The 126,498-nt window shown below is 59.6% G+C and overlaps 4 protein-coding genes and 2 non-coding genes across 9 annotated transcripts; 5 read left to right on the top strand and 1 right to left on the bottom strand.

Annotated features, from left to right (window-relative positions):
- The first annotated feature begins 12,652 nt into the window (after positions 1-12,652).
- Prrc2b (proline rich coiled-coil 2B) lies at positions 12,653-83,981 on the top strand. 4 transcript variants are annotated; one of them, XM_048345199.1, is made up of 32 exons: positions 12,653-12,794; positions 37,397-37,566; positions 38,134-38,311; positions 41,206-41,308; positions 42,960-43,032; positions 44,340-44,483; positions 45,894-46,135; positions 46,493-46,614; positions 46,931-47,070; positions 55,105-55,195; positions 56,389-56,581; positions 57,825-58,119; positions 60,027-60,259; positions 61,779-61,974; positions 65,467-65,683; positions 66,141-68,213; positions 69,206-69,408; positions 70,262-70,395; positions 70,743-70,884; positions 72,945-73,027; positions 73,363-73,554; positions 73,675-73,872; positions 74,026-74,112; positions 74,509-74,613; positions 74,732-74,924; positions 75,540-75,637; positions 76,526-76,653; positions 76,853-77,093; positions 79,116-79,271; positions 79,489-79,580; positions 80,888-80,969; positions 82,247-83,981. In XM_048345199.1, the coding sequence occupies exons 2-32, from the start codon at positions 37,452-37,454 to the stop codon at positions 82,376-82,378; spliced, it is 6,681 nt and encodes a 2,226-aa protein (XP_048201156.1). In that variant the 5' UTR covers positions 12,653-12,794; positions 37,397-37,451; the 3' UTR covers positions 82,379-83,981. The 4 variants fall into 4 exon arrangements, with proteins under 4 accessions (XP_048201156.1, XP_048201163.1, XP_048201173.1 ...); XM_048345206.1 differs by having other exon boundaries at positions 73,366-73,554; XM_048345216.1 differs by lacking the exons at positions 60,027-60,259; positions 61,779-61,974; positions 65,467-65,683 and adding an exon at positions 59,678-59,688 and having other exon boundaries at positions 57,825-58,038; positions 66,250-66,255; positions 66,682-68,213.
- Positions 75,248-75,332, top strand: LOC125341435. The gene has a single exon (XR_007208980.1). It is a non-coding gene; the product is annotated as a small nucleolar RNA SNORD62 (small nucleolar RNA).
- LOC125341441 lies at positions 78,436-78,519 on the top strand. Its single transcript, XR_007208981.1, has one exon. It is a non-coding gene; the product is annotated as a small nucleolar RNA SNORD62 (small nucleolar RNA).
- Positions 83,982-86,679: 2,698 nt separating the features above from the next.
- Positions 86,680-102,379, top strand: Pomt1 (protein O-mannosyltransferase 1). Its single transcript, XM_048345235.1, has 20 exons — positions 86,680-86,755; positions 87,084-87,230; positions 88,945-89,051; positions 89,509-89,559; positions 90,259-90,405; positions 91,576-91,687; positions 92,613-92,678; positions 92,767-92,860; positions 93,063-93,218; positions 94,210-94,340; positions 94,665-94,760; positions 94,851-94,943; positions 96,426-96,522; positions 97,804-97,896; positions 98,278-98,398; positions 98,616-98,713; positions 98,967-99,080; positions 100,448-100,574; positions 100,990-101,167; positions 101,898-102,379. Exons 2-20 carry the CDS (start codon positions 87,109-87,111, stop codon positions 102,070-102,072), a joined length of 2,178 nt encoding a protein of 725 aa, XP_048201192.1. The 5' UTR covers positions 86,680-86,755; positions 87,084-87,108; the 3' UTR covers positions 102,073-102,379.
- An 861-nt stretch (positions 102,380-103,240) lies between these two features.
- Positions 103,241-107,329, bottom strand: Uck1 (uridine-cytidine kinase 1). The gene is made up of 7 exons (XM_048345247.1): positions 107,161-107,329; positions 106,837-106,996; positions 106,388-106,484; positions 106,147-106,289; positions 105,965-106,059; positions 104,195-104,243; positions 103,241-103,498 (listed from the first exon to the last, which is right to left on the bottom strand). The coding sequence occupies exons 1-7, from the start codon at positions 107,266-107,268 to the stop codon at positions 103,317-103,319; spliced, it is 834 nt and encodes a 277-aa protein (XP_048201204.1). The 5' UTR covers positions 107,269-107,329; the 3' UTR covers positions 103,241-103,316.
- Positions 107,330-114,790: 7,461 nt separating this feature from the next.
- Prrt1b (proline rich transmembrane protein 1B) lies at positions 114,791-116,907 on the top strand (the record flags this gene model as incomplete). The annotated part of the gene is made up of 3 exons (XM_048348736.1): positions 114,791-115,246; positions 115,765-115,905; positions 116,758-116,907. Coding segments are annotated over 3 exons (747 nt in total), but the record flags the coding sequence as incomplete, so codon positions are not given.
- Positions 116,908-126,498: the final 9,591 nt, after the last annotated feature.

The following is a 126,498-nucleotide window of genomic DNA, read 5'->3' on the forward strand; positions in this document are numbered from 1 at the left end:
ATTTGAGCCACAGCTCTCCTTCCTTCCTGCGTTTTGGTAGCCACTTGGAGTTAAAGTAGTCTCTCGGGCTTTTCTGACTGTGATCTTCAGATCTCAGCCTCCTCCGTAGCTAGGATTCCGGGTGTGAGCCACTAGTGTCTGGCCTCCCCTCTCCCTTTTGGCCATTGGTTTGAACTCAGACCTTCTGGTTGCTAGACCAGGGGCTCTATCACTTGAGCCACACGCTGAAACTGGAACAAAGCTAGGCCCCGTAGCGCCCCCTGCTGGCCAATCGCCACCCATCGGCTCCAGGAGCCCAGGAACAGTTGTGTGGTGAGGGGGGAGTTACGGCTGGGGTGGGGGCAGCGTGCAGGTGCGAGGAGACTTCAGGCCACGTGAGGGTGACGGAGTCCTGGAAACGAGTCCTCTGCGTGTGCTTGGGGGGCTCCCTGAGGTTAGGAAAGGAGTCACCGGCTACCCGCGGACTTCGGCCTGGAGCCAGGCTGAGATTGGGGCTTCAGATCCAGGAACCACCGTGGCCGCTTGGAGCTGGGCTTCCATGGAGCAAGGGGCTTGGTGCACAAGGTAAGAAAACAACGGTGATGGAGGAGGGAGTAGGCGGGCCCTCGCCTGGAACTACAGCGACAACCACAAGTACAAGCAGCACCACTGTTCATAAAACACCGTTTATGAGGATCCAGTGATAGTGACAGTTGGACTGGTTCCTGCTCTGTGTGTGTGTGTGTGTGTGTGTGTGTGTGTGTGTGTGTTGGTGCTGGGGTTTAGACTCAGGGACTCGTGCTTTCTGGGCAGCTGTGCTACCATTTGAGCCGCATCTCCAGCCTTTTTTGTGTTAGGTTATCTTTCCTGTAGGGCTTTGTGTATTTCCCCCAGTCAGCCTCAGCCCTCGATCCTCCTACCTGCGCCTCCCCTAGAGCCAGGATAACAGATGTCCATACCTGTTAGTCCAGTTGGGGGCGTGGTCTCATTAACCTTTTGACTAGACGAGCCATGGCCCACGACCTGCCTACCTCCACCTCCAAAGTGGCTTGGACTGTAGGCATGTACCACCAGGCCCGTCCCTTTGCTTTGTTGAGGTCATTTGTATATGACTGCCTGGTATGGGTTTTACTTGGAACCATCTATTGTAGATTCCTCTTCCTCCTCCTTCTTCCTCCCCACTGCCCCCCACCCCCAAATAAAACCTACTTGAAATTTGTTAGGAAAATGTGGTTGTTTGCTCTGCTCCGGTCCCCTGTCTTTCCCACCGTGGCGGGTCTGGGTGAGGGTGGGCTCCACGATGCACCATGTCCATGGGAAAGGCTGGTAGGCAGGCAGGGTTACAGGCGTGGAGCCCAGTGGCGCCCATTGAGATGTCCCATTCTTACAAATGAGCCTGAGATCCTTTGTAAACAGATTGGACAATTCCAAGTTCTGTACGTTGGGGTACATAAAATCTTTTATATGTGGCCACATCATACAATTCTAAACATACTCTCAAATGCCATTTCTTCTGATGCCTTGTCCCCCTAAGAAGCCTTTGTTGCAAGGCTGTTGTTCTTGTATCATTCTTTGGCAAAATAGCCCCTCTGATTAAGTTTAGATTGTGGTTTTTGCTGGTGTTGTTTTGTTTTTGCTAGCGCAGGGTTTGAAACCAGGGCTTTCTGCTCGCGCAGCTTGCCACCTGAGCCATGCCTCCAGCCTGACATCTTTTTTTTTTTTTTTTTGGCCAGTCCTGGGCCTTGGACTCAGGGCCTGAGCACTGTCCCTGGCTTCTTCCCGCTCAAGGCTAGCACTCTGCCACTTGAGCCACAGCGCCGCTTCTGGCCGTTTTCTGTATATGTGGTGCTGGGGAATCGAACCTAGGGCCTCGTGTATCCGAGGCAGGCACTCTTGCCACTAGGCTATATCCCCAGCCCCCCAGCCTGACATCTTGCTGAGTTGTTTTGGAGATGGAGTCTCATGGACTTTTTTCTGCCCAAGAGTGACTATGGACCCTGACCCTCTGAATCTCACCCTCTTGAGTAGCTAGGATTACAGCTGTAAGCCACCGGATAACAAGTTTGGTTCAGACAACAAATCTTGTTCCAGAAATACATTTGAATTCTTGTGGTGATACATTTCTTTCAAGTCTTCCATTTAGCTGTCATAAATGTCCAGACAATGCTTCCTCTTCCAGCCAGGAGAAGGAAGCCTGGGGCGAGGTTCATTTCCCCACGGGTCCTAGTGCTTCCCTGGGGAGGTGTGCAGGGATTTCTGTTTGTTTTGTTTTTTTTTGGCCAGTCCTGGGGCTTGGACTCAGGGCCTGAGCACTGTCCCTGGCTTCTTTTTGCTCAAGGCTAGCACTCTACCACTTGAGCCACAGCGCCACTTCCGACCTTTCTGTGTATGTGGTGCTGAGGAATCGAACCTAGGGCTTCATGCATGCTAGGCAAGCCCTCTACCGCTAAGCCACCTTCCCAGCCCTGTGCAGGGATTTTGGCTGGTCACATTTTTACCTTGGACAAATGTCAACCCCTCCAATGTGGCTTTGGAGGGCCTCGAGGGCGGGCATTCAGCGATTAGGCTTTTTTTTTTTTTTTTTTTAATAAATCTGTTTCTTGCCTGGCGCTGGTGGCTCCCTCCTGTAATCCCAGCTATTCAGGAGGCTGACATCTGAGGATGGCAGTTGGAAGCCAGCGCCAGCGCCAGCAAAAATGTCCCTGAAACTCCTATCTCCGGGAAAGTACTCAGAAAAAAGCTGGAAGTGGCGCTGTGGCTCAAGTGGTAGAGTGCTAGCCTTGAGCACAAAGAAGCTCAGCGCCCAGGCCGTGAGTTCAAGCCCCAGGAGTGGCACACAGGCAGACAGCCAGGCAGACATGACAGACAAGACAGGCAGACAGACACACAGGTTTCTCCCAGTTCTCCTGCTCAAAAACCTCTGCCACCCTGCGGCCGGCAGGGGCTCCCCCCGCCCAGGCGCGGGCACAGCGGTCTGGTCCGGGCCGGCGGGAAGGCCTCCGGGCGGCGGCCTCGCGGGGTGGGCCGTGGCGCTCCGGGCCCCGGGGGTCCCAACACCCGATCCGCCCCCCAGGAAGTTCACTCAGTTCTCCGCCGGACTCCGGCTACAAGCTGCTATCTTGGCTTCTCGACCAATCGTGGAGCTGGGTTTCCGGTGAGCGACAGCCACGTCATCCAATCATATCTCTGCGGTCACGTTAATCAGCCAAAGACTCCCAGGGAAGACAGGCAGGCGGAGGGCGGGAGTGGACGAGGGGTGTGGTCACGGGGCCCCGCCTCCGGCACGGTAGTGCGAGTCCGCGCATGCGCGTGGAGGACGGGCGCCTCCGAAGGAGACGGTAGCTGCTCAGGACGTCTTACTGGATCCTTCATCACAGCCCTGGGTCTTTGTGTGTGCGCGCGCACGCGCGTGTGTGTCTGTGTTCTGGGGCTGGGACTCACGGCCTGGGCGTGCCACAGTGCCACTTCCAGCTCTTTGGAGGTTGATTGGAGATATAAGAGCCTTACAGACTTTCCTGCCCGGGCTGGCTTCGAACCGTGCTCCTCAGGTCTCCTGGGTAGGTAGGGTTACAGGAGGGAGCCACCAGCCCCCAGCTGAAATAAACTTTTTTTTAACAGGTTACGGTATGCACTGCTGCTGACACCTGTTTATGTCTCTCTGCCTCTGCCTTAAAATAGAGTGTTAAGGGCTGGGAATACAGCCTAGTGGTAGAGCGCTCGCCTCGCATACATGAAGCCCTGGGTTCGATTCCTCAGCACCACATATACAGAAAACGGCCAGAAGTGGCGCTGTGGCTCAGGTGGCAGAGTGCTAGCCTTGAGCAAGAAGAAGCCAGGGACAGTGCTCAGGCCCTGAGTCCAAGCCCCAGGACTGGCAAAAATAAATAAATAAAGTGCTAACTAGCTATGAACTGGCCATCTCCTAAGTGTGTTGGTGAAAGCGGTCAGAAGAATGCCTCCCCCAGAGACACACTGAGTGATAGTGACATGACAGCGTGATGTCCTCCCCACCTCCTCGTGCACACCTCTATTCTACAGTTCTCAGCCTCCCAGGCAGGGACCTGAGACCACGGGACTGAGTCCCGCAGATGATGGGACCTGAGGCCACGGGACTGAGTCCCGCAGATGATGGGACCTGAGGCCACGGGACTGAGTCCCGCAGATGATGGGACCTGAGGCCACGGGACTGAGTCCCGCAGATGATGGGACCTGAGGCCACGGGACTGAGTCCCGCAGATGATGGGACCTGAGGCCACGGGACTGAGTCCCGCAGATGATGGGACCTGAGGCCACGGGACTGAGTCCCGCAGATGGGACGTGGCCACCAGTGACGGGCACGCTTCCTGTTTCGTCTGCACTGCTGGAAGCGCGCAGGCAACCAGAGGATGAAAGGCCCAGCAAGGTCCCTAAGGGTGCAGAAATATCCAGAAGACTCCAGAATCCTTGCAGCAATGCTGGGAACAGAGCTGCTGAACCAGGAGTATTTGGGAATGCTGTGTAGGAGGGAAAAAACACACACAGAGAGAGATTTACTGAAAGATGGGGTATTTATCACAGCCATTAACCAACCGAATGTACAGCCAGTTTTGTCACTTAATTTTTTTTTAATCTCCCAGTTGATCTTTTTTTTTGGCCAGTCCTGGTGCTTGAACTCAGGGCCTGAGCGCTGTCCCTGGCTTCTTGCTCAAGGCTAGCACTCTGCCACTTGAGCCACAGCGCCACTTCTGGCCGTTTTCTGTATATGTGGTGCTGGGGAATTGAACCCAGGGCTTCATGTATAGGAGGCAAGCACTCTTGCCACTAGGCCATATCCCCAGCCCCCCAGTTGATCTTTTTGAGCATGCGTTATTTTGTGATAGCATTTGAAATGTCTTGCACTGCCCCCTCCCACAGTAGTGTAAGTCCCTCTCTTTCCGTACCCTGGGGCCCTTATGCCAATCCTGTGCCCCGTCCACAGTACCTTCCAAAGAGGGCTACCACCCACCCACCTAAGAAGCACAGCCTGTTTGCCTATCATTGGATCCTCCTCCTCCCCTCCCCTCCTCTCTTCTCTCTGTCTTTCTCTCTGCTGATTGTGGGGCTTGAACTCGGGGCCTGAGCACTGTCTCTGAGCTTGTTTTGTTCAAGGCTAGCACTCTACCACTTTGAGCCACAGCGCCACATCTGTTTTCTGGTGGTTCATTGGAGATAAGAGTCTCACAGACTTTCTTCTTGGCTGGCTTCGAACTGTGATCCTCAGATCACAGCCTCCTGAGTAGCTAGGATTTCGTCATGAACCACCAAGGTCCAGCAGGGAGTGGGTCTTAAAGGAGCACCTCCAAGCAGAGTGGGAGGGATAAGATGTGCCCTATGCGAAAGAAGATTGTGTGGAAAATGGGAAGAGTTCATTCCAGGCGGAGGGAGCAGCAGGTGCGAAGGTCTGGAGGTAAGGGAGAGCCCCAGATCTTGAAAAGGAGTCAAGGGGCTGGGAAGGCGGCCTAGCAGTAGAGCGCTTGCCTAGCACGCATGAATCCTTGGGTTCGATTCCTCAGCACCACATACACAGGAAAAGCTGGAAGCGGCGCTGTGGCTCAGGTGGTAGAGTGCTAGCCTGCAGCAAAAGCAGCTCAGGGACAGTGCTCAGGCCCTGAGTTCAAGTGCCCGGACTGGCAAAACAAAGGGAAGAGGTGAGAGGTTAAGTAGAGCCAGATGGAATTCCAGAAGCTCGGCCAGAGGTGTTCATGAAGACGCAGCGAGACGGTTGTCCACTATTTCACCGGTTCATTCCTCCTTCAAACACAGTGGGAGCGCGGGGAGACTCAGCAGCGCGCCCAGGGCTGAGCTGAGCGTCTGGGGCAGGCTGCTGCTCGAGGCTGTACACGAAGCCTCCGCAGGCCTCTGGCTCTCAGCTTGTTTGTTTGCTTTTCTGGTGGGGCCTCCCAGTTGTATCCTGGTGGGCCTTGGACTACGATCCTCGCGCCTCGGCCTCTCAAGGAGCTGAGATTACAGGCATGAACCACTATGTATGGTACTTGGTCTAACATCTTTAATATTTCTTTTTTTTCCTCTTTTGGCAAGGCTGGTATTTGAACTCAAGGTCTCACACTTGCCAAACAGGCACTCTACCACTTACGTCAAGCTACTACTTTTTTACTTTGTCAGTCATGGGGCTCGAACTCAGGGCCTGGGGGCTGTCCCTAAACTGTTTTGTTCAAGGCTAGCACTCTACCACTTGGAGCCATAATGCCACTTCTGGTTTTCTGGTGGTTCATTGGAGATAAGAGTCTCACAGACTTTCCTTCCCGGGCTGGCTTTGAACCACAATCCTCGGGTCTCAGCCTTCCGAGTAGCTAGGATGACAGGTGTGAGCCACCAGGGCCCAGCTTCCAGTTTCCTTCTTTGTGTTATTTTCCAGATAGTTTTGCTTGACATCCAGGTCAACCTGGGCTACAGCCCTCCTATTTGTGCTTTTCTTCATTGCTGGAAGGAGAGGGCTATTGGTGGGGATGGAGTCTCATGAACTTTTTATGCTCGTGATGGCTTCAAACAACAATCCTCTGTCTGATCACTGCCTTTTAAGTAGCCGGGATTGTAGACTTGAGCCACCAGACTGGGCTTAAAGTTCCCTCTTGATACCTGCCTGCCATTGGCCACTCGCCTACTGACCCAGCAAATGGGCCAAAGTCATCAAAGTTCCAGTTGGTGGCTGGAAATCCAGTGAAGGTTCCATTGGCAGGTTCACAATTTGAGCTGCTTTACAAAATGTCCCCGACGACGTTTCATTTAGTTATTTCCCCATTTCGTCTCGGTCTAAACAAAAGCCAAGATTTTGTTGTTTTGTTTTTGTTGCCAGTCCTGGGCCTTGGACTCAGGGACTGAGCACTGTTCCCTGGCTTCTTTTTGCTCAAGGCTAGCACTCTGCCACTTGAGCCACAGCGCCACTTCCGGCTTTTTCTATATATGTGGTGCTGAGGAATCGAACCCAGGGCCTCATGTATACAAGGCGAGCACTCTACCACTAGGCCACATTCCCAGCCCCACAAAAGCCAAGATTTTAGCTGGTGACTTATGCCTAGAATCCCAGCTACTCAGGGGGCTGCGATCTCAAGCTCGTAGCTGGAAGCCGGCTCAGGCAGGAAAGTCTGTGAGGCTCTTGTTTCCAACTAACAGACAAAAAGCTGGAAGGAGAGCTGTGGGTGACGTGGTAGAGTGCCGGCTTTAAGCAACAAAGTCAACCAGAGGGCAAAGCCTTGAGTTCAAGCCCCAGTACTGGCACACACACACACACACACACACACGCGCGCATGCTTAAAACTTGTTAAAATGAAATACTTGTTTACAATGAATTAGTATCCTTTTTTTTTTTTTTTTTTTTTTTGGCCAGTCCTGGGCCTTGGACTCAGGGCCTGGGCACCCTCCCCGGCCTCTTCTTGCTCAAGGCTAGCACTCTGCCACCTGAGCCACAGCGCCCCCTCTGGCCGTTTTCCATATATGTGGTGCTGGGGAATCGAACTGAGAGCTTCATGTGTAGGAGGCAAGCACTCTTGCCACTAGGCCATACTCCCAGCCCCAGTATCCATTTTTTTTTTTTTTTTTGGCCAGTCCTGGGCCTTGGACTCAGGGCCTGAGCACTGTCCCTGGCTTCTTCCCGCTCAAGGCTAGCACTCCGCCACTTGAGCCACAGCGCCGCTTCTGGCCGTTTTCTGTATATGTGGTGCTGGGGAATGGAACCTAGGGCCTCGTGTATCCGAGGCAGGCACTCTTGCCACTAGGCTATATCCCCAGCCCCCCCAGTATCCATTTTTAAGAAAGAATAAAATTGCCTCTGCGGAAGCATGTACAACCTTTTTCTCCCAAATATAGCGTAACAGGCATTTGTATTATATCAGCTTATAGGTAACTTAGTAATGCTTTCAAGGCCATGAGAGGGCTTGGGGCTACAGCTCAGGGCTACAGCCCCGCCTCTTCCATGCAGGACTCCGGGTTAGATTACCAGCCACAGAATACATAGGTACGGGAAAAGGCCTGGGCCAGGTCTGTTGACTCACACCTGTAATCCTGTCCACTCAGGAGGCTGTGATCTGAGGATCATGGTTTGAAGCCAGCCTGAGGAAGCAAAGCCTATAAGATTCTTATCTCCAGGGGCTGGGGATATAGCCTAGTGGCAAGAGTGCCTGCCTCGGATACACGAGGCCCTAGGTTCGATTCCCAGCACCACATATACAGAAAACGGCCAAAAGCGGGCGCTGTGGCTCAAGTGGCAGAGTGCTAGCCTTGAGCGGGAAGAAGCCAGGGACAGTGCTCAGGCCCTGAGTCCAAGGCCCAGGGACTGGCCAAAAAAAAAGATTCTTATCTCCAATTAACTACCCAACAAAGCTGGAAATGGAGCTGTGGGTCAAGTTGGTAGAATGCTAGCCTTGAACGCGAACGCTCGGGGTAGGTAGCCCCGATTTCCAACCCCTGCAGTGGCACAAAAAGGGAAGAGGGAGGGGGGAGGGAGAGAGAGAGACAGACAGAGACACAGAGACACAGAGAGAGAGCCTGAAGGCAGTGGCTTGTGACTATATTCTCAACTACTTGGGAGGCTGAGATGGAGGAGATGGTGGCTAGAGGCCAGTCCAGGCAAAAAGTTCTTGAGTCTCCATGAAAAATCTGGGTGTTAGGAGGTGCACCTGTCACGGCAGCTGTGTGGGGTAGGGAAACCATGGTTTCTGCCAAATCTGGAAAAAAAAAAAAAAAAAAAAGCAAGATCCTATCTGAAAAGTAAGAAAAGGGAAAAAGGGCTGGAGGTGTGGCTCACGTAGAAATGTGCCTATCTAGGAAGAGGAAGGCCCTGAGTTCAAACCTTAGTACCTTCAGAAGGAGAAGAGGAGGAAGGGGGAAGAGTATCCAGCCCAGGGCCTCATGCACGCGAGACAAGTACTCTGAGCTACACCACTGAGCTACATTCCCTGTCCCAGATGGCGCTCTACCACTTGAGCCAGTGCTTCACTTGCAGCTTTTTGGTGATGAATTGAAGGTGAGAATATCACAGACTTTCCTGCCCAGACAGCTGTGAACCATGAGACTCAGATAGATCTCTGCCTCCTGAGTAGCTAGGATTACAGGAGTGAGCCACCAGTGCCTGACTTCCAACCAAGTCATTTCTAATTGTGTATGGTCAAATAGACATCAAGTCACTGTCACCACGGTCACTAGAGCGAGCAAGCCAGAGAATTAAACAGCATTGTGCCATCATCATCTCAAAGGAAACCCCAGACCAACTAAGCAGTCCTCATTCTATCCTCAGCGCCACTAATCTATTCTGTCTCTATGGATGTGTCTATTTTGTAGAATGATCATAGATGTCCTTTTCTGAGAGGGAGGGGTAGCACTGGGGTTTGAACTCAGAGCTAGACAAGGACTTTGCCACTTGAGTTATGCAGCCAGTACTTTGTATTTTTTTTTAAATATATATTTTCAAACAGATCCTCACATTTATACTGAGGCTGGCTTGAACCATGACTCTCCTACTTCTGTGCTTGGGGGATGGGCATACACCATTGTGCCCAGCTTTTTTTTTTTTTTTTTGCCAGTCCTGGGCCTTGAACTCAGGGCCTGAGCGCTGTCCCTGGCTTCCTTTTGCTCAAGGCTAGCACTCTGCCACTTGAGCCACAGCGCCACTTCTGGCCGTTTTCTGTATATGTGGTGCTGGGGAATTGAACCCAGGGCTTCATGTATATGAGGCAAGCTCTCTTGCCACTAGGCCATATTCCTAGCCTGCGCCCAGCTTTTCATTAGAAGAGATGGAGTCTCTTTAACTTTTTGCCTGGGCTGGCCTGGAACAGCGGTCTTTCCCAGTTTCTGCTTCCCACTCAGCTGAAATTACAGGGGTGAACCTCTCAGCCCAAGTTTAAGGGTGTGTGTGTGTGTGTGTGTGTGTGTGTGTGTGTGTATACAGGGGCTCGAATTCAGGGCCTGGGCACTGTCTCTTAGCTTTTTCACTCAAGGCTAGAATTCTACTACTTGAGCCACCGCTCCACTTCCAGCATTTCTGTGGCTAATTGAAGCTAAGGATCTCCCTGACCTTGCTGCCAGAGCTGGCTTTGAACTGAGCTCCTCAATCTCAGCTGCCTCAGCAGCCAGGATTGCAGGCCTGAGCCCATGCATGGCATCTCAGTTCTCACGGCTGGAAGCCCCAGGACCCGCCAGGTGCCTCTGCTGCTTGGACTGAGCCGCAGCAAAACCCCTCAGTTCTGCCTTTGTGTTGGCTTGATGGACTGCCATGGACTTTTCTGCTTGGCTCAAAACCACAGCCAGGGCCCGGCATGGCCGCGGCGGTTCTCGGGGCCCTGCTCCTAACAGCATCCGGCTACCTCACGGGAGTCCTGGCGGGGGCCCGTGAGGCTGGAGATGGCTGAGATGGGCTTGTCCTCATCCTGAGCCTCCTACCTGGCGTTCCTCTCCCGCTCACTGACCTGCCTTCGGCTCACTAGAGACTTGCTTCACCAACAAAAGCTACCACGCGTTTAGTGGTGTAGCAAAGCGTCACAGTTTCTGGACATGGGAAGCCCGAGGCGGGTCAGCAGGGCTACATTCTTCCTAAAGGCTGTTAGGGCAGAGTCTACCTGGCCATTCATTCCCAGCTTCTAGAAGCTTCTTGCCTTCCTCAACTGGAGATGGGGCAGCACAATTCCATCCTCCCAGCAGATAACTTCTGCTCCACGGGCCATGCCCGCTCTGGCTAGACCTCTGCAGTTCCGCCCAGAGGGCCCCTGGGGGCTGAAATCCAGATCCTGCTGGGCCCACCTACTCACACCTGTAATCCTGGCAGTTTTGGAGACTGAGATTTAAGGACTGAGGTTTGAAGCCATCTGGGGCAGGGAAGTCCTCAGGAAGAGGAGCTGTGGGTCAAGTGGTAGAGCACTAGCTTTGACCAAAAAAGGGTCCTGTCCCCGAGTTCAAGCCCCAGCACCGCCCCTCCCCACAGACTCCAGGATCCTGGATTGAATCACATCTGCAAAGTCCCCAGCTGTGCCAGTAACTCGCGCACAGGTCAGTACCCAGGCATGTTTGGCAGGGGTGGGAGTGCTAGATAATTCTGCCTGTACTCAGGGCCTGGGGCTGTCCTTGACTTTTTTTTTTTTTGCTCAAGGTGAGTCTCAGCTCCCCTTCCTGCTCTTTTTGGTGCTTGGTTGGAGATGAGTCTTAAACAGCTTTGAACTTTGATCCTCAGATCTCAGCCTCCTGGGCAGCGAGGATTACAGGTACCAGCCACCGGTCCAGCCCCTGGCGCCCCACCAAGTTAGTTAAAGGGAATAATAGTCAAAAGATGTAAGGTAGAAAATGGACTAATTGTAGGAGGGTCAGGAAGTGTGCGGAGGTTTGTAAATAAGCCAGAACCCCAGCAGCCAGGGGCAGGTCGGGAGTGAGGATTCTGCCTTGAGCCCCAGGCGGGCCGGGCTGTCATTCGTCCTCCCAGATCCTCTTTCATTCTCCCCTCGCTGCCTGGGCCGGCCTTCCCGGGCCCCGCCTGGGCTTCCCTGGCCCCCTCACTGCCTGGGCCTGGCTTCCTGGGTCCCCTCACTGCCTGGGCCTGGGCCGGGGCTTCCCGGGTCCCCTCACTGCCTGGGCCTGGGCTGGGGCTGGGCTTCCCGGGCCCCCTCACTGCCTCGGCCGGGGCCGGGGCTGGGCTTCCCGGGCCCCCTCACTGCCTGGGCCTGGGCCGGGGTTTCCCGGGCCCGGGCTTCCCGGGCCCCCTCACTGCCTGGGCCTGGGCCGGGGCTTCCCGGGTCCCCTCACTGCCTGGGCCTGGGCTGGGGCTTCCCGGGTCCCCTCACTGCCTGGGCCTGGGCTGGGGCTGGGCTTCCCGGGCCCCCTCGCTGCGCTGCCTGGGCCGGGGCTGGGTTTCCCGGGCCCCCTCACTGCCTGGGCCTGGGCCGGGGCTTCCCGGGCTCCCTCACTGCCTCGGCCGGGGCCGGGGCTTCCCGGGCCCCCTCACTGCCTGGGCCTGGGCCGGGGCTGGGTTTCCCGGGCCCCCTCACTGCCTGGGCCTGGGCCGGGGCTTCCCGGGCTCCCTCACTGCCTCGGCCGGGGCCGGGGCTTCCCGGGCCCCCTCACTGCCTGGGCCGGGGCCGGGCCTCCCGGGCCCCAGTGCATCTGTAGGAACGCAGCCTCCGTGTTTGGAACCGTTTTGTAATGGCCAGGTGCGCAGCCGGAAGCGCCCGGCCACTCCCGAGCCCCGGGTGACGGGGTCCGCAGGCCTTTTGTTTGCCGGGAGCCCAGCAGACCCTCCCGGGGAGGCCGCGGCCGTCGCGGTCCCGGGTGCTGCATCCCGGGGCGCCTCAGAACACCGGCCTCCCTCCCCGCACCGGGCCGGGCCGCCGCCGAGGGAGGGGGGGCGGGCGGGGCCGGGGAGGGGAGGGGGGACGGAGAGGGCGGGGAGAGGGCACCTTGCCTCCCCCCCCCCCCGCCCCGGCCCGGGACCCCCGCGTGCCCGCGCGGCTCGGCAGGGGGCGCTGCGCGGCCGGGCGCGGGCGCGGGCGCGGGCGGCGCGGAGGCGGCGGGGGGCGGGGAGCCGCGCGGGCGGAGGCGGAGGCGGCGGCGGCGGCGGCGGCGGCGACGACGAGACACCGCGCGGCGGCTCCGGCGAGCGAGCGGGCGGGCGAGGGAGCGAGCGGGCGAGGCGAGCGAGGGGAGCGAGGCGAGCGAGCGGGAGGAGGAGGAGGAGGAGGAGGAGGAGGAGGCCGCCGCGAGCGCCGCGCCCCGCGCCATCCGCCGCCATCCGCCGTCCCCGCGTCCCGGCCGCCGCCCGACCGCCATCGCCGGGCCCCGAGGCGCGCGCGGAAGCAGACCAGGTGGGCCGGGGCCGGGGCCGGGCGCGGGGCGCGGGGCGCGGGGCGCCGGGCGCGGGGCGCCGGGCTTTGTCTCCGCGGCCGGGCCGACCTTTGTCCGCGGGCGCCGGCGGCGGCGGCGGAGGCCGGGCCGGGCTCGCCATTGTTGTGGCGGCGGTGAGCGGCGGCCCCGGGGCCGGGCGGGGCGCGGGCCGCGAGCGCCGGGCCGGGGACCCCGCGCCCCCCCACCGCACCCCGTTTCCGGGGCGGGGGCCCGCGTGAGGGCGGGGGGGGCGGGGGGGGGCGGGGGGGCGCGGGCGGCCGGCGGGCCCCGAGTCGGAGGCCCGCGGCGGCGGAGGCCCAGGCCGCCGGGAGCGGGCGGGCGGGCGGGCGGGCTTGGAACGCGGGGACGAGGGGCTTGTTTTCCAGACCCCAATCCTCCGCTGAAAACGTTCGGTAATAAACAGGATGTCGCGCCCGGGCCTGCCAGATGGGCCCCCCTCCCTCCCTCCCTCCCTCCCTCTCTCTTTCTCTCTCTCTCCCCCTCCCCCCAACCAAGACAGCCAGCCCCGCTGAGATCATAGGCCTCTCCCGATTTGCCTAAATAAAAGGGGAGCCTTGCCCCCCCCTTCCTGGACACCCAGGGACGTCGAGCCCACCCTTAGGCCTGCACAGGCCATTTTATCACGCCCCCCCCCACCCCCCCGCCCCGCCGCCATCGACGGCGAGGCCGAGCCCGGGGGAAGCCGCAGGGGCGCCGCGGCTCGGGCTCGGCGAGTCATTTGCTAAATGGCTGCCTGGGCGAAAGCCTTCCCGAGCCTTTTGTACGGTGAGACTTTGCCTGTGGTTTTTCCTTTCTGGAAGGGTCTGTGTGCGTTTTTCGATGACCATCATCCACTTCGGGGGGGGGTCTCGGGGTGGGGGCGTGGGGGGTGGGGGTGGGGAGAGCAGGGGTGGGGGGACCTTCGGTCTGAAGTCTGGGCATGGTTTCCCCTCCGAGAGAGCTCAGGACTGTGGTGGAAGGTGGCCCTGGAGGGCCGGGCGCTGGGGTGCAAATCCTGCTGGCTCCCCTCCCCTCTTTCTTGAGTCTTAACTCAAGACATTGCAGCCAGCCTCCTTCTAGTAGAATCGAGGAGGGGGAGCGGGGCCTCGCAGGAGAGCGGTTGAGGGAGGGAGCCCTGGACGATGTCGGTGCTCAGTGTAGTGCTACTCTTGCGGCTGTTTTGTAACTGTTGTGGAGTCCCAGGATGGAGGATTGGCAGCTTGTGCCATTTTAGAAGAAAACCGTGCCCTGCCATGCCACAGGTGCTTGCTTGAGGCACCCGCAGGGAGAAGGATCTCTAGGTAACAAGACTGCTGGGCCTTCCCTCTGGGGCCTGGTCTCTGTGGAGAGAGAGCAGCGTGGAAAGGATCCCAGCGGATCGCATAGGCCCCAGCCCAGCGGTTCCTGCCTGCAGCTGGGTGGAATGGGCTTACCAGGGCCCATCTGCAAGAACAGTCTGGGATTCAGGGAGTCTCTGCTTCCCTTTGGCATCTCCGAATAATCATTTAGGGAGCCCCAGCTGGTTCTGGCCAGAGTGTCTCTTGGAGCCAGCCATCGGTGTTCTGGGTTACTTCTTGCTGGGCTCCTGCATCTGTAAAATGGGAATCCTGCTGGGTGCTGGGTGGTTTACACATATAATCCTAGCTACTCAAAAGGCTGAGTTCTGAGGATCATGGCTCAGAGCAGGAAAGTCCATGAGACTTTTGTCTCCCATTATCCACCGTAATGCCAGAAGTGGAGCTGTGGCTCAAGTGGTAGAGCGCTGCCAGCCTTGAGCAAAAAAAAGCTAAAGGGTAGTTTCCCCAGCCCTGAGTTCAAACCCTAGTAGGGGCGCATGCGTGTGTGTGTGTGTGTGTGTGTGTGTGTGTGCGCGTGCGTGTGTGTGTGCGTGTGTGCGCGCGCGGGCATCACTATGGCAGCCTTGGGTACCATTGGGTCTCTTGGGAGCCTCATAGAAGATATATTGCGCCTTTACACGACCCAAATGAATGTTCGTTGCTTTGTTGGTTACTTGTGTTCTGGGTTCCCTTCTCTAGTGACCCATTTGTCCTGGTTTGTGGAACTGTAACCTCCCTGGTCAGAATTCTGTGTTAATGTTTTGATACCCTGATTATCACCCAACTGCCTGGATGCAGCCCAAAGGGAGCTGGCTAAATATGAAAGGAGCACGGAAGGCCCTCCATTGATGCAGGGGGTGCTGGCCCTGGTCTCCGGCCTCTTGGACAAGCCTGGTCATGTGCTGGTAAACAGCCCTGGAGACCCTCTGGTTGGGTGGGTACGTAGAAGCTCTGCCGCCTGTAAGGTTTATCTGTTTATTTGGACATTCTCTAAACCATCTTGGTGTTCTTTCATAAAAAGTTCAGTGGCTCCCTCCAGGTCTCCCCGGTGTGGGACTGAGATGCCTTGGCAGGGGCAAATCATTCTCTCTCTCCCCCCCTTCCTCAGCGTGGCCAGTCCTCCCTGCCTGGCTGGGCTCTGCGTGTGGCTGGAAACTGGCAGGTTGGTTGCTCCATCCTAAAGGCTGCTTGTGCCCTGTGGGGCCTTGCCCTGGGTCCTCTCCCCATCCACCAGGCCTAGATGGGTAAGAAGAAAGCCTGGGAGGGAAGAGCCCGAAAAGCTGGGGAGAGTGGAATTTCAGGAATGGCAGCTCTAAACTGGTTCCTGCAAGGTCGGCTTGCCTTGGGCTTGGCTGAGGGATTTCTGTTGTCTTTTGCTGGGTGGCCTCCTCCTCCTCCTCCCCCTCCTCCTCCTCCCCCCCTTCTCCTTCCCCTCCTCCTCCTCTCCCTCCTCCTCCTCCTCCTCCTCTTCCTCCTCCTCCTCCTCCTCCTCCTCCTCCCCCTCCTTCTCCTCCTCTTCTTCCTCCCCCTCCTCTCCCTCCCCCTCCTCCCCCCTCCTCCACCACCTCCACTTGAATTTCAGTTCTTTTTTTATTTTATTGTACTTTGAAGTATCTCCCCCCCCCCCTTCTTGCCTTGGACAAAGTACTGACTCACATTGCTAATGGTTGTATGCTGGATCTGTGTCTTATTATTCTCCTGTTTAAGATGGATCCTTTTTGCATTGGTTTTTATTTCAAACCAGAATGGGTCGTAGGACCAGTGCATGTATTTCTAAATTACCGTCGGGCGGATCATCTCGTCCTAGGCAGGCTGGATCCTAGAGCAATGAATTTCCCCTTACAAAACTGTTGGGCTCTGTATGTGGAATCTTGACACTTAAAATTTGTGTAGAAAGGCAAGGCTACCTAGACTGTCTTTTGAAATCAAGCTTGATCGCCCCCCCCCTTTTTTTTGTGCCTCGTGCTCTTATCTTTTTTGTTGTGGTTGTTGTTCAAAGCTGGTGCTTTACCACTTGAGCCACACCTTCCAGCTTTTTGGCTGGTTAATTGGAGAGAAGATCCTGGGCCGACTGTTTTTGCCCAGGCTAGATTGGAATCTTGATCCTCGGATCGCTGTCCCTCGTGTGGCAAGGATTACAGGTGTGAACCACCTGCGCCAGGTTTGGTGATTATTTTTTTAGGACTGGGATCCGTTCAGCTTCCCTATCTTTGGGTCCCTCACAAGAATGAGGAAGTAGGCGTGGCCTGTGGTGTCAGGGGTGGGGCGCAGCAAGCTTTCTGGGGAATGAAGTTGTTTACCGGAGCATTTAGGTTCCCGGCCCCTTTGGATGGGGCCTTCTCCCCCCGGGGAGCTGGGGGCCCTGTGCCTTGGCCGCTGGTGATGCGGCTGTTGACGCCTGTGGGTGGCACGTGGGAAATCTCTGCACACCGGGAGGCGGTTTGCCTTGGTGACTGGAGCCAGGCATCTTGGTGGTGCTCTGCTCAGCTGTGTGTTGATTTACTGGAGACACACTCCTGAGAGCCGGGGGCCCCATGGCGCCTCCGGGGTGCTGGTCACGGTGGGTCTGGATCGTACAGTTTCGTGAGCCGCAGGAGGTGTGTGTGCCCACGCGAAGCCCGCCTCAGGTTGCCCGCTCTCTTCACCCGTAGCTTCAGTTATTGCCTCTGCCTCTCATCCGGTCTCTGTAGCCGGTGTTGTTGCTCCAGCCCTCTGTCCGTCCGTCCCTTGGCAGAAACTCCTCCTCTGGCCCTTGGCTTCGTTACTCACCTGCCGAGCGCCGCTTGGCTCCCCCTGTCATCCTAGCTACTCAGGGAGGCTGAGATCTGAGGATCATGGTTTCAAGCCAAGCCAGGGCAGGAAAGTTCATAAGACTTTTTTTCCCTTTCTCTCTCTTTCTTCTCTTTCTTGCTGGTCCTGGGGCTTGAACTCAGGGCCTGAGCGCCATCTCTGTCTTTTTTGTGCTCAAGGCTAACATTCTACCACTCGAGCCACAGCACCAGTTCTGGCTTTTTCTGAGTAGTTATTTGGAGAGTCTCACAGACTCTCCTGCCTGGGCTGGCTTTGAACCACGATCTTCAGATCTCAGCCTCCTGAGTAGCTAGGATGACAGGTGTGAGCTACCGGAACCTGGCTTTTGGTAGTTGGTTTTATACTCTTGATAGTGAATCTGTCTTGGCTGTGCACACGCCATGCCTCACCAGGCATGCAGGCAGGGGGTGGCGGCCTGTTTTCCTGGGTGCATAGCCCCGGCTGCTTCTCCCCCAGGTCTGGCTGTGCAAGCCTGCTCTGCATGCTTCTCGGGGCACAAAACCAGTTTTCTCCCCCACCCTTGTCACCTGCTCTTCTGTTTTCGAGGCCGAGGTGGCTTCTGTCATGTGCCACCGGGTTCTGGGTGATTTGGTCCTGGTGAAACTATTTGATGAGTGGCCCTTGGGCGTTACCTTTCATTGACTGGGTTGAATCTGGGCAGTTGTCTGTGCTAAACGTGACCTATTCTGGGGACAGAGAGGTGAATGGCCAGAAGGCAAGAGCGCTGGGGAGCCCTGAATGCAAATGTCATCATTCTCTGCTTGCTTGCTTTTCCTCTCTCTCTCTCTCTCTCTCTCTCTCTCTCTCTCTCTCTCTCTCTCTGGTCTGTCATGGCACTTGAACTCAGGACCTGGATGCTGTCCCTGAGCTCTTTTGCTGTACCACTTTGAGCCACAGTGCCATTCTGGTTTTCTGGAGGCTAATTGGAAAGCCAGGATCTTCAGAGCTCACCCTCCTCAGTAGCTAGGATTACCGACGTGATTCACCATGCCTCCCCTCTCCTCCCATCTTTTTGAGACAGGGTCTTTCTCCAGAGTCCAGGCTAGCCTTGAACTCTGGATCCTCCGGCCCCGGCCTGGCAAAGGCTGTGGGATCACAGGTGTGCACCACCACACCCAGCTTCTGCTTTTTCCTTCATTTTCCAGGCTATCACTCCTTCCATATGTGAGGGATAATTGCCATATGTACCAAATGTATTATTATACTTAGCTTATTCACTCATGCCTTCAGGTAAACATAGTTTCTTTTTCTTTTTCTTTTTGGCTTTTACTGGTGGCTCACACCTAGAGAATTCTAGCTACTCACAAGGCTAAAATCTGAGAATTGCTTTATGAGCTAGCCTGAGCAGACACATCTGAGAGACCCTTGTCTCCAGTAACCAGAAAACCAGAACTGGAGGTGCTCCCTCTCTCCCTCTCTCTCTCCCTCCCTCCCTCCCTCCCTTGGTGCTGGTCCTGGGGCTTGCACTCAGGGCCTGAACACTGTCCCAGCTTCTTTTTGTTTGTTTTTTTTTTTTTTTTGTCAGTCCTGGGCCTGTCCCAGCTACTTTTTTGCTCAAAGGCTAGCAGTCTACCACTTGAACCACAGCGCCACTTCTGGCCTTTTCTATATATGTGATGCCCAGGAATCGAACCCAGGGTATTATGCATACGAGGCAAGCACTCTTGCCACTAGGCCATATTCCTAGCCCTATTTTTTTTTTTTATTTTATGGTAGTTGGCTTTGAACTCTGGGCCTTGAGTTTGCTAGGCAGCACTCTACCACTTGAACAAGTCCCCAACTCTAGAGTCATTTTTTCGCTGGTTTTATTCTTGTGATGGTGCCACGGCCCTGAGCAGGTGGGTGAGCAGCAAGTGTTAGCAGAGCCTTCTTCTTGCCGGGCCTCCTGGTGCGCTCGGCCCCAGGTACTGCGTGTGGGATATGCTTCATCAGGAAGGGGCTCTCTGGAGCCCACCGAGTCAAGACCAGCGGAGCCTGCCAAGTTGGGGCAGGCACTCTGGAACGTGGAGCAGACTTAAAATACAACATAGTATGCGGAGGCCTGGGATATTAGAGCTGGGTTTCTAAATTGGAATCAGACCAGGGGCCCTGAAGAGAGCTCCTGGCCAGCCTCGGAGCTCAGGGGCCCTTTGAATTCAAACACATCGGGCTGGGAATATAGCCCAGTGGTCGAGGGTCTCAGGCCCTGAGTTCAAGAACCAGGACTGGCAAAAACAAAACAAAACCAAACAAACACATGGTACGCCGGGGCTTCCGAAAGCTGGGCATTCATGGAAGTGTCTATCTGCAGAATGAGGGGGTGGTTTGGTGCAGGACCCACTGGAAAAAGGGGGTCATCTCCAGCTCCTTCCGTGGATCCTTTGTGTCTGCCAGAGCTTTTTTCCCTGGCAGGTGGGCAGGTGTTGTTTACATAGCCCCAGAGCTTAAAGAACAGCTCTGTTCCAGGCGGGACAGAAAACAGCCTGTCTGGGAGGGGCAGTCACTCCTGCAGAATTGACCTGTCTTTGGGACTGAATGAGCCCAGTGTTCTCACATCCCCGGGGAGAGCAGACAGTGTTCTGAAACACAGAGTGAAATGTTCTGGTGTTTGTTTTCATGATAAAAAAAAATTAATTACATGTGGACTGGAGCACGGTGGCTCATGCTTGTAACCCCGGCTACTCTGGGAGTAGAGAGCAGGGGGATGGTTCGAAACCATCTCGGGCTAAAAGTCACAGAGACTCCCTCTCAACAGATGAGCTGGGGGTGGTGGGGTACACCTGTGATCCCAGCAACTTAGGTGGCTCAGGTAGGAGGGTCACAGTCCCAGACTGGCCAAGTCAAAAGCGAGACCCCCATTAAAAAAAAAAAAAAGCAAAAGCAAAAAGGGCTGCAGATGTGGCTCCAGTTGCAGTGCTTAGCCTGGCAGCTCAAGACCCTGAGCTCAGGTGCCAGGCCCACCAGAGCAAGCCAAGGAGCCAGGCGCTGGTGGCTCACGCTACTCCTAGCTGCTCAGGAGGCTGAGATCTGAGGATCGCAGTTTGACGCCAGTTGGGCAAGAACATCTGTGAGACTCATCTCCAATTAATCACCGGAAAAACCGTAAGTGGCAGTGTGGCTCATGTGGTAGAGCACTAGCTTTGAGCTCAAGAGCTCTGGGACAGCACCCAGGCCCAGCGTTCAAGCCCCATGACTGACCAAAAAAAAAAAGAAAGAAAGAAAATGGAAAGTATAAAGGTTCTTCCTGGTCTCTATGAAGGAGAAACCATTGTGAGGATTTTTGTGATTCCTTCCATATAAAAAATGCATAGCCACACGTAAATACTTATTCTTTTATCATCTCAGATGGGGTTTTTCTTTGTGGCCCAGGCTGGTCTTCAGTTCATCATCTCCTGACCTCAGCCTTCTGAGTGCTGGGACTCCAGGTGTGTCCCACCACAGTTGGCTTATTTCTCTAAGATGCTGCCCTTTCCCTGTGTGCTGGGGCAGCCCGCCACCAGGACACCTCAGTCGGCTAACAACGTGTTTTCACTCTTCTCTATTGGTGCACATTTTTAGTCTGTGGGTAATTTTAGAATATTGCATCGTTCTGGTGAAACTGTGTCGTCGCTCTTCAAAAACACTCAATTTGTATGAAGCAGCCTGTGACGGTGTCTGAGCTTTGGCGACACTCCCGCTCCCGGGGGTAGCATTTTAGGAAGAGTTCTGACTTTCTGCCTTGAGCGCTACACATCCATGCGTGATAGTGTGGGTGAGGCTTCTAGAAGGTGAAGGGCCTTTGGGGTCCTCTTGGGGATGGGAGGGCCTTCAGCATGTCAGAAGGTGCTGCTCCGATCCTGAGTCTGTGGTGTGGGCAGCACGGAGGCTGGGGCTGCCCTGGCCCTGGAGTTGGGGGACAGCCCTGGTGATAGTGGGGGCCAGGTCATGGCCCAGGGCTAGATGTGCATAGGTATCTTCTTCCAGCCTGCATGTCAGAACCAGGAGAACAAAGTCCAGAGCCCACCTCGCTCATCTCCTTTTGGAGTGTTCCCGTGGGGCTCTCGTGCTGCAGCTCTGTGTGTGTGCGCGTGCGTGCGCACACCCATTTGGAGGCCCGTCCTTTTCTACCCCTCGTGGCGGTAGCCACCTGGCTTGGATTTTGGGAGGCCACACGTGGAGGGTGAAATGGCTGCAGAGGGCAGCGTTTGGAGCCGGGCAGGAGCAGGTGGAGAGGGTCTCCCTGATCGTTGCGGGGGGGGGGGGGCACCTCACCTCCCTGTGCAGGGGCTCGGTAGACAGGGGCACACCGGGTGAGGAGAAGGGCCGGCCGAGGGGTCAGCTGCCTTCAAGTCCAGCTTCCCTTTGCCACACGGCAGCTCAGTGATCAGTTGCCTCCTCTCTCCGAATCTGCCCCGTTCCTCTGCGGTGTGATGCTCGCACCTTCAGCACTGGGGTGCGGGTTTGCTGAGGTGTGTGTAAGGCATCTGGCTCAAGCAAGCAGGCCCTTGACAACACAGTAGTTAATAGTGGCTCCTGAGTCCAGTGCTCCCAGGGGCCTGGGGGTTTGGAGGCGGCAGGCTAATACACTTGGGGCTCCCTTGTTTACTAGATCTTGGGGTTTCTAATTGTGTGCGCTGCATGCTCAAGATTCAGACCCAAATCACAGCCCAGGCCTTCACCTTCAAATCACAGCCACCCTAACCGCCAAGGAAGGGTCTCCCTGCGGGCCTGTGGGTTGGGCGGTTTGTGCATCTGCCTCTTCACCGTCCACACTTTTTTCAGCAAGCAAGGGAGGGCTGCCACCCTACACTGAGCACACTGTTCTTGAGGGCTGGAAGGTAAATGTCTCTGAACGAACGGAGGTAGGTGGCAGAGGCAGCTGGCCGCAGCCCTGCTTCGGTCTGGCGGGCAGAAGTGGCCTTCCCGCCCCTGGCCCCTTCCCCGATGGGACTTGAACAAGTAATCTTTCTCCTTGCCTGCCCCGCGTGCACGGAACCTGTCTCAGTCAGTGCATGGCTGTAAAGACTGATCGAGTCCCTGGCTGCAAGTGTGGCGCCCTGCAGGGCCCCTGCTCCTGAATGGAGCGGGTTCTTTCTGTGTTGCTCTGTTTACTGTGACCTGACAATGTTGCAAAAGAAATCCCAGACATGAGGAGCCCACAGGAGAAAAGCAGTCATCCCCCACTCCCTGCTCCACCCTGTCTTCACAGTTGTTTTCTTTATTTTAACACCCCGCGGGTCATGCCATTGGAGTTTCTATGGAAACCTTCAGGTGGGTAGACAGCTTTGATGTGGCTCCTGGTGTTAGCTGCAGTCCTTCCTGGGGCTGGGGAGAAAGGCCCCCGCCCCCTCGCCACACCCTGCAGTTCATCCCGGCCGAGAATAGGCCTCATTAATTGACGAGTGCTGCTCTCCAGAGGCCTCCACGTTTAGGATTTGGGTGTTGACTTTGGAGGTTGGGGGATGGGATGCGGTGGATGAGCTCCTGAGGGCCCAGGGCCAGCACAGTGTTTATGACTTTAGGGTATTCAAGGGGGAGCTGTGGGACTTGTGATTGCGCGCGCATGTGCGCGCGCGTGTGTGTGTGTGTGTGTGTGTGTGTGTGTGTGTGTGTGTGACTGCCTTGGGTTTTCAGGCGCAGAGAAGAAATAGTGGGTTCAGCACACAGCTCTGCCCTTTCACCCCTCCTCACCCTTCAGCGTCTGGGTTTATTTGAGTTGGGTTTGTGGGGACTGAGCCACCCCTGTGTAAATAAGCCGTGCCACTCCCCTACCCCCTCAGGTGGTGTGGGGGAGCCAGAAAGGTGCCAGGTGCCCTTGGCTTGTTACTTCACCTCTCTGAGGTGGGTGTGGTGAGGACAGCCACCCCCACCTTGAGGGTGGCTCTGTGCGGGAGCCAGCGTGGCCTGCTCCCGAGGGAGGCCGGGGGGCTGTGGAGGAGTTGGGTCCTATTTCTGCCTTCTCTGCAGTGCCACTGTTCCAGTAGGTGGAGAGATTGGGGTTTTGTTATTTGTGATACCCAGTGCAAAGTCGGGCTTGTTGGCATCCTCAGGCAGTCGAGCTGCCAGTCCCTGCCTTGCCCTTCTTGCTGCCTTTCCGTTCCTTGGCCACAAACTGCAATGTTTGGCTGGGCACAGTGGTAATTGCTAATCCCAATTTGCAAGTCAGAGATCAGGGGGATGGCTGTTCAAGGCCAGCCTAGGCAAGAAACTTAATGAGACCACCTCTCAACAAGAAAATGCAAAGTATAGTGGTGCATATACCTGTCACCCCAGCTATGCAAGAGGCCTAAGTGGAGGGTCACAGGCCAGGCCATTCGGGCAAAATGAATGACGATGACCCTATCTGGAAAATAACTAAAGCAAAAAGGGCTGGGGGAGTGGTTGGGTGTGTATATAGCAAGCGTGAGGGAGGCCCTGAGTTCAAACCCCAGTACCAACCCTCCTTCAGAAAAAAAGAGAGAAAACGTGGTTCTTAGAAATTGCAGGTGGCAGAAACACCGAGGGTGTGAGGATGCCCGGCTAGAGTGATACTTGTCACAGCTGGAGATGGTTAACTGTCCTCTGCCAGGCAGCGGGACACTGGGCGGGAAGAGCAGGCCCGGTGACTGATTGTCTTAGAAGGATGGATGTGGAGTATTAAGAGAAGGACCCAGGTCTCGGGATCATGCAGTAAGAACGAAGAAGTCAGGCTGGGGCTGTGTGGCCGATGGTAGGGTGCGGAGACGTCCCTGATGGAACGAGATCAGAGGAGGGAAAAGGACCCTGGGAGCCCGGGAGTAGGCTGGCTGGAGTTGGACTGGCTTGTTCCTGCGTTTGAATTTGTTTTTCTGAATGTATCAGTATGTGACTTTGGACACAAAGATGGGGGACTGAGATAGCTCCTTCATTTACAGACACTGTGGGGCGGGGTGTGGGCCTGGGGAACGGTGTGGGCGTGGCAAGACGTGTGGGCGTGGCGTCGAGAGGCGTGGCTTGCTGTGAGGGCAAGTATGTGGGTGTGGCAGGCACCCGTGGGCAGGGTGTGGGTGCCGTTCTGTGCTGCTGGGGGGTTTGCAGGCTTCACCGTTCATTCACCCTGCCCTTCTCTGGGTGCCCTGGGGCCTGGGTGGTTTGTGTGAAGCCAACCAGCTCCTGCAGTCTCTCGTCAGGTGTCCGTGGCCCTAGGAGCTGCCCGGGATCTGGTGGGAGGGATGATCCAATGCCGCCCTGCCCTCCCTCCGGTTTCTGTTCTCTGCTGAATCAGATTTTGCAGGGAGGCTCTTGGCTCTCAGCACACTGGCAGGACTTCTCCCTCAGCTCATTCTGTTACTTGGAGGCGGGGAGGACGGACTGAACTCCACGCGTTCCTCTTAGTTGCCAGGTCGCGGTCATGTTCTGGAGTTGGAGGGGAGCAGTGTGGTCTGTGTCCAGTGGTTTCTTCCAGACCCGTGTATGGAAAGGCCATCTCCGCCGCCTTGCTAGGCGCTCACCGGGCCCTGGGGTGGTGAGCCAGCTGGGCCCGCAGACCCCAGCCCCCCCTCCCCCCCCCGGGGTCAGTGGGGTACTGAATCAGTGGAGCTGCAGTGCCAGCTCCAGCCTCAGCCGGGCCTGGGGTGGCTTTCGCCCAGGCCCCAGGTGCGCTGGCAGGGTCTGTGGGCATTCAGTAGAGGGGTCCCTCACTTCCTGAGCGGATGTGGATGTTGGATTGACTGGGGCTTGAACTCAGGGCCTGGGCGCTGCCCCTGTGCTTTACCACTTGACCCACAGCTCTATTTCTGGCTTTTTTTTTTTTTATGGTTAATTGGAGATAAAATGTCTCACAGACCTTTCCTGCCTGGGCTGGCTTCAAACCACAATCCTCAGATCTCAGCCTCCCGAGCAGCTAGGATGACAGGCGTGAGCCAAGGATGCCTGACTACCTGATAGGTGTTTTGCTTTTGACTCCATGATGGTGACTTTGGTCCAGTCATTTACCTCTACTGAGCCATTGGAATACTAATATTTTCCTTTCGGTGGCGTCTCTATTTTATATCTTGGTTCAAACCGTATTTGTTTTTTAGTTTTCTTTGCAGTCGAGTGGTCCAGGCTGCTCTTGAACTGATCCTTCTGCCTCAGGTTCCGGAGTGATAGAGGCCTGAAGGCGCGTGCTGTGTGTGGCTCCTGGCTCCACGAACCGTTTTTAAACTCAGTTTTATTTAAATTATCAAGTTGCTTCGAGATCTCCTTCACAGGCCAGGGCCCTGCCTGGCAGCTTGAATCTCTCCTTTGATTCAGGAGTTTCTTCGAAGCCCGGGTGGAGCTCCGTGGTAGCACACTAGCCCCGTGTGTGAGGCTCTGGGGGCCACCACTAGCATTTCCTGCCATTCCCCACAAGAAGTGCATTTATAGAGTTTTATGTTTCCCCGACCACTAGGGCTATTTTTGTTTCCGCTTTCATTCTGTCTTATTTTAAAGACCGTGGCCAGAGAGTTTTTGCTTTTCAGAATTTGGGATTTTCCTTGAGTCTTAGACATTGCCGAGTGGCTTGTCCCCTTGAACATCCAAAATCCTCTTTGTTCTGCACATACTCTTCTCTGCTTCTTTAGTTTAGTATTAGAATTGTTTGTTTTGATTGTTTTGTTTATTTGCCAGTCCTGGGGCTTGGACTCAGGGCCTGAGCACTGTCCCTGGCTTCTTTTTGCTCAAGGCTAGCACTCTTACCACTTGAGCCACAGTGCCACTTCCAGCCTTTTCTGTTTATGTGGTGCTGAGGAATCGAACCCAGGGCTTCGTGCATGCTAGGCAAGCAGTTTACCTCTAAGCCACATTCTCAGCCCAAGTATTCTTAAAATTTTTTAAAAATACATTGTTATTACAAAGGTGATGTATTGAGTAGTTACAGTTTTCATAAGTCAGCTAAAGAGTACGTTCCTTTTTTGAACAATGTTATCCCTTCCCTTATTCTCTCCTAGTTTTTCCTTCTATCCCCACCCACACGTTGCTGCATTTGCTTCTCCATTTTGCCTCCTCTTACGCTCCTAAAGACATGTAAACGAACCGACAGACCGAACAAAAGGGAAAGAAAACAAGAACAACAAAAAAGAAGAAAATCCTTGTTTTCATTTCCTGGAGGTCATTTCTAGAAACACTTTGTATGATCAGATGCTTTTAACGTTCTTACTCAGGTCTCCTGACTGGGGCACGTGTGAGGTTCTGTTGGGTTCCTGCTGGGGTTGCAGGTGGCAAGCAGGCCTGTGGCAGCATCCTGGTGATGGTACCTGGGCGTGTGCGCCCCCCCCCCCCCAGCAGCGATGTGCCGTCCTGCTGCGCATGCGTGCCAGCCTTTGCCACGTCTCTCCAGCCTGACCCTGAGCCCTGTAACTCCAGTCAGATCCCAGCAGGCTTTGCCTTTCTGATTGGTACTCTTTGGAAATTGACACACGGATTCAGAAAGTTCCATGAAAATGCAAAGGGTCAGAAGTGATTGTGTGGAGAGTGAAGAATTAAAAAAAAAAAATGCCAAAGGACATGTCCCAGCAGGTGTCCGGCTGTGCCAGAGTCACGGGGCGTGGGCGGTGCAGTGTGGGCCGAGGACACGGGTGTCCGTGGAACGGGACGGACTGGGCTGCCTTGAAGCAGATCTCGCATTTCACTTAGACACAAGTCCTAACTCTACTTCATGGGAGAGAGGGCCTTCCAACAGGGTGCCAGGAGAATTGCATTCTCCAGAGGGGCAAAAAGGAATCTTCTACCACAGATTTGATTAAAAAACCAGTTTTAGACAGATTATGACAGATACACTTTGTGGCAGAAAAATCTGGGCGTTCTGTTCCAAGTGTTGCCGGGTTCTCCTGGGTTCCCAGATGGCTACGGAGTGACTACCAGAGAGAGCAGGGCTCAGGGCAGAGGGCACTGGGTGTGCTGGGCTGAGGGGGGGCCAGGGTGCCCAGCTCCGTGCCGGCTTTGCCTTCACTCCTGTTTAAGGGGAGCCCGCAGAAGCAGCTCTCTTCAGTATGCTCTTTTTGTTTTTCTTGGGGCCCCAGCCCCTTGGCCCCTGGCTTTCTCCAGACTTCTCTATTTGTACCACGTGGGGGTTCTGTGGAAGTCCCCATTTCCTGCTTCCTGTGAGGTCCCAGAAAGGAGCTGCTCAGCAAGAGGCAGCCTCTCCATCTGCCCAGGCGCCTCCTGCTATTCTATTCGTCTTCCAAGGTGCTGCTCTCTGTATGTTGGGTATTTCTGTGGTCCTGCCATGTGTAAGCAGAACCCCCCTTTATTCTGAGTCATGTTTCTCAGTGGAGTGGAATGGAATTAACGTGGTGTGTGCGCTCACGTGTGTGTACAAACAGCCGTCCGTCCGCCCACACTTGGGTTTTGGAGTGTTTCCCTTAGGTTCTCCGTTCTGCCACTTTCTACCTGTTTGCCACATTCGGTGTGCTTTAGTGGCGGGGGAGACGAGAAGAAGAAAGGAGAGGCCCAGAAGGACGGTCTCGTGGCTCGGGTCCCAGTCACACTCCCGCAGGCCTGGGCAGGAAGCCTCTCTCCTTCCGTCCCTGCCTGTGGACAGCGAGCCCGCGCTGCGGACGGTGGCTCCCGGTGGCTCTCCTTGAGCCCTCTGTGCGTGGCTCTGCGTTCGGGGTCATCGTCTCTCAGAAGACACATTTCCTCTCTGTCCCTGTGCTGTGGACGGAACCTGGGGTGGCATCTGGCCCGGCGCTTTCTCTGTTGGGGTCGTCTGTGTGGAGAAGCTGGTGTCTGTGGGGTATACTCAAGGCCCCTCCTTACCTGGTAGGTGGTGGGATTGTGGGGCCAGGATGGTACTGGTGGGGGACTGGCCCTGTCAGCCCTTCTGTGTGGAGGAGACTGAGTCTGGACCTTGTGAAATCCCGGGAGACCCAGTGAGATGCGGTCAGATCCTGGGAGACCCCCGTGACACCTCTGAGGACTTTGAGGTCACTGTGAGGACCCAGGCCTGGGAAGGTGGATAGGAAGGTTGCTCCCTGGCCAAGGGAGAAGTCTGCCGGCGGAGCCCCTGTTCTCTGCTGTGTGCCGGATTCTAGCTTGCTGCAGGTGATGTCATCCTACCCAGAGGCCTTTGGGTGTAAACAAAGTCGCAGCTGGGCTCCTGGGGACTGCTGCGGCTGGTTTGGCTACGGCCCCTGAGTGCATGCCTGGCCACCCTGCCCTCTCTCCAAGCTTTCTATAGCATTTCCATATTTATACATATCTGACCTTTCTAGAATTTATGTTCCATGCTTTACAGTCTTCAGAAATAGGAACCGGACGCATAGAAGAGAGCGGTGAGGCACTGGAGACCCCCCCTGTGGGGCCCCTGAGTCAGGCGACCTGTACAGGAGTGAGATCTCCGGGCACCTGGCAGCTACTTCAGAGGCTTTGTGTTTCTCTAAGCCTTGCAGGTTTTCTGTGTTACACACATGTATATTCCTTTTGTTACTGTAACATGCAAAGAAAGCAAGAACGTAAAACACAAACAAGCGGAGCCGGGCTGTCTCTCTCTGGGTCTGCCCGCGCTATGTCTGTACCTGACTGTTCGGGAGCCTTGGAACTAGGGCTGGGAAGGTGGCCTAGTGGTAGAGTGCTCGCCTCCTATATATGAAGCCCTAGGTTCGATTCCTCAGCACCACATACACAGAAAGAGCCAGAAGTGGCACTGTGGCTCAAGTGGCAGAGTGCTGCCTTGAGCAAAAAGAAGCCAGGGACAGTGCCCCAGGTCCTGAGTTCAAGCCACAAGACTGGCAGAAAAACAACAAACAGACAAAAAGCACAGTCTCAGTGGAGCACTGATTTCCCAGGGCTTCTTGAATTACGGGGTGCTTCTGTCTCCTGAAGATGGAGGGGACCACTTGGAGCTTCTGAACACCCATATCTTGGTCCTCCTGGTTCTGGATCAGTGTTCTTCCTTGGTAACAGGCCAGTGGGAGGCCTGTCCCTGGCACAGGAGCCGGGTGGGCTGAGCATCAGGGGCCCTGCGGGAGGCAGGGCCTGCGCGGTGGCCATCAGAGGCTTGGCTGGCTGCAAGGGTCTGCGGAGCTGAGAACGTGAGGCCTGCAGAGCAGCTGGCTCCGAGCCGAAGCCAGGCGGGGGGGGGGGGGCGGGCAGCTGCTCGAGGGCCGGGACCCTCGGAGGGTGGGCCCTGCTCACGGGTGCCAGCCAAGGCCTCGTCTCAGATCTTTTGTTCAAGGCTTGATGCTCTACCACTTGAGCCGCTTCTGACTTTTTCTGGTCAGTTAGTTGTATGGCCTACCCTGGGGCCTGAGCATTATCTCCGAGCTCTTTTGCTCAAGGTTAGCTAGCACTCTGCCACGTGGAGCCACATCCCACTTCTGGCTTTCTGGTGGTTAGTTGAAGACAAGCGTCTCACAGACTTTCCTGCCCAGGCTAGCTTTGAACCAGGATCCTAAGATCCTGAGTGTTTAGGATTACAGATGTGAGCCACCCATGCCTAGCTAAAGAAACGGTTGTTTTTTTTTTTTTTAAACTAGACAGGTGCTCTGCACTACACTTGTGGCTCCGTCACCCTTGTTTAATCCACGAGGAAACAGCCCTCAAGTCACAGCCCGTGTGCTGGGAGTTGGGGTCAGGAGTGGGTGTGGGTGAGCCCGGTGTGCTGGGATGGGGGCTCGGGCTTGGCCCTGGGGGGATGGGGGATGGGGAAGGCATATGAGCTGGTGCCCAGCACGCGCCGTCCGCTTAGCTGAGCTGTCAGTCTGATGGGGGAGACTGAGGCAGGGAGAACGGGCATTGGAGGGCTTGCAGACTTCAGTGCCGGCCAAGTAGAATAGGGAAAGTGCTTTGTTTCTTGTCTTGCGTTTCTGCTCCTTCCTAAGTGTGCTGTCTTCTTGGAGGTCCCCTCCTTCTGGTGGCCAGTGTCTTCCATACCGAGCGCTGGCTCAGCAGAGCCTCATTCCCCACCCTGGGCCTCGCAGCTTCCAGAAGTGGCTGTGTGGCTTCCACAGGTAGGAAGGCCGATTAGGCAACAGCACAGGCTCAGGTCATGTCTAGATGGGCCAGCTCGGACTCCTAGAGAATTGTGGGTCTTCTGAGGCTCCAGAGCCCACTGGCGAGGAGGGGCCGGGACCTGTTGCTTTTCAGTGAGGCCTGGAAGTTTCTCCTCAAGCAGAGCTGGGCTCCCATCCCTCCCCTTCCCCCTTGCTGCATCTCCAGAACTTAGTTGGCCTGATCTTCTGCCAGTCCTCACGTCCCTGTCTGCGTCCACCAGTGGTCCAGGGTTGGGGGACTGCTCCGGCCCCGCTGGGCTCCTGTTTCTCTCGGTGGGGTTTTCTAGGAGCCCCGCTCTGACCTTTTGTGTCATTTGTAGTTGCTTCCTGTTGGGCAGAGCTGAGCAGTTGCCGCAGTCAGATGTGCTTACTGTCTGGCTAGAGACCATCCCCCTCCTGGTCGTCTTCTGTGCCCAGCGCGGAGAGCCCAGGGTCGGTGAGGATCCAGTTTTGGAAGTGGCGACAGAACCTTCCCTAGGCTGAATGCTTTTAGCCAGATGTCAGCATGACGGAGGGCAGGTGTGCTTACCTTTACTTTGTTGTGCTGGTCCTGTTTAACCAAAACTTAATCTGATGACCAGATCTTGGCAGGCCTCTCTCGTGGTGGGGCTTTGTTATTCGGTGATGACCTCTTGGCCCTGGGCCCGCCCAGGTGGGGGCTTCTGTGTGGGCTCAGAGCCATGGCCCTAGGCCGAGCTCACAGTGTGCCCACCCAGCTGGCCGGCTTTCCCCCGGAGCTCAGCCCAGAGCACGCAGTGTGCGGGACACAGTCCCCAGGTGTCCTGATGGCGGGGATTGGAAGATGACAGCGGATGGTGTTGGCACCCGTGCTAGAACAGGTGACCTGTGTGAAGACGGCCTGTGTTTACTCCCCTCGGCACCCGCACCCGTCTCCTGGGCACGGGGAGGGCCTGGAGTGCAGGCCTGGCCTTCCCCTGTGGCCTGGGCTTGTCTGCTGGCCCGCGGGAGCCTCATGACCTCGGACAGGATCCTTTCCTCTCCAAATTGACCCTTAAGTTCTCTCCCTCCCTGCGGGCCAGTGGGAGTGTCTTGAGATAGGTGTTGGTGGAGCGGGGTGGGAGGGGGATGGGCGCGGGGGGGGGATGGGCGCGGGAGGGGGGATGGGCGCGGGAGGGGATGGGCGCCCGGCCTGCCTCTCAGGAATGCCCACACCGCTGTGGTTAGCATGAATGTGCAGCCCTCGTGGGGGTGGGGGTGGGGTGACAGGCCTGCCCGGATCGTCTGGTCAGTCACCTGACACTGGCTGGTGCCCAAGCGTGGAGTGAAATTAATCCTGTTACCAGGAAAACCCGCTTGCAGGGCCTTTCCTTTCCGGCGGAGCGCGCTGCCCGCCTCCGAAACCTGCCCGGCGGGTGCTGTCTGGGGGGGCGGGGCTTGCGCGGCCTGCCTTTGTTGGCCGGCCCTTCGGGTGGCTTTTGTTAAGCCAAGGCCGCTCCTCCACTACCCTTGGCTGTCTGTACTGTCCAAGTATGCAGACCTGGATTCATTTCTGAATTCATTCCCTCACTGCCCGGAGCCGGCTCGGCCCCCGGTGGGCCTCGGGCCTGTTCCCGCTTGCAGTGTTTCCTCTTAGGCCAGGGGTTCCTGTGCCCAGGTGGTGTGGTCGGGCAGCAGGGCTCCCAGTGGGGGTGAGTGAACTGGACCCTCCCCTCCCCCTCCAGTTTCTTGTGTGATTAGGTTTTGTTTTGAGATTTTAAAAAAAAATTGCCCTGTCACTCACAGAAGGGACAGAAGGTAGCCGCAGGAGAGTGGTGGCCATCAGCCAAGCGGGGTCCCGGTTCCCAGCCAGCACCTGGTGAGTCAGGCTTCCGTGAGCAGGCCCTGACCTGCCCCGAAGGCCTCTGCTGGCTTCCTGATTCACAGTTTCTGCGGGAGTCCTGGGCCAGACCAGTCAAGCGTGGGGTACCGTCCAGTGGGGGTGTGTTACTGGTAGAAACCCAGCTTTTTCTGGAAGCTAGTGCTCCTGGCCAGGGCTGAGAAGAGCAGCTGGCAGGCCGAGGTGCAGATGGGTGTGGGCTTGGGCCTGGCCCCAGGCCTGGCACTGTTCCAGACAGACGTGCAGCGGCGAAATCAGAACGATTGTTTTTGTTGTGTCCGGTGGAGTTTGGCTGGAGAAGATAACGATTGAATGGCCTGAGCAGGCGTCCTAGCTTCCTTAGGGACGGGCCTCACCGTCCTTGCTGCAGAGGCTGTGCGGGCCAGCGCCTGGGGCTGGAGGGACCCCGGCCTGTGAGGTCTGTCCCTGGTACCTGGGAGGCCCGCCCCTAGGTCTCCGGTTTCCACAGCAATGGGGACTTGGCTTGCTAGTGCCCGAGTTTACTTAGATGCGTGTGGCTGGAGGTGGTCAGCTGGACCGTCCATCACCCGCCTTTGAGTGGCTGTGGTCATCAAGCAAGGCTGTCTGTGCTTGGCTCTCGCCTGGCTGGTCCTTAAGTGCTTGGCCAGTCAGGCCCCTTTGTTTAGAATGAAAGACGTCGAGGCCTGCAGAGGCCAATTGTGTGCTGGGCCAGACGCAGGACATGCAGGGCCCCGTGTCCCTGTGTGGGTCGTTAGTCCGGGCTCTGTGGGTACCATGAGCACCCCGTGGAACTTGGCGGGTGTCTGGCTCAGCTTGCCGGAGCCCCCATCACTCCCAGACTGCTTGAAATCCCCAGGAGAAGGGCTTGTGTTTGCACAGGCGTTCTCTTCCTTTCATGGGTGCTGCGGGGGGGGGGGGGCAGGATCGATGGCTCTGAGATAGTGGTGGGTACTGGGTACCCTAAAGACTGTGCCCTCGGACCTCTGCAGGTTCGGAATGGGCAGAAGTCAGGACTAAAGCTTTCTTACGGAGGAATGGTTTCTGGTTATACCAGACTAATATGACATTTGACGTAAGAAACCAGGGCAATCAGAATGGCTGGGAGGTAATGTTTTCTTCTTTTGTCCTTGTCATTGTTTGTTTATTTATTTTTGCCAGTCCTGGGGCTTGGACTCAGGGCCTGAGCACTGTCCTTGGCTTCTTTTGTTCAAGGCTAGCACTCTGCCACTTGAACCACAACGCCGCGTCTGGTTTTTTCTGTGTATGTGGTGCTGAGGAATCGAACCCAGGGCTTCATGCGTGCTAGGCGAGCGCTCTACCACTAGGCCGGCCACATTCCCAGCTCTCTGTCTGTTTTTTAAAATTTTTCTTTTCTTTTCTTTTTGCCAGTCCTGGGGCTTGAACTCGGGGCCTGAGCACTGTCCCTGGCTTCTTTTTGCTCAAGGCTAGCACTCTGCCACTTGAGCCACAGCGCCACTTCTGGCTTTTTTCTATATATGTGGTGCTGAGGAATCGAACCCAGGGCCATGTATACAAGGCAAGCACTTTACCACTAGGCCATATTCCTAGCCTCATATTTTTTTTTTTTTAATTTTGTCATTTAGGCAGTCTCATCACGTTGCTGAGGCCGGCCTGGAACATTCTAAGTAGCCCAGGGTGGCCCACCTCACAGCCCTCCTAACTCAGCCTTCTGAACGCTGGGATTGTAAGTATGTGCTTACCATACCCTGCCTGTGTTGAGTGTTCATTGAGTAAAGAGCTTATTATCTGGACTTAAGGAAATAGTTCAGAAATGTTAGTCTGCATCATACCCTCTGGCTTGGAAGGAGGTGCCAGGACCGGGCACCGCTGGTTGTTACTCAGAGACGTTTTGTTCCGTGGCCTGGGACAGGCGGGGTGCGGGACACGGGTGGAGCTGCCGCGTGGCCCTGGTCACTGTATCACACAGCACGGGAGTGAGAGCCAGTGGCCGCGGTGGCCCGCGCCTCTCTGGACGCAGGGGAGGGGGAGCGCGGGGGGAGGGCCGAGGCGGGTAACTTCTGCTGGCCTGGGTCCAGCCTGTCTCGGGCCTGTGGTGGTGCTAGAGACCAGAGCATTCACTTTCTGTTGCTTTGTGAACAATGGCGATACCCAGTTCTAGATCAGAACGCTGAAGTGAGTCTCTTGAGAGCTGAGCCAAGGTGTTCTGAGGGCGGCCTCCCGCCTCCCGCCTCCCGCGTCCCTCGCCCCCTCGGCCTCCATCTGCCCCCCTGACCTGACCCTCCGCTCCCTCTTCTAAGAACCCTGTGATCCTGCCGGGCTCCCTCAAGTAATCCAAGATAATCTCCCCATCCCCGATCCTGAAGCTACACAGCCACGGAATCTACAGACTCCCTCTTGCCATTTAACGGGTCGTGGGAGCGAGGACGCTGGTGTGTTTGTTCCGGGATATTGAACGCCAACCGGCCCAGTCCCAGGGAAGGTGTGAAGGAGTTGAATCCGAGTCCCAAGCTGTCCGTGTGGTCCCTGGAGCGGAGGGGCCAGTCTGTCTGGGGGGCGCCCTGGCCTCCGTGCCTCCCCTTCGACCCCGGCCGGCACGGCAGTCCTGCTGGTGGCGGGTGGACCTCGTGTGGGTGCTGCCGTACGGAACACATGCTCCGGCAGCGGAACGGCTCATGGGTGGCTTGAGGAAGCACCGGCCGGCCACTGCCGGGCCCCCGGCTCTAGGTGGGAAGCTCTGAGGTGGTGGCGGGTGGGCCCCTGGCCAGCGGTGTCCAGCAGGAGGGGCCCATGCCCCCCTGCTGCAGCACATGCTGCTGTGGGGGCCTCCACCCCAGGGTCCCCCCCCATCTCCTCACTGGGGTGACTTGACCGACTAAGAGGTGCACACCCAGATCCTACTCAATTTTGGGGGATGGATTTTTTTTTTTTTTTGGTAAAATGTGCTTTTAGGGCTGCGAATAATATGGCCTAGTGGTAGAGTGCTCGCCTCGTATACATGAAGCCATGGGTTCGATTCCCCAGCACCACATATACAGAAAACGGCCAGAAGTGGCGCTGTGGAGGTGACGTACAGTAGGTTACCTTTACTTCTGTTGGGTAATAAGTACATTGCCTTTCACATAGCGTCATCTCCCATCATCTTCTCCCACCCCCTCCCTCCCTCCCTTCCTCCCTCCCTCCCTCCCTCCCTCCCTCCCTTCCTCCCTTGCAGCAACGTCCAGTGCAGCCAGTGCGCTCCGCTCTTGGGCTTTTTCACCCTTTTCCCTCTGATTCTGTGCCCTCCCATAGGTGTGCACATGAATATACTATATGTGAAAGGTAAAGAATACGGAGTCATCAGAAACAGGAAAGCAAGAAAGACGTCCTTTGGGATTTTTAAATTTTTTATTTTATTATTTTTTTGCCAGTCCTGGGCCTTGAACTCAGGGCATGAGCACTGTCCCTGGCTTGTTTCTGCTCAAGGCTAGCACTCTGCCACTTGAGCCACAGCGCCACTTCTGGCCTTTTCTGTGTATGTGGTGCCGAGGAATCGAACCCAGGGCTTCATGCATGCGAGGCAAGCACTCTGCCGCTAGGCCATGGTCCCAGCCCTGGGATTTTTATTTCTGACACAGGAATTTCATGTGTGACATTTCGGTGCGTGTGCGCAGTGTGTAACAATCTGTAACAATTGCATCGGTATGTCCTCTGTGTCAGACGTCTGCTGTTCCCTTCTCCGTTCTCCACTCGCGCTTTCCGGGTGCGCCGCCCCGCGCGCTGGAGCATGTCCGCAGCTACCCTCCTGCCGCTCGTGTCTGCCAGCCGTACCCTCCCCCCGTCCCGGGGTTTTGAACTGATGAGGGCTTTGTATATTCTGGGGGAAGTGCTCTACCGCCTGTCCCCCCTTGCTTTTAGCTCGTCTTTCAGGTAGGCATTATTAGACTAGAGGCGTGTGCCGTCGTACTCAGGTTGTTTTTCGTTTTGTTTTGTTTTGATGCGTCGCTGGCTTTTTGCTTGGGTTGGCAGCAAACCTCCGTCTTCCTGCCTCTGCCTCTTGTGTAGCTGGATTCAGCTGGGGTGATCGGTGTGTGCCGGTCCTGGGGCTTGAACTAAGGGCCCAAGCACTGTCCCTCAGCTTTTTTGCTCAAGGTGAGTGCTCTATGACTTGAGCCGCAGCTCTACTTCTGGCTTTCCGGTGGTTCATTGGAGGTGAGAGTCCCATGGGCTTTCCTGCCCAGCTGGCTTTGAACTGCGACCCTCCGATCCCAGACTCGTGAGTAGCTGGGAGGACAGATGTGATCTGTAATCCATCAACACCTGGCCACAACAGTCTGCGATCTGGGTTCCTTTGAATGCGTGCTCCGGAGAGCGCTGTGTTCCTGGTGTTGCTGAGCTCTTGCACGCTGTTCAGTAATGACTGCACGACTCCTCTGTGCACCCCTTCGAGTATCTGTCCCTTGCTTTCCTTGCTTTCCCACCGTAACTGGGGTGAGCGGGCGTCTCACTGTGGTCTGGCCCTGGGTTAGGCTGCCTGTCTCCTTGCGTGGAGTTGCAGAGCCTGAGGAGTGCTGGTCATTCTGAGTAGCTCTGCTCTGTCGCCATCCCCTGGGCGTTTGCTGGTGTGGCTCTTCCCTGCCCATCCACATTTCTCCAGGGTCCCTGAGTGGGAGCAGCGCCCCATCTCCGCGCTCCTCGGCCTTGGCCCCTCTCCTCTCTTACCTACAGCTGGGTGTGGGGAGCGGCTGAGGTCGTTTGTCACCTCCCCTGTGCCAGCAGACTTGATGCCCGGCCCGACAGTGTCCGGCTCTGTAATCGATCTTTGTCCCCTCTGCTTGTGCTATCACAGTGAGGCTTGTCTTAGAGGTCGTCTTCTGGCTGGGGTCCCTCCTGGCCTCATCACCCTTCCTTGTCTTGGGCACAGTCTTGATGTTTCTGTGGCAGGCTGGGAGTGTGGCTCAAGGGGGGGTAGGGGGCCCTGAGCGCTGTACAGAGCAAACCCCACAAAGCCTGAACACAGGCCTGCCCCACCCACCCCTTAATTCCAGAGGGGGACAGCCACAGTGTCTTCATTGACACTAGCCACGGTGGGGAAAGGAGAGGCGTGAAGGTCTCAGCTGAGGGCCGGGGCTGCATGGTGCTCACTCGGTGTTAGTGACCAAGAGACCAAGAGAGCACGGAGCGCGGGAGCTGGAGCCTGCCAGGGAGGCTCGTCTGCCATCTTGGATTTTGTCTGAGTGGGGGGCTCTGTTGCCATGGCTCACCACGGGGAGCCCTGCTTTTCTTCCCGTCCTCGTACATCGCCATGGTGCTTTTCATCTGGGTGCTGGTTCCTCATGTCCAGGTTGCCGTCGCCTGACTGTTCCTGAGTGCGTGATCGCTTTGGTAGCTTTCCTTAGATTTGGCCTGGCTCTGGTAGAACAGGACCCCCTCCCTCCCCCCTTCTGTTGTGATGCTAAGTGGATGTGCTATGAGGCAGGGCTGCTCTCCATCCTGCAGTGCTGGCCTTGAATTGGAGAGGGACTGAGGGTAACATTCACATCTGGGCAGCCAGGTCCACGCTGCCACGGAAGGATTGCCTAGGAGCAGAAGCCTGGGGGAGGCGTGGGGGCGGGGCGGGGGGGAGAAGCACGCTTCCTAGACGCAGGCCACGGCTGTCCTCACCATCCCGAACAGCTCCGGCCTCTGGATTTGAGCTTCTGACGTTTGCTTTTTCCATTCCAAAGGCAGATCGGGAGCGGTGCCGAGAAAAATTTTCTTACTAGATGACATTTCATCGCAATGTCCGATCGTTTGGGGCAAATAACCAAGGGCAAGGATGGGAAAAGCAAGTACTCGACTCTCAGCCTGTTTGACAAGTACAGAGGAAGATCAGTAGACGCGGTCCGGTCCTCAGGTGAGGCCCTGATATCAGGCTCGCGCTCCCCTCCCTGGCGGGGAGGCCAGCCACCTGGGCACGGCGTCACTGGGGGCTCTGGGGACGCAGTCACCCTCTGCCCACCTTGAGCCTGGGAGGCCCTGACTAGAGCAGGATTGTTTCCGTCCCTTACTAAGTAAGGGCCGCGGGGATGGAGTGGAGCCTGTTTTGAACTAGCATTCCAGGACTTGGTGGGGAAGGTTCCCATAGATTCTGTTAGCCCTCAGGCTTCATTTTGGTCTAGTGGGGGGGGGGTTTGGATTCAGTCCCCTGGGGCGAGGCCAGGGTCCGGTCACAGAGCTCGGTGGCGCAGTGGGGTGGGCTTCCTGGGCCTGACACCCCACGGCCATTCCCGCAGTAGAGTGGTGGCAGCCCCTTTGTCTCCATTCTGGGGTGAAGGGTGAAGAGCTTACTTAGCTGACCAGACTGCCAGCCATTGGCTTGGTTTGCTTGGCTTTGTCTTCCCCACCCAGTCTGAGTGGCGGAATGAATCGGCCTCTTTCCTCCTGCAACTTTGCCATGTGGTGTCTGCTCTGTCCCCTGAAGTTATTCCTAGACATGGCTTACAAAGCCTTGGGAAAGTTGCCACAGCCCGGCGCATGCCACCACCTGCAAACCTGCCAAGTCTGAAGTCTGAAAACAAAGGAAACGACCCCAACATCGTAATAGTACCCAAGGACGGAACGGGATGGGCCAACAAGCAGGACCAGCAAGACCCAAAGAGGTGAGCAGCGGCGCGGGGAGAGGGCTCCCGGCATCCTTTGCTTACACAAGAGGTGGGGAGAACGGGGGGACGGGCGACTCGTGTTGCTTAGTGGGCTTCTTGCTCCGTGCCTGCTGGCGGGGGGGCAAGGCAGTGTTTCTGCGGCAGCCTTGTCCCCCATGTCCCTGGCCTCCTCACTTAGGAGGGCCCGCAGACCACGAGTGCTGAGCTGCCTCTGCTCTGAACACACCCAGGTCTCCATGGCAGCCTCCCTGGGGGCCCCCAGGCTCCAGCAGTGTCCCCAGAGACACACAGCAGCCGTGCTGCCGGGCCCCCAACCCGGGCAAGACCCGGAGCCCTCCTGCTTCCTGCCCCACAGCCGGCTTGGGCATGGTCCAAGGAAGAGGATCTGTTGTGGGAAGGACACAGGGGGCAGAAGCCACTGCTAGGGGTCGTCCTTGGGGAGTGAGAACAAGCAGGGTCCGCTCCCTTCGCGCTCCTGCCCCTGCATCGCCTGGTCTCCGGGTTGATCTGGGAAACCGCGTTGTGGAAGCGAGCCACGGTGCAGCCCTCACCCCGGTCCTTGCCGCTGTGGCTTGTGCAGCGGAGCCCAGAGAAGTCTGCTAGGATCGCGGACGGGGCGTAGAGGGAGCACGTGGTCCGGCAGAGGGTGACGCAGCAGAAATGAGGAGTGGGGGCGCCCTCAGTCACCGCGAGCATGTTCTCTGCAGGTTGCTCAGGACCGGGTTGATGGTGGAAATCACTTGGGGGATCAGCCCCCTGTGGGATTCCCGGCCAGAACCAGGGGGCTGGCTTGGTAGAACCTGGAGACACATTCCCTTCTGAGGCCTAGTGCCCCTTCCGGCTGCATGGTGGGCAGCAGGGCCCACCCCGGGAGCATGGGCCATGCAGCGCGGTCAGTGGAAGCTCTGAACTGCCCTGGTGCGCGCGCTCCCGACACCTGGCGGGCGGGCCGCCCTGCTGAGGGGAGGGGCCGGAGGGAGTGTGTGTGGGGAACTGGGAGCTGGGCGGAGCTGCCACTCCCTGGAAGCTTCTGCTCCAGGCAGAGGGGGGCGGGGCCTTCATGGAGTTAGGCGCCCGTCAGGTGGCTTGGAGCTGGGTGTCTGTGTGGAGTTTGGCTTTAGTCCATAAAACAAGCTGCTGGCGTTGATTGCCAAGTAGACGGCTGCCCTCCTCAAGCTCACCCACTAAAAAACTTCAGTAACGAGGGACTGCAGGGGGGCCTGGCATGGTGGCCCAGGCCTCTAATCCCAGCTGTGAGGGAGGTAGAGGCAGAAGGATTGTCTGAGTGAGGCCGAGGTGGGCAACACATACAAGATGCTGTCTGAAAAGTAAACTGGCCAGGTACTGACCCATGGTACTGGCCCATGTCTATAATCCTAGCTACTGAAAAGGCTAAGAACCCTGCTTCAAAGCCAGCCAGGGCAGAAAAGCCCAGAAGACACCACCTCTAATTAACTAAGATAATGCCGGACTGGAGGCATGGCTCACGTGGTACAATGCCAGCTACGAGCAGGCAGTCCAGCTGAAGAAGGGCGTGAGGCCCTGCGTTCAAGCCCTGGTACATGGAGTGCGTGTGCACACGCACACACACATGAACACCTCTCTAAGAAGCAAAATGCATAGGAGTTTGGCTCAAGTGTGCAAGTGGCAGACTGGCAAGCACAAGGCGGAGTTCAAGCCACAGAGCTCCAGAAAAGCTGAAGAAAGTGTCTGTGTGAAGCAGAAGGCGCTGCGGAGCGCTTCCTGGGGCTTCCTGGGGCTTCCTGGGGCGTCCTGGGGCCAGTCGGGGCAGCTAGCTGGCCGGGCGGTGCCGACAGCCTTTTGTAGAAGGCACTTGAGCACCGTCTTTTAAACTTCAGAACATCTTTTGAGGCTGCGTGCGATTCAGGTGCACGCCCGCAATCCCAGTACTGGAGACTGAGGCAGGAGGGTTTTGAGTTACAGGTCAGCCTGGCCACATAGTGAGCCTGTGTTTCATAAGAACCGTCTTCTGGCCCAACAGTTCCATTCCTAGCATCGCAGTCCACTGAGTCACTTCGGAAAGTGACTGGATTCGTGTGTGTGTGTGTGTGTGTGTGTTTTTTTTTTTTGCCAGTCCTGGGGCTTGAACTCAGGGCCTGGCTTCTTTCTGCTCAAGGCCAGCACACTACCACTTGAGCCACAGCGCCACTTCTGGCTTTTTCTATATATGTGGTGCTGAGGAATTGAACCCAGGGCTTTATGTATACAAGGCAAGCACTCTTGCCACTAGGCCATATTCCCAGCCTGTCGGTGTTCTTTTCACATAAAGCGAAAAGCAGGTTATGGAAATTGCATGAATGTTCTAGTCTACTTGAGTCAGAAACTGGCCATTACATGTGTAGGAGCACCTGCGTAGGAATTCTTGATGAATTCCATATTTTATATGTTCATAACAAACTAGTTTTTACTACGAGCACATGTATCTTTTATTTTTATTTTTGTCGGTCATGGGATTTGAACTCAGGACCTGCGTGCTATCCCTGAGTTCTTTTGTTCAAGCCTGGTGCTCTACCACAGCTCCACTTCTGGCTTTCTGGTGGTTCATTGGAGATAAGAGACTCATGGGCTTTCCTGCCCAGGCTGGCTTTGAACTACAACCCTCAGTTTTCAGCCTTCTGAGTAGTTAGGATGACAGGCGTGAGCCACGGGCCCCGGCTCCATCGAGCTCTTTGACAGTGAGCGTTCAGGTTTTGCCGACGCTTAGCCTTGGCAGCAGCAAGGCAGAGGCCTCGGCGGGCCTGTCTCCTCAGCATCTGCGGGCAGGGTCACCTGCCTTGTCATTGGCTGGGAGCCCCCGCCCGCTGGGGCCCCCGGAAGTGCAGGGCCTCTGGGCTGTGCAGCCGCTCACCCTGCTCTGCTGCCTTCTCTAGTTCCAGTGCGACGGCCTCTCAGCCGCCGGAGTCGCTGCTGCAGCCGGGTTTGCAGAAGTCTGTCTCCAATTTACAGAAGCCGACTCAGGCCGTCAGTCAGGAGGTAGGTGTGGGGCGAGGTCCTGGCTCTGCCCATCGAGGCCCCTCTCGTCCCTGACGTTGGGGACCGGTGTGGGGGTGGGGTGGGGTGCTGAGGAGTGGGCTTGGCTGTTTCCTGCTCTTTCCGGTGAGGGACTGGAGACTAGCCCAGGAGACTAGCCGCTAGGAGAAGGGTAACTCACAGTTTCGGGAAAAGCCCCCAGGCGCAAGGTGGAATCTAGGCGCTCGCTTTGCTTCCTGCTAGTTTGGTTTGAGTCTCCTGGGCCGACTGCAGGCAGCTCAGGGTCCTGACATCTGCCCCGTGGAAAGCAGTGTCAAAAGCTCCGTGTGAAAAACAAGTGAGCGGTCCAGCACTTCTTGGCTTTGATACACCCTGAGTCCCTCCGGTCTCGGGGAGAGGGGACTGGAGCCGTTCCTGCGTGGAGCTGTTGGGGGAAGCAGTGTCTTTCCGGAGCAGCCCTCTGGGTGTTGATAGGTGCCGTGTGTGTCTGAATGGGAAGCGAGCGCTCTCTGTACCCCGCAGAGCCCAGCCATGGGTCTGCAGAGACGGGCCGATGTGCGTGGCCGGCGGGTGGACGAGTAGAGAAGTCGGACATTTTAGAAGATGGGAGGAAGAGCCTGCTGTGGGGGTCACCCTGAGCCTGCAGACATGGTGGGGTGCGAGTGCAGTGTCGGGAGGAGTGTGACACGGGCCCCGTGCCCCCCCCACCGCGGCTGTGTGCAAAGGGCTCCCAGTCCCCAAGGGCCTGCCCTGGCCCACTGCACGGCCCCTCACAGGCGGCGTCCCTGAGTGCTGCGGGCAGCGTAGGTAGATGCCGGCCCCGCTCAGCTCTGTGTGGGGGTCAGGCATGCAGGTGGAATCAGGGGCGGGGGGGCCCTGTGTGGGGGCCAGGCGTGCAGGTGGAATCGGGGACGGGGGGGCGCTGTGTGGGGGCCAGGCGTGCAGGTGGAATAGGGGGCGGGGGGGCCCTGTGTGGGGGCCAGGCGTGCAGGTGGAATCGGGGGGGGCCCTGTGTGGAGGGCTGGCGTGCAGGTGGAATCGGGGGCGGGGGGGCCCTGTGTGGAGGGCTGGCGTGCAGGTGGAATCGGGGGCGGGGGGGCCCTGTATGGAGGGCTGGCGTGCAGGTGGAATGGGGGGGGCCCTGTGTGGAGGGCTGGCGGGAGGGACAGGACATCAGTCCCGTGAGTGCTAAGGCTCCATGCTAGGACACCAGCCGCCGGGGGCGGGGAGGCAGGTGAGCGCAGTGGTTTTGTGCCTTGTCCCTGGAGTGGGGGTTTGGCCTTTGTGTCTGGAGCAAGACAGCATAGCTGTCTGTGGGCATCACGGAAGGCCAGCGCTGCTTTAGATCTTGAGGTGCCTCTCCTGCTCCTTCCAGAGAGTTGGCAGCTCCCAGGGCCACAGGCGTGCGGAGGGTGGTGTTGGGTGGAAGACTCTAGCACTTAGAGGCTGCCGGGACCCAGCTGCCGCTCCGGCTGCTCGGGGCTGGCAGCTGAGGTGTGGCCCGTCGCTCGCCCGTAGCCTTGCCCCCCCACGATAGCTGGGGATGGAGCTCGAGGCAGGAGCCCTGCCCGGGGGCCACCCGGCCCCGCCACCCCGTTCACGCAGGGGCAGCGGGACAGTGGACTCACCCCATCTCCTCACTGTCCTCTTTCAGAACACAAATTCAGTGCCAGGTGGACCAAAGTCATGGGCACAGCTGAATGGAAAGCCAGTAGGACACGAAGGTGGTAAGTGTGGGCTTGTGGCCTGGCGGGGCCGAGGTGGGCAGGACGGGGCGCGCCCTCTGGGGAACTAGAAGCCGCGGTGTCCCTTGAGTCTCCTTGTGCTGTCTGCCGTGGCGGGGACGCTGATTCTGCAAAGGCTTGGGTTCTGGGACACCCCTGGGGTGCCAGGAGTGAGGAGGGAACGGCATTTCATAGTAGTAAACTGACAGAGGCCTCGGTTGTTCCTGCGGTGAAGCCACAGGCTGTATGCCCTTTGCCCCCTGTGCTGGTGCCACCCTCTGCCAGCCGGTCGGGGACTTCTGTAGCTCACAGGAGACCATGGCTCCCAGCCGAGGCGATGCCTCTCTGGGTGGGGGTTGTTATAATGGAGACTCTGGTCTCAGAGGGGTAAATGTTGAGTCGGGGCTCCGGGGCCTGGCCGTGGCACAGTGACAGGCCGCAGGCACATGGGCCGCAGCCCAGCCGGGGACGGCCCCTGGTGTCACCCCTGGCGGGGCAGCTAGGCTCGGCCCCATCCGTGCCCAGAATACCCCAGGTGTTTCCTAGTCTCCAGGTCGGGCCAGGGAGGCCTGGGGCACCATGCTTCTTGCTACGCCCACCGGGGTTTAAAGTCCTCAGAATAGTAAGATTCACAAGACAGGAGCCACGGAGTGGTGTGGAGATGTCTCTCGGGAGTCCTTAAAAGGAAAAATAGAACCCCAGGAGTAAAACCCCCGTGTGGGGCTTGGGGCTGCCTGTTGAAGTGCTGAAGCGTGTCCCCCCCCCCCCCCCCAGCAGTTCCACTAGAAGAAAGCCCCCACAAGGTAACACTTGCCCCCCGGGTGTGACGTGACGCCCATGTGGGTGGAAGATTAGAAACACCCTAGGTTGATGAGGTCCATCTGGTATTTGAAGGAAATATAATTTGGCAATTAGAAAAAGCAGAAGTCTGCTACTGTGGTCCAAGATCTCCAGAACAGGCCCGGTGAGCTGGTGTCGGGCCTTTATTTCCTCGGGCTAGCTTTGAACTGTGAATCTCAGCCCTCAGCCTCCCGAGTACCTGGGATGCTAGGCGCGTGGCTCTCCGGCGTTTAGAACGCTGAGGATGAGGGGCGGCGGAGCGGTGCTTGCCCTGGCACGGCTGGGGGCTCCCGGTGGGCGAGGAGGTGCATGGAGGGAGAACCCGGGAGACCTCGGCGTGGCCTGCTCGCTCCGACCCCGCTGGAGCCCGCTGCGGCCACTCAGACTCCGGGGGGGCGGGGGGAGCTGGGTCCGCAGGCGGGGTGGCGCCACCTCACTTGCGCTCTGTGTCTTTCTGACTCTCCTGACAGGTTTAAGGGGCTCAAGCCGACTATTATCCTTCTCTCCCGAGGAATTTCCGACGCTGAAAGCAGCTGGAGGGCAGGACAAGGCTGGCAAAGAAAAGGGCGTCTTAGATCTGTCGTATGGGCCAGGACCAAGCCTCCGCCCCCAGAGTAAGTGGACGCCTCCGTGGCCTCGTCTGCTGGAGTCCACAGAGCCTCACACAGGAGGCCGGAGCTAGCCCTTGGCCCATCCGCACGTCCGCCGCGCTCTCCCGGGCTCCTCTCCTCTGCCTTTCTTGGCCTCTAATGGGTCAGTCCTGTCCCCTGCCCATTGGTCATCCGGTTCCGGTGCCTGAGCCGGGCAATCCTGCCTGGCAAGAACACAAAGGCCAGATAGCGTAGCCTGTTCTCTTGGCTGACCCAGGGGTCCCCTTGGGGCGTCGGGGCAGGCCTGGGTGGCCCTGCCTGCTGTCGGTGGAGGAGTGCCCGGGTGTTGAGCTTCCGGTGGCAGGTCTTCTCTGACCTGGAATGCCGGATGTCCTCCTGGGTGTGGTCCTGAGGTCCGAGGAGCTCAGGTCCCAGGGCCCCTGCCTTGGTGCCAGGCCAAGGCTCGATGGAGCCCACATCCTGTGCGCTCCAAGCCCGCTGCACTCCCTTACGGAGAGCGCCTCTGCCGAGGGGGACTCGCTGCCCCGGCAGGTGCAGCGGGAGGTGTATCTTCCTGGGATTGATTAATCAAGATGACTTGTGCTGTAGGGCTGTTATCAAGGAACTCGAAGCGCTTCCAGGATGGGCTGGGATGTCAGAGGCCGCTGGCTGGGCGGGGATGGGTGACCGCCTCAGTGTGCCCAGAATCTCAGGCAGAGTATGGGCAGAGTGGCATGCAGCCAGTACCGGGCCCTCCTGCGTTTCTATGGGAAGTGGCTGGGAAGGGCCTCCCCCTGCCTCGCCCTGCCTCATCCCCCCTCGTCCCCAATCACCCCGCTTCGTCCCTCCTCGTCCCCCCCTCGTCCTCCCTCGCTCAGGCAACACTGCCTTGTGTACAGGCTCCGTGCACACACTCTCTTCTCTGCTCACTGCTGGAAACACTACTGTACAAACATCTGAAAGGACGTAGACGTTGGTGAAGTTGCGCTGATCTCTGTCCCAGCGTGTGTGAGAGGAAGCAGTGTCCTCAGGGCTGCTCGTGCGTTGCTCGCCCACTGCTTCAAGCGCCCGCTGTGGGTCTTGCTGGTTGACTTGTAACCCCAGCCCCTGCAATGTGGCGCAGTTCTGCTTTCCGGGTGGTGGGTGGTGGGGCCCGGCAGGGCAGGGGCAGCCAGGCTGCGTCGTCTCTGGGCTCTGCCACCTGGGGGCTGCGCGATTCTACGTTGGAGGATACCTCTCCTGGCCTGCACTTTCCTCGTCCTATGACAGTCCACCTGCTCGGAGCTCGCACCGGCCTTCCCCGAACCCTTGGCAGCTCTTCCTCTTCGGGTTTCTATTCTTGTGGTTTTTCACTCTTAGTTTTTTCCCCTTGACCTTGAGAACCTCATACATCCCCTCCCCTCCTCCTCTCTTTTGCCCCCTTTCGATTTCCAGATGTGACAAGCTGGAGGGAGGGCGGTGGGCGAAACATAATTTCTGCCACTTCTCTGAACGCCTCCCCAACTGAGCTGGGCAGCAGAAGCGCGAGCGCGGGAGACGGAGCCCCCTCCTCGGCCTGTGCCAGCGATCCTAAGGACCCCTCCCTCCGCCCGGCCCAGCCCGTCCGCAAAGGGGCTTCACAGTTCATGGGGAATGTGTACCACCCTCCTACTTACCATGACATGCTGCCTGCCTTTGTAAGTCTCCGGAGCGCGCTGGGAGGCCCGCAGAGCCGGGCTGGGGTCCCGGAACTGCAGCCCCGGGGGCTGGCCCTGCTCTCCCGCACCTGGCACTTGGCCTGCCCCGGGCACACTGTGCGGGTGTGCCTCTGCCTCCTTTCCCCGCTGAGGCCTGGGTGCTGAAAGTAGCCTGTTCTTCCGAAAGAGGAGAGAGGCAAGGAAGAGGTGGGGCCCAGGTGGTCGGATTCCTTAGGAAGGCCCCCCGTCTTTCCTGTCTCTTCCTCCCATTTCCCGCTTGGCAAGTCGAAGTCAGATTCAGGTAGAAGGTGGCACGTGGGCCACTGCCAGACCCTGTTCATTGGCGTTGTGTTTCAGATGTGCTCCCCGCAGTCATCCGAGAGCCAGGGTGCCGCGGAGCGAGGCTCCTTCCCCCTCCCGCAGCTCCGCCTGGAGCCCCGCGTTCCCTTCCGACAGTTCCAGATGAACGAACCCGACGGGTAAGGCGGCGGCCGTGCCGTGTGCTCAGGTTGCGGGATGCGAGCACGCCCCTGCCTGGGCACTGGGCACCCGAACGCGACCTCCGGGCTGCGGAGTGGGTGGGGGGGATGGGCGGGGGGACTGGGTGGCAGCTGGGGGTTCTCAAGGCGGGGCAGTGTGGGAGTGTGGTGGGGGCAGGGCCGGGGAAGCCTCGCTCCGGGGTTCGTCACTGCCTACTTCTGTAAGCGGCAGCCCTGTGCCCACGGATGGCGTGGCACTTGCTTCTGGAGAAGTGTGTCCCTCCCCGCACGTGCCTGACCGGGATCCTCCCACTAGGAAAGAGCGGCTGGGCCTGGCTCGCCCCGTCCGCCCGCTGAGGCAGCTGGTGGAGCGCGCCCCTCGGCCCACCATCATCAATGCGGAAAACCTGAAGGGCCTCGACGATCTGGACACAGACGCCGACGACGGCTGGGCAGGTGGGTGAGGGGACCCTGGCTGCTCCGGGGGCTCCCCGGACCGGGCCACCACGAAGACGGCTGGGCCCGCGGGGAGCCGCGTCCCTGCTCGAGTCCTCTTGCCGTCAGCCCCGAATCCGAATCCTCTTGTGGTCTTTAATAAAAGAGCTTCTGGGGTGCTTTGCCCCCCGGCCGCGTTCCCAGCATGCAGGGTGTTTCTCCTTCCTTTTCTTTTTGCGACAGGGTCTCTACGCGGCTTAGGCTGGCCTGGAAGTTTCTACCATCCTGCCTCGGCCTCCTAAGCGCTGTGGTTATAGGAACGTGCTGGCTTTTTCTGTTAGATAGTGGGGTTGAACGTGGCGTCTCTGCCACTTGGGTGGAGTGAGAGCCTGGACTCCAGTCTTTCCTGGGGCTTCCTGCTCGCCCCTAGGCATGTGCCGTCAAACCTGATGGTTAATTGCGGCCGGGCCCGCTGACTCTTTGCCTGGACTGGCTTCGCGCTGGGAGCCTCCTGACTTCTGCCTTGCTGGGGCCCTTGGCCTGACACGCAGCTTCTTAAAAATCTTTTGGCAGTGCGTGTTTTAAGCAAAACATAGTGAAAGAAATGAGATCACAAGTACTCCTTATCGCCGGCTTCCTCCCTGCAGCTGCTGCTTTTCCTTTGTCACCATGAAAAGCTTAATTACAACAACAAGCTCTGTGCGTGTCTGTGTGTGCTTGCTGGTACCGGGACTTGAAACTCAGGGCCTGCGTGCTGTCCCTGAACTTTTTTTTTTTTTTTTGGCCAGTCCTGGGCCTTGGTCTCAGGGCCTGAGCACTGTCCCTGGCTTCTTCCCGCTCAAGGCTAGCACTCTGCCACTTGAGCCACAGCGCCGCTTCTGGCCGTTTTCTGTATATGTGGTACTGGGGAATCGAACCTAGGGCCTCGTGTATCCGAGGCAGGCACTCTTGCCACTAGGCTATATCCCCAGCCCTGAACTTTTTTTATCCAAGGCTCTACCACTTGAACCACAGCTCCACATCTGGCTTATAAAAACGTTTGTTTTTGAAAGTTCTTGTAAAAATGATGTGCAGAGGGGCTGCGCTTAGATAAAAGAGGTAAAGAGTACATATCTTTTTGGACAGTGCCACTCCTTCTCTCCCAGTTTTTCCTTCCTGTCTCCACCTACAAGTTGTACTTCTGGACTTTTCTGGTTAACTGGAAATGAGAGTCTCACGGACTTCCCTGCCCTGTCTGGCTTTGACTCAGGATCCTCAGATCTCAGCCTCCCGAGTACCTGGAATTAGAGTCACCAGTGTCTGGCTCACCATTGCTTCCCTTTCCCTTCATGGGTTGTGGGGCACCTTGGCTGGTCTGCCGTTGGGCTGTTTGGAGCAGGGCTATAATCAGCACGGGTATGCGGTGTCTTTCTGGTATGGTGACTTACTCTCCTTTGGATATTTGTGCCCCTTGGTGGTGTGTGTGTGTGTTTGTGGGGGGGGGGGGGGCGGGGGTCATGGGAAGGTCTGTTTTTAGTCTTTTGAGGAACCTTCCGGTGGATTTTCACAGTGGCCCATCAACTGTGTAGGAGGACATGCTTGCCAGCATTTCTTAGGATTCCCATGCTAACTGGGAGGAGATAGAATCTTTTTTCCTTTTCTGTTTTTGGGCCACTGCGGGGGCTTGAACCTGAGAGTCTTGTGCTTTCATTTGGCTTTATCACACCATGCTGGTGATCTACCACTCCAGCCACAGCTCTGCCTCAGCTTTTTACTGGTTAATTAGAGATAAAAGTCACATTGATTTTCCTGCCTTGGGCTGGCTTTGAACCTTGATCCACAGATCTCAAACCTCTTGAATAGCTAAGATTACAGATCTGATCTCCTGCTGTGTGACAGAGAAGATGGTATCTTAGTGTGGGTTTTTTGTTAGCTTGTTTGTTTGGTTATAGGGATTGAGCTCAGGGCCTGGGTACTGTGTCCTGAGCTCTTTTGCTCAAAACTAGTGCTCTACTACCATGCATCACAGCGCCACTTCTGGTTTTTAAGTGGTTAGTTAGAGATAAGGAGTCTCAGCTGGCTTTGAACTGCGATTCTCAGATCTCATCCTCTCGAGTAGCTAGGATTACATGTGTGAGCCACTGGTACCTGGCCTTGGTGTGGTCGATTTGCATTTCTTTTATGGTTAAAGATGTTGCACATTTCTTCATGTATTTATTTGCATTTCTTTGGAGAACTTCTGTGCAACTTGCTTGTTTATTGATAGAATTATTTGTTCCTTTGCTGTTTTTCCCCCCTTTTTTTGTTTTAGGTTTTTGTTTTTTTTTAAAATATATTCTGGATGTTAATCCTTTATCCGTTGAACCAGTAGTGAAGATTTTCTCTGTTGTGGCTTGTTTTGTTCTAGTAATTGTTTCCTTGAAGTGCAAAAACCTTTGAATTTGATGCAGTCTCATTTGTCATTTTTCATTTCTTGGGCAGTTGGAGTCCTCTTTGGAAAATTATGTCTTCTAGAGTTTTCCCTGCTTTTTTTTTTCTTTTTTTCCAGTCCTGGGGCTTGGACTCAGGGCCTGAGCACTGTCCCGGGCTTCATTTATGCTCAAGGCTAGCACTCTGCCACTTGGGCCACAGCGCCACTTCTGGGCGTTTCCTATATATGTGATGATGGGGAATCGAACCTAGGGCTTCATGTATATGAGGCAAGCACTCTTGCCACTAGGCCTTATTTCCAGCCCTGGTTTCTTTCTTTCTTTTTTAATAGCAATTCCAAAATTTCAGATCTTGAGATCCTCCATGACGATGTCTCTTGCATTTGGAGTTGATTTTTGTATTGGGTGAGACACAGTGGCCTGGTTTCCAATTGCTATACATAAACCAAACATTTCCTGGGCATTTTTTGTAGAGATTGTCTTTGCTCCAGACTGTTTTTGTTTTCTTTGTCAAAAATCAGATGGCTGTAGGCGTGTGGTTTTATTCCTAGGTCTTCTTACGCTATTCCACTAGTCTTCATGTCTTTGTGGAAGTACCAAGCTGTTTTCATTATTATGGCTCTGGAGTATTATTTGCAGTCTGATATTCTGGTACCTTCCACATTGTTCATTCCTTTTTTTTTTTGCCAGTCGTGGACGCTGTCTCTGAGCTTTTGTGTTCAAGGCTAGTGCTCTGCCACTTGAGCCACAGCTCCATTTCTGACTTTTTTGGGTAGTTAATTGGAGATAAGAGTGTCATGGACTTTGCTGCTTGGCCTGGCTTTGTACTGTAATCCTCAGGTATTAGTCTCCTCAATATCTAGGATTACAGCCCTGAGCTATCCATGCTTTTCTTTTAGGGGTGGGGGTGGGGGGTGTTAGTAGCGAGAGTCTTGATCTAAAGAGCCTAGGTGTTATCCAGAGCTTTTTTCCTCAAGGCTGGCGCTCTACCACAGCTCCACTTCCAGTTTTCTGGTGGCTACTTGGAGATGACAGTCTCACAGACTTTGCTTCAAACCGAGATCCTCAGATCTCAGCCTCCTGAATAGCTAGGATTACAGGCGTGAGCCACCAGGTCCAGCTCTTTCTTTTATTCAGTTGGGTGTGAGGCTGCCAGTCTTGGTGGAGCTTGTGCTTCGCTGGTGTTCCCCTTGCAGTCCTGGCCTGCTCCGGTCTGGTCAGGGGTCTTAAGCTTCAGTGTGCACCGCACCAATCTGCAGGTCACTACTGTGTCTGTCTACCTGTGTCTGGATGTGAGCATGCTCCCTGACATTTTGCCACATTATGCCTTTGGATATAAGAGAAGAGGATGCTGCTAACTCCCCCCCCCCCCGCCCCCTATGTCTGTTTTTCCTGTGATGTCCCATCCCCCGAGTTACTTCGGCAAAGCTCAGCTAGGCCTGTGCATCTGGGCCTGCTTGTTATCTGACCTGCTCTTCCTTATACCAGTCTGACACGCAGCTTCTCAGTAAAGCTTAAATCCAGGTGGTGCTAAGTTTTCCAGCTGTGTTCTTAGCAGCGTGACTGCTAAGAGTCCTTTGCATGTGCGTATAAACTTAGAATCATTCAACCTGTCGGGATCCAGAGCCAGCCTGCAGCCGGGGTGCTGCTGTTGTGTGAGGACACGTGGCACCTGGATTTGAACCTCCAGCTCCAGGTCCTGGAGGGTCTGAGTCCCTCAGTTGAGTGGTCGACATGGCTTCTGCCCTTTGTAGTCACAGGAGAGAAGGGCGGTCTTCGTGTTAGCATGCCGGAGGCCCGCGCTTCAGTCTCAGTCATGAATGGGGGGGCACACCTCGTTTCCACCCACTGAGGGCAGCAGATCGAGCCCAAGCATTTGAGGCTGGCCTGCTCAGCAAAACAAGACGACCCTCCTTCTTAAAGTTTGTAATAGTATATTATTGTTACTCATTCTTGTGATGATTTCCACGCGTTGTGTGTTGAGATGTTATGGTAACTGAAGTTGGTTCTGGTATGCTGATGGTGTGGTTTGCTAGTCTTCATTGACTCTCTGTAGACTCTGTGACCGTTAGAAAGAAGCACAGTCTTGCATCTTCCTTCTCAGTGTGTGCCTTTTTCTCCTGGCTTACTGTGCATGCGAGAGGCAGTGCTGAGTTCAAGTTCTCTGCTCTTAGTTGCGTGGCACAGTGTGAGCTGGTTGTGCATGCTGTTTGTCCGGCTAGGGAGGTTCCTGCCAGATTGAGTTTGCAGTGTTTTGGTTTCTTAATCATGAATGGGTAAATGCCTTCCCATGCTATGGTCATGTGATTCCCCCCTCCCTTTATTTTGATAATGTGGTAGATTGTATCAGTACTAATCCAACCTAGTATTGCTGGACTAAGCCCCATTGTTTGTATGCCTAAACTCCGCTAATATCTTAAGATTCTGGGCCTGTAGCCCAGTGCCCCGAGGCTCACGCCTGTAATCCTAGCTACTCTGGATGCTCAGATCTGACCATGGATGTCTGAGCCATCTCAGGCAGGAAAGTCCATCATGAGATTCTTACCTCTCTACTCGAGCAGCAAAAAAGCTGGAAGTAGAGCTTGTGGCCCAAGTGCTAGAGTACCAATCACGGATGAAAAAGCTCAGGGACCGCGCCGTGCCCTGAGTTCAAGCCCCAGGACTGGCAAAAAGAAATAAAACAGAGAAGAAATCTTACGGATTTGGTATTAGACAGGCTCTGCTTAGCTCATAACAGAGTTGAAAATATTTCTTCTTTAATTCATTGAGGTTTTTTTTTTTTTTTTGTAGACTTCTTTCTTAAAATTGTTTGCTGGTGGCTCACACCTGTAATCCTAGCTACTCAAGAGGCTGAGATTTGAGAATCTCAGTTGGAAGCCAACCCGGGCAGAAAAGTCTCTGTGAGACTTTTTTTTGGCCAGTTCTGGGGCTTGAACTCAGGGCGTGAGCATTGTCCCTGGCTTCTTTTTGCTCAAAGCTTGCACTCTACCACGTGAGTGAGCCATAGTAACATTTCTGTGTTTTTCTTTTATGTGGTATTGAGGAATGGAACCCAGGGCTTCATGCGTGCTAGGTGAGCACTGTACCACTGAGCCACATTCCCAGCCCTCTGTGAGACTCTTATCTCCAATAAAACTACTCAAAAAAGCCAAAAGTGACACAGTGGCTCAAGTGCTTGTTAGCCTTGAGCACAAAGAGGCCCAGGGACAGGGCCCAGGCCTTGAGTCTAAGCCCCAGGACCAACAAAACCAACAACAATCCTCATAAATTCACCAGTGGAGGTTGGACTCTGCCAATTTTCTTGGTGCAGACATTTTCAGTGGCTTAATTTCTTTAACCCATTACTGTGCCTTTCGAGTCAGTTTTCTTTTTTCCTTTCTTTTGTAGTCTGTCATGGCTGTGCTTGTTCCTTTCTTTTTGATGTCTCTTGAGTACCGCCGAGATGGTCTCTTGTTGGGCCATGGAAGGTTTCTAACCTAATGCTGTTGTAGTCAGAGATTATATTCTGTGCCTTGTCCTGGGGGCCATCCCAGAGGAGCTTGGGAACCTGTGTTTCCCCGGGCCCTGTGTCTCGCTGTCTTCCTGTGCGGTCATATTCCGGCTAGGTGGCTGGTGCGCCTCTCCTGTCTTTGCTTGGACTTGACTCTGGCTGGCAAGCGGTCGCCAGCCAGCTTGTGGTTGGCGTGGGCCTTTTCGGCACTCAGATGCTTGGCTCTTGTTACTTTTTTATGCTAGGACTTGCATAACACTTTTTTGGTGGGAGGGGGGTGCCAGTCCTAGAGCTTAAATTCAGGGCCTAGGTGCTATGCTTGAACATCATTACCACTTGAGCCAAAGCTCCTCCATTTCTTGCTTTTTTTTTGGTAATTAATTGGAGATGAGAATCTCATACTTTCCTGCCTGGTCTGGATACAAACTGTAATCCTCAGATCTAAGCCTCCTGAGTAGCCAGGATTACAGGTGTGAGACATTGTCACCTCGCTCACTTTACACATTCCCCACCCCCCCAAAGGGCAAGGAAACTTTAATGAGAAGTTTACACTTTTTTTTGGCCAGTCCTGGGGCTTGGACTCAGGGCCTGAGCGCCGTTCCTGGCTTCTTTTTGCTCAAGGCTAGCACTCTGCCACTTGAGCCACAGCGCCACTTCTGGCCGTTTTCTGTATATGTGGTGCTGGGGAATCGAACCCAGGGCCTCATGTATAGGAGGCAAGCACTCTTGCCACTAGGCCATATCCCCAGCCCGAGTTTACACATTTTAATGTACAAAATTTACCCCTTTGTTTTGTTTTGTTTTTTTTGCCAGTCCTGTGGCTTGAACTCAGGCCTGAGCACTGTCCCTGGCTTCTTTTTGCTCAAGGCTAGCACTCTATCACTTGAGCCACAGCACCACTTCCGGCTTTTTCTATATATGTGGTACTGTGGAATCGAACCCAGGGCTTCATGTATACGGGCGATGCACTTTGCCACTAGGCCATACTCCCAGCCCAGTTCACCCCTTTAGTGTCTACAGTTCATCCAGCAGCTTGTGCCTATAACCCTAGCCACTCAGGAGGCTGAGGTCTGAGAATCTTGCTTGGATCCAGCCCAGGCATACAAATCCAAGGGACTTTTACCTCCCATTAACCAGCAAAAAGCTAGAAGTGGAGCTGTTACTCAGTCGGTAGAGGGAAAATGCTAACTGGAAGGCTCTAGAACCCTGAGTTCAAGCCTTTGTCCCGGCAAAAGAACTGAAAATTGGGTTGTAATTCTACAATTCTCTGCCTTTTCCCCTGTGTTTGTCAGTTGCAGGTACAGCTCTGTCTCGTGCTAGAACACTTCAGTTGTCTGAGAAATCAATCTTTTCCATCAACAGGCATTCCCAGCCATGGCCCCTATTTTCTTTCTTTTTTTTTTTTTGTTTTGTTTTGTTGCCAGCCCTGGGCCTTGGACTCAGGGCCTGAGCACTGTCCCTGGCTTCTTTTTGCTCAAGGCTAGCACTCTGCCACTTGAGCCACAGCGCCACTTCTGGCCATTTTCTATATATGTGGTGCTGAGGAATCGAACCCAGGGCTTCATGTATAGGAGGCAAGCACTCTTGCCACTAGGCCATATTCCCAGCCCGGCCCCTATTTTCTGTCGGTTTGCATCTTCATATTCTGGACATCTCACATAAATGGAACCATGTAGCATGTGGTTTGTCCAGCCTAGTGTCTTTCATGTAACACGAGCCTTTCAAAGAAGGATACACATACTACAGTACCTGCCCACATTCAGTATTTCTTATGCCCAGATAATACTGTGTTGCATGGATCATCTCTCTTGCGCTTTGCTGTCAGTTGATGCCCACTTTGTACTACCGGTGCTGCTTAGGGTTGGAACGCGTGGACACGAGGGCTTAGGAATTGTGTTGCAAGTGTAGACTGTGTTTCCTACCTTCCTTGCTCATTCTCCCGTGCCTTGAATCTCTTGGTGACATACCCTGTGGAGATGTAAAGCTTGCCCGTGGGAAGGTTGGTCTGAGGAAGCCGAGGCCGAGTTCCCCTTTCTGCTGGGACGGGACTTGGCTCTTGTTGCCCCTGCATGCAGGCCTCTTTACTGTGGCACTCTAAGCACCTGATGGGGAATTTCATTTTCCCTCCTCCTCCCTTGGTCCCTCATGCTGTCGTAGGCCTCCATGAAGAAGTGGACTACTCCGAGAAGCTGAAGTTCAGCGACGATGAAGAGGAGGAGGAAGTTGTGAAGGACGGCCGGCCCGCGTGGTAAGCGCCCGGCGTGGGCCCCTCTCGCCGCTGTCAGCCTCCATCTGCATGCATTCATCGCACGCTTCTCTAATGTGATTGCCGTTGTCTGTTGTGCAGACAGTTGCACTCTGTTATGTGACAGATACTTGTTTTCTCCTGGGTAATTGCTTGTTTATGAAGTGGGGCTGCAGGTTGTTTCCTTGTTATTCCATCTCTGCTCCAAAACCCCTGACACAGTCGCCCCTCTCCTGGGGGAGCCAGGGACCGTCTTCTGCTCTCTGGTGAGACAGAAAGTGGAGCTCGTTCGTGGAGGCCCCTGGTCTCGCCTGAAGCTTTGAGTGCATTGGGGACACCACTGCTGTCCTTGGTGCCTTGAAAGCAAAAGCAAAGGCCCCCATGGCAGACGGGCCATCTCTCTCCCTGCCTCTCAGCCCGGGTGGCCTGTAGGCCGCACGCGTGGGCTGCAGCCAGGGACACGGGTTCCCAGCACCATGCGGCCCCCTCCCTACACCTGCCCTTGAGCGATGGTCCCTGGGCTGCTCGCTCGTGCCCCTTCGTGCCCTTCGTAACCCTGCACTCACGCCTGGCTCCAAGCCTCCCCCCTGCTGTTGTGCATGGTGTGCGGCCTCAAAAGTGCCGTCCCGGTCTGTGCATTCCCCGTCAGCCCCGCCCCTCGTCTCCCCGGCTCCCCCGTCTTCTGAGAGCCCGTAGAGTGCAGGGAGAGGATGCCGGTGGCCGTGTTCTTCCTCTCCGCCCCCGCCTCATCCTCCCCCTGCCTGTGCTGGTGCATGCACCAGCGTGCGTGTGTCTGTTTGGCTACAGCCATCTCGGGGGCGTCCCCTCTCCCGTGCCCCCCGCTTTCCGCCGGGGCACCCACGGTGGGCCGCCCGTGGTTTCTGTGAACGGCGTGGGTGGGCGCCTGCTGTCCAGGCGCGGGACGGGGGTCTGCGGCGTTGGGAGGCAGAGGCCTGGCTCGCGTCGGTTGACTTCTTTCTCGCGAGAGTGGCTTCCCTCACCTCTCTGAGGCTCCGCTTCCTGCTCCGGAGAGCAGGCATGGGGAGGGCGCGATGGGACGATCACGCCATTGCCTACCATGTGGTGTCCACGTGCGCTGGGGGTGGACGTCTGTGGCCAAGCTAGCTCCGGGGCCAGGGGCCGCGGCCACGCCTGCGGGGCCGGGGGAACCTGACGCTGACTCCCGCCTGTCCTAGGAACAGCTGGGATCCCAGAAGGCAGCGGCAGCTGTCGATGAGCTCTGCAGACAGCGTGGACGCCAAGCGCACTCAAGAGGAAGGGAAGGACTGGGGGGAGCCCGTGGGCATGGCCCGTGTTCCCCGGAAGGGACCGGAGCCTCAGCCCCCATCCAGGAAGGCTCACGGCTGGGCCTCTGGCCCTGACTACCAGGTACTTTGGGCCCTGGGTTGGGTGTTTCCGTGCCTGGCCGTGTCACTGGTACCAGTGCCCCACCCTCGTGTGCCCGTGCCTCCAGATCCACTGTATCGGTGGTCAGCCGCAGCCACTGTGTCAGTGAGCAGATCCCCTGCGTCGGGGGTCAGATCCACTCCGTGAGGGGGCAGGCATCAAGTGTCGCTGGGCCGGGGGGCCCGGTCCACCCCTGCCTGCGGTCCGCATCGTCGCACTGAGCCGTTGGCACCGTGCTGGCGGCAGGTTTTCTTGCTGTTTTCTTGCTGTATCTTTGGCACTCGGCGTGTTCCATACCTGGCAACCAGTAAGACTGGGAAGTGGATAAAAATACCCAAAGATGGTATTCAACATGCCTTGTGCTTTTTTTTGCCAGTCCTGGGGCCTGAGCTGCTTTTTGCTCAAGGCTAGCACTCTACCACTTGAGCCACAGCGCCACTTCCACTTTTTCTGTGTATGTGGTGCTGAGGAATTGAACCCAGGGCTTCATGCCTGCTAGGCAAGCACTCTACCGCTAAGCCACATTCCCAGCCATCCCTCACCCTCCCCTTTTTCCCCTTTATTTGGTGTCAGTACTGCATCTATTTGAACTCAGAGCCCGGGCACTAATTCTGGGCCTTTTTTGCTCAAGGCTAGCACTCTGCCACTTGAGCCGCAGCTCCACTTTCAGCCTTCTGGTAGTCATTAGGAGGTAAGAGCCTCATACTTTCCTGCCTGAGCTGGCTTCAAACAGTGATCTTCAGATTTCTGCCTCCCACGCAGCCAGGATCACAGACGTGAGCCACCAGCACCTGGCTCTGAAACTTGGGTTTGCGGCTCCTGTGAGGCCCCAGCCATGGGAGCGAGCTTCGCTCATTCCTGCCGGGGTGAGACCTTCACCCTCACCGCCCGGTCCTGGTCTTCCTCTCTCTCGGCCACTTTGTAAACAAGTTAGGCGTGGACAGTTGCCATGTGTCCAAACCACATTCCAGATACAGTTCAGGACAGAGGGGAGCAGAAGCCCGGGTGCTGGGTGTGTGATGAGCAATGCTGTCTGAGCCCCGCTGGGAACGCTGAGATAGGAGGACCGTGCGTTCCAGGCCAGCCCGAGCTACGGAGAGCCATATGGCCCCAGCACCAGGCCTGCCCGCCACGTCCGTACTGCCTCCTGGAGGTGTCGAGGGGCCCGCCGCGGCCCCTCATCCTGGGCTCACTGGCCACAGCCTCTCCTTTGTTCCCTGGGCAGAAGCCGGCGGGCGGCGTGTTCCGACAGCAGTCCTCGGAGGACAAGGAGGACAAGCCGCCCCCGAGGCAGAAGTTCATCCAGTCCGAGATGTCCGAGGCGGTGGAGAGGGCCCGGAAGCGCCGCGAGGAGGAGGAGCGCCGCGCCCGCGAGGAGAGGCTGGCCGCCTGTGCCGCCAAGCTCAAGCAGCTGGACCAGAAGTGCAGGCAGGCCCAGAGGCAGGCGGAGAAGGACGCGTCCCGCTCGCCCGGCACCGAGAAGGCCTCCCCACCGGAGAACGGCCCCACTGTCCGCAAAGGTCAGAGCCCGGCCCGCGCTGCGCCCGCTGGGCCCCTGGCCTGCTGCCATCTCCTTCCGGGTTGCGTAGTGAGTGGCAGGCCCCTCGCTTTGGCACTCCGTGGCTAGAACCGTGTTGTGTTGGGAAGCACAGTTGCTAGGCCTGGGTCCCGGGCCTGGAGAGCGTCCTGGCTCAGCTTCTTAACCTATTTCTGCCGCCGGTGCTAAGGGCCTGCTTGCAGCGCCATATGCAAAGCACGCTGCTGTGTGTGTCTTGTCCTAATCATCATTACCACACTGTCCTCTTTGGTGTTGGTCCTGGGGCTTTAACTTAGGGCCCAGGCTCTATTCCTGAGCTATTTTTCTTTTCCTTCCTTCCTTCCTTCCTTCCTTCCTTCCTTCCTTCCTTCCTTCCTTCCTTTCTTCCTTCCTTCCTTCCTCCCTTCCTCCCTCCCTCCATTCCTTCCTTCCTTCCTTCCTTCCTTCCTTCCTTCCTTCCTTTCTTTTTTTTGCCAGTCCTGGGGCTTGGACTCAGGGCCTGAGCACTGTCCCTGGCTTCCTTTTGCTCAAGGCTAGCACTCTGCCACTTGAGCCACAGCGCCACTTCTGTCCGTTTTCTATATATGTGGTGCTGGGGAATCGAACCTAGGGCTTCATGTATACGAGGCAAACACTCTTGCCACTAGGCCATATCCCCAGCAGCAGTTTTTCTTAAGGCTAGCACTCTGCCATTTGAGCCACAGATCACTTCCAGCTTTTTGCCGGCTAATGAGAAATACGAGTCTCATAAACTTTCCTCCCCGGTCTGACTCTGAACTGTGATCCTCGGAACTCAGCCTCTCGAGCAGCTAGGATTATAGGCGTGAGGCACTGGTGCCTGGCTCACAGGTCTTAAAGACACAGGCTCCACCAGGACACAGGGGCTTACACTTGGAATAAGAGCTACTTAGGAGTTGGCGATCTGGAGAATCACAGTTTGCGGCCCATCCACACAGAAAAGTCCACAAGACTCCATTTCCAAAAATAGGAGAAGAGCAGGGCTGGAGGTGTAGCTCCAATAGTAGAGCATCATTGGCTCAGCCAAGCCAATCAGGTTCAGGGCTCTGAGTTCAGTACCTCCCCCCCCTTCCCCCAGTACCACCAAAAGCAAAAAAGCAGGGAATGAGCAGGAAGCCCGCTCGCTTTTTGGAATATGTTTTTTGGGGCAATAGTTTCAAGAGGCAGGGTCTCAGGTAGTGGATGAGAAGCAGAACAGGCGTGCGTGCCTGCCTCTGCCTGCGGCCCCTCCTCGCCCCTTCGGCTCTTAGGAGACGTGGCTCATGTGCATTCCTGGTAAAGCTTCTTGCCTGAGTGTTGCCAGAGCTTTTCTGGCCAGTGTGCTCCTGGAAAGCCTGTTTTTCTTCTGCTCTTCACCAAAGTCTGAGTGGAGACGGGCTGGTCTCAGTGCCTGTGGAGGGAGGTGATGGTGGAGATACTGCCTTAAGCATTTTGTGTGTCAGACTCTTTCCAGCACATTCTGTGGAGCCTCTTAGTGTGGAGCATCTTAGTGTTCAAGGAAGCCCTGTGGTAGAGAATGGAACAGGCCAGGGAGGCTCGGAATGAGTAGAGTCACACAGTTGGGGGTGTCCCATGGCGGACACACAGCTATTATTGGGTTCATGCCTGCTGTCTTGATCCCTTAGCTCCTGGTTGTGTCCCAACTTTGCCACTCACTGGGACCGCATGCAGTGGGGTCAGCGGGGTGTTCTCAGCGGAGTCTGCAGGGCGTCCGCAGTGGGGTCTGCGGGTGTCTGAGGACCGCTTAGCCCGCCCTGGGTAGAGTGGCGCACGTCCCCACCACAGAGTGACATGACCAGGAGAAGGAGAGCACAGGAGTTCGCCATCAGTCAGCCAAGCTCTTGTGAGCGCGCTGTGGTATTCCTTCTCTAGGTTCCCCAGAATTCCCTGCCCAGGAAGCCATCTCCACGTTCCCCGAAGAGGCGCCCACAACTTCCCCAGCAGCAGCTCAGAGCAGCAGCAGCAGCAGTGAGGAGGAGGTCAGGGAGGCCGGGTCTCCTGCCCAGGAGTTCAGCAAATACCAGAAGTCCCTTCCCCCGCGCTTCCAGCGCCAGCAGCAGCAGCAGCAGCAGCAGCAGCAGCAACAGCAGCAGCAGCAGCAGCAGGTAAGCGGGCCACAGCAGACGCTCGCGGGCTGTTAGGAGCACCTGGCACTGCCCTCCAGTCTGCCAGGCCCGTACCCCAACACCTTTTCGTGTTCCAGCCCCCTTCCCTGGCCTGACCACCCATTTGGTCTGTGTAGAGGTCACCCCCACCCACCCCTGGTAAGGAAGGGGGCGCGGGTGTTCTTCCTCCCCAGCAGGTGTCTGCGAGTCCTGAGGAGCCCTGGCAGGGCTGCGGGAGCCGGGGGCCGGGGACGGGTTGGCAGTGCCCGTCCAGCCCCCGCGCCTCGCCTGTGAGCCAGGGAGAGCGAGTGCCTGCCCCAGGGTGGCAGAGGCTTGGCGGCCTCCCCCGAGGCTGCCCGGAGCACTGGGGGAGCTCCAATCCTCCAGTCCCCTGGCCTGGCCTGCGGCAGCCACCGGTCCTAGAGCAGTAGGAAAGGAAGCAGTGTCACTAGGGCTGCATTTTGGTAGAAACTGAGGCAGCAGGCCTCCCTGCTGGTGCCCGGCGAGCTAATGTTAACTGGAATGCCATCGTGAGCCTGTTTCCAGGGCTTCCTTCCGTCTGCAGCAGAACTGTAACCCGGCTTCTGCGCTTTGGGCCCAGGGGGCGCTTGAGAGGCTCTGTTACTTGTGAGGTGGGGGCCAACATCACCATCACCCCAGGACTTGCAATGGGGACCTGGGGGACCGGCGGCAGCCCTTTGTAGGGGTGGGGGAGGCCAGGGCGGGTGTGTCCTTCTGAAGAACAGAGCCCTGCTGGGGCCCGGGCCCTTCCCCTCTCAGTGTGCGGCAGGGCCGCCGGGCATCCCGGCCAGGAGAGACCCCGGGCTCCCTGCTGGCTGGGGAGCGGAAAGGGGGTGCGGCCTGCCTCTTGGAGGTTGTCCTCGGGGCTTGCTCAGCTCTTGGATCCTGCGGAGAGGGAGGCAGAGCCTTGGTTTTGAACGATGCGTCCATTGTGCACCGTGCTCTGTGCATCCAGAGTGCCAGAGGTGCAGGTACCCCCTGTGCCACTGGAGAAGGCCAGGGACCCGGGGGACGGGGTCTGCGGGGGTGCGCGGCTGTGATCCTTCCTGCTGGAGTCGGGGGTGGGGTGGGTGAGGCCCAGCACGCTCCTCGGCCTGGCGCGGGCCTGCAGGAGCGTAGGGCAGAGGGGTGTGGTGGCGGAGTCGGAGCCTGGGAAGCAGGCCAGGCCGGGCCTCTCGCCCACAGGGCCCTGGCGGTCCCGGGGAGCCTGAGGGAGGCAGGTTGCAGGCTCTTGGGAGGGTTGGAGCTCATGACCAGTGCGGCTCTCTGGTGTGTATGGGGAGGTGGGTGGATGATGGCGTCCTCGGGAGCTGCAGGGAGAGTGGCCAGTGCCCAGGGGTCCCCGATGCACGTGGAAGCCTGGACTGTCTGGGCCCGTGCACGACTGTCCACGTGCCTTGAGTACCCTGCAGCGTGACCTGGTGGTGTCCCCGTGTCCTTCTGGGTACGCGTGTGGCGCCTGCCCCGGCCCCCTGACCGGAGCCTCTTCCTCCCCCAGGAGCAGCTGTACAAGATGCAGCACTGGCAGCCCGTGTACCCCCCGCCTTCGCACCCGCAGCGCACCTTTTACCCGCACCACCCCCAGATGCTGGGCTTCGACCCCAGGTGGATGATGATGCCCCCCTACATGGACCCCCGCATCACACCTGCCCGAACCCCCGTGGACTTCTACCCCTCAGCCCTCCATCCTTCAGGTGAGCGCCAGGGGCGGGGCCTGCGGGGTCTCGGGCCACCTTCAGCACTGAGGCCCGCCTCCAGTCCTGTCACATGGTGCAGGTTTGGGGGCCACACCTGCAGACAGGAAAGGCAGGGCCCTGTCTCCAAGGCTGCCGAGAAGCCTGGAGGTTATGCGTGGCTGTGGCTGTGGCTCCGGTTAATTCTCAGGCCTCTACTGTGTTATTTGCCCCTTTGTATTTCCTCCTTTTTTTCCCCTGATGAGTTTAATGCAGTTTTTAACTTTATTTTCTTAATCAGATTTTGAATTCCTTTATTACTTTGTCTTATTTGGGTTTTATTTAATTTCAGCCTTTGCACTCTGGCTTCCTTTTAAATTATCGTGTTCTAATTGTGTTAGATGTACATTTGCTCATTTGTTTCCATCAGTGGCTAAGTAGTAAATACTGCCATCAGCCACTCAGTTTGTTTGCTAGAGGATAAAAATAGTCACGGACAGCAGTAAGTGCTTGCGGTTGTTTTCTTAATGAAATTTTATGAAAATACATAGCGAGCTGAAAATACACAGCAAGTTGGACTTTGCAGGTGGCAGTTTGCCAAGTCCTGATCCAGACTGGACACTCGTGGAAGCTGTTCAGTGTTCCTTTTCTCCCCTCCCTGCGTTTGGTGGCTCTTACTCTCCATCAGCGGGGTGGTGCAAGCTGTCTCCCACGAGAGCTGGGGTGGGGGCGCGTGGCTCAGCCACGCCCACTGACGGGATTTCTCACATCTTCCTGGTAGGTCACTTTTGCTCCCTGTGTCTGTCCAGAGGCCTGGGGCGCGGGGAGTTGGTGCTCCTTGTTCCTCAGTCGGGTTGACTCTTGCCATTGGTGGTGCGTGGCCTTTGCTGCCCAGCCATCGTAAAATCACTCGGTGATCTTAACTGTAGCTCTGTCCCGTGCTGTCATCTGTTTTTGTGTAGGATGTGTAGGGTTTTAATTAATGTGTAGGTTTACTGGACTGTATCTAGATTCTCCTACTTTCTCATTTCGTGTTGTGAATCCCCACCCTCTGGTTTTCTGGGGGAGAATCTTGCTGTGTAGCCCAGGTTGTCCTTGAATGTCTAGGCACGCACCGCAGCACCTGGCATTTCCTGCCTTTGCTTGAGTTAGGTTTTCCTCTTCTTTTTGGGGTTTTGTGGTAGGACCTCACTCTGTCTGGAAGCTCAAGCTTCTCTCCCCTCCACCTCTCAGGTGCTAAGATAAGGGGTGGTCTCTACCCTCAGCTGAGCTCCTCCAGTCCCCTTTTCTTCATTCCTTCTGTTAGCGGTCACATTGAGTTTTTACGTGTCTCCCTGCTGGTCAGCATCTTCTGTCACTGGAGCTCCGATGGCCTCTTTTGTCAGTCTTCTGAGTTCTTGCTCTTTTTTTTGCCACCCACCAAATAGGCAGTTATTACTGGCAGTGTAGAATCCACTCGGAGGTGAGAGTTGCCTGGTGTGCTGTTCTTCTTTCTGCTGCTCTTCCCTTCTGGGCTGATGTTAGTTCCTTCCAGCACTGGAGGAACTGGTGCCCTCTGGCTCCCCTTAGCTGCGGACAGTTTGATTCACCTGGGGATTTGTTCTGCTCTGTTTTGCTTTTACAGCCTTCTCTTTGTCTTTGGTGTACCAAGTTGTCTTTATATGTTGTGTTCAAGACTTCCTCCCTTCCTCTGAGGCTTCCCTCCCTCACTCCCTGCCTCCCTCTCTTCCTTCCTGTGAACTCAAGTGATTCTCCTGTGTCAGCCTCTTAATTAGCTGGGACTACAAACGAATCCATCTGTATTCTGCTCTGCTTAGAATTCATTGCAATTCAATGTGAGGAATTTCTAGGAAATTCTCTTCAAATAATTATCACTTCAAATGATTGAAGTTCTCAGCTAGTTACTAATTCTTTCCCAAATTCTTCCTCATTCTTTGTTGTTGTTCCTGTGCTTATATCAAACCCCCCCCCCCCCAATCCGGAGCCTCAGGCAAGGAAATGTATTAGGAGACACATGGAACTGTAGCTGTCTGGCCTTGGAGCTTCTCTGGCGTCTCCAGACTCCAGTCCCTGTGTCCCAAGCCCAGCAGGCTGATCTCTGGGCATGGCATGGCGCCCAAACTGGATGTTCCTACTGGCCTAGCTGTCGGTCTATTCCTCCAGTGTCCAGGTGTCATGGCAGCCTGGGCCTCAAGGGCACATAGATCTGAGCTGCCCCTTTCTGGCTAAGGTTGTGTTTGGTGACCCAGTCAGAGGTGAGGACCACCTATCATCACACAGTTAACTTTCCCCATGAAGGTGTTCAAAATGCTCCACCTCATTTTTTATTACTTCACAAGTCAGGTTATGAGTAGAATACCTCTTGATGTGACTGCTTCCATCATTTGCCTCTTCTCACTCTACTCTCAAGTTCAATTTTATATCATGCACATGGAACATAACGACTACATTCGTTTTCACTTTCTCCATTAGCCCCCCCCCGTCCCCACCTCCCCTGTGTGTTTATGCTTCCTAGTATTAAAACAGTTGGTTGTTTCAAGGTGATACCACTGGACTCCTCCCCTATTTATCTTCCTCTTGTTGAATCCCTTCTTTCTCGGACTCCTACTTTGTTATTGTATCTTCTTGGGTTTTGCAAGCTTAGTTCAGAGGTAGAAATGTTTGAGAAGCCTTGGGTTGGATTCCTCAGCTAAGGGAGGGAGGGGGCAGCCACCTGCAGTACCTTCCAGAAAGTTGAGGCCTCAGAACTATTTTCAGTTTAGTTCTTTCTATACCTAGATCTATTTTTTTTTTAAACTGGCTGGTGGCATTTTAAGTTTCAGCTCTGTGAGGGGGCCTGTTTTCTTATAAACTCAGCTCTGCAAGCCGAACACTTAGCAGACCCTGCGCAGGATTTTGCTGTGGAAGGCAGGGCTTTCAGGTGCTAACATCCCATGCACACCTTCCGCCCGTGTCCAGGCCTCATAGTAAATGCTTGACCTGTACTGAGCCTCGGTCTGCCAGAGAGAGCGTGTCACTCTCCAGCAGCCGGCTGCCAGCAGCTAGGCCAGCGGTGGCTAGAAGCAGTGCCTTTTCTCCCCCCACTTAGCTATGCCCCAAAGCTGGGAGGCTCGGAGGAGAAGCGTGCCCGGGATCAGATCCTCTCCCTAACCCTTATGCCCACTCACGCTCTTCGCCATCCCCCTCGTGGCCAGCAGTCCCTAGCCAGCATGCGGAGTGCTGCTGTGTTCATGTTCTGGTAAGGACAGGAGGACGCCATACCTTCTGTCCCACAGGGCTGTGGGTCCGGCGCCTCTGCTGGCATGCCCAGTTCGCATTCATCAGCTTTGAAATCTCCCAGACCGGCTTCCCGGGGCCTTGGAAGGCCGGGAGCCAGCCGGCGCGCCGGCAGCCCTTCGCAGGAGGGAGGAGGGAGAGCCTAAAGGTGGGCTGCTGCGGGCGGCCGCGTCCGCCCCGAGGCTGCGGTCCCGCTCTCGCGGCCGCTGACGGGCGCTGGTCTTTGGCTTTCTCCAGGACTGATGAAGCCCCTGATGCCCCCAGATTCCCTCACCGGGACTGGCTGCCGCTCTGAAGATCAAAGCTGTGTGCCTCCGCTCCAAGAAAGGAAAGTGGCCGCCATGGACGCGGCTCCCGTGTGGAGCCCCGAGGGCTACATGGCGCTGCAGAGCAAGGGCTACGCGCTCCCCCACCCAAAGCCCCCCGACTCCCTGGCTGTGGACCTCCATGTCAGGTGAGATGACGCTCCGCCCTGCCGGCCTGCGCCGTACGTAGGCCGCCTCTGGCTGCAGAGGGAGGCCCTGCCGCCGGGGAGGCGTGCGGGGGGGCGGGGAGGCGCGCGAGGAGGCGTGCGCGGAGGCCCTCTCCGACGGTGGGGCCTCCTGCGGGACTCAGCCGTCCCGACCCAGGACGGGCCAAGGCTCCAGCTTGTTCATCGCACCGGGGGACCGCCAGCTCCTCTCTGTCTCCAGGGTGGCTCTGCGCCCACCCCCAGCCACCGCCTTCTCCAGCGCACGGACTACAGGGCCACAGAGCAACGTGTTTAAAGATAGAGCAAATAAATGGTTGCTTGTGTTTTCCTTTCTTTTTAAAAAACATTTTTTTCTTTTTACCACTAAGCTCTATGTTCGGCGTGGAAACCAGGAACCAAGCTCCAATCACATTGACTGATTTTTCTGGTTCCTTTTCAGGAATGAAAGCTCTTACTGTGCCTCCCCCGGAAGGTCAGGGGGCGTAAGTGCCCAGCGCGATCTCTTTGAGGAGAGAGGGGAGGAGTACTTGAGTGCTTTTGACAAGAAGGCCCAAGCAGACTTTGACAGCTGTCTTTCTTCTCAAAGGATAGGCCAGGAGCTTTCATTTCCACCCCAAGAGAATATTCAGGAGGCGGGGGCTCCTGCGAGTCACACCCCAAACCTCAGGTGCCCCCCATTGGAGCCTGACTTTGTCCCGGCTGAGAAAAAGCCAGAGTATAGCAGTTGGGACGTTGGCCATCAGCTGAAGGCCGCTGACACAGCCAACAGTGCGGAGCAGGAGGTGCCCCGGGAGGAGCCGTCTTTTCACGTCTCCTGGGATCAGGAAGGGAACCCCGAGAAACAGCCGGCCCCAGAGTCGGAGTGGACCCCGGAACCCCGGGGCTCCCGCAGCCAGCACCAGGAGCAGCCAGGCAGGACCCGGAGGTCAGGGCCCATCAAGAAGCCCGTGCTCAAAGCCCTCAAGGTGGAGGAGAAGGAGAAGGAGCTGGAGAAGGTTAGGCAGGGGCTCGGCGAGGGGAGCGCACGCCTGGCCGCCGCCAAGGAGCCAGGCCCCAAGGCGGAAGAGGACGAGGACGAGGAGAACGACCCCGCGCTGGCCAACACCACCCCTGCCGGCCCGGAGGACAAGGCGTCCGCCCAGGGGGGCCTGGGGCCCGAGGCCAGCAGCAAGTACGAGGAGGACGGGAAGCTGGAGACGGCCGGGGAGACCAGGGCCTCGAGAGAGCCCGGCGAGCTCCCCCCGCCAAAGAGAAACAACTGGATCTTCATAGACGAAGAGCAGGCCTTCGGGGGCCGGGGGCAGGCCCGCGGCCGGGGCCGGGGCTTCAGGGAGTTCTCCTTCCGAGGCCGGCCCACCGGAGGAGCGGGGAGCGGCCTGTGCGGTGGGGGGGTCCTCGGGGCTCGCGCCCTCTACGGCAGCGGCGGCGGCCAGCGGGGCGGCCGGGGCCGGGGCCTGCGGGACTTCCCTCAGCCCGAAGACGGCCCCCGAGCCAAGCCCCGGCGCCGGGTCGCCAGCGAGACCTACAGCGAGGGCTCCGAGTACGAAGAGCTCCCCAAGCGCCGGCGCCAGAGGGGCGCGGAGCACGGCGAGGGCTCGCTCCCGGAGCGGGAGGAGAGCGCCCTGAAGAAAGACTCCTGGCGCTCCGCCAGGATGTGCCCCGAGGACCAGAGCAGCCTGGACGCCAAGAGCCGGGGCCCCCGGGCCTTCGGGCGCGCGCTCCCGCCCCGCCTGAGCAACTGCGGCTACGGGCGCCGAGCCTTCGTCTCCAAAGAGCCGCCCCACTGGCAGGGCCGGAGCGCAGGTGGCTCCTGGCAGGAGTACGGCTCCCCCGACCCGTGCGGGGCCCGCCGCGCCCCAGACCGAGACTACACCCCCGACGCCTACCGCCACGCGGATGCGTACGGCAGCAGGGCCTGCGAGGACGGCCGCCTGGACGACCGGAGGGCCTTCTTCCAGGACGACCACGGCGCCGACCCGGAGAGCGCAGAGAACCGGCCGTTCCGCAGGCGCCGGCCCCCGCGCCAGGACAAGCCCCCTCGCTTCCGGCGCCTCCGCCAAGAGCGCGAATCCCTCGTCCTCTGGGGACCCGAGGACGACCCCCACCTGCTGGCCGGACAGTGGCCCGGCAGGTCCAAACTCTGCCCCGGAGACAAGGGCGGCCCGGGGGGGCGCCGGTCCCCCGAGCTGGCCTACCAGAATTCCTCTGATCACGCCAACGAAGAGTGGGAGACGGCCTCGGAGAGCAGCGACTTCAGCGAGCGCCGGGAGCGGCGCGAAGGCCATGCGGCCGACCCGGGCTCGCAGGGGGACAGTGGCCTTCCCGGGGCCAGCGTGGGCGAGAAGAAGGAGCTGGCCAAGAGGAGCTTCTCCAGCCAGAGGCCCCTGGTGGACAGACAGAGCCGCAAGCTGGAGCCGGGAGGGTTTGGGGAGAAGCCCGTTAGGCCAGGTGGTGGTGAGACTTCCCCCCGTGCTGAGAGCCAGCAGAGTGGGACGCCTTTGAAAGCCAAAAGGTAACAAGAGCACCATCCCAGGCCCCCCTGTTGTCCTGCTCCCGGCAGCTCCAGTCCATGCATGCACCCCGCCAGGCCAGGCGCCCCGGCCCCTGTGTGTGAGCGTCTCCATCACTCGCTCCTGCATCGCTTGTCTGCTTCTCATGGTGTGTTGTTGTTGACGTTGTGGCTTGATAAACAGAAACCTAAAGTGTCCACCACCTCCCACTCCCAGTGGCGCTCCGGTGGCTGCTGTCTGTCCCGAGCCCCTGTCCGGCCTCTGGGAGTGCGTGGAGCCCCCCCGCGGGGAGGGGCTGCGGCCTGCGTGGGGCCAGGCCCGCACTGGCCGCCCCGTTGGGTGCCCGTGCTCCGGAGCCAGCCGAGCAGCAGCCTGGTTGGGTAGCTCTGGCCTTCCGGCTCTTGTCCAAGTGGCTGTGTTGCTCTGCGCCCTCTGGATGTGCCCGGGGGATCAGGCCACCCGAGGCCCTCAGCACCTCTTCTCGGGGTGGACGGTCTGCGCTTGGTGCCCGTAGGGGGAAAGGATGGCTTTGCCCACTCGGGGCTGGGGCCCTCCCTGCCCTCGAAGCACACCCTGAAGATGGCTTCGCACTTGTAAAGTCCTTAGGAGTCCGGGCGTGGACACCCAGGGCGGTAGCACCCCGAGGACGCCCAGGCTGCTTCCCGGTGCCGGGAGTGTGGCTGTGCCCCAGTTCTCCAGGCTCCGGCCGCTGAGCCTTGCGGCAGGGTGCGGCCTGGGCTGCCCCGTCCTGGGCACGTGTCCCCTCGTCCTCTCCCCTCTGCAGTCTGGGGATGGGAGTGCTGAGGAGGGGTGCCCGTGGCCACCGCTCCGCACACACTTGCCTGCGAGCACTGCCCGCCCGCCAGGGTGGGGTGGGCGGGCCTGGATCCGGGGGCTGCTGTCGCTGCAGGCGGTGTGCAGCCCGGTTCTTCCTTCCCTCCTGCGCAGCCCTGCTGTGGCTTCTGAGTTCCTAAGATCCTCTTTTCCCTTGCAGGTCTCCCGACGAGGCTCTGCCTGGAGGTCTTGGGTGCGGTGCTGGGAGCGGCCACGCGCCCTACGCCCTGGAGCGGGCCACCCGTGCTGGCTCCGACAGCCCGGACCTCTCCGGGGAGAAGGCAGAGAAGGAGGCCGCTCTGGCTGCTCGGAGGGCGAGTGAGCAGGAAGAGGCCCGGAAGCCATTTGACCTGAGCTACGGAAGTGAGTCTGCTCTCCCTTCATCCTTGGGAGAGGAGCTGCCTTGTACGGGCACCAGGCTAAGCTGCGGGGCTGCAGTAGTGAGCATGGAGTTCAAATCCCTGTCTCCTGGTGCTTTTTTTTTTGTGTGTGTGTGCCAGTCCTGGGCCTTGGACTCAGGGCCTGAGCACTGTCCCTGGCTTCTTTTTGCTCAAAGCTAGCACTCTGCCCCTTGAGCCACAGCGCCACTTCCAGCCTTTTTTTTTTTTTTTTTTCTTCTTCTTCCTGTTTTTGTGGTGCTGAGGAATGGAACCCACGGCTTCATGCATGCAAGGCAAGCACTCTTCCACAAAGCCGTGTTCCCAGCCCCGTGTTCTACCACTTGGAGCCACTGTTTCCCTTCCGGTTTTCTGGTGGTTCATTGGAGATGAGTCTCACAGAGTTTCCTGCCCGGGCTGGCTTCAAGAACCGAGATCCTCCATCTTCCGCCTCTTGAGTAGCTTGAGCTACCAGTGCCCGGCTTTGTGGTGCTCTCTTAACCCAGTGACCAGTTTTAAAGGAGGCTAACGGGCCCATGGGGAGGCGTCAGCTTTCCAAGGCTACAGCTGGTCGGAGCAAGCTGGCTTTCACAGGCTCGTTTCCAAAGATGGTTCCTCCCCATCGTGTGGCTTGGGCCTCCCGCTCCAGTTGGCAGTGTGTCAGGCCAGAGGGATGTGACGCTGTGTATGTGATCCTGCTCCCATCCCGTTGGCAAATGTGCCCTGATACCAGCCAGTGCCCCTACCTTCTGAGCCCAGCTGTGCCTGAGGAATCTGGTCTGTTCGGATGGGTCATCCCCACCATCTTACGGACATGCTTTCTGTGGCCTCTTGTTCAGATGCCATCATCGAAAACTGCACGTCCAGCCCTGGGGAGGAGAGCGAGGTGGGCGAAGGCTTCATCGATGCCCTCACCAAGAAGCAGCGCCGCCTCCTGGAGGAGGAGAGAAGAAAGAAGGAGCAAGCCGCACAGGTGCGTGAGGCCGTCCTCCCCACCAGCCGCCCAGGGTGGTCAGCAGCAGGGAGGGCACGCTCACTTACTAGGCAGGCGGAGTCACCTCCCACCGCAATGCACTGTGGGAGCGTTTGGGAGCGCCCCAGGGAGGCTGACCTACCCAGCAGGACTCAGACCCGGGGTGGCCAGCGTTCCAGGCTGCAAGACTCGGGGCCGGACGGGGCGCTGCACACAGCCACACGTGGGCTGGTTGCTGGGCCTGGCCTCGCACCCCACCCATCCTGCAGACAGGGTGGTGACCGAGCTGGGGTGCTTTTCCTTTTGCATCCTCAGGCTAGGCTGCCTCACCCTGTCTTTCCTGCCAGGTACCTGTCAAAGGCCGAGGCCTTGCTTCTCGCATTCCTCCTCGATTCGCTAAGAAGCAAAACAGCCTGTGTCTGGAGCAAGGCGACGTGGCTGCCCCGGGCAGCAGCCTGGGCACTGAGATCTGGGAGAGTAGCAGTCAAGGTGAGAGGAGGCCTGGTTCAGCAGGGCCCACCACTCTTGCTGGGGACTCCCACCTTGAGCCATGGGGAAGGGGGTGGGGGTCACCTGTTCTCTGGTCCCTTGGGGAACACATCCGAACATCACATGTTGGCCGGATGGGAGTATTCTGAGAATCCTGGCCCTAGAGAGTTTCCATCTGCCTGGGTTGTGTCGGGCCTGCAGAAAGTTGTGCTTGTCCATTGTGCATTGTGCTACTCACTGTAGCAGCCCCCGGGATCGAGGTCCTTACCCACACCCCTCAAGAGCAGCCGATGACTGGCAGTCCTGGCGACTGCCGCCCATAACAAGAAGTCCTGAGAGCCCCTCCCTGGGAGAGCAGAGCAGCCTGGCCCCTCCTCCTGGGAAATGGGTTTCTCCAGGGAGAAAGGGGGAAAGAAAAAGCCAGTCCTGGAGTTGGACTCAGGGCCGTCCCTGAGCTTTTTTGCTCAAGGTTAGTATTGTACCCCTTGAGCCACAGCTCCACTTCTGGATCTGGTAAGAGTATCACTGACTTTGCTGCACCGACTGGCTTGGAGCTGTGATCCTCCGGTGCTGACCTCAGATATCCATCTTCCTGGGTAGCTAGGATTACAGGCGTGAGCCCTACTGAAAGAAAAAAAGTTTTTTTCTCACCCAAAGCTAAGGTTTCTCCTAATCTTTGTTTTCACATAGAAAAGTTGTTCTAACTGAATGCCACCTTTGGATAAGGCTTACACTTAGCCCTTTGGGTGATGGTTGAGTAAAACAAGGACTTTGTGGCTCGCAGTAGAGTTTTGAGAAGTTGCTGATTTCGATGTGCTACCCCCACTCCCACCCCAGTATGTGGCCTTGAACTCTTGTTCACAGCTCACACTCTATCCAGTTCTGGCGTTTTGCTGCTTGATTGGAGAATGAGTCTCAGACTTTTCTGCCCTGGCTGGCATTGAACCATAGTCCTCCAGATCTCAGGCTCCGAGTATCAAGGATTAGAGGCCTGGGCCACTGACACCCAGTGTCAGAGGGAGAGGGAGAGAGAGGGCCAGTCCTGGGGTTTGAACTCGAGGCCTTTCCCACATGCAGCTTGCTCACTCCACTGTGGCTTCACCGTTTGAACTGTGCTTCCATCCTAGCTTCCTGATAGTTATTTTGGAGTTGGAGATTCTAAGACTTTGAACTGAGATTCTCCAGTGCCAGTCTTTTGGGGTTACTAGGATTAGAGCCATGAGCCACTGGTACCTGGCTTTAGAGCCAGTTCTTACACAGAGCAGCAGATGCATTGGGAGGTGTCTCAACTGCAGACAGCCGGCAGCAGTAAGCCGATTCCCCGCCTGTCACCCGTCCTCAGATTCCCAGCAGAAGCCACGGTACTAATGCATTGCAAATTCACATCGGTTGAGTATAGGGGTTGAGGATAAGCCCTGTAACAGAGCACTTGCCTAGGATATTGAGGCCCGAGGTTCCATCCTTGGGGGTCCCAGAAGGTAAAGGAAAGATGGCAGTTGGCAAACGCTTGGGACAGCTTTGTTGGGTGGTGTGGGGAGTGATGGGATCATACATAGGTCCCCAGATACCCACTGCCCACTTGGCTGTGTTGCCTCTTCTGGCAAGGAGCTGATCAGGGAGGTTTTCGAGGTCACCATTCAGACCAGGGGTCCCCAGATCCTGAAACAGCACGTGGTATTTTCTGGGTTTTGGTGTCTGGCTTTAGTCTGATTCTCTAAGGGCTCTGTGAGCTTACAAAATCGGAGCGACCCTTGCTTGGACCTTTCCAAGACGAGCACCTGTGGGATTTTGGAAGGCGCGCCAGCTTCAGTGACAGGTCATCCATAGCTCCGCAGCGGTGCTGGGGAGCTCGGCCGCGGCTTGCTGTCTGCACCACAGAGCCCATGAGACACTGGACGCTGAGGCTGCCCTCAGAGAGCCCGTGTGCCAGGCCCAGCCCCTGCGGAGTGGTTGGCATGGTGTGGGACGCAGGGCAGGAGAAGAGAGCTTCTTAGAGCCGTAGCGTGTCTGCCTGGACCGCATACTCCCTTCTGACTCCCGGTTCTCGGCCCCCTTGGCAGCCCTCCCTGTGCAGCCTGCAGCCGGCGACTCGTGGAGAAAGGCCGTGACCGCCTTCAGCAGTGCCGAGCCTGGTTCCTCCGAGGTGAGGGCCGCTGGACCTTGCCCTGGAGTCCCCTCCCCCGGCCCCGGCTTACTGCCATGCACAGTCTTTGCGATCTGGGGGTGGGGAGCTGGACGAGGGGCTCCTCTGAGCTGGTCCTCGGGGTCACCCTCCCGCCTGGGATGCAAAGAGGAATTGGGGCGGCTCACTCGCTGTCGGTGGTCATTCAGCTGTGTGTGCGTCCGTGGCCCCACCAGCAGGCCGGGACTGGGCTTCCGACTGGACTCGGCTAGCGGCGGGGGGCCAGGGTGATGCCGCTCTCGAGCTTGCCTCCCGGACACTCGTGCAGGGCTCTAACCCACTTGTGCTCTGCACAGCAGGGTTTTAAGAGTAGCCAGGGCGACAGTGGCGTGGACTTGAGCGCCGAGTCCCGGGAGTCATCGGCGACCTCCTCCCAGCGCAGCTCCCCGTACGGCACGCTGAAGCCGGAGGAGATGAGCGGGCCGGGCCTGGCGGAGCCCAAGGCCGATAGCCACAAGGAGCAGGCTCAGAAGCTGCCCGAGCAGAAGGTAGCCTGCAACCCTCTCCCGGTGGCCAGGCCTGGGCAGAAGGGGCCGTGTCGTTGTCGTGCTCAGGGCATGTGGAAGCACGACAAGCAAGCGTCTCCGTCGCTTTGTTGTCCCATCCAGGACTCGGAACAAGGCCCGGGACAGAGCAAGGAGCACCGCCCGGGACCCATCGGCAATGAGCGCTCTCTGAAAAACAGAAAGGGCTCCGAGGGAGCCGAGCGCCTCCCGGGGGCTGGCGTCCCGCCGGTGAACGGGGTCGAGATCCACGTGGACTCCGTGCTGCCTGTGCCGCCCATTGAGTTCGGAGTCAGTCCAAAAGTGAGGCCTTCTTTCATTCTTGTGTGGTGTGCTTAGACAGAGCTGGCCCCAGAACGCGGGCAGGCGGGCGGGGCGGGAGCCAGGGCCTGCCTCTCTCGTGCCTCCCCGGGGGAGGCAGAGCTGAACGGGGCGCTCCCTGCCCTTTCCCCCCAGGACTCTGACTTTAGCTTGCCGCCGGGCTCTGCCTCGGGTCCCGCAGGGAATCCTGTTGTCAAACTTCAGGACGCCTTGGCTAGTAATGTAAGTGGACTTCTCCAGCCCCAGGCCCGGGGTGGGAGCTGGGGAGAGCTCCCGACTGAGGGGAGGGGGCCTTGGGCAGCCGTGGGGGGCTGGGAGCGAGGACGAGGGCCGCACACGGTGCCAGGCATGGGGCAGAAATGAATTTGGGTCACATAGGTTTGCAAAGGGGGCTGGTCTGTCCTGTCAGAACTGTTGTGTTGTGCTGGAGGACGTGGGTCCCGTAGGAAGGCCCAGCCGCTGGGTTTCCCACTGTGTTCAGAAGGCCCTGTTTGTCACAAGATTCAGAGCGAGGGTGATTGGTCCTGACCTTCAGAACACACGTCGGCACAGGCCGGGGCCTCCTCTCCTGGCCGGGGCCTCGCCCCTGCCTCACGCCTTCCTTTGTCCCTGCTCCAGGCAGGGCTGGCGCCGAGCATTCCCATTCTCCGGCGGGACCACCACATCCAGAGAACCATCGGCCTGTCCCCGATGTCCTTCCCCACCGCCGACCTGACGCTGAAGGTAGGCGGCCCACACGGGAGCGCCCCCTCTCCGCCCCCGTGTGCCCCCAGGGCTCGGGGTGCCGCTCTCCCCTGCCGTCCTGGTAGTGATTCGCACCCCTCCCCTCTTGCTTCCAAAGATGGAGTCTGCACGCAAAGCTTGGGAGAACTCCCCCAGTTTGCCAGAGCAGAGCTCTCCCGGAGGCGCGGGCTCCGGCCTCCAGCCTCCGTCCTCTGTGGGCGCCTCCAACGGGGTCAACTACAGCTCCTTTGGTGGAGTGTCCATGCCGCCCATGCCCGTGGCCTCTGTAGCGCCTTCTGCTTCGATGCCAGGTATGGCATTCCCCGAGCCGGGCGCGGACCTCTCCCTGCTCCGTGGGAGGGAGCCCCGCACGGCCGGCCGCGGTGCCGCCCTGGCGCACTGGCTCACTGGCTCACACACGCACGGGGCACGCGGGAGGCACGCTTGCTTCCAGGCTGCTAACAGCCTCCCCCGTGCCGTAGGCAGTGTGTGCCCTGACCACGGCCAGCGGCTCAGGCTGGGCCACGGCGTTCTGAGCCCCGCTCCTGAAGCGAGAGGCCTGGTCTGGAAGGTGCTTGGGATCAGCCGGGCGGCGTCTGTCCTAGCGTGGGGATTGTGAGGGTCCCGCTGCCGGTCTCCATGATGCAGTTCCAATAGATCCTTCTGACCCTCCACTGTGGACTCAAAGCAGGGAGATGAAGAGGACCGTGACTGAGAGGCCGAGGCAGCCCCAGCCCGGACAGAGCCCTTTGGAGGCCGGGGGTGGCCGGGGAGCAGTGAGGTGGGAGCGATCGATGGCTCACTGCCCGCTCCCCTGCCTTGTCCACCAAATGGTGCACCCCACATGCGTTCTGTCCTCCCAGAGGACTGGCTGTGTTCGCCAGCGGCCAGCCCAGTGACTCGACCTGTCTGGATTCTGTTTCCAGGCAGCCACCTCCCGCCTCTGTACCTGGATGGCCACATGTTTGCAAGTCAGCCCCGGCTGGTTCCCCAGACCATACCTCAGCAGCAGAGTTACCAGCAGGTGAGGGCAGCGAGGCCGGCCACCCAGTCAGGTACAGCACGGGCCCCTGCGTGTGCGGCCCGGCCGCCTCAGAGGAGGAGGAAGGGAGCGCGGGCTCCGGGCCCCGCTTCATTTCCATCCATTAGCTCAGACGGCTCGCTTCGGTGATGCGTGGTCCTGGTGGAGGGGAGGGCCGGGGCCGCCGACACGGCGCAGCAGGAGGATCTCGAGAAGCGAGCAGGGGTTTGGTCAGTCGGTGCTGCAGGGCTGCGCTTGCAGTCTCCCTCTGCACACTGGCGTGGTCCTTCCACGCAGCCCCCCGAGGGCTGACTCTCCCCTCCTGTGGCCGAGCACCGCAGCCGCGGGGTCATCCTAGCGGGGGTCATGCTTTGGCACTGCTCCCCGAGCAGATTGCGCCCAGATTGCATCCACCACGGGGAACGCGACGTGGCCACGCCGGTCTCAGACGCATTCCTCTTCCGTTTTTGGTACCAATATTAGGACTTGATCTCAGGCCCCGCGCTCTCGCTTGACTTTCTTGCACTCCGTCACTGGAGCGTGTACCTCCACTCCCAGCTTTTTTGCTGGCTTAGTTGGCGATAAGACCGTGATCCTTCCGTCTCAGCCTCCCAGCCGCTAGGGTCGCGGGCACGAGCCGCCGCTTGTAGGAAGACGGTTCTTCATAGGATTGGATCGCACTGCACGCGTTCTCCTTAACTCAGCCTTGCTTCTGACGCTCACCTCTGTTGATGATGTGTTGCTAGAATTCATTCTCAGTGTTGTGCAGAGTTCCGGTGTAACTACGCACTGTGCCGCAGGCCTTGCTGCGGTGCAGTGTGCCCTAGGCAGGGCAGGGGTGAGGAAGGGACTCATGGAGGCGCCGTACTCACGCCGGGTTCCCGTTCCCAGGCCGCCGCTGCCCAGCAGATCCCGATCTCTCTCCACACGTCTCTGCAGGCTCAGGCCCAGCTCGGACTGAGGGGCGGGCTGCCCGTGTCGCAGTCCCAGGAGATCTTCAGCTCCCTGCAGCCCTTCAGGTGAGAGCTGGCGGTGCTGCAGCTGCCCCCACTCGCTCCGCTGCGACCTCGTCCCTTTCCAGTCTGCCGCTCGCCTTCCCTCATGCCCTGCCCCTCGGTGCCCTCCACACCAGCAGGAGCGACTTGGTTTGCTCAGCCCTGGGGGTCCTGGCCGCGCTGAGCCCTCTTCCTGACGCTTGCGTCTGCCTGGCTTTTGCAGGTCTCAGGTGTACATGCACCCCAGCCTGTCACCACCCAGCACCATGATTCTCTCTGGAGGCACGGCCCTGAAGCCTCCGTACTCCGCATTCCCAGGCATGCAGCCCTTGGAGATGGTGAAGCCCCAGTCTGGCTCCCCCTACCAGCCCCTGAGTGGGAACCAGGCCCTGGTCTACGAGGGGCAGCTGGGCCAGGCTCCTGGACTGGGCGCCTCCCAGATGCTGGACTCTCAGCTCCCACAGGTCAGATCTGTTGCTCCGTCCTTGAACACGGGGCCCGTTAGTGTGGCCGCCTCTGCCCTGTCATCCCTGGCGTGCCCCGATCTAGCCACACCACTTCCTCCCGAGACACGCTGTGCCCCAGAGGCAGCGCTCCCTACCCTTCCATCCCCTCCTCCAGTGCCCAGTGAGAAGAGCACCACCGGCTCTGCTCAGCTGGGCCGCCCTGGAGTGGGCTTTGCACCTGGGAGCTTGTCCCCAGCCCATCTAGCCCTGGCAATTACCGGTAGCGTCGTTTGGCACAGCCTCAAGTATAGCATCCTAACTCCTGCCCTTTGACCCCTCCCACCTCTTGTAGACCCGCCCCCCTCTTTACCCCTCAGCTGCAGACCTCAGGTCATCTCTCCAAGCCACCGGGCACACGCACAGCTGCGGCCCGGTCAGCCCCGCCCATTTCACTACGGCCTCCTCCCCACGGCCCCACCCCGCCCTGGCCTGTCTCCAGAGACTCTCCTCCCTCCCCGCCCGGTGCTGCGCTGCAGAGTCCTCCCATCACTGGGGAGACCCCCGACCCCCTTCCTCCCATCAGCACACGTGTGCTCTGTGCCACCGTGGTCTTCGGCACGTTGTCCCAGTTTCCTCCTTAGACCCCCGTTCTAGTCTCCTAGGTCCAGTGGTGGACCCGCCCCGGCCCCTCCCTGGGGCCACTTTCTTAGCAATGGCCTCGATCCATCCTTGGGCATCCCGGTGCCCCAGTCCTGCCCTGTCCAAATCACTGTGCCGCTGGGCTTCTCCCCGCCCCTGCCCCCAGCACACACCACCCCCACCTGTTCCCAGCTCCCCTGCCCTCACAGAGGACGCAGTGCCACTAGTTCTCAACTCCCCACCCAACCACCCGCGCTGACCAGTGCCTCAGCAGCCCCGCTTCTGCCTCCCGGGCCTCCCCAGCCCGCCCGTCCACCCACAACAGCCAGGCCGTGGTCTTTCCAAATGCACGCTAGGCAGGCATGGAGCCTCACCCCGGTAATCCTCGCTGCTCCGGAGGCTGCGATCGAGGCTGCAGTATGAGCCCAGCCTGAGCAGCCGAATCTGAGACCCTCATCTCCAACTGACCACAGAGAGGCCAGGAGAGGAGCTGCGGCTCACGTGGTAGAGCACTGGCCCTGAGCACAAAGAGCTCAGGAGCACCACCCAGTCCCTGAATTCAAGCACTAGGACCAGCACCCCCAAGAAACAAGTGCATGTCAGCCCAAGGGACCTCTCCAAAATGGTCTCGTCCATCACTGTTCCCTGTCCCGATCCCCCCCCCCCCCCCCCCGAGCTGCACTTCAAGCATGAAGTGGTGTCCTTCAGCCCTGGCCACACGTCTCAGTGATGCAAAGCCAATAGATCCTTCTGACCCTCCACTGTGGACTCAAGCAGGGAGATGAAGAGGACCGTGACTGAGAGACAAACGTGGCCCAGCTCTGCCCCCTGTCCTGGGACGCCCACTTCCGCCTCCTCCCCCTTCCTGGCCTGGCCCCTGTGGTGGCTGAGGCTCTGGAGCCCGGTTGCTCTGTCCTGGCGGGCTGCAGAGGAGCCCTGTCGCCAGCTGGTCTCGTCAGTGCCCACTGAGGCAAAGCCAGGGCAGAAAAGCACTTTGTGTGCAGCTCTCGTCCTTAGGGGCACCGTGTGGCTGCTAACTCCCAAGAAGCCTGCCTGGCCTAGAGAGGCCTCTAGGCCGCTGCCTGGTGTGCGCCTGCGCGTGTGCGTGTGCGTGCCGGCCAGGCCCAGCCCGTCCTGTGTTCTGGGCACCTATATGGCGTGTCATGCACCGTCCCGTCATTGTCTGGCTTCCCCAGCTCTTGTGCTTTGTTCAGTGAAGGCAGAAAGGCTCAAGAGGCATAGAGGGGCTTTCTTGCACTGTAGAGTTGTGTGCTCTGTGCAGTTGTGCTCGTGGGTGTGTGTGTGTGCATGTATGGGTGTATGTGTGCACGTGTGCGTGCACACTTTCATTCGTTAGCTCTCTCTCCTCTGTTCATTCCTGATGTCTCCGTCTCCTGACAGCTGACGATGCCGCTACCCCGGTATGGCTCTGGGCAACAGCCACTGATCCTGCCACAGTCTATTCAGCTGCCGCCGGGACAAAGCCTCTCTGTCGGGGCTCCTCGGAGGATCCCTCCCCCTGGCTCCCAGCCGCCGGTCCTGAACACCAGCAGAGAGGTAAGGGTTCCCTGATGGCTGCACTCCGGGCAGTGAGGTAGAAAGCACGGGGCACAGGCCGGGTGGAGGCTTGGGGTGGTCCAGGTGGCCGCCCTCAAGTCTGTGCGGCCTTCCCGCGCCACAGAGGCCCCGGCCCACTCTGCCCCGGGTGGGTCACCGAGGGCCAGAAAGGCCCTGTGGCCTTGAGCTGACGCCCGCTGTTTGTCCTTCCCTGTAGTCATCTCAGATGGACCTGAAAGGCTTCCACTTTGCCGACAGTAAACAGAATGTGCCTACAGGAGGCTCTGCGCCTTCACCACAGACCTACAGGTAAAGCCGTGCCCGGGGCTGGGGGCCCGGGAGCAAGGGAGGGGCCCGCGCGTCAGCACCGAGGCGCACGCACGTACGTCGTTAGCCGTGGGGGGGGGGAGCTGGGAACAGAGCCGCCCTTCCCCTGTGGGGGCCTGTGGGGCTTCCGACTTCCTCCACGGCATTTTCTGCCTCCAGTGACCCCCCCGGGTCTCCTGTTGGGTCAGGGTGGAGACGCTGCTCCCCGTGCTGGCACGGGCCTGAGTGTCGTCTTGTTTCAAGTGGGCATCCCTGGCCCCCCCTGCACTTTGCACACGCCCTGCCGCGCCCCGGGTCCCCGCCCACGTGTGGGACCTGGGTCGAGCTGGCACCGGACATTCGGGCAGCCATCGGCCCTCTGTGCACCGGAAAGACCTTCCGTTGTCTTACTCCCTGCGCTATGCAGTAACCGCTGTGTGAAGGGATCCAGAGGTGACTTCAAGCATACAGGAGAGACTGAGGCGGGGCTTGGTGGTCGGACACTTGTATGCTGGCACACTTAAGGCTCTGTGCTCGTACCCTGCACGCATGTGTGTGTGCGTGCGTGCACACGCAGCATACTGGAGCACGTTTACACACAGGTTTAAATGCAAGTTCTGTGCTGCTTGTGTAACCGCGTGGGCGGAGCCTCTGCCCCTGGGGGCGCTGAGAGGTGCTGGGGAACGGGGCCGCTGAGTCAGGCTTGGCGAGAAGGGTTTTCCCCCTAATCAGGAACTCTAGGGCTGTGCCATCTCAAGATGGCCGTGGGCACGTGGTGGCCCCGAGCACAGGGTCCAGGCACCCCCCACCTGGAGCCCGGAGATCTGCCTAGAACTGCACCTTGGTCCACAAAGACATGGGACCCCTGTGGCCCGTTGCTGCCCTACCTCCTACTCCCACATGTGTGCATGCGTGCGTGCGTGCACACACCGGGACTGCAGGAGTGCTCAGCCCTAGTCTAGCTCGGGGTCCGGCTCATAGACCCTTCTGTCTGGGCGCTGCATCGCGTTGCTCCAAATCCTAGGGATGGGCAGTGTCTGCCCATGGCAGGGGCCTTGGCCCCCCGCCCGCCCGCTCGCCCCTCCCAGCTGGTCTCCTGGAAGTGCAGGGTAGACGGTGGCGAGCACCTCCCCCTTTCTGCATTCCCCGCTGTGCCGTGTCTGTTTTTTTCCATCTGCGAGGTTTCTAACTGTCCAGAGCAGGTGCCCCGGCCACAGGGCCCTCCTTCCTTGCACCTCCTGTGAATGCTCGGCTTTGACTCCGTCTCTGGTGACACATGTGTATTCTCACCCTGCCTTTGGTTTTTGCAGGCCTAGCTCTGCTAGCCCCAGTGGGAAGCCCTCTGGATCAGCAGTTAACATGGGCTCTGTGCAGGGACACTACGTCCAACAGGTAGAAGACGGCTTTCCAGACCCTGCGGCCCTGGACACTTAGGCCTGTCTCCCAGCGCCAAAGAAGGGACTGTCCAATTGACGGAGCGCTCCTTTTACAGAGACACGCCCGGCACTTAGGGCTGAGCGGCTAAGTCCCTCCTGGCGAAGGCCTTTTCCTTCTTGATGGGCCTCTGGATCCTTCCTTGTCCTGCAGAGAAGGGAGGATGAGACACCAGGTGCACTAGGCCAGCCGTTTGGGCTGTCGTGGCGCTCTGGGAGACGTGGTTAGGTCTGTGGGTTAGCTCTAGAGGCCGGGTATGTGCTCGTGCTAGCTGTAGTCGTGGTGTGTGGTGTCTGTTGTGTCTGGGCGGGCGGCCGAGGCCCGAGCTCTCCCTCGGGCAGGAGTGGCTCTCGGTATCTTCCCCCACGGGCCTCTTCTCTTCCTCCTCTACAGCACACGCGGGCTGCAGAGCGCAGGTCAGGCCTGCGTCTTAGTGAGCGGTGCTCACACCGTCACCCTCCACTCCCAGTCCTGTGGGATGAGTTTCCAGAGCTTTCTCCAGGGTAGGGGTGGGGTGTCTGGATTCCATCCCTAGAACTGCAAAGCAGCAACCGGGAGGAGGGGAGAAGGGGGCTAGGAGACCGGAGGGAGCTTTCTCCTGGAGTTGAGTGGTTGGACTTGGCTGTCATCAGGGACGTCTTCCGCGGGGCCGGGGGGTGGGGGCGCCACCTACAAGGCCTGTGGAAGTGGAACCTGACTGGGAGTCTGGAGGTCAAACTTGGGTCGTGGGGAAGAGTTATACAGTGGGAGTTGGGGCAAATCTGCCCCGCTTGCCCCCTCCGGGGATAACTGGGTGGTCCCAAGGCTTGCAGGACTGGAGTCTGTGTAGGGGCCTCTGCCTTTGGGGCCCGAGGTGCGCTGGTTTAGAAAAGTTCTTCCCATCAGCCGCGGTACCAGAATCGTTGATGGCTCCCGAAGACCTGCACCTTTCTGCCTCTGCGGATCACTGCGCCCCGAGCCTACAGCAGGGGGCCGGGGGGGCCACGTGGCGGGCTGCCCGCTGGGAAGGCCATCTCGTGTGGTCCCCCGGGGGCTGCGGCCACTGCCTCGTGGTGGGGCGATTGCCTGGCATGTATGTGCAAGGCCCCAGAATTCCGCCCCTGCACTGCCCTCTGACCAAAGCAGACACAGCGTAGATGGGCTTTTCCTCTGCAACTCGGGAGCAGGCAAGGAGTGGGAACTGTGTCTCTGAACGCGTCTCTGCCTCGGCCTCACTTTCTTCTCCCTGTCCAAAGGGAAAACGAGTGGATGAAAGCCCCAGCCTGGGAGCCGTGAAGCTGCAGGAAGCCCCCTCGGCCCCCTCCCAGATGAAGCGCACCGGAGCCATCAAGCCCCGGGCCGTCAAGGTGGAGGAGAGCAAAGCCTGAAGGCGCCTGGTGCCCCTGCCTCCCCCTCGGGGACGCCGCGGCCCGGACCGCTGCCCACCCACCCGGCCTGGCCTGCGAGCTCTCCACTCCACTCCACGTCAGCCAGCGCGCACTGTGGATACACGGCATCGACCTGCTTGCTTTGATTCCAAACACAAGAGCAACGACCCCCCTCCCCCCGTGACTGGAGTCGCCTTCCGTGCCGTGCAGACCCGCCCGCCCGCCCCTCCCCTGGCACGGTGGTTTGGCAGCAGGGTCATTTTAGCCGAAGGCTTTTTGTTTTAAGAAGCAGCTACGGTTTTTACAAAGGGGAAAGGAAAACCAACGCCAGCTACCGTCTGTATAGCTGAACTTTTCTACGTTCCTCGCTCTCCTCTCCCTGTCCCTCGGCGGTCCCAGTGGTCTCCTTTTACCTCTGTCTTGTTTGACACATCGCTGCGAGAGCTTAAGAGATGGCTCTTGAGAATGTGCCCCTGCCCCTGGTGGGTGGACCTTTGGGGTTCCAAGGACGTGATCGGGAGCGCTCTGCTCGTCCGACCGCCGCCTCGGAGGCCGCGCGGTGAGCGGAGCTGTAGGTAGGTGGTGGCTTCGTGGCTGAGGCCCGTGACGCGTTCACACGAGAGTTACACGCTGCTGGCCCGGCTCCTCTGAAGCCCGGGGCCGTGCCGACTGCCAGGCCCGGGAGGTGAATGGTGGGGCCGCTGTATTTCAGGTTGGCTGCGATGGCGCAGCGGACACCGCTAGGCTGCAGAGCTGTGCTGGGCTTTCGGGGCCCACACCTTGCCCCGGAGGCTGTCGGGTCCCCTCTGAATCTCCCGCCTTCTCCCCAGCCCTCGTGCTCACCAGAGGAGCCGTTGACGGGCGCATGGACACCTGTTTGCTCTCTGAACAGAGACAGTGCTCCCTAAGGCAGCTGGCAGGAGGGGCCTCTCTCACTCCTCTTCTCTCTTCCCACAGCAGACCCTGGGAAGCTGGGGTGTGGGGAGCAGGGCTGAGCTGACCAGCAGGCCGGACCCCAGTGGCTTGTCCCCACTGTGAGCAAGACCACGCCTCCGAGGCTTTCTCGGGAAGGACATCCTCTTACAGGGCTGCTGCTTCCAGAACGTTTGCATGGGCCGCGGTGGTTGGGCTTCTGGCTTTTTCATCAGAAATGGGGATAAATCATCTGTAACGCCATCGTTCCGAGGGAAGAGGAGGGGGATTCCAGTTCCTCACAAGCTCTCGGGGGTCCTTGACGAATCTCCCATCTGTGGGAGCTGCTGCCTGCCCCCCACCCCCTGAGATCTGCCATCACGCAGGCGGTCCCCAGGTGCGGGCCGCGAGCTGCGGGATGCAACCCGGGAGGAAGCAGCTGAGGTCTGAGCGAGACCGGGGTGCAGCGCCCCTCAGCACAGAACGCCACTGCTCATTCCTGTCGGCATCTGGCCAGGACAGCCCAGCGGAAAGGCCTTCCTGCTTCTCACTAGCTCCCAGCCCCTCCGCCCTGGCCTCTACCCCACTCCCTGTCGCTTTTTCTTCATCACCGTTGAGTCTTGCCCCGCCCCAAGGGCTGCCCACATGGAGTTTCCAGCCTGTGTCTCCTGTCTGCTTCCTCCTCCCCCCCCCCCCCCCCCCCACCCTCCTCCAGCCATCTCCAGATGAGTCAGGATCAGCCTCGGGCTGACCCACAGGGTCACTGTCACCTCTGCCTGTCCTTGCACACACGCACACACACACACACACGTCACGCTGGCGCATACCATGTGTCAAGGGGAAAACAGTTTCTTGTGACGTTGAGCAGAACAGGCCTGGATGCTGTTACCAATGCAAGATGTGCCCTCAGGTGAGCCTGCCCCTCGTCAGTTGACAGTACTTCAGAGAAATTCAAACAGAAGGTCACCTGTTCTCATTCCTCTCTCCCTGTACTTCCCTTCTTCCCCGCCCCCCCCAAGAAAAAATAAAAACACTAGAATTTATTTATATGTATTGATGTTGTAGGTCTAGGAGAAAACGTAAGTGTTCCACTGCTCTATTTATATATAATGTCGGAATTACTCCGCAGGAAAAGGCCGGGAAATTGCATGTCAAGGTTGGTAAGTTCACCGCCTGTGTGACCTCAGCTTCGGGCGCCTGTTCTCAGATGGGCAGGGCCAGAGGGCGGGCCTTGGGCCTCCGGACATCCCTACCCCTTCCGTGGTCTGACTAAATGTTTTTAGTGCAGAGACATTTTAAGGTGCAATATCTCTTCATGTGATTTTTAGAGCCAAGCTCAAGGTAATAAAAACTTGGGGGTGTTAGTTTGGTTTCAAGCCCTGTCAGCAGACTGCAGGCCGGAGCGGAAGCTTGTGTTGGTGCGCTGGGCCTGCCCTTCCCTGGAGGTGGGTGGAGACGGGTTTGTAATCACCTCTGCTCTGCCTGCTCAAGTCACTGCCCCGTGCTGGCAGCTTGGCGCGGCCATTGACGGCTGGCAGCCAGGGACTTCAGTGGTGTTGGTCCTCCCAGAGCAGCTCAATGAAGATTGGTGTGGGGGCATTGGAGATGTAGCGGCCGCTCACTGAGCTCTGCCTCCAGCTTCGCCTCCTCCTCTGGTTTCTCAACAGTTGCTTCCCGTTTCATTTGCATTATTGTTTTCTAACTTGGAATTCATAGGACACATCTGGTTTGAGGTCCCTGAAGGAGGAAACAAAGGTTTGTGACAGGTGGAGAAAAGGCTGGGGCCACCCCAAGGCCATGGCCATTGACATCCTTAGGATGTGGGGTTAATTTGGTAAAAACAGAAACTGCCCTTCTGTCTTCTGGATCTGCCTTTCAGGTTCTGGCCCATGTGCAGCCGTGGCCGGTGCTTGGCCTGGGAGGCTTGGCCCACTGAGGCTGCATGGCCACGGGCTAAGTCCCGCCCCCGCCCATCCACTGGCTTCCCCTCTGCCTACTACCTGCATGTTGCCTTGCCAATTTTTTTTTTTCCCTTTTAACTTCTTGCAGAGCTAGCCCAGAGTTGGGGTCTGTTGGAACTGGCCTTTGACAACTGTGGATAGTGGAGTGTGTGTGCTGTCCTGTTCTGTGATGAAGGGGGTGGGGGGGGTACCGACGTCCAGGAAGCCAGCCATCCTCAGAATGAGGACGGACCCAAGGGATAGGAGGGGCTCCGCGTTGGTGACCACCACCGTTACCCAGCCATGTTCTCCACCCAGTTTGGTGGCTTCCAGGAGGCCACAGCCCTGTGGGGGGCGGGGGGTGGGGGGGGCTCCCTCTCCCTGGAAAGTGGACCTGTACTTGCGATTTCGGGCCTCATACCTTGTGTAGTAAAAAGGATTTGGGTGGTTTGTTTCTGATGTTTTTGAGGTTCTGTTTCGTTTTTTTTGTTTCTATTTGCTTTTCTTTCGGCCTTCCCTCTCTTTGTCTCTTCATGTAGACCAGGTGTTTGAAAGGGCAGACGATGGCTAAAGGTGTACTGTGCAGCTTGTTGACATGTGATTATAGGAGAAACTGATACCTCGGGTGGGAAATGGAATTGTGGGTTCACCCTTCCCTCCAGTTCAGAACCTGTTGTTTCTCCTTTCAAATATGTGATTGTACTAGCTCTTTCCATATGAAAGAACTCCTCCTTATTTAAATAAAAAAAATTAAAAAATAAGCCTGAACATGCTTTCTCCCGTTGCCTGTCCGTTTCTGGGCCTTTCGATCAGAGAGCCGGCGTGGGCGGGGCGGGGCGCCCGGTGGGGCGGGGCCGGGGGTGGGAGGTGCTGCTCCGGGCCGCGCCTGGGCAGGCCTGGCCCGCACCGCGGTCGGAGCCCGGTGCTCGGGACCCTGCCCGGGCGGCGGGGCCCCGCGCAGGGCCTGCAGGCAGCGAGCGCGCCCCCCGGGCTGAGCTGCGCCCGGAGACCCGCGGCGCCCCGGGGATGGGGGCCGGGGACCTGCGCGCCTCCAACCCGAGCCGCGGCCCAGCACCCTGGTCTTTCTTGGTCCAGCCGGCCACCACCAAGGCGTCACCGCCCTTCGGGCCAATGGGCAGGGCAGCGGGGAGCCCTGGCGTGCGGGGCCTGGGCCTTTCCCACGCTTCAATGCCACCCGACACGGCACGCACGCGCGTCGTTCCTGACGCAGAAATGTACACACTGCGCACGCGCGCCGCTCGTGATGGACCATTATAGACACATTGCGCACGCGCGCCGCTGCCTCCCGCACCATGCGCACGCGCAGCCGCGGAATCGCCTCCTCCCCCGCCCCCGCCGTGCTGCGCACGCGCGCCGTCAGGTCCGGCTGGCACGGCTAGTCGAGAGTGTCGATCGGTGGGCGGTGCGGCGTGCGGATCGCGGAGCGCATCGCCCGCACCCCGCCGCCCTTCCCGGCGGTGCCGGCTCCCCCTGCGCGGGGAAGCGACTCTGCGCGACTCGGAGAGTGAGTGGGGGCCGCCGGGGCCGCCGGGAGGCGGGGGTGCTCCGGGGAGAGCCGGGGGGTGGGCCGGAGCCGGCGCGGCCAGCGGCGGGGACCCGCGGAGCCCGGGGCGGGGAGGCGCGGCCGCCGGAGGAGGGGTGAGCTGCAGGGGCCGAGGCCTCGCCCCGGCCGGGTTCCGGGCTCGCCGCCCTGGAAGGGACCCCTCAGCCCCGTGCGGGAACCTTCCAGTGGGGACCGGGCACGCCCCCCCCCCCCCCCGCGCCTTGAGACCCCTTCTCTATGGCCTCCGGCCGGCCCGCTTCCAGAGGGCAGCTCCCACCTTCTTTTCCAGGGTGCCCTCCTCCTTCCCGCGCGAGATGTTGGGCTGTCTGAAGCGCCCCGTCATGGTGACGGCCGACATCAACCTGAACGTGGTGGTCCTGACAGCCGCCGGGCTGCTGAGCCGGCTGTGGCACCTCACCTACCCCCGGGCTGTGGTGTAAGGGGCACCGGCGGGGTGGGTGGGGGGAGGGGACAAGGACTGTCACAAGTGCTGAAAGGATGAAATTCTGACAGACATTCTAGCGCAGTTTGTCCCCCCCAGGACAGCCCCTGCCCCGTCCATCTGTAGCCGGAAAAACTTGTCAAGTTGGAGGGCAGGTGTTAGCTGACTTAGTAGTGAGTCTTCACTGTAGAGTGTTGCTTTGTTCGTATTGGGAAATGAATGCTTTTAGTGTTCTTTTATGCCTGCCTGCCTGCCTGCCTCCCTCCCTTTCCTTTCCTTCTTTCTTTTGTTGGTCCTGGAGCTTGAACTCAGAGCCTAGGTGGTGTCCCTGAGCTTTTCTGCTCAAGGCTAGCGCTCTACCGCTTTAAGCCACTTACGGCTTTCTAGTGATTAGAGATAAGAGTCTCAGGCTTGACTGCCACGCTGGCTTTGAACTGTGATCCTCAGAGCTCAGCCACCTGAGTAGCTAGGATTAGAGCCACCGCTGGTGCCCGGCTTTGCTTTACTTTTTCTTATGGGAACCAACATCTAAAAGTAGACTAGCAACCTCCTCCACCAATATGTCACATGGCTTCTGTAGGTATCAGCTCAGCACCAAACCCCTCCCCACAGTGGATTCATTCGAAGCAAATGGATTCATTTAACGTATAAGTAATTCAGTATACTTCTGAAAGATTAGGGTTCTTTGTGTGTGTTGGTACTGGGGCTCTAGCTCAGGTTTTTATTTTTTTTGCTCACCGCTGGTTCTTTACCACTTGAGCCATGCCTCCAGTTCAACTTTTTTGCTGGTTAATTAGAGATAATTAATTGGCTTTGAACTGAGATTCTCAGATCTGAGCTTCTTGAATAGCTAGGGTTACAGGTGTGAACCACCAGAGCCTGGCCCAAAATAAGGAATCTTGAGAACAAAAGTCACGTAACCACAGTAGTGCTGTGACAGAGTTCCTCAGTACCATCAGGGGTCCCTGCTGGCTGAAAACCTTGCAGCGAGGTTGCTTCCTTGGCGTCTTCCCCTCACACCTGCAGCTAGTTCTGGGGTCATTAGGTCTGACTCCAGCGGATAACCATAGATGTATGCTGGGGGCTGAGGGTGCGAAGGGGGGAGCCCAGGCCTATGAGGCCCTCAGGAGGCTTTGACCTAAGTCACGTGTACCCCCAAAACTAGGGATAGAGCAGGAGTGGCTCACGCCTGTCGTCCTGGCTACTCAGAAGGCTGAGATCCGAGCATTGCAGTTCAAATCCAGCCCAGGCAGGAAAATCTGTGAGGCTCTTATCTCTAAATAACTACCCCAAAGTAGGAAATGGAGCTGTGGCTCAAGTGGTAGAGCACTGCCTTGAACAAAGTAGCTCAGGGATGACCAGGTACAGAGTTCAAGACACACGCACGCGCGCACACAAAGACCAATAAACCCAGGACTAGAGATGGGATCTCTGGGGGCCAGGCGTCCCGACGGCGGGCGGGGGTCCTCCGTCCTGGCCCTGTGGGCTGGGAGATGACAGCGTGCACACACCTGTGTCTTCATATTTGGAGACAAAAGCTCTGACCCTTGCTCTCCACTCACCCAGCCACTTGAAAGCCATTTCCAGTCAGGCCAGGGATGCGTTGAGCTGGGAGCACTTGCCCAGTGGGGCATGCTGCCCTGGGTTTGATTCCCAGCACGGTACAGACTTATGGTTGACTATAATGTGGTTTGTTTTCTTCTTCCAGTTTTGATGAGGTATATTATGGGGTGTTCATCTCTCTCTACATGAAGCGGACCTTCTTTTTTGACAACAGTGGGCCGCCATTTGGCCACATGCTGCTGGCCTTGGGAGGTGAGACCCGCTAGTAACCATTGGCTTTCAGTTTTGAATGTATTTAAAACTTAACTGAGCTGGTGGCTCACACCTGTAATACTAGCTCCTCAGGAGGCCGAGATCTGAAGATTGCAATTTAAAGCCAGCCCTGGCAAGAAAGTCTTATGAGTCTCTTATCTCTAATCACCAGAAAAATGGAAGTGGAGCTGTGGCTCCACTATCCTTGAGAAAGAAAACTCAAGAGAGGGCTGGGATGTAGCTCAGTGGCAAAGCGCTTGGGTTCGATACCCAGTACCAAAAAGGGAAAAAAAACCCAAAAACCTCAAGAGAGAATGTACAGGACCTGGGTTCATGCCCTAGTCCTGGCACAATAACAGAAAACTTAGCAAAATTTCTCAAGGGCAGAAATCATGTTTTATGCACTTGTCTCTCTGTTGCTTGCCACAGAATCCAGAAGTTAATTTTTCTGTTTTAGGTTACTTAGGAGGATTTGATGGTAATTTTCTATGGAACCGGATCGGAGAAGGTAAGATAATTTGAATTTTCCTTACTGGTGTGCACAGGTAACTAGAGAGTTGGTGACTTTTATAGAGATTAGTAATTGTTAGTATGGGTTCAAGGTATGATAAATTGAAGTCTGATAAAAGTCTTAGTGTTTAGTTACCACAGTTAATCTATTTCTATTTATACTAAAGTAGTATGTGTGTCCTGTTTCCTTTGATGCAGTTACGTTTATAACTAAGTAGTAAACACTAATGTGCTCAGTCCTATTTCCTGTGGTTGGGATACTTCCCCGACCATAAAACTGTCAAATCGCGTAGATGGCTCATGCCTATAATCCTAGCTATTCAAGAGGCTGAGATCTGAGGATGGCAGTTCAAAGCCAGCCCAGGCAAGAAAGTCCATGTGACTGTTACTCCGATGAACCACCAGAGAACCAGAAGTGGAGCTGTGGCTCAAAGTGGTAGAGCACCAGCCTTGAGCGAAAGAGATCAGGGACGGCGCCCAGGCCCAGAGTTCAAGCCCCACAACCCCCACAAAAAAATCCACAAGGAACACAGAGCCGGTGTGGTTCCTTTACCCTGGATTTGCACCGCCAGTGCTCAGCGCCCTTCAGCGTGAGCCCTGCAGAGGGGAAGACGGCGAGCCCCCGCTCCCCTTCCCTTTGCAGAGGGGAAGACGGCGAGCCCCCGCTCCCCAGCTCACTGCGCCCTTCCCTTCGCAGAGTACACCAGCAACGTGCCCGTGTGGTCCCTGCGCCTGCTGCCTGCGCTTGCGGGGGCCCTGTCGGTCCCCATGGCCTACCAGATAGTGTTGGAGCTTGGCTTTTCCCACTGTACCGCCATGGGAGCCGCCCTGCTGGTGCTGATCGGTAAGCGCAGACCCCTCTGCCCTCTGCCCTCGCGGGGACGCCGTCCTCGGTCAGCGTGGGCGGCTTCCCGTCCCCCAGGAAGCATGTCTGGCTCATGCCCACTGACAGAACTGGCTCCCAGCCCCCCCTCCCTTGGCAAAGGCTTGTTGGCCTGCAGTCCCATCGTCCCTTGTGGAGAAGCAGCCGACAAAGGCAGGGACAGAGGTCCCCGCCAGTGCCCTGGGCACGCCCCACCACCAGCACCTCTGCCTCCACCCAAATTAGCTTCAGCCCAGAGCCCCCTCCTTCGGCTGTCCTGGCAGGTTGAAATGGACTCGAGGTTGAGGTTTATGAACAGACAAGATGAATAGAGTTGAGAAGACGGGACGTAAAAAGCCGAGCCCCGGAGGAGGCTGAGGTCTGAGTGTTGCAGCTCAAATCCAGCCTGGGCAGGAAAGGTCGTGAGGCTACAGCTACCAGCAAAAAGCTGGAAGTGGAGCTGTGGCTCAAGTGGTAGAGCAGCAGCAGCCTTAAGCAAGAAAGCCCAGGGACAGTGAGTCTCCAGTGAAGTCTGGGAAAAACACTGATTCTTGCCAGGTGTGGTAGCACACGCCTGTAGTCCTAGCACTGGGGAGACTGAGATAGGAAGACCTCAAAACTAAACACCCATTCGAGCTACACGGAAGAAGTCTGCCTCAGAAATAAAGTATGGAGCTATTGTAGCGGAACCCTTTTGTGCAGCCAGTATACAGTTTTCCTCCTTTTTTGTCTGTCCTGAGGCTTGAGTTCCAGGCCTGGCAAGGTCGGTCCCCGAGCTCTCCTCCTCAAGGCCACAGTGCCACCTCCATATACATAATTGTTAAAACCTGCCATCCGTACCAAGCAGGTAAAGATTTTTTTTCCTTCTCATTATTCTTTAAGCAAGACAATAAGAAAACTATTGGATTTTTTCTTTTTGTCCGAGACTGGGACTCAAACTTGGTATCTGACACTGGCGTATTGACTGGCCCTCTACCACCTGAGCCACGTCTCCACGCCCCAAACAACTTTAAGTAAACTAGAGATGACATGCCCGGGCTACATGCAAGTCCTACAGTGTGTGTTCTGAGAGCCATGAGCTCCCAGGACTTGAGGCTTTCTCAGAGGAAGCTGCTTGCGCCTGCAGCTCATGCGCGCTCCATCTCTTCACAGAGAACGCCCTGATCACACAGGCCCGGCTCATGCTCATGGAGTCTTTGCTAATATTCTTTAACCTGTTGGCTGTATTATCCTACCTGAAGTTCTTCAATTGCCAGAAACACAGGTATGCAAGGGGAGGGGCACAACTTTCCTTATCTAAGTGAAAAAGATTCCCAATGCTTTCTGATCCCTTTTTTACTGATTAATTGGAGATAAGAGCCTCACAGACTTTCCTGTCTGGGCTGGCCTTGAACCGCAATCCTCAGAGCTCAGCCTCCTGAGTGGTTGAGCCACTGGTGCCTGGCTTCTGTTGCTTTTTACCTGGAGGAGTTGCTTGCTAAATGCCTTCTGGCCACTTAACATTTGAGTGGTTGTCTCTCGGTCCATGACTTCATAAACACACCCTCATTTTTATTTTTATTTTTTGCCAGTCCTGGGGCTTGAACTCAGGGCCCGGGCTCTGTCCCTGAGCCTCTCAGTGCTCAAGGCTAGCACTCTGCCACTTGAGCCACAGCACCACTTCCGGCTTTTTCTGTGTATGTGGTGGTGAGGAATGGAACCCGGGGTTCATGCATGCTAGGCGAGCGCTCTACCGCTAAGCCACCTTCCCAGTCCCCACATCCTTGTTTTTCCATGACTTTGTCCCACTGTACATTTTTTCTTAAAAAAGAAGAAATGGGAACCATGCTGGGTGCTGGTGGCTCACACCTATAATCCTAGCTACTCAGGAGGCTGAGATCTGAGGATTGAGGCTCAGAGCCAGCTGGGGCTGGAACATTTGAGACTTTTTATTTCCATTTAACCTCCAGAAAACCAGAAGTGGTGCTTTGGCTCAAGCGGTAGAGCACTAGCTTTGAGCAAAAGAAAATCTCAGGGACGGCGCCCAGGCCCTGAGTTCAAACCCCACAACTAATAAAAAGAAAATTCTAAACGCAGAGGGGCTCTTACCGTGTGGCTCTCGGTCGGGAGGACCGGCCACACAGGTGCTCGGGCGTGTCGAGCCCTGGGCCCCATCCCTCTCTCTGCTCTGTCCTGCCTGTGCATCGCAGCCCCTTCTCGCTGTGCTGGTGGCTCTGGCTGGTGCTGACGGGCGTCGCGTGTTCCTGTGCTGTGGGGTGAGTTGGAGCCTCCCGCCGGGCCGGGCCCTCGCCTCGCGTCGCCTTGGCTCTGCCAGGAAACCTTCCGTCCCCCTTGTGTTTTCAGCGTTAAATACATGGGCGTGTTCACGTACTTCCTGGTGCTCGGCGTGGCCGCCGTCCATGCCTGGCAGCTGATTGGAGACCAGACATTGACAAATGTGGGTGCTGATGCCTTCACCTGGGGGCCAGTTGGCAAAAGCAGTGGGGGGCAGGGGGGACTGTCCAAGGAATAGTGGGTGCAAAGACCCAAACCCTCCAAGGTTCACATGCACCTGTGTGCTCCCTGGCAGGGGAACAGGGTGTCTGGGCTCCCCGGGGGGAGTCCTCGGGGTCTGTGAAGTGACGCCCATCCTCCGGCAGGTCTGTGTCTGCTGTCACCTGCTCGCCAGGGCGGTGGCTCTGGTTGTCATCCCTGTCATCCTGTACTTGCTCTTCTTCTACGTGCACCTCATGCTGCTCTACCGCTCAGGGCCCCACGACCAAATCATGTCCAGCGCCTTCCAAGCCAGCCTGGAGGTGAGGACTGGGACGCCAAGGCTGCTGGCCCCGGGGCTGCTCTCTGCCCAGCACCGTGAGAGGCCTCGGGACAAGGGAGAGCGAGCGGACTTCTGAGCGTGCGCTGCTGTGGCAGTAAAAGAAGGGGCTGGCTCTGCGTCTCAGTCTGAAGTGCAGGAACACAGTTGAAAGTAAAGTCCTGTCCCGTGCTGGGGGCTCACACCCATAATCCTTGCTACGCAGGAGGCTGAGATCTGAGGACCACAGATCAAAGCCAACCCAAGGCAGAAAAGGCTCTTATCTCCACTTAACCAGCATAGAAGCTGGAAGTAGAGGGTTGGCTCAAGCAGTAGAGCACCAGCCCTGAGCAAAAAGGCTAAGAGATAACACCACCCGGGCCCTGAGTTCAAGCCCCAGGAACAGCTCCAAAAAAGTAGGTAAAGTCCTGCAATTCTAAGGGCCTTGTAGACCGACTCAAGCCGCCTTTTACTCCTAGCAGCACACGTATGCAGGGCGGACGTCCCTGCACAGGAAATCTGAGAGCCACGAGGCTCTGATCTCTAGGAGATTGGGAGCCAGCAGGGTATTCGGGCTCAGATTTAGGCACCATTGCTTAAGATCTGTGCACATAATTCTAAACTCTGAACGCGTGTTCCCCAGTCCTGTCAGGTGTACTGGGGGTGGGTGGGCGGGAACGTGGCTGCCAGCAGGCCTGCTCCGGGCTCCGTCAGGGGTCAGGGGTCAGGGGCCAGTTCTGTGTGTTGCCTGGGCTGGCCCGGCTTTCCCACGCCCTGGACACAAGGACTGCTCACCTCTCCTTGTGAGAACTAGAGTGGGATGCGCAGGGAAGGCCGGCTCCCTCAGAAGGAGCCTCTCCCGGGACCGGTCCTGCAGGAGATGGGCTGTGTGACGTGCCGGTTTAGTAGCGGCCCCTAGGGTGGCTGTCATGTCACCCAGGTGGGGTGGGGGCTGGGGCTCGGTGCTCACTGTGGCCCTCTCTTGCCTGTCTTAGGGAGGGCTGGCCCGGATCACACAAGGCCAGCCCCTGGAGGTGGCCTTCGGCTCCCAGGTCACCCTGAGGAACGTCATGGGCAAGCCCTTGCCCTGCTGGCTTCATTCTCACCAGAGCACCTACCCCATGATGTAAGGAAAGTGGCCGGCTCACCCTTGCAGATGAGAAACTCTGCTGGATTGCTTTCTTTTTTCAGTTTAGCTTAGGTGGGCAGCCCTCGCTTTGTGTAAGCGTGAGAACAAAGGCAGCCGAGCCGTGGGGTCCCAGGCCACGAGTTTGGGGTGTCTGGGTGGGAGCGGCGAGGGCGGTGCCTCGGTTTCCCCCAGCTCCCCTCGCTCGCCTATTGAAGTCGCCCTGCACAGGAGTCAGGCGGTTTGCGGGAGGTGGGTGGGGGGGAGGGTAGGGGGGTGTCCCCGGCTGCGCGCCCCACGGACGTGACTGTCAATTCCTCGCAGGTATGAGAATGGTCGGGGCAGCTCCCACCAGCAGCAGGTGACCTGCTACCCCTTCAGGGACGTCAACAACTGGTGGATCGTGAAGGACCCTGCGCGGTGAGTGCGGGCCCGGCGGCGCGGCCCGGCCCTCGACCCCGGCCTCCTCGCGGAGAGCTGCTGCCGTCCGACCGCACCGCCTCTCCCCAGGCACCCGCTGGTGGTGAGCAACCCTCCACGGCCCGTGCGGCACGGGGACATCGTGCAGCTGGTCCACGGCATGACCACCCGCTTCCTCAACACGTGAGTGCCAGGTCTGCTCGAGCGGGACCGGTCCCTGGGCCAGGGCGCCGGCAGCCAGTGCGCGCGTGCGCGGCGGCTGAGGCCGGGCGGTGCGCGTGCGCCGCGGCTGAGGCCGGACTGTGCGCGTGCGCGGCGGCTGTGGCCGGGCTGTGCGCGTGCGCGGAGGCTATGGCCGGGCGGTGCGCGTGCGCGGAGGCTGTGGCCGGGCTGTGGCCAGGCGGTGCGCATGCGCGGAGGCTGTAGCTGGGGGCCGGATGCTCCAGAAGAAACAGGGCCTCACCAGTGCCAGTAAGACCTAGCGCGTTCCAGAATCCGAACCAAGGCGCTTTTTCAGACCGACAGGCCGGCGAGGTGCTTTCTACCTAGAACGGGACGCGGGTGGGCTTCCACAGAGGGGACCTGCCCAATGTCAGCGAACCGAACCCAGGACATGGTCCCGGTGGGGAAGGGCTGGAAGGCCCGGGCCCTCGTCCTGCCTTCGCTGCCCACTGCGTTGGCCACGCCGCTCGGGCCTTCGGGAAGGCTTTCCTCAAGCCTCCCCACTCCGCCGCGCTCCTGCTCCCAGGCCCCCACGGGGGCGCATGTCCGGACCCGGCTTCCCCACTGGTGCCCTCCACCTGTGCCGGCCGCTCAGCCCCCTCTGGCCTGGCTCTCCCCGAGGCCTGCCCGTCCATCCACGCATGCTCCGTAGGAAATCCGTTGTCCCCACCTTCAGAGGGATCTGAGCTAGGCTGGCTGGCTGACTCCTCCTCCCCGTCCTCCTCTTCTTCCTCTCCTCCTCCCCACCCTCCTCCTCACTCAGTCCATGTCCACAGCCTTGGTTCTAGCCTCCCATCCCCACCTCACTCCCAACATGCCCGGGTCCCAGGTGGTCACTGGAGGTTGTGCGGGTGGCTGGCATTGGTGCCTACAGTGCTCGCTCTGCCCTCGCTGACCCCCATGCGGGTGTCCTGTCCACAGTGCGGGCTGCTTTCTGAGGGCCGAGTCTGCGCGCTGCTGCCCTCCAGCTCCTGATGGTCGAGTGTCAACCCATGGAAGGCAGCCTGCCTCCCCACGCCCAGGCAGCTTCTCTCACCCCATAGGGCAGGGTGATGTAGGGTGGGGTTCCCAGATCAAGAAAACTCTCAGCCTGTGGCGGCCAGGCCTTCCTCTGGGCTGTGACCCCACCAGCCCCTTCCCTCACTTGCTACTGAGGAGTGGGGCTCCCCCTCTTAAAAACAGCAGGCCTATGGGGCTGGGGATATGGCCTAGTGGCAAGAGTGCCTGCCTCGTATACACGAGGCCCTAGGTTCGATTCCCCAGCACCACATATACAGAAAAAACGGCCAGAAGCGGCGCTGTGGCTCAAGTGGCAGAGTGCTAGCCTTGAGCGGGAAGAAGCCAGGGACAGTGCTCAGGCCCTGAGTCCAAGGCCCAGGACTGGCCAAAAAAAAAAAACAAAACAGCAGGCCTCGGAGGGACTCGGTCCACTCTGGTTTCCAGGCACGACGTGGCGGCCCCGCTGAGCCCCCACTCGCAGGAGATTTCCTGCTACATGGACTACAACGTCTCCATGCCCGCCCAGAACCTCTGGAGGCTGGTGAGTTCTGTGGGGGCGCCGTGTTGGATGCCAGCCCATGCCGGGGGGTACGGCTGGTGGCGAGTGAACATTCCAGACCAGCACGCCCTGCCCACAGTCAGGGTGAAATGATTGAGCAGCTTGCAGCCCTGCGGAGCGTGGGAATCCCGTGTCATGGGGCGGGGGGGGGGGGGGGGGCGGCGGTTGAGTCTACTGAGAGGCTCTACCTGCTGAAGGGGCCCAGCTGCTGACTGAGACCCAGCCCTCCCAGGTGGGGCGTGAGCTCCAGAGGCCCTGCTGCCCAAGGGTAGTGCCTGTTGGCCAGTCCTCGCCTGGGCATCGGCAAGGCGCCCTTGTCTTGGTGATCTGAGCCTTCAGCGCTTGGCTTTCCCAGCAGGGCCTTGAGGGACCAGGCCTGCTGAAAAAGTCAGTGCCGGAAGTGATCCGTGGGTGTCCCAGGACCTGAGCGCCAAACAGCTCAGCGGGCTGGCCGGTCACTTCTGGGGCAAAGGTCAGCTCCCTGCCAGCTTCCGATTGGCCCCTGCCTCTTTGTATTTGCGGTTTCTTTGTCTAGGTTTGGGGTTTTGGTGCTGGTGATGGGCCTTACAGCCTCAAGCTCTCAGTTTTTTCATTCAAGGCTGGTGCTCTACTCCTTGAGCCACGGCTCCACGCCCCACTTGATTTCCTTTTTTATTTTTTTGGTGGTTAATTGGAGAGTCTCAGGGACTTTCTTGCCCAGGCTGGCTTCAAACTGCAGTCCTCAGATCTCATCCTCCTGAGTAGCTAGGATTATAGGCATGAGCCCCTGGCACCCAGCTTTAGTTTTATATTTAAGGGGGAAAAATCAATACAGTGGTAAGCAAGATCCCGGGCAGTGGGGTGCTCGGTACCGGGGTTTGAACCCGGGGCCTCACATTCACTAACCAGGTGCTCTGCCCGTGAGCCTCGCCCAGCCCTGCTCTGCCCCGGCTGCTGTTGAGCGAGGGTCCCACGTCCTGCTGGGGCCCGGCCTCAGCACGCTTTCTCCTTCAGCTGGGATGACAGGCGTGCAGCTCCCCCCCAGCTCTGCTCCTTTGAGATGGACGCTCACAGACTTGCTCTGCCTGGGCTGGCCTCCCCTGCCGTCCTCCAACCCCGGCCGTGGTTCACGCTAGGATTACAGATGTGAGCCACAGGAGCCTGGCTGTGTTTAGGGGCTTTTTTTGTGCGCGGTGCTGGGGGTCAGACCCAAGGCCTCGTGCATGCCGGGCGAGCCCTTCCACTCCTGATCCGCCCACCTGCCCACAAGATCTGCCTTGGCAGGACATTGTGAACAGAGAGTCCGACAGCGACGTGTGGAAAACCATCCTGTCAGAGGTGCGCTTCGTGCACGTGAACACGTCGGCCATCTTGAAGGTAACCTGCGCGACGCAGAGAAGCCGCTACCCAGCAGGGCACCTCGCTAATGAAAGTCACCCCGCTTCACTTGCCATGGAAGCGGGGGCAAGGGTGTGTGACTTGTAAGATGAAAACCCCTTAAGGGGGGGCTGGCGGCTCATACCTGTAATCCCAGCTACTTGGGAATCAGTTCCAAGCCAGCCTAGGCCGGAAAGTCTGTGAGCCAGAAGTGGAGCTGTGGCTCAAGTTGCAGAGCTCAGGGACAGTGCACAGGCCATGAGTTCAAGCCCCAGGACTGGCATTTAAAAGGGCAACGCCCCTGAGCAGGGGAGATGGGAAGATCTGCTCCTGACACAAGCCGACCTGGAGCCCACGGTGTCGCCCCCTTGCCTTTGCCAGCTGAGCGGGGCTCACCTCCCCGACTGGGGGTTTCGGCAGCTGGAGGTCGTGGGGGAGAAGCTGTCCCGAGGCCACCACGAAAGCATGGTGTGGACGGTGGAGGAGCACCGGTATGGCAAGAGTGAGTCTGCCCCGTCCCCTGCCACGTGGCGACAGCGGAGTGCCGACCTGCGGGAAGCGGTGCCCGGGAGCTCGCGGGCTGACGGCCGAAGGGGCAGATGCGGGGGGCAGCGTGGGGCAGGGGGGACCGAGGGGTGCGTGCCCCGCGGCGGGCTGCCGGGCGGACCACGTGGGGAGCCCGCCTTTGCCTGGCTCAGGCGCCCGCGGTGTCCATGCAGGTCAGGACCAGCACGAGAGGGAGCTGGAGCTGCACTCCCCGACCCGCGTGGACATCAGCCGCAACCTCAGCTTCATGGCGCGCTTCTCCGAGCTGCAGGTGCCCCGGGGGAGGGGCTGCTCCCGGGCGGCTGGGCTCTGCGGACCTCGGCTCGCCCGGGTACAGGTTCAGGGGCATGCGCAGTCGGCGCCGCCGGCCGGGGACCTAGTCCCGCATCGCGAGACCTCGGCCCCGCTGAGCAGCCGAGGGCCCCGGCCCCCCGCCGCGCTCGCCCGCCTGCCTGGCCGCGCCCGTGCGCGCGTCTGCGCGTGCGCCTGGCGTGCGCGGCAGCCCTGCGTGTGCTCTGTTCCAGTGGAGGATGCTGACCCTGCGGGCCGACGACGCGGAGCACAAGTACAGCTCCACCCCCCTCGAGTGGGTCACCCTGGACACCAACATCGCCTACTGGCTGCACCCCAGGACCACTGTGAGTGCGACACGCCCGACCCTGCGTCCCCCCCGCGGCCGTGCTCCCGTCCTGGCAGCGGCCCGGGGCCCCCCTCCCAGACCCCGGGCGGCTCCGGGCAACCCCGAGGCGCGCCCCTCACGCCGGCCCGGGAAGCAGCCCAGGCTCCCCGCCGAGGCTGCTGAGCCGCCGTGACGTGTCACGCGCTCACCGAACGAGCGGGGGACACGGGTCACCCTCCTCCTCACTCGGGGAGCCGCGCGCCCGCTGCGGAGTCAAAGCGCAGGCCCAGAGCTGGGGATGAGGAGGCTCTAACATAGCTTTGTCATTAAAAACGCACGTGGAGCGGACGCTGGGGGCCGGCCCTGGAGCCCAGCACGCAAGGCCAGGGAGCAGGGTCTCCAGCTTGAGGCCAGCCCGGGCTGCAGAGCAAGACCGTGGCTTTAAAAAACCAAAGGAGAAAAAGAGAAGGAACGCGCCATTGCCGCGCGGCTCCCGCCTCTAACTCCAGCCAGTCGGGATGCGGGATCGGGAGACTTGCGTCAAGGGAGCCTGGGGGAGGGTTAGCGAAGCCCCCTCTGGCAGTGCCTGTGCGCGCCTCAGCCTGGCGGAGGCGTGGGGGGGAGGCGGCAGTCCAGCCTGGCCCTGACAGGCCCGAGACCCTAACCCAGAAATAACGCACTGCGGTGGGGCTGGGCACGCGGCTTAGTGGCGGAGCGCTCGCCTAGCACCCATGAAGCCCTGGGTTCCATTCCTCGGCACCACAGAAACAGGAAAGAAAGAAAAAGCCAGCAGTGGCGCTGTGGCTCAAGTGGCAGAGTGCTAGCCTGGAGCAAAAAGAAGCCAGGGACAGTGCTCAGGCCCTGAGTTCAAGGCCCCAGGACGGGGGAAACAAAAAGAAAAGCAAAGGCCTGGGGTGCATTTCAAGTGGCAGAGCACACCTCCCTACCAAGCAGGAGGCCAAGAATTTACAAAGTTAAGAATGCCAGCAGGGCGGGCACCGGTGGCTCACACTCCTAGCTACTCAAGACACTGAGAGCTAAGGACTGTGGTTCAAAGCCATCCTGGGCGAGAAGGTCCTGTTAGGGAAGTCCTCCAGTTAACCAGCAAAACGCCAAAAGCAAAGTGGGAGCGCACCATCCTTGAGTCACAAGCCACGCATGAGCACAAAGCCCTGTGTTGGAGCCCAGTACTGGCACAGAGCGCGCGAGTGAGCGAGGGCGCTTTCCTAGAGTGGTGACAGTGGGCACCAGCGCCCTGGGGTTGGGGGGTCAGGCAAGGGGAGGGCGGGGTGCGCCTGCGTGGTCGCAAGCGCAGTGTCCTTCAGGGTGGCCGCTCCTCTGCGCTCAGGGCGCCGGGCGCCGGGCTGACCCTCCTCGTGCCCCCAGGCTCAGATCCACCTGCTGGGGAACATCGTGATCTGGGCCTCGGCCAGCCTGGCCACGGCGGCCTACGCCCTGCTGCTCCTCTGGTACCTGCTCCGGCGGCGAAGGCACGTCTGCGACCTCCCTGAGGGTGAGTGGCGCACAGGTGCCCCCCCAGCCCCGAGAGACCCGGGCTGCCAGGGAGAAGGTGGTCCCCACACGGGCACAGGGCAGTCGCGTGCCCAGGGCCCCTCCTGCCCAGAGCCCGAGCCGCGTGCAGAGCGGGGCTGCCTGAGCCGTGCCCCCCGCAGGTGCCCGTGGGCACGCTGGCCAGGGCCCGCACTGAGCCGTGCCCCCCGCGGGTGCCCGTGGGCACGCTGGCCAGGGCCCGCACTGAGCCGTGCCCCCCGCGGGTGCCCGTGGGCACGCTGGCCAGGGCCCGCACTGAGCCGTGCCCCCCGCGGGTGCCCATGGGCACGCTGGCCAGGGCCTGCACTGAGCCGTGCCCCCCGCAGGTGCCCGTGGGCACGCTGGCCAGGGCCCGCACTGAGCCGTGCCCCCCGCAGGTGCCTGGCACCGCTGGGTGCTGGCCGGAGCCCTGTGCGCTGGCGGCTGGGCACTCAACTACCTGCCCTTCTTCCTCATGGACAAGACGCTCTTCCTCTACCACTACCTGCCTGCGCTCACCTTCCAGATCCTTCTGCTCCCACTCGTCCTGCAGCACGTCAGCGACCACCTCTGCAGGTGCAGGGCCCGGGGTCAGAGGTCACTCAGGTCAGGGGGCAGTAGGGCCGGGGTCACAGAGGCCACGTCATGTGGCAGGGTGACAGTCACAGGAGACACAGACGAGGCGCCCTGGCCATTCAGAGCAGGCGTGGGGAGGGCGAAACCAGAGGCAGGAAAATGTGGGCATTGGAGAGTAACGGGCGTACTGCCTGCTCCCAGGGGCCCGCGCTGAGCCCTGTGGCCCCGGCCTTAGAAGGGCCCGGAGGCGGTGGCCCCGGCCGGGCGTCTGGCGTGTGTGCCAAGTTGTGATGAGTTGGCGCCGGTGCAGCCAGGCAGGGAAGGCCCACCAGCCGTGGCGGGCGTCTAGACCACAGCCAGGCGCGGGGCCGGGGCGGGCGTCTAGACCACAGCCAGGCGCGGGGCCGGGGCGGGCGTCTAGACCACAGCCAGGCGCGGGGCCGGGGCGGGCGTCTAGACCACAGCCAGGCGCGGGGCCGGGGCGGGCGTCTAGACCACAGCCAGGCGCGGGGCGGTGGCTCACGCCACGATCCTAGCTGCTGGGCGCATCGTGCAGAGGATGGCGGTTCAAGGCCTGGAGCTGCCGTCTCGAGAATAACTCGCGCGAGTCCTGGAGCGGCAGCAGCCCCAGCACCAGGGGGAAGCTCAGGGCCGGGTAGGGGTGCCGTGGCGGGCGGAGGCGAGCCCGGCGCCCCCTTCACCCCGCCACGCCCTGCGCCGCCGCCCGCAGGTCTCCGCTGCAGAGGAGCCTCCTGAGGGCCCTGGTGGTGGCCTGGTTCTCCTCGGCGTGCCACGTGTCCCGCGCGCTGCGCCCGCTGACCTACGGCGACCAGGCGCTCTCGCCGGACGAGCTCCGGGCCCTGCGCTGGAAGGACAGCTGGGACATCCTGATTCGCAAGTTCTAGAACCGCGCGGGCGGCCGAGGGGCCCCGGCTGGGACCCTGGGAGGGGACTCGCTCTGGAACGGCACCTGGCCCGGCCGAGCTCCCTTTCTGCAAACGCTGAGGAGTGCGCCCCTCCGTCCCCGCCCTCGGGAAGGTTAAGGGTCCGTGTGTGCCAGGGGCGGCCTCTGTGTGATCCCACAGACCCGCTCGCCCCACCGTGCTGCGGTGTCCACTCCCCCCCGCCCCCCATCCAGAGTTCACCCCTGTGCACGCGGTGGAGCCCTGCACCGCCTCCTTGTGTAAATAAAGAAGGACACACTGGCAGTTTTCTCGTGGGTGTTTATAGGCTGAAGCTCAGTACAATCATTACAGTGAGCCGGGCGTCAGTGGCTCCCGCCTGTCATCCCAGCTACTCAGGAGGCTGAGATCTGAGGATCACAGTTCAAAGCCAGCCCGGACAGGAAAGTCCATGAGACTCATCTCTGATTAGCCACCGGAAAACCAGTTGTGCTGTGGCTCAGTGCTAGCCTTGAGCCTATGCGCTCCGGGACAGCGCCCAGGCCCAGAGCTTAAGCAAGGAGCCGTGTGTGACCAGAGGCAAGGGCCTTGGCCGCTTGGGAGGGAAAACAAATTGCTGGTGAGGCCGCGGGCTCCGGTGTGGCACGCGGAGACCGGCTGGCTTGGGGCTGCCGTGTTCCCGGGGCTGGGGGCGGCCGGGCCCCCCATCAGCCGTGCTGGAGATGGTTCTGGCCCTGTACAACTGCAGACCCTGCTCCAGCCGGCGCAAACCCGGGGTCCGCATGTGCTTCTGCTGCTTAGCAGTGCTGGTGGACCCCTGCCACGCTGGGGGGGGGGGGGGGGGCGGGGAAGGGGCCCATCCAAGGCTCAGGCCAGCTGGCTTCCTGAGCCAGGTTTGGGGCCAGCCAACCTTGCACTAGGAAATAGGAAATGGCTTAACACCTGCTTCAGTGCTGTGCACGCGAGCCACGTCTCAAGCGCAGGCTCCATCCTAACACCAGGCCAGCGGGCCCAGCCGCAGGGGTCCCCTGCACGTCCTCGAAGCAAGACCTCGGGCTTGCCAGGCTGGGGTCCCTCTCAGCCACCCCAACAGCAGGGCCCATGGAACGCTTGGCCCCGTGGGGAAAGGCCTTGGTCCTAATGGCACCCCTGGGCCCCCGTGGGAGGCCCCAGCTGCCTGTTGAGGAGTGGCCCAGGCCCCGGGCCGCCCCTGACCCCGCCGGGCCGCCGAGCCGCACCTGGGCCCCTCAGTGGGGCCGGCTGCTGGACTCCAGGTGCGAGCGCTTGCCGGAGGCCAGCACCCCGGGGTGCTCCCCCGGCTCGGGGAAGGTCCTCTTGAAGTTGCGCCCGTTGGCCCCTCCTCGGTGCCGCTTGCACACGTCCCCGTTCAGGATGTCCTGGATGTGCTGCACGATCAGGTTGATGGCGACTGGCAAGACAGGGGCGCTCAGTGAGGGTCCCCTGCCCCCCCCTCGCTGCCCGCCCGCCCAGCGCACATCTCCCGACGGAAACGGCATGATAGGGCCCGGGCACCGGTGGCACAGCCGGGATTCCAGCTACTCAGGAGGCTGAGATCTGAGGCTCATGGCTTGAAATCAGCTTGGGCAGAAAAGTCTCCAATTCAGCTCAAAGTAGGGCTGGGACGGTGGCTTAGCGGTAGAGCGCTCGCCTCGCATACATGAAGCCCTGGGTTCGATTCCCCAGCACCACATACACAGAAAAAGCCAGAAGTGGCGCTGTGACTCACATGGCAGAGTGCTAGCCTTGAGCAAAGTGAAGTCAAGGACAGTGCTCAGGCCCTGAGTTCAAGCCCCAGGACTGGCAAAAAACCCTACAAAACTGGAAGTAGAGGTGTGACCCAATTGGTAGAATGCCAGCCTTGAGCAAAACAGCTAAGGGGCAGTATCCATAGCCCAAATCCAAGCCCACGTACCAACACACGCGCACGCACGCACACAAGGAAAAAGCACGCAGGGCCGCCGGCCTTGCCAGACACTTGCAGCGGCTCAGTGCGTGCGGTGCGTGCTGCTGGCCCGTGGCGGGCCTGCTTGGGGGGGGGGGGGCGGCGGGAGGAGGGAGGCGGGCGGGTTGGGGGGGGGGCTCTGAGGCGGAGGTGCAGTCTCACCCATGTTGTCCACCCCCCGAGGAATGATCACGTCGGCATACTTCTTAGTCTGCAAAACAGAAGGGGGTTCCCGTGAGGTGCAGGTGCGGGAGAACGGGGCCCAGGAGGCCCCAGGATGCCGGCGTGGCCGACATGCCAGGGAGAGGGCGGGGGGGGGGGGCGCCCGCTGAGTGGGCAAGCGGTGACTCGGTGGGGCAGGGGAGCCAGACCACCGCAGGGGCGGCGCTGCCCCCTCCGGAATTGAGTGACACCTCCCTCCCTGCGTGGAGGCAGACCCCAGAGCGCCCCGGAACCAGGCAACCCACGGGCGGGGAGGGCCCAGGGACAGAGAGGGCTCAGTTGGCAGCGGGGTGGGGGGGGAAGAGGCTCAAGGATGACCCCTGCACTGGGTCACCAGGCCAGACTTAGGGTCCATCTTACTGCACCCCACCCACCCTGCCAAATTCCTTCCGTGAATAAGAGAGTTCATCTGCTTCAGGGAACATAAACATTAAAAACGTGTTTGTGTTTTTTATGCCAGTCCTGGGGCTTGAACTCAGGGCCTGTCTCTGTGTTTCTGTGCTCAAGGCTGGCAATAATTGGGAGAAAAACATCACCACAGGCCCTGCTGTTCTGACTGGCCTGGGATCACCAGGCGGGGGGCGGGCGGGCTACTTTTCCAGGCGGGGTCTCACGATGGGGCCCAGGCTGCCTTGGACTCAAATCCTACCTGTCTCCCCAGTGCTGGGATTACGGGAGTACACCGCCACATCTGACAAAACGTGTTCTTACGGAGCTCGCTTTCCCTACTTTTCTATGAATCCTGACTTGGTCTCTCTGTACTGCACTTTTACCTCTAAAAAGGAAAATCCTAGCTGGGTGGGGTGGTGCGGCCTGCACCTAGCACTTGGGTGAGAGGCCCAGTACTTGGCAAGCAGAAGCAGGCAGACCTGAACTACTAGCGAGACCCTGTCTCAAAAGTGCGAAAAAGAATAATCAAAATACAGTTAATTTTTTTTTTTTTGCCAGTCCTGGGCCTTGGACTCAGGGCCTGAGCACTGTCCCTGGCTTCTTTTTGCTCAAGGCTAGCACTCTGCCACTTGAGCCACAGCACCACCTCTGGCCTTTTCTATATATGTGGTGCTGGGGAATCGAACCCAGGGCTTCATGTATAGGAGGCAAGCACTCTACCTCTAGGCCATATTCCCTGACCAAAATACTGTTATCTTTAAAATTACCAATGAGAAGGCTGGAGTATGGCCTAGTGGTAGAGCGCTTGCCTCCTACACATGAAGCTCTGTTTGATTCCCCAGCACCACATATATGGAAAACGGCCAGAAGTGGCGCTGTGGCTCAAGTGGCAGAGTGCTAGCCTTGAGCAAAAAGAAGCCAGGGACAGTGCTCACGCCCTGAGTTCAAGGCCCAGGACTGGCAAAAAAAAAAAAAAATTGCCAATGAGAAGATCCACAATATTCATTTCTAACTTCAGATAGTGAACTCCCTATGCAAGCCACCTGTGACCTCCAGAGACTGCCAGGAGCAGCCTGGAGGCCAGGAGCAGCCCAGCCAGGAGCAGCCCGGGGGGCCAGGGGGCCATCAGGGCGAGGCAGCCAGCCCCCCCTGGGGCAGTGTTAGCAAGCGACGCTCCATGCCCTGTGGAGGTGCCCCTCTGTGGGAGCGGCATACACGCAGGGGTGTCAGGAGTGGGTGGGGCGCCTGGCAGCATGCAGGGGGGCGAGGAGCGGGGTGGATGGGCAGGGTGCGGGGATGGAGACAGGCGCGGTGCGGTACCGGCAGGCAGAACTCCTCGAAGGCCGGCTTGACGAAGGTCGTGTACTGCGTCAGGATCTGCTCCAGGTCGCGGCCCCGCTGCACGTCCCGAAGCACTGCGGCCACAGGAGCCGGGCGTCACAGGAGCCCGGCCACGGGCCCCGGGCCCCGCGGGCCCTCGCCGCCACGCGCCGCCGCCTCACCTCTTCTCGACAGCCGGACGTCCGAGTCGGTGTCCACGAAGAGACGCAGGTGGAACATGTCCCGGATCTCCTGGCTGTAGAACACCAAGATGCCCTCGAACAGAACCACGTCCGCCGGGTACACCACCGTGGTCTCTGGCAACCTGGGGGGGGAGGAGGGGGGGGAGGAGGCGGTGGGCCCCGCTGGCGGGCCTGCAGTCCCGGCTGGGGGCCACCGGCCCACGATGGAGGGCTGCCTCACCTCGAGTGGGTCACAAAGTCGTAGGTGGGGACCTCCACGGTTTTGCCCTCCACGATGTTCTTCAGGGTCTTGTGCATCAAGTCGTTATCAAAAGCATCTGCAAAGGTGGAGTGGGGGGGCCCGGCTCCCGCGGGGCCCCAGCGCACCGCGGCCCCAGGGTCGGGCAGGGAAGCTGGGGGGGGGGCCCTCTGCAACCCCGCAGACCACCGGAGGCAGCGGCCCTGCCCCGGGCTCTGCCCCCGGGAGGGCGGGACGTGGAGACTTTGCCACTGGCCAGGCTGGGGACCTCCGGGACTATGGGGTTACACAGCCGCGCCCGGCTCCCCCACGGGGTGAAGAGAAAGGACCTGGGGCCGGGTCACGGGGTCAGAGGGCGGCGGAGGGACTTTGCCCGGGGCGGGCGGGGGTGCGGCAGCGGCCCCCCCCCCCCCCGAGCGCGGCGCCCGTACCCGGGTGGTCGAAGTTGTACTGGCCCTTGAGCGCCTTGGCCTTCTGCTCGGCCGTCAGCGCCTTGTAGAAGCGGTCCTGGCTCAGGATGACCAGCTTGCGCTGCCGGTGGTCCACCTCGTTCTGGCCCAGCAGCTCCATGATCTTCTCGCACACCGTGGACTGCGGACAGACGCGCGGACGGACGGGCGCGGCGTGGCGTGGCCGCCGGGGCCCGGGGGGACAGGGGGAGGGCGCGCGCGCGGGGCGCCAGGACCCCGGCCGGCCGGCCCCGCGCCGCGCCCCCGCGCCCCGGCCCCGGGTCCCGCAGGGCGCGCCGGCCTTACCTTGCCGCTCGCCGTGCCGCCGCTCACCCCGATCAGGAAGGGCCGCGGCTGGGGCCGCTCCGCCTCGGGCCCGGCGCCCTCGCAGTCGCCGCCTCCCGCCGAAGCCATGTCCAGGCGGCCCCGCGGCGCCGCAACGACCCCGGGCGGCCGCTGGGGGCGGAGGCCGCGCGCACCGCGCCGCTTCCGGGGGCCCGCGGCGCCTGCGCACCGCGCCGCCCCCGCGAGCGGGCGGAGCGAGACGAGGGGTGGGCGGGGCGCCGGGCACGGAGGGAGGGCGGGGAGGAGGACGAGGGAGCCGCGGAGGGGGCGGGGCGGAGCTACCTGAGGGCTCTCCGGGGGCGGGGCGCTCCAAGGCGTGGGGGGCGGGGCTGGGGCGGGGCGGAGCTACCTGAGGGCTATCCGGGGGCGGGGCCCAGGGGGCGGGGCGGAGCTACCTGAGGGCTATCCGGGGGCGGGGCGCTCCAAGGCGTGGGGGGCGGGGCTGGGGGCGGGGCGGAGCTACCTGAGGGCTATCCGGGGGCGGGGCGCTCCAAGGCGTGGGGGGCGGGGCTGGGGGCGGGGCGGAGCTACCTGAGGGCTAGCCGGGGGCGGGGCGCTCCAAGGCGTGGGGGGCGGGGCTGGGGCGGGGCGGAGCTACCTGAGGGCTATCCGGGGGCGGGGCACAGGGGGCGGGGCTAGGGCGGGGCGGAGCTACCTGAGGGCTATCCGAGGGCGGGGCGGGGCTGGGGCGGGGCGGAGCTACCTGAGGGCTATCCGGGGGCGGGGTGGAGGGGGCGGGGCGCTCCAGGGAGAGGGGCGGGGCGATCTGGGGGCGGGGCGCTTCGGGGCGGGGGTCGCGGAGCGGGTCTCCGGGACTTACCTGGGCCGGAAAGCGAGTCTCCGCCGTCCCCGCCGTCCCCGCCGTCCCGGGCGATCCCGCGGGGTTGCTGGAACCGTGCGGGGCCCCGGAGCTGCTGGATGGGGCCGCGGGCCCCGCCTGGCTTGGTTCTGGGAGGACCGGCGAGGTCGCGGTGAGCGTCAGTGAGGACCGCGAGGACCGGCGAGGACGGCGAGGACCCGGAGCTGCCGCCCCGTGGCGTTGTGATCGGAGCTGGAAGCTGCCCGTGGCCCGATGCTGGTGGCCGTGACTGTCATCCCAGCTGCTGAGGAGGAGGTTGGGATCGGAGGATCGCAGTTCGAAGCCAGCCGGGGGGGCTAGAAAGCCCATGAAACTTCCATCTCCAGTTAATCACCAAAAGGCTGGAAAGGAAGCTCTGGTTCAAGTGGTAGAGTGCCAGCCTGGACAAAAATAGCTCAGGAACAGCTCCCAGCCCAGGACTGGCACGCACACACACACGCTCACACACACGCTTACACAGCCGCACAGCACACCTTACCCTGCCCGCACACTGACCCTTTCCTGATGGGGACATCACACAACAGAGAGAACACATGGCTTGCCCAAGGCCTGTCGCCTGGACTTGCACTTGAGACTGCGGTTAGTGGGCCTGGGAAGCCAATTTGCACGCTCCTCACACCCGGAAAGGCAGGGTCTTCCCGCTCAGAGCCGGGGAAGGGACAGGGAAAGGGAAAGGAGGGGTTGTGAACCTGCCCCGCAGGTGGGCAAGGGGGCCACGCGTGGCACAGAGCCCGGCCGAGGAACTCAAGCACGCACAAAGACCCCCACGGTCCCCGGCCAGCGGCCACCGGCAAGGCCGCCGGGTCTGTGCGCTGCCCGCGGGGCTCACGGAGGGAACCACGCCGGCCACGCTGGAAAGGACTCAGCGCGCATCCGAGAGGCCGGGGTGAAGTAGGCCAGGGGCCCGGGAATGGGCTCGCCCAGCGGGCGTGAAGCCCTGGGTTCCATTCCCCAGCACCACATACCCAGAAAAGGCCGGACGTGGCTCCCGCGGTGGAGTGCTAGCATTGAGGGGGAAAAAAAAGCCCAAGCCTCGGGACTGGCACAATGCATACATTAAGGAAAGCTGGGCACCGGTGACTCGTGCGTGCTGTTCAGGAGGCTGAGATCGGGGAGACAGAGGTTTGAGGCCAGCCTGGGCAGGAAAGGATGTGAGACTCTGATCTCCAGTTACCTACCAAAAAATGAATGTAAGCGGACTTCATTTCACTCGTGAAAAGTCGTGTTTGCAGCGGCACTGGTGGCGCGCACCTGTCACTGTCACTCCTCGGGGCTAAGGTCTGCGGGCCTGGCCTTCCCCGCTGAGTCCCGCTTGTGTTGGATTTGCTCTCTCTGTGCTTTGCTTTTTCCTCTTTTATTTCTTCCTTCCGGGCTAGTTGAGAATTTTTATGATCCCACATAATCTATTACTTTTTGTGTATACCTCTTTAACACGTTTAATGGGTCAGTGGCTCACACCCATAATCCTAGCGACTCGGGAGGCTGAGCGCTGAGCCAGCCAGGGCTAGAAAGCTCATGGAACTCTATCTCCAATTAAACCTGCCTAAAGCGGAGGTATGGCTTAGGTGCCGGCCTTGACAGCACCCCGCCCCGAGTTCACCTGGGTTCAACCCCCAGTGCTGGTGTCTGCGTCTGGAGGCATACACACACACACACACACACACACACACACACACACACACGGAGTAACCCTAGGTTTTACAATGTACTAGTTCACTTAATCAGCCTCCTTCAAATAATATACTGTGTGTTACTCTTTTTGCACTTTTTGTCCCAGTCCTGGGTCTTGAACTCAGGGCCTGAGCACTGTCCCTGGCTTCTTTTTGCTCAAGGCTAGCACTCTGTCACTTGAGCCACAGCGCCGCTTCTGGCCGTTCTCTATATATGTGGTGCTGGGGAATTGAACCCAGGGCTTCATGTATGTGAGGCAAGCACTCTTGCCACTAGGCCATATCCCCAGCCCTCATGAGACTCTTATCTCCAATTAACCACCAGAAAACCGAAGTGAAGCTGTGGCTCAAAGTGGTAGGGTGCTAGCCTTGAGCAGAAACAGCTCAGAGACAGCGCCCAGGCCCCGAGTTCAAGCCCCATGACTGACAGAAACAAAGTCTTGAGGACTTTTCTGCCCTGGCAGCCTTTGAACTGTGATCCTCAGATCTCAGCCTTCTGAGTAGCTGGGATTACAGGTGTGAGCCACTGGCACCTGGCTACTTTTGTCTGGTTTTGAGACAGGATGTTGGTAGATAGCCCAGCCTGGCCTCTGTTACGGGGTTCGAGGGAGGGGGTTCCCCGTCCCTCCAAGAGCCCACCACTCAGAGACAGTCTCAAGCAAAAAGATGGATTTATTGGGGAAGCAAAAAAGCGAACTGACCGGCCAGGGATGCAGCACAGACTCGGGAGCTGCCACCGTGACCCCGAGCAGACCTCAAATTGGGGTTTATAAAGGTAAAAGCACAGCACAGATGTAGGGGGTCGGTGCAGGGGGTAGAGCAAGCAAAATTTACAGAAGCAGAATTTGGGGATCAGGCTGACCTAATCTACTCCCCCCAACATTTCCTACCACGTTTCCCTAATCCAGATGGCGTCAGCTGTGCTCCCTACTGTTGGGAGCCGAAAACTGCAGCTAATCTCATTCTGACCTCTGGCTGTGTTGCTATCCCAAGGATCCGCTTTGTTTACTAGTAACTCAGCCCCTGCCCGGAATTGCTTTACTTTGTCCACTGGAGTCCATTCCTATGTTAATCAACCTCATCCTGCCTTTACGGCCATCAGACATAGCGAACTTCAAAGCCTCTTTGTGTTCTTGAATGTTAGCAACCCTATGCTATTCCCTGGTTCCTAAACCGCATATAAGCTGGAAGTTACGAATAAACCTGGCTGCAGTCTTGAGTCACAATCCCGAGCTGCAGACCTCCCGTACCCCATCTTGTCTCTTGTCTTTTTCCTCTTGTCTTGTACTTTTCCTTTTCTTTAATCCTCCAACAGCCTCAAGCTTGCCATCCTTCTGCGTCAGTCTCCAAGGGCAGGGCTTACAGGGGTGCACACCACCGCCCCCACCCCTTCCAAGTGTTAACATTAGCTTTCCACACCACTGGATGGGCCGGGCTGTGCATTCGTGAAGGACCTGGCCCGCGGGCCGCACCTCCCGTCCGGGGGGTCCTAGACCACTGAGACCCCACGCCGGCCACGCCACCGCTGCTCCCGGCTGTGCGGTTGTTCCCGCCTGGCCCTGGGTTTCTGGGGTTTTCCTCCGTGCCTGTCTGACGTGCCTGGGCTGTCTGTGTGCTATTCCCAAGTTCCATCTAACCTGGCTGCAGTGTACACACCACATTCCTGACTTCTCTGGAGGGAGGAGGGGGAGGCCGACGCCAGAGGCTCACGCCTGTAATCCCAGCCGCTCAGGAGGCTGAGATCTGAGGATCGTGGTTCAAAGCCAGCCTGGGCGGGAAAGTCTACGCGACTGTGATCTCTAATTAACCAGCCAAGAGCTGGAAGTGGAGCTGTGGCTCAAATAGTAGAGCAGCAGCCTTGAGCAGTAAAGCGAAGGAGAGCACCCAGGCCCTGAGTTCAAGCCCAGGACCAACACCACCACCAACAACAAAAAACTGACCTTGCTCAAGGGGAGACGCCCCCATGGGAGAGGAAGCCCCCCGTCTCGATCCTCAGTGTGAAGGGGGTCAAGCTCCTCCGCCACCTAGGGCCGGGCTGACACAGGAAGGAACCTGGCTGCTGACTGACTGTGTGCTGACTAGTAACTGTGTGCTGACTGTGTTGACTGACTGTGTGCTGTGTGCTGACTGACTGTGTGCTGGAGGTCGGATGGTGCCGTCCGCCTTGCGCGGTGGGTGGTGACCGGCGCCCTCACAGCCGGCGCTAGGAGGAAGCCAGCTTCATCCCTGCCTGCTGCCGCCCCCCAGTTTGTCAGGTGTGGGGCTCGATTGTCGGGCCTGGATGCGGGTCCTGAGCGCTCTGCGCTCCGGGCTGGCTCTACCGCCGGCGTGCTCTGGGGTGTCGGGGTGCGGGAGATGTTCCTCCCTGGGGTGTCGGGGTTGGGGAGATGTTTCTCCCTGGGGTGTCGGGGTGCGGGAGATGTTTCTCCCTGGGGTGTCGGGGTTGGGGAGATGTTTCTCCCTGGGGTGTCGGGGTTGGGGAGATGTTTCTCCCTGGGGTGTCGGGGTGTGGGAGATGTTTCTCCTCAGATCTCCACCTCCGAGGGGCCAGGACCCCGGGCGGCTATGGCGCCTTGGCCTTCAGAACCATGAGGAGTGAGGTTCTGTTCAGCTCATTGATGGCTGCGTTTGTGGGTCTTGAACTCAAGCGCCTGGACGCTTCCTGAGCTTTTCCACCTGCGCCCCGGCTCCGCTCCCAGCTTGCTGTTTGTTGGTTCCTTGGAGCAGCTCGGCAGGCTGCCCGGGCTGGCTTTGAACTGCGCTCCTCACACCCCAAGGCTTCGGTGTAGCTAGGACGACAGGGGTGGGCGCCTGGGCCTGGCCTGTGTATTTTATTTTTATTAGAAGGGTGACGTACGGAGGGGTTAGAGTTACAGAAGTCAGGTAAAGCGCACGTTTCTCTTTGGACAATGTCGCCCCTTCCCTCGCTCTCTCCCAGTTTCTCCCTCCCGTCCCCACCTGCAAGTTGTGCAGTTTATTTTCAACACAGTGCCGGGTGAGGCCCCCACTTCCCCCCACCCCCGCGTTTGTTCACGCTCAGTCCCTCGCAAAGACAGATAAACAAGACAAAGGAAAACGAAAACAGCAAAAAAAGAAAACACCTTTCATCTCCTGGAGTTCATTTTGTTTGTTTGTTTGTTTTTTCCCCAGTCCCGGGGCTTGGGCTCAGGGCCTGAGCACTGTCCCTGGCTTCTTTTTGCTCAAGGCTAGCACTCTGCCATTTGAGCCACAGCGCCACTTCTGGCCATTTTCTATATATGTGGTGCTGGGGAATCGAACCCAGGGCCTCATGTATGTGAGGTAGGCCACATCCCCAGCCCCTGGGGTGGGCTTTCGTAGGGCTTAACAAGGAAATAGAAAACAGAAAATGAGTTCCGGGCCCGGGGCGACGTCCTGGGCCAGGCCCACGGTGGACTGCTCCCCCCCCCCCCCCCGGGGTGAGGGGCTGTGGTCCCCTGGGGACCCAGGGCCGGATGGGAGTAACCGCGGGGGGCAGGCTCGCTGGCCGGAACCCAGGCTTCGGAGCCACGCGACGGGGCTCCCCGCAGCCAGCGAGCGCCCCGCGCCCCGCCCCAGCGCGCCCCGCCCCAGCGCGCCCCGCCGGCGGTCCGCTCCCTCGGGGCCCGACCCTCCCTCCTCCGCTTCCCCGCCCTCCCTCCCCGCCCTGCGGGGCGCCCGGGGCCGGGTCTCCCGGCCGGAGCCGCGGGCGCGGTGTGGAGTCCGCGCCCGCGCCCGGGGCGGTGAATTATTAACCGCGGGCCGGGCGGGCGGGGGAACCGGAGCGCGCGGCCGCCGAGCCCCGGAGACCGCGGGGACCCGGGCGCAGCGGGGCCATGGAGGCAGGTGAGCCGCAGGGGAGGTGGGGGGAGAGCTAAGCCCCCCCCAGGCAGCAGGGGAGGCCGGGAGGGGAGGTGGGGGGCAGGGGGAGCGCACACCGGCTCCCCAGCGGCCCCCCGCCCCCCGCCCCTCCCCGGCCCCCTCCGGTCCGGTGCCTTCGTTCCCCGTGGCGCAGCTGAAGTCCGAGCCGGGGGTGGGGGCTGGGGGTGGGAGAAGGGGTGCGGGCCCCCTCGGGTCGGAGAGGGGGGAGGTGTCAGCCGGGACCCCCACCCCCGCGGGCGACACTGCCCGGCCGCCTGGCGCCCGCCCCCCCCCCAAGTCCGGGCCCACCCCGCACCGGGGGCGCCCACCCCCCGCGGCCGCTCCGGGCCCACCTCGAACCGGGGACCCCCCCCGCGAAGTCCGGGCCCACCCCGCACTGTGGCGCCCCCCCCCCCCCGCGGCCGCTCCGGGCGCTGGAATGTGGGGCGCGGGCGCGGGAGTGGGAACCCGAGAACCGGGCCCGGCTCTGTTTACCGCGCCGCCCTCTCCGGGGACAGCGCGGGTTTTGTTCTGGCGAGCGGAGCCCCGCGGGGCCCCGGCCCGGCCTCCCCGCCCCGGGCCCGCGCTGGGGGGGGTGGGGTGGGGGGTGGCGGGGGCTCCCCGCTCCGCACCGCCCGCTGCGGGGGGCCCAGCGCGGGCCCGGGGGGGGGGGCGAGGCTTCGGTGCGGGGCCGGGGCCCGGGCTGTGCTGCTCGAGGCGGCGGCGGCGGGCTCCCCACCACGTGCGGCCGCAGCTCCTCGCGCGTGCGTGTGCGTGCGTGCGTGCGTGTGTGCGCGCGTGTTCCACGGAGCCCGGAGCCTCGCGAACTTGCCCGGCCCGGCCGGCGGCGGCGGCTTTGGCTTGGGGCGCCCGGATCTCGGCCGCCGGGTCGGAGGAGGGGGGAGCCCGGCCGTGTGGCCCGGGGCTTCCCGTGGGAGCCCCCCGTGCGCCCCCCGCACCCCCCCCGTGCGCCCCCCGCGCCCCTTTGGGGAGCCGGGCGCGCGCGCGTCGGCCCCGGGGTTTGCGCCCCCTGCGGTGGTCGCTCAGGTCCAGGCGTCGGGTCCCCCAGGGCCGAGACCCCCCCCCCCCCCGTTCGCGTCTCCCACCCCGCCGGGCCGCCCTCGCCCTTCCCGAGCGGCCCCGGCCCCCCTCCCGGCCCCCCCCCCGCCTCCGGGACCCACCCCCCGCCCGTCCCTCCGCAGGTTCGGACGCCCGGGGGGACGCGGGCCCCGAGGACCCCGCGCTGCCGCAGCTCCCGCAGCTCCCGCGCCGCCCGCAGCTCCTGGACGCGGACCCCGCGGAGGGCGAGGCCCGGGCGGCCGCCGCCGAGGGCGCGGAGCCGCCCCCGGGGGACCCCGCGGCCGCCGCCGCCCCCGCCCCGGAGCCCCCGGAGCCCCCGGAGGCCGAGGCCCGGCTGGGGCCCAAGGCGGCGGCGGCGGCGGCGGCGGCGGGCGGGGTCCCCCCGATCGGCTTCGAGGCCGAGCCGCCGCCCTACGCGCCCCCGGTGGACCCCAAGGCCGTGGCGCTGCTGTACCCGCCCTTCCCGCAGGTGCCGGTGCTGCTCCAGCCCGCGCCCGCGCCCGCCGCGCTCTTCCCGCCGCCCGGCCCGCTCTTCCCGCCGCCCGCCGCCGCCGCCGGGGCCGCCTTCCCCTTCCCCGCGGTGAGCGCCCGGCCGGGCCCCGGGGGGAGGGCGGGGGGGAGGGGGGCCCGGGAGGCGGAGGAGGAGGGCGGGGGGAGGTGGGGTGCGGAGCCCTCCCCGCCCCCCCAGGCGCCCAGCATCCGAGGCCCAGGCCGGCTGGAGAATCCGGGGGACTCGAACCCCATTGACCCGCGGGAGGCCGGAGGTGGAGCTGCACAGGCCTTGGGGGGGGGAAAGATGGGGGACAGTGCCCAGACCCCGAGTTCAAGCTCCGGGGCTGGTGCACACAAGCACGCACACGCACGCACACATACACGCGCACGCACACACGCACACATACACGCGCATGCGCACAACAAACTATCAAAACAACAACCACAAAGCCCTGGGGGGGGGTCGGTGCCGGGCAGGCCGGCGTCCAGGCTGGGGAAGGGAGAAGGGGGCAGAGGGGGGGTGCACAGCGGCCTGGCCCCCCCACCCCCCCGCCGTCCCCCCTCCGGCCTCCGGGCCCTGGCTCACCAGCCCCGCTCCGCCCGCAGTACGGCAGCCCCCTGCCCGGCCTGCAGGCCCCCGCCGCGGAGCGCAGGCCGCTGCCCAGGGACTACATGGCCGAGTCCGTGCTGGTGACCCTGTTCTGCTGCCTGCTCACCGGCCTCGTCGCCATCGTGTACTCCCACGAGGTAGGCCGGCTCGGGACCTGCCCACGCCCATGGGGACCTGCCCACGCCCGCGGGGACCTGCCCACGCCCGCGACACCTGCCCACGCCCACGGGGACCTGCCCACGCCCACGGGGAATCTGTCCACGCCCACGGCACCCGCCCACGCCCGCGGGGACTTGTTCTGTGCATTTTGGTGCCGGTACTAAGGCTTGAACTCAGCACTTCGCAGTCTCCCTGGGTCTCTTTTGGCTCAAAGCTGAGGCTCTGCTGTGTGCACCGCACCTCCATTTCCAGATTTTTGCTGGTCCACTGGAGATAAAAGTCTTACAGACGGGGCTGGGGATAGGGCCTAGTGGCAAGAGTGCCTGCCCTGTATACATGAGGCCCTGGGTTCGATTCCTCCGCACCACATATATAGAAAAAGCCAGAAGTGGCGCTGTGGCTCAAGTGGTAGAGTGCTAGCCTTGAGCAAAAAGAAGCCAGAGACCGTGCTCAGGCCCCGAGTTCAAGGCCCATGATTGGCAAAACGACAACAACAACAAAAGTCTTACTTGCCTGCCCGAGCTGGCCCCAGACCTCGGTGCTCAGACCTCGGCCTCCCGAGTGGCTAGGATGGCAGGCACCGGTGCCTGGCCGTGGTGACATTTGATCGATACGGGCCAGGCTGCGGGGCCCGGCCCCCCGGGCTTCGCTCTGGTCTGGGGGACAGGCCCCGCTCGCCCTCTGCCTTTTGTTCCGGTTCCATCGTGAGCTGCAGGGTGCCTGAAGGCCTCTGCGCCTCTGTTTCCCCATCTGCACGGTGGGGGTGCTGCCGGGGGGCGTGGGTCGGGGCCAGGGTGACCCACCCCGCCTGGTGTCCCCGTGTCTTGCAGGCCCGCGCCGCCCTGGGCCGGGGGGACCTGGCGCTGGCCGAGGCGGCGTCGCGCAAGGCCCGCGCGCTGGTGCTCTTCAGCCTGCTCTTCGGGGTGTTCGTGTCCACCAGCTGGGTCGTCTATGTGGTGGTGGCCCTCTACCTCCACTGAGGGCGCCCACGGAGGAACCGCCGCCACCGGGGCCCCCGGAGTCATCTCCCCAGCCCGGCCCGCCTGCCCCTCTCCCAGAGGACCTGAGCCGCCTTCAGAACCATCTGGAAGGACACTGCGCTGCGGGGCAGGGTGGGGAGGGGCTGCCCCGGGGCCTTCTGCAGCTCCGGCCCCACGCCCGGGGCCCGGGCCGGGCGCCTCCTCTTCCCCACCGCCCATGGCCCTCAGTCTTGTTCCTCCTGGGGTGACTTTGCTGGAAAGTTCCTGCCCCCCTCCCACTCCCTGCCGCCTCGTCCCTCCCTCCCTCTCCCTTTACTGCCCAAAGATGGAGGATCGGCTGGGTCCCCATTTGGGGGTGGCACCCAGAGTGGGGAGCGCCCCTCCTCCTCACGCTGGAGAGAAGGGGAGGGCCAAGGCGGCAGCGGCTGAGCTCTCCCGGGCCCGGACTCCACCCAGAGCCTGGACGAGGGGCGGAGCAGAGGCTTGGGGATCTTCTTCAAGTCCTCCAGACCAAAGTGCTGTGCCACCTGGGGGATCTCCATGGCGTGCAGACCCCGGCGCCGGCGCCTGGGCGGGAGGTTCTGAGTTATCAGACGCTCCCCGGAGATGCGCACACAGTGCAGGGAATGTGGCTAGAGTGCTAGCCTTGAGCAAAAAGAAGCCAGGGGCAGTGCTCAGGCCCTGAGTTCAAGCCCCGGGACTGGCAAACAATTTTTTGTTTTTAAACGAGGACCCGCCACCAGAAGTTGGAGGCAAGGACTTCAGTCATTGATGAGCACACAAGCCCCTCCCTGGCGCCGCTGTTCTTGGTGGGGGGGGGGGAATGGAAATATTTCCAGCTGAAAAAATCTGCAATATGAAAACCAGAAAAGACAAATGATCCGTGGGCTGTCTGGTAGTCCTCGAAGGAAAACATAGAATAAGAGGAACCGGTCAAGTGGCTGGATATAAAATAAATACACAGAAGTTGGTAGTGATCACTACTTAAAGATGGGGGGGGGGGAGAAACCTAAATTCCACTCATAAATACGGACAATACATTGAATTAAAAGACCTGGGATCCAAAGGAAGAATATTATTACTTAAAAATTATCACTGAGAGGGAGGAGGTAACAAGTTGAACAAGAAATGTACTCACTGCCTTACTTATGAACCTGTAACCCCTTCGTACCACACTTTGACAATAAAGAAAAAAATAATATAAAAAAATGATCGCTGAACTGGGAGCCAGTAGTTCACATCCGTAATCCTGGCTACTCAGGAGGCTGAGATCTGAGGATCACAGTTTGAGGCCAGCTCAGGTAGGAAAGTCTGTGAGACTCTTCTCCAGTTAACCACCTAAATAAGTAAATACTTAAATGAATGAATAAATAAAGCTGGAAGTGGAGCTCTGACTCGGTGTTACAGTGTTCGTCTTGAGTGGAAAAAGCGAAAGGACAGTGCCTAGGCCCTGAGCTCACGCTCCAGTATGCGCGCGTGTCCATGCACACACATGCATACATAAACACGTGCATGTGCACACACACACGCACACAAGCCTCCTAGTGGAACTGGCTAATAGAAACAAGTTCTCATACTGTGTTGAAGCCAAGTTCAAGGCGGGTGGAAGGTCAGAATGGACCGGAGCCTGGGCGGCGGAGTCAGGATGGGCACCTGGGCCGGCGGCAGCGGCGGCACCGGCGGCGGGAGGCCGAGGGGGTGGAGGCCAAGCCGGGCAGCGGGGTGGAGGCCGTCCCAGACAACATCGCCAGAACGCAAGGACCCAGGCAGACGCTGCCGGAGGGCGGCACACCCCAGCGTGGCCTCCTCCATCTCCTTCGGGGGCGGTGTCCCGGCCGCCCCTCACCCCCTCAGCCCTGGGGTTTGTCTTAAGCCTGGGGTCCTCTGGCCGGTGCCCACCGAGCTTCAGCTTCCGGGCGGCCTTCATTTGCGTTTCCCTGCTGGCCGGGATCCCAGGACCGACCGTCAGCGCTGCGTTTTCTCCTCCCGCTGGGCTTCTCGGCAAGTCTTCAGAGCGCCGCGTGCCACTTCCCTGCCCATTGAGAGGAGCTCTTCGTGTTTGGAGAATGTCGACCCTGGGCTAGAGAGAGGATCACCAATGCGCTTTCTCGCTTGCAGCTTTCCGTGTTGCTTTTGAGACGGGTTCACCGCGTAAGCACGGCTGGCCTCGGCTCCCTCGGTGCTGCCGGGATTACAGGCGCGCACCACCGTGCCCGTCTCTAACATCCTCTCACGGCTAGTTTCTGATAACCGAGTTACGTAGCTCTCTCGGCCTGGCGGTTCCGGGCCTGGCACTCACCAGGTAAGCCCCCGGCCACCTGCGCCACACCCCCGCCCAGTGTGTGAACACGGAAGGCCCGCGCGCGTCCCCCCCCCGGCTGCCCGAGATCTGAGGAACAGCTGGCAGCCAGCCCCGGCAGGCCGTTCCATCCACGGGACTCCTCGTTCGAATCACACAGCAAAAAAGCCGGACGTGGCAGTGTAGCTCAAGTGGGGATCAGCCTTGAGGAAAAACAGCTCGACTGGACCCCGTGTCCGTCACCTCCTCTTAGGGGCGGGTGAAGTCACCGTCTCTTCCCCTGGCCCGGCTGCCTTTGTCTCTGTTTGTTTCTGCTGGTCCCGAGGTTTGAACTCGGTCTGGGCACCGTCCCTGAACTTCTTTGGCTCAAGGCTGGCGCTCTACCCCTTGAGCCATGCCTCCATTTCTGGCTTTTTGGTGGTAATTGGAGGTAAGAGTCTTCATGGATTTTCTCATGCCTGGGCTGGCTTTGAACCCCCGACTCGGATCTCAGCCTCTGGAGTAGCTAGGCCCCCAGGGAGCAGTTTCTTGCACCTCCTTGACTCCGGGTGCGAACGTGGTGGGACAGGGACCTGCAGTGGGGAGACGAACACTGAACTAAGCAGAGAGGCAGGGTGAGGCTGAAGGGATACAGCATGGAAACATGTGGAGACCCCCCAAGGAATGGATGCTAATAAGCAGAAAAGATGGAAACATGCACTAAAGCTCAGGAGAAACAATGGCGGCGTCCCGGGGCTGGGGCGGGGGGGGGGGGGGCTGCTCACAGCTTGCTACGGCACTCTAGGCCGTGCCTGCCCCCTCCTGGGGTGGACCGGCTTGGGAAGCCGGCAGCACAGGCCCCGAGCCTCGGGAACAGGACTGCGGCTACAGTGAGGGTGTGGCCAGGCCGAGAGCAGCAGAGTCAGGGCGAGAACGTTCCAGAAGGATCCGGAGCCGTGTTCTCCTATAGAGCCCTTCCGGTTTCTCTACGGCAACCTCGTGTGCTTGCTGCAGTCACGCTGTTTGCAGAGCAGTGAACGGAGGGAGGGAGACCCACGCGGGAGGAGCACTGGGCTGAAGCCGCACAATTCTGGAGATCTTTTCAAACATTTTTATTAGAGTGTGTGTGTGCGTGTGCGTGCGTGTGTGTGCCCGTGCGTGCGTGTGCCCTGTTCCTTGGCTTTTTAGCTCAAGGCTGGTGCTTTACCATTTGATCCACAGATTCACTTCCGGGTTTTGGGTTTTTTTTTTTGGTCAGTTGTGGGGCTTGAACTTGAAGCCTGGGTGCTGTCCCTGATCTCTTTTGCCCAAGGCCAGTGCGGAGCCAAAGTGCCACTTCTGGTTGTTAATCTGAGGTAAGAGTCTCATGGACTTTCCTGCCCAGGCTGGCTTTGAACCTTGATCCTCAGATCTCCTGAGTAGCCGGGATGTCAGGCGTGAGCCACCGGCTCCCAGTCAGTTCCAGTTCTTTTTTTTTGCTGGTTAATTAGAGATAAGAGTTTCACAAGGTTTGCTGCTCAGGTTGGTCTTGAACCAAGATCTTCTAGCTCCCTGCCCGAGTAGCCAGGATTACAGGTGTGCGCCCCGGCACCTGGCGGTCTTTTCGTGTGTGTTTTCTGCACATTCCCGGCTGTCTTGCCCTAGAACCCCGCGAGAGGCGGCTCCGGTGTGTGTACGGCAGCTTCCGCATCTCAGCCTCGGGGTCCAGGCCCGGGAGCTGTGCTTTTCTAGGCCCCGCTCTTCATCGCTGTGCGTCTGTGCCTGGCTGTTTTCTCCTCCTCTTCCGGGCCCTGGGCCCGCCTGGGTCCTGGCCAGGGGCCGTGGGACTTCTTCCCCCAATCGTGGGGGTCAGGAGCTCCAGCAGCCGTGAGGCCCAGCCTGTGTCGTCTGAGGGGGCCCTTCCGCCCGACACATTCTAGAATGAACTTTAAGATTCCCGGGGGCTGGGACGGCGGCGCAGTGGCAGAGTGCTCGCCCAGCCCGCGCGAAGCCCCGGGGCTCCATTCTTCACCATCGCATACACAGAAAGAGCCGCAAGCGGCGCTGCGGCTCAAGTGGTCGAGCGCTGGCCTTGAGCAGAAAGCGGCTCAGGGGCAGAAAGCGGCTCAGGGGCAGAAAGCGGCTCAGGGGCAGAAAGCAGCTCAGGGGCAGTGCCCGGGCCCCCAGTTCAAGCCCAGGACTGGCAAAAAAGAAAAGAAAAAAAAAAAAAAGATAGGATTCCTCCTCTTCAAGCTGCGGCTTTGGAGGAAATGTCAGTGTCCTTCCCAGGGCCGGCTGGCCTGAGGCTGGCCTCCAGGTCCTGCAGCAGACACTCAGTCCCTCACAAGGATTCCAGGCCCACACCCTTTATTGGGGACCCCGAGGGCCTCTTGAGGAGCCCTCGGAATCATTTAAAGCTTACAATTATCAGGAGAACGTGCATCCCTCGGAGAGCTGTTTGCCCACTCCATGTCCCGCTCTTGTTTATAGTTTAAAAGTGTGCTTTCCTCTATAAAGCTCCCATGTCATTTGCTGGGCTAGCAAACACAAGGCCCTGAGTTCAAATCATGCACGGATAAAGAGGTCGCGTTTGATTTTTATCTGTTTTGTTTTTGTTGCCAGTCCTGGGGTGTGGACTCAGGGCCTCAGCACTGTCCCTGGCTTCGCCACAGCGCCACTTCTGGCTGTTTTCTACATATGTGGTGCTGAGGAATTGAACCCAGGACTTCAGGTTTACGAGGCGAGCACTTCACCACTGGGCCACATTCCCGGCCCCGGGAGGTCGCGTTTGAACGGGGAGCTAAGTGCAGGTCCTGCACAGGTGACATCAGCTCCAGATGACTTACGGTGCTGGGAGCAGCGTCCGTCCCCGCGGGCCGGGCAGCAGCGGCTCCTGTCTCCAACCCCTCCCACCCGGGAAGCGGAAATGGGAGGAAACTACTTCACGCCAGCCTGGGCAGGAAATCTCCCAGAAATCCAGGGCAGGGGCCGTGGCACGCGCCCGGGAGCTTTTGTGCCTGAGACCCCATTTCCGTAAGGGGTACAGGACCCCCCACGGGCACGCCTGGAATCCCAGCTCGGGCACGCGCCTGGGTGGGAAGTAAGGCCTCCCCTAAAAACAACTAGCTAAAAACAGGTCCTGAGTTCAAACCCACAGTGTGTGTGGGGAGCTATGCAAATGGCCGTCCTGCACCGTGTAGGGAGTGGGCAGAAGCGGGTCTGCACATGCTCAGTACAGACGTGGTCTTTCCCTGGGGATCCCGTGAGCCTCGGCCGGTTGGGTGGCTGGGTCCTCCATGCGGGGGTGGGGGGGCGGGTCCGGTGGGGACCACAGCCCCTCCCTCCTCCCTCAGGTCGTCCCCAGCCAGGGTGCTCCACCGCCCCGCCCACCTCCTGCTCCTTGTGTGGCGGGGTCTGGCGTCCTGCCCGGGCTGGAGATCGAGTTCAGGTTTCCCGTGACAGGATACCTGCGCGCCCGTCTGCGGTTCAGAAGAGTTCTCCCCAGCCTTGATGCCCCCACCCCCCGCCTCGGGCTCCCGGGTAGCCAGGACAGCAGATGCCCCAGTCATCGACCCCGTGGGATTTCGAGGTGCTGTGGGTGGAGGCGGGGTGCTCGCAGGGAGCATGGATTTTGGGGTGCTGGGGAGCACTGCGTTGTGTGAAGCAAAAATTAGGCCCTGCCTCCCCAGAAGCCTGGGGTACACTTTGGGGTCTCCCTCCCTTTTTTTTTTTTTTGCCAGTCCTGGGCCTTTGAACCCAGGGCCTGAGCACTGTCCCTGGCTTCTTTTTGCTCAAGGCTAGCACTCTGCCACTTGAGCCACAGCGCCACCTCTGGCCATTTTCTGTATATGTGGTGCTGGGGAATCGAACCCAGGGCCTCATGTATATGAGGCAAGCACTCTACCACTAGGCCATATCCCCAGCCCTCTCCCTCCCTTTTTTTTGCCAGTCCTGGGGCTTGGACTCAGGGCCTGAGCACTGTCCCTGGCTTCTTTTTTTTTTTTTGGCCAGTCCTGGGCCTTGTACTCAGGGCCTGAGCACTGTGCCTGGCTTCTTCCCGCTCAAGGCTAGCACTCTGCCACTTGAGCCACAGCGCCACTTCTGGCCGTTTTCTGTATATGTGGTGCTGGGGAATCGAACCTAGGGCCTCGTGTATCCGAGGCAGGCACTCTTGCCACTAGGCCATATCCCCAGCCCCCTGGCTTCTTTTTGCTCAAGGCTAGCACTCTGCCACTTGAGCCACAGCACCACTTCTGGCCATTTTCTGTATATGTGGTGCTGGGGAATTGAACCCAGGGCCTCATGTATACGAGGCGAGCACTTTACCTCTAGGCCACATTCCCAGCCCACTCCTCCCTTCTTTTTTTGTGCTACTACTGGGCCCGGACCTCGGGGCCTGGGCTGTTCCTGAGCGCTATCACGGGGGGCCGAGCCTGGCTCCACGTCCGGGGTTTGCGGGGCTCAGTGGGGATGAGACGTTCCTGGGCTGTCCTGCCTGGGCGGCTTTGACCCGGGCTCCTCAGGTCTCAGCCTCCCAGTGGCTGGGATGGCAGGCGGGAGCCGCCGGCTGCGGGCTAAGGCTTCACTTCCCGCGTGTCGGGTCTCGTGGCGTGGCCGCCCTGGTCCTGGTGGTGCTAGGCCTCTCCTGTGACTTCGCAGCTGGGAAGGCTGGGGGGGGGGGGGATAAAGCCGTCCAAGGAATGCTTTCGGATCTGGGAACAAAGGACGCGGCTCACCCAGGTCCCCAGGACGCCCCGCCGTGGGCAGGGCCCTTTGCTGAAGATGGCCAAAGGCCTCCCTCGAACCCGGGACTCCAGTGGCCAAACGGCCTTGCGTGGCTCTGACCCAGCATGCTGCCCAGGAGAGCATGAACGGAAGCAGTGCCGGGGTGGGGGTGGTGGAATGGGGAGGCCCCTCTGTCCTGTGCAAAGGGGCCACGGGACCCGCCACGCCCGGCCTCAGGCGGAGCAAGGGTGCCTCCCAGGTCACCCGCGGAGCACGCAGGGGACCCAGGGCCCCCGGGGGAGCTGGAGGTGCGGGCTGTCGCCCCGTGCACACCTCCGGGCGGGAAGGGGCGGGTACTGGGGACCCCTGCGCCACGCAGCCACACCGAGCAGCAGTGCCGTCGCGGGAGGGGCCCCCCATTCCCGCCCCGGGCCCCGGCGCGTCGCGGGAGGGGCAGGCTGGAGGCAGGCATGGCGTCTGACGACTCTCGTCTCTTTATTTTTCTTTCATATAAAAGTTACACATCTGAGGTGTCTGCGGGAGGCGCTGCGGCCGGGCGGGTCAGTCGGGGCGTCTGGGTTAGTCACACCACGCGGGGGAGGCCGTGGGCCCCTGGGGCGGGTTCGGGTCCGGCGCGGCGTGTGCCCGCCCGCCCGGCTCCACCGTCCCGCCGTCCAGGCTGCTCCTGTCCATGAAGAACCCCCCCAGAACTCTCCCCGGACCCCGAGAAACAGACGAGCCGCGGCCCGGCCAGGGCAGGAGAGTCGGGAGCCACTGGCCAATAAGTTAAACACACACAGCGGGCCGCGTGGCCGGGCCCCGGGGGCGAGGGGGGGCCGGGCGCGGCGGCCGCACCGGGTCTGCTCCGAATCACGGCGGTGGCCCTGTCTGGTCCTCGGCCCAGCTCGTGGACAGGCCCGCTCGGGGCGGGGAGCCCGGGCCTGCCCTGGGGGGACCCACAGACCAGGGGAGGGAGCTCAGTGGGGCAGCCGGCCGCGGCGCCCCCGAGCCGGGCAAAGGAGGGGAGGCAGGGGGCAAAGACTGAAATGAAAGGACTTCAAACCACCCCACGCACAACACTGCTCAGAACCAACACCACACACACGCCTTAAATAATCAAGCCGCAGCGGGGCGCCCAGGGCCGCCACTGCCTCTATTTACACGACAGATGAACACGGAAGAGGGGAAAGCAGCGCAGAAGAGCCGCGGGGAACCCCCGCGTGCGCGAGAGCGGGGGAGGCTGCCGCTTCGAATGCGTGTCTCGCGGCAGGTGCTGCCTTCCAGCCTTTGCTGGGCTGAGGGAGCCCAGCCTCACCCCAGGGCTGCCGGCCCGCCCCACGCTCACCCGGGGCTGCACCCCGGATTCCAGCCTGCCGCGCCCGCCGCCCGGGGAGGCCCGCCCACCTGGTTCTGGGTCATCACCCCGGACGGAGCACCTGCCGCTCCTCACTGTCAGGGACCCCCGCACCCCGGTCCACAGCTGAGTGGATGGAGGGGCTCTGGCCCCTCGGGGAGTGCCAGCTAGGAGCCTCTGGGACCGGGAGGCAGCAGGTGGCGTTTAAGGCACACAGCAGGCGCGGGGGGACTGCTGGCCCCCCCCAGGGCAGCAAAGCTCCCCCTCCTCTAGGTCTGCCTTCCAGCTCAGCCCGCCCAGCTGGGCAAGCTGCCCTCCCTGCGGCCCGCTTCCCTTCCCGGCGCCTCTGCTCCGGAGCGCGGGGCGGCAGGCCTGACGGGCGTAGGGAGTGCAGCCGGGCCGGGCCGGGAGGGACTGCGGCAGGTGCTGGGGCTGTGACCGTGGCCTGCCAACCCCCTGGGGCGTCCCTTAGGGCTACAGAGCAGAGGAAGGGCAGCAAAGGCAGCCTCTGGTGCCCAGCCGCTCCCCCACCCCCGGCCCTGCTTGGCCTCCTACGCCGGGCTGTTCCCTGGCTCTGGGTGCCCCGAGTGTTGGGGCCTCCACCCCCTGCCTCTTGAGAAGGCTGGGAGCCTCACGCTCGCGGGCGCTGGGATCCGCCCTCCTCTGCTGGCTGTTGAGGTCCTGCCGCTCCCTGGCTGGGGGCACCGAAGGGAACGTGGAGGGGGGCAGAACACCAGGCCAGGGGACTGTGGTTCACAAGTCAGCCAAGGCCTGGCTGCCGGCTGCTGCGGGCCCGGGGCTGTGCCGAAGCTGCCGCCACAGGCTCTGCCCGAGGCCTGTACTGTGCCGCGCCGGGCCGGGGCTGCCCACCTCGGCCGGCCCGGCTGCTCCAAGTCCGCTCCTGGCGCCCAGCCTGGCCCCTAGGTCTTCTCCTCCCGGTCTGTCTTCCTCCTCGTGATGTTCCTGGGCTTGATCTTCAGCGACAGCTCCCACAGGGCTTCCTCGGCCAGGTGGTCGCTGAAGTCGTTGAAGAAGTTGATGATGTCATCGTTCCTGCGGATGTCGTAATGCCTGGTGGGGGAGGGGCTGGTGAGCACAGGAGGGACTGGCAGCGGGGTGCAGCCTCTCTGGGGCGCATGCGGCACACGGCCACCCACGCTCATGGAGGGCCCGGCCCTCAGCTCTGCTCTCTTGTCCTCCTCACCGCCCCCCTGGGACAGCAGGGCCCCCGGGACCAGGCCTGGGCGGCAGGCAG

Source organism: Perognathus longimembris, chromosome 1, assembly GCF_023159225.1.
Source record: "Perognathus longimembris pacificus isolate PPM17 chromosome 1, ASM2315922v1, whole genome shotgun sequence".
Lineage (NCBI taxonomy): Eukaryota > Metazoa > Chordata > Mammalia > Rodentia > Heteromyidae > Perognathus > Perognathus longimembris.

Bases quoted from the DNA above. Each gene is read 5' to 3' on its own strand.
- Prrc2b (XM_048345199.1), top strand. From the start codon at position 37,452: ATGTCCGATCGTTTGGGGCAAATAACCAAGGGCAAGGATGGGAAAAGC. The intron at 44,484-45,893 runs GTAAGTGGACGC...TTCGATTTCCAG, and splicing joins ACCAAGCCTCCGCCCCCAGA to ATGTGACAAGCTGGAGGGAG. The intron at 77,094-79,115 runs GTCAGATCTGTT...GTCTCCTGACAG, and splicing joins TGGACTCTCAGCTCCCACAG to CTGACGATGCCGCTACCCCG.
- Uck1 (XM_048345247.1), bottom strand. From the start codon at position 107,268: ATGGCTTCGGCGGGAGGCGGCGACTGCGAGGGCGCCGGGCCCGAGGCG. The intron at 106,485-106,836 runs GTACGGGCGCCG...CCACCTTTGCAG, and splicing joins GTACAACTTCGACCACCCGG to ATGCTTTTGATAACGACTTG. The intron at 106,290-106,387 runs GTGAGGCAGCCC...CTCCCCCCCCAG, and splicing joins GACTTTGTGACCCACTCGAG to GTTGCCAGAGACCACGGTGG.
- Pomt1 (XM_048345235.1), top strand. From the start codon at position 87,109: ATGTTGGGCTGTCTGAAGCGCCCCGTCATGGTGACGGCCGACATCAAC. The intron at 99,081-100,447 runs GTGAGTGCGACA...TCGTGCCCCCAG, and splicing joins GGCTGCACCCCAGGACCACT to GCTCAGATCCACCTGCTGGG. The intron at 100,575-100,989 runs GTGAGTGGCGCA...TGCCCCCCGCAG, and splicing joins CGTCTGCGACCTCCCTGAGG to GTGCCTGGCACCGCTGGGTG.